Source organism: Barbus barbus (assembly GCF_936440315.1).
Source record: "Barbus barbus genome assembly, chromosome: 1".
Taxonomy (NCBI): Eukaryota; Metazoa; Chordata; class Actinopteri; order Cypriniformes; family Cyprinidae; genus Barbus; species Barbus barbus.
Window position 1 is genome coordinate 14,667,330 of NC_136729.1, and position 134,498 is coordinate 14,801,827.

Genomic DNA, 134,498 nt, shown 5'->3' on the forward strand with positions numbered 1-134,498 from the left:
GGGAACGAGATACCAACGCCGCCAGACTGACAAGTCCCTGCCTGGTGTCAGGACGAAAGGTCAGAGGAGCCGGGAGTGGCTCGGATGTCGAGGTCATAGAACCTAACGAAAGTCAGGGGCGTGGACCACCCAGCTGCGTTGCAGATGTCCTGCATGGAACACCTGCCCAGAAGGCCTTGGAGGCCGCCACACCTCGGGTTGAGTGCGCTCTGACTACCACCGGCAGGGGGAGCTCAGAGGCCTCGTATGCCAAAGCCATGGCACCCACAATCCCCCTACTAAGAGAGGGCTTCGTAGCAGGAAGACCCCTCCAAGGCGGACCATAGCACACGGGCAGTTGGTCCAACTTTCTCCACAGGGAGGACCTGTGGATGTATGCGTCTAGTGCTCGCACTGGACACATACGGTTGTGCTTCTCCTGGTCTGGCTCCCCGAAGGAAGGAGGACAGAAGGCCTGCAGTACGACCGGCTGTGGAACGACCGATGGGACCTTCGGAAAATACCCCACGCGGGGGTAGAGGAATACTTTCACCGAACCGGGCGCAAAGTGAATAGAGGCCGTAGTCAGGGCCTGAAGGTCACCCACCCTCCTCAGAGAGGTGATAGCCAATAAGAAAATGGTCTTGATAGTGAGGAGTCTCTCAGTTATCTCCTGAATGGGCTCGAAAGGTGCAATGCCCAGAGCCTTCAGAACCACAGCCAGGTCCCACGTAGGGACTCGAGATCGTACCGGAGGCCTCAGCCTCAGCGCACCGCAGAGGAAACGTGTAACTAGGGGGTGTCTACCCACTGACTGGCCACCAATAAGGGCGTGGTATGACGAAATAGCTGCCACGTAGACCTTAACAGTGGAACGGGTTACCCCTGCGGAGAAACGGGCCTGCAGGAACTCCAGTACTGCACCAACGGGGCAGTTGACTGGGTCGAGCATGGCGGTCCCCGCACCAAGAAGTGAAGAGCCTCCACTTCAAGGCGTACAGTTTCCTCGTTGAGGGAGCTCTGGATTGGAGGATGGTCTCGACAACCTCGGTTGACAGACTGGAAGCTGAGTTGTGCCCCCTCAGGGGCCACACCCACAGCTTTCATAACTCCGGGCGAGGGTGCACGATAGTGAGAGGAGATCCCTCCTGATGGGTGGCCTGTGAGAGGAGATCCCTCCTGACGGGCACTTCCCACGGAGTGCTGTCGAGGAGAGAAATCAGGTCCGAGAACTATACTCGGCCCGGCCAGAACGGTGCTACTAACGGTAGACTGACCTCGTCCCAGCGCACTCTCGCCAGAACTAAGCCTCGGCCAAGTCTGTACCATAGCGTCCAGTCCCAGAGGAGCTGGAAGAGCTAGAGAGAACCAGAGGGGACACTGTGCTGACTCTCGAGTCGCAAAGAGGTCCACCTGTGCCTGGCCAAAAACTCTCCAAATCTGCTTCACCACCTCGGGGTGAAGCATCCATTCCCCGGGCGTCGGCCCCTGTCTCGACAGGACGTCTGCTCCCACATTGAGATGCCCAGGAATGTGCATAGCTCTCAGTGATAGGAGCTTGTCCTGGGACCAAACAAGGATCTGGTGTGCCAGCTTGTACAAGGGGCGCGACCGCAGACCTCCTTGATGGTTGATGTAAGAGACCACTGCCGTGCTGTCGGTGCGGACAGCACGTGGTGATCTCTCAGGTCCGGGAGAAAGTGCTTGAGCGCATGGAACACAGCTAGGATCTCTAGCTGGTTGATATGCCACGTCAGGTGGCGACCACTCCACAGACCGCGGGCAGGGTGGCCACTCATGACCGCACCCCAACCGGTGAGGGAGGCGTCCGTCGCAAGCGAGACGCAGCGACAAGGAGCTCCCAGCACTGGGCCCTGGGACAAGAACCAAGGATCCCTCCACATGTCTAAGGCACGGACAGCGGCGTGACACTTTGACAGCGCGGAGCGAGTCTCTCCTCAGGGAGACCCCCTTGGTCTTGAGCCACCACTGTAGGGGCCTCATGTACAGCGGGCGAACGGATCACGTTGGACGCAGCTGCCATGAGCCCAAGCAGCCTCTGAAACTGCTTGACAGTGAATGGCTGGCCTTCTCGCACTCTCTTGACTGCCGTGAGGATCAACTCGATCCAAGCAGGGGATAACCGCGCCTGCATCGTGGTCGAATCCCACACCACGCTTAGATAAGTGGTTCTCTGAGCTGGAGAAAGCACACTTTCCCTAGCGTTTAGTCTTAACCCCAAGTCTTTCACGTGGGCGAGAACGACGTCTCGATGCCGAATCGCCAACCGCTCTGATTGAGCGAGGATCAACCAATCGTCGATATAATTGAGTATGCGGATGCCCTGCAGTCGCAACGGGACCAGTGGTGACCATCCACACACTTGGTGAAAGTGCGGGGTGAGAGTGCTAGGCCGAAGGGAAGAACCCGATACTGGTACGCTTTGCCCCCGAAAGCGAACCTCAGGAACTTCCTGTGAGAGGGAAGGATGGGTACATGGAAATAGACATCTTTGAGGTCTGTCGTGACAAATCAGTCCTCGGACCTGATTTGAGACACGATCTGCCTGACAGTGAGCATCTTCAACTTCAGCTTTCTGGCTGAGCGGTTCAGAAGACTCAAATCCAGTATGGGCCTCAGCCCCCCATCCTTCTTTGGAACAATGAAGTACAGACTGTAGCAGCCGGCGTGGACTTCGTGAGGAGGAACCAACTCGATGGCTTCCTTCCTCAGCAAAGTATCGACTTCCTGTTCCAAGACCAGAGCCTGTTCGGGGCGGACCGTAGTCACACAGACCCCGTTGAACAGCGGAGGTGGCCCATCGAACTGGATGGAATAGCCAGCCTCTACCGTCTGCAGGACCCAAAGAGACACATGCGGCAGTCGCTGCCAGGCTGCCAAACGATCTACTAAGGAAATCAGTCTCTCGAGACTGACCTCTGGTGTTAAAGAAGCGGCCAGACCGCTGCCTCGCTGCGGCGCACCGGCAGGAGACGCGTAATCACAGGCGGAAGAACCTGAGAGTAATACTCGCTGGGACCTGCTGTGCCCTGGAACTGCAGGGTTGACAGACAAATCCCCGGAGGGCACCGAGGGGAGACGGTCACCGTGTGCCGCGGTGTAAGCCGCTCCACCCCAGTAGGGGACGTCCTCCGTAGTCCTGGGGCTCACCCGTCAGGACCTCTGAACGAACCAGACCCTGCAAGGCAGGACCCAAAGAGACACATTCGGCAGCTCGCTGCCCAATGATCTTTTAAGGGAATCAGTCTCTCGAGACTGACCTCTTGGTTCAGAGAAGTGGCCAGACCGCTGTCTCGATGCGGCGCACCGGAATGAGACGCGTAATCTGGCGGCTGAGGCGAGTTTCTCAGGCCCGCTGAAATCACAGGCGGAGGAACCTGAGAGTAACACTCGCTGGGACCTGCTGTGCCCTGGAACTGCAGGGTTGACAGACAAATCCCCGGAGGGCACCGAGGGGAGACGGTCACCGTGTGCCGCGGTGCAAGCCGCTCCAGCCCAGTAGGGGTCGCCCTCCGCAGTCCTGGGGCTCGCCCGTCAGGACCTTTTGCGCGAGGAGCTGGTATGCGGAGGAGGCTGCGCCCGCCCAGCAGCCACCTGAGTTTAGAGAGTGCGCATACCCTCTGCCCACCAAAGATGTTCTAAGCAGAGCAGGAGCCTTCAAAGGCATTGCCGTAGAGGGAGACAGATAGCTCGCAAGCGTCTGTTCAACCCGCGGCATCGCCGCATACCCGCGCTCATTCAGTTCCCGCGGGAACGAATGGCCGGGACGAAAAGATTTCACCCGCAATCTCGACACCTCGGTGAGGAGATCGGGGAAAACGGAAGGCTCCTGTGTAGAAGTAACTCCTCACACTGGGGCGAGAGAGGCGGCGAAACCTCGTCAACGCTCGTCACATCAACCTCCTCGGAGGAAGAGAGACGAAGCGTTGAGCTCTCGTCTCGGGGGGAAGAGACCGCTTCCGAACCGAGAGACGGGGCGCCAGATCAGGCGCGGGAGGAGATAGGGACATGCCCGTCTGACTCTCGCCAGCCAGATCAGCCTTTTTCTTTTTCCTTTTTTTCTCTGCAAGCCCCGCGAGCGCAGCCGCCGCGCTGCCTTTTTTCTCTCTTTTTTACGGCAGAAGCGGGACCGGCTTATTTTTCTCTTTGTGCTTGTGCAAACACTGCAGCTTACAAAGCTCATAGTTATATCATATTGGGGCGACAGAGGCGGCGAAACCTCGTGAACGACGAAGCATTGAGCCCTCGTCTCGGGGGAAGAGACCGCTTCTACACCGAGAGACGGGGCACCAGATCTGGCGGATATGGGAGGATCAGTCTGCGAGCCCCACGAGTGCAGCCGCCGCTCTGCCTCGGCAGCAGCGGGACCGGCACCGCGTGGGGAGCTCGCGAAGGCTCCCTTCTCGAAGAGAGCCCTCCAGGTGCGGAGACCGATTCTGCGTGCTCCGCACCCAGGCAGACCACACACAAATCGTGTGTGTCCTCGCTCGTGATATAGCGAGGGCAAGGATGCACACACGACTTAAAACGTGGTCTGAAAGCTTCACCCCTGAGCTTGTCCTTGGCTTTGGCATGATACTGAATGCTTTCCACTTAAAACTAGGACAAACAACAGTAAATAAGACTGACACACACAGAGTGCTTCGCTGAATGACAAAAAGCTGAAGCCGGCTCCGCCGCACGTGCTTATATGCTTCCTGGTCGTGACGTCACCCCGCCCGTGACACCTCGCCCTTGTTTGACTGATTACACATACACATCATATTCAGAGCCTGGTCACGCTGAAGGCGTTCCCATATGTGTTTCGACGCAGCTCGAAGTTCCTGGAAGGGAACCATGGTTACATACCTAACCTTAGACGTTTCCTTAAAACACAACCCAATGCAACGATTAATTGAAAATATGGGTAAAACACTGGTTAAAAAAATAAATAAATAAATATTAGCATGGTATATTGGCCCTTGTTATATTATTACAGAAATTTCTATGAAATTGTTTAAAATATTTACTGTATACAGTGCTGCTTGAAAGTTTGTGAACCGTTTAGAATTTTCTATATTTCTGCATAAATATGACCCAAAACATCATCAGATTTTCATACAAGTCCTGAAAGTAGACAAAGACAACCGAATCAAACAAGTGAGAGAAAAATGTTTTCTTTGTCATTTATTTATTGAGAAAAATGATCCAGTGTTACATATCTGTGCGTTGCAAAAGTATGTGAATCTTAGCTTTCAGTATCTGGTGTGTATGGCGTTATTTTACTGCCAAATGTTGAGAGAACGTTTTTGTAGCGCGAAAGTAGATTAATATAATGCGCGAGCGTGAATCTGCCCGCTCGCACGCGGATTTCCTTTGCTCTCGCATAAAACCGGACTAAAACGTGTCTCTCCTCTCGCTCAAGTGTGCGTGTGCGCGCTCAAACACACTGGTTATTGTAGGCTACTTTGTTTTACTTTTTATCTCTTAGGTTTGTATTTTGTTCTTTTCTGTGAAATATTTTGACAATCTACTTTCGCGCTACAAAAATGCGCTCTCGACATTTGGCAGTAAAATAACGCCATTCGTGTGACCCCTTTTGCTGCAGTAACTGAAGGTAAAGTATCTTGTAAATGCTGATCAGTCCTGTACAATAACATTCAAGAGTTTTAGCCCATTCCTTAGTGCAGAACCACTTAAACTCTGTGATGTTGGTGGGTTTCCTCCTATAAACGGCTTGCTTTGTTCTTCCCACAATATTTTAATTGGATAAAGGTCTGGACTTTGACTCAGCCATTCCAAAACATTAACTTTGTTCTTCTTTAACCATTCTTTGGTAGAATTACTTGTGTGCTTGGGGTTGTTGTCTTGCTGCATGACCCACGTTCTCTTGAGACTCTGTTCTTAAACAGATGTCCTGGTGTTTTCCTTTAGAATTTGCTGGTATAATTCAGAATTCATTGTTCCATCAATGATGGCAGGCTGTCTTGGCCAAGATGCAACGAAACTAGGCCCAAGCCATGATACTACCACCAACATGTTTCACAGATGGGATAAGATTATTAAGCCGGAATGCAGTGTGTTCTTTTCTCCGAACGTAATATCTTCTAATTTAAACCAATAAGTTCTATTTTGGTTTCATCCACCCATTAAACCTTTCTCCAATAGTCCTCTGGCTTGTCCACATAATCTTTAGCAAGCAATTTTCTTTTTCAAAAACAGTGGCTTTCTTCTTGCAACTCTGCCATATACACCATGGTTGCTCAGTGTTCTCCTGATGGTGGGCTCATGAACATTAACATTAGCCAATGTGAAAAAGGCCTTTAGTTGCTTAGAAGTTACCCTGGGAACTTTTGCAACCTCGCAGACTATTACACCTTCTGCTTTGGAATGATCTTTGTTGGTCGATCACTTCTCAGGAAGGTAACAGTGGTCTTGAATTTCCTCAATTTGTACACAGTCTGTCTGACTGTGGATTTGTGGATCCCAAACTCTTTAGAGATGGTTTTGTAACCTTTTCTAGCCTGATGAGCAACATCAACTCTTTTTCCGAGGTCCTCTGTAATCTCCTTTTTTCGTGACATGATTCACTTCAACAAACATGATCACACTCACATACTTTTGCCACTCACAGATATGCAATATTGGGTCATTTTCCTGAAGAAATAAATGACAAAGAAAATATTTTTGTCTCATTTGTTTGATTGGGTTCTCTTTGTCTACTTTCAGGACTTGTGCGAAAATCTGATTATGTTTTGAATCAAATTTATGCAGAAATATAGAAAATTCTAAAGGGTTCACAAACATTCCAGCAGCACTGTATATATGTATTTCTATATGCCCCTGCCCCCTTTAACACCCAAAACAGAGTGGTGAGTGACAGCCTACTGCTGTCAAATGTTACACTGTAAAAAAAAAGTTTATTTTTTATTTTTTTGTTTGTAGACTAGAAGAGTTTATTTTGTGTGTACTGAACAAGTATACTCTAAAAATGTTGCTAACAAAAGTTGTTGGATTTCTTCAAAACCTGTCCAAATTTTGTCCTGACTTTCTAAGTTGAGTCATCTGAACAAACAATTTTATATTGAACAGTCTTTTGCAAGTTTTCAGCATGTAATGCAGCTTGAAATAATTATGTGGTAATATTTTACTGTTTTACATTTTACTGGCTTAATTTATGCTTCTGTTGTTGTCATTGTTAATTAGCTATCACATCATTCAGAGTTAATATTTTTACTGAATTAAAATTAGTAGACACCGAGGTTTCGAGACCGTGGGCAAGCCCATTCTCGGCCCGCCTCTTCGTCCCGTCCTCTGATTACTACGATAATGTGGGGGATTGAAGCAGCGCGGTTACAGAGTGATGCGTCGGGTAGAACAGACGCTCGCGAGCTATCTGTCCCCCATTGCGGCATCGTTTCTGAAGGCTCCGTCCTTGCCCTCCAAGCCGCTACAAACAACTTCAGTGCTTGTGGGCAAGGGGTACGCGGTAGCGGGTCAGGCTGGTGTATGTTTGCACACCATGTCGGTGTTGCGGGCATACCAGGCTGACCTGCTGAAAGAGATGGATGAGCGCGAGGCCATGAGCTCCGGTGACATCTCTGAGCTCAGGAGAACCGCTGATTTGGCTCTCCACACCACCAAGGAGACCGCCCGTGCTATTGGGCGGTCTATGGCAGCCATGGTGGCAGTGGAGAGGCATCTCTGGTTGACCCTGTCTGGCATTAAAGATAAAGACAGGGTCTTCCTATTGGATGACCCGTTTGCGCCTATGGGTCGGTTCAGCGACGCCGTCGAGTCTGTCGTCGACAGACACCGGGAGGCTTGTAGACAAGCGGGGGCATTTCAGCGGTTCTTGTCTCGGGACCCAGGACCATCTAAGCCGAAGACAGACCTGCGGGTCGTGCTTCAGGCCAAGAAGGCTTTGAAGAAGCCCTGATGCCTATGGCCCAGGGCTTATAAAGGGTAGCCCCCGCTGGAGGGGAAAGGTTTTCACTGCGGCTCCCGTTCCTCGCCAGTGCCCTCAGGAGGTCGGTCTACCAACCCTGGTGCTACGGGGCACAGTGATCTCCAGCGAGCATACATGGATGGATTGTGGATGCCATTAACATTTCTTTTGAGTCCTCTCAGCTCCCCTCGCCGATGGGAGTCAGAGCTCATTCAACTCGGAGTGTGGCGGCCTCCAAGGCCTTTCTCGCAGGTGTCCCAATTCAGGACATCTGCAACACTGCGGGTTGGTCCACGCCCCTGACCTTCATCAGGTTTTATGGCCTCAATATGCGGGCCACTCCAGGCTCTTCCGTTCTCTCGCCCTCGTCGTGCTCCTGAGGGAGACACACAGGGCAGGGACTTGTAAGTCTGGCAGCGTGGGCATCTCGTTCCCCAAAGCGCCTTACCGGACGCAGCTCGAGTTCCTGAAGAGGAACGCCTCAGGTTACATATGTAACCCTGGTTCCTCAAAGGAACGAGACGCTGTGTCTCGGTGCCACACCTCCTGCATCCCTGCCAGCGTTTTGCTTCATTCCTTGAAGCTGATGCCGGCTGCATCGCACATGCTTTTATACCAGCTGATCATTACGTTGCCCCGCCCGTGACGTCTCGCCCATCATTTGGACTGATTACACACGATATTCAGAGTCGCTCACACTGGAGACGTTCCCCAAAGCGTCTTACCGGATGCAGCGTCTCGTTCCTTCAAGGAACCAGGGTTACATACGTTACCTGAGGCATTTTCAGTTGTTAACTTTACGAACTGACTGCAAAAAGTTGCCTTATTTTTTAAGCTATAGGTCAACTTTTTGTACAGTGCATCTGCTCGTCATGATTACTGAAGATGACAAGTGAAAAATATAAAGAAAGAAACACTGAAAGAATGAAATACAAAAAGGTTAAAAAAGAGAGAGAGAGAGAGAGAGAGAGAGAGAGAAAGGATTAAGGGGGAAAAAATAGAAGAAAAAAAGTCTTGCACAGACAGAGGCGGTCAACCACTTGCTGTTACAGACATGCCAGGCTCTGCCACCTCCCAATCACAGCGATCCCTATCACCTGAATTCTAATCACGCTCACCTGTCCCGTATCACGTCCCTCATCACCAGTCAGCAATAAAACCACACACCACCCAGCACTTGATGTCCGGTCTCGTTTTTGCGAAGAGGACTTCCTACGATAGCACTAAGCCTATTGCTAATCTACTAACCTGTCTCTGTATATACTTACCTGTTCCAGGATCCTGCTCCAAGTCTGTTCCACGATCTCCGGTACGAAGCTCCCAAGTCTGCGGTGTGTGTGTGTGTGGTTGCCGATCGTCCTTGGTTCCTCCAGCTATTCCTGCAAGTAGAGAATCACATCATCACTATCCAATTCAAGATCACCCACTCCGGGTTCAAGAAAGCCGCGCCCTCTGTTTACCTCTCTATTGCTTACCTGCCAATAAACATTCCATTACCTGCTAACCTTGTGTCCTCCGATCTGTAACACTTGCAGAGATGGTAGATTTTTCCATTCTAATTTGTCTGTGAGAATGACAGCTAATAACTTTTGAACTGAAGCTGTGTGCATTCACTTACACACACTTACACACACACACAGGGCTAGTTTGTTAAAAGGCTCGTCTCTAATGGAACTGGCTGATGCGTGGTCATAACCTGCTCCAGCTCTTGTGTTTTTCCTCTCTGCAATTATCATCCTCAATTCAAATCCACTCTCCCTCTTCCCTGCTTCTTTGTAGGCCAGTGCCACAGCAGCCGCAACAGTCCATGTCTGGTTACCATATGGAACAGTGGCCTGGGGTAATATTATAGTTCAGCCAAATACAGATCGCTTCTCAAACAGTGTGTTAAATATCCCCTCGTATTCTTTTAGCCAAGCGCTGTGGCTAATTTAGCTGTAAATCTTGCTAAATGACAGATATTGTTCCTGAATATCCATGCTGGAACATCGTTTTATTTTATCTGTGAATCATAAGTATGATGAGAAGGTACTCGGGACAGAGGCATTTTGAGCTTCTGTGCAGACATGACCTTTCGTTACTCGCACTAAATATGGCATGTGATCATAGTGGTTTAAAAGTCCTCAGTCTGCTAAACAGATGCCTAATTACCTTGCCCCTAAAAAGATTCTGTGTCACACAAAGGTACAAGTTTTTATTCAGGCATAGAGCTTTGTCATAACAAGCCACTGCTAATTACCTAAAATCAGGGTAAAAATGGTCATTGATGTCTTTCAAAATCTATCTTTTGGTATTTAATTGAATCAAAAATGTAAATAAAAATCAAATGCTCAGATGGCAAAATTTCCAAGGGGGTTACAGGCCCTGTATGTAACCTCCTGTAATGGTTAGGTAGTGGTAATAGCAGTAACACTGTTACAGACATCTTGTTACCACAATATAAATTTTGCAACGTATAAAGTATAATATGAACAACATGCATTTATGTACTGTATCTGAATGCATTTATTTCATAGGCTGAGGTAAGTACTTTTCCTAATAGTATAGCTGCCTTCATTGTGGTGAAAATCAAGCTTTTGACATTGAGCTTATGTCTATCTTGTGTATTTATGCTTAAAGGACCATGTGAACATGGTTTGGAACATTAGCAACACATTTTTAGTTGATAACATATTAGTTTGATAACATAGTCAAGCCAAAGGCATGATATCAATTATGTCCGATACTGTAGAGAAAGTCATAATTCCTTGTGGAATTATCCGAGTGAAAGTGGAGTACAATTCAGAGCTGGTGTGATTGAGTCAAGGTGGGGCGTCACATCCAAGACATTTCATTTAAGGCATGAAAAAAGTATTTTTACAGGGGAAAGAGATGAGTTTTAAGACAATTAGTGACTCCAGGAGGACTAAAAACTATATAATTGAGCCTACTTGGAATTTATCTATTTATAGGCATTAATTATATACCACTAATTTTTGGGTCTTGTCATGTTTCAAATGTAAGGCATAAATATATTTTCTTTTCTTTTTTTATTTACTGCTGTTTCAGATGTTTATTATTTAGCTATTTTCCTTTCAAGGAAGGCATTGATTGAGGACTTTTCAAAGTCCCCATTATGTTTTTATGGTGATGAAGGCATGGCTTCTATAGGAACAGAATTCATTAATTATTTTCTAGTTTCCTAAATGGAAAGATCGACTTTTCCTCTTCTGTGAATGAAAAGAATTACTGACCTGTTTTACAAATGATGTGGAAATAAAACATCAAGTAAGAGGTAGTTTGGAAACACCATGACTTCATGGGTGTGTAGGTACTGTCCTGGGCCTACTAACTTCACCAAGAATGGCATGGCTTATAGAGAAAGACATAAAGAAGGAACGGAATGTAATGCAGACCTAGTCTAGGGAGGGATGAATTTGCACACAACTGTTTGGAGCACTGTGAATGGCTTTTATATGAATACACTGAAATCTGGAATACACTGGAGTTGAATAAAGACACTATTGCTTTTATAGAGCTTCTTTACATCAGAATTTAGATTTTTCATATATTTGATGAAGTTTGCATCACTGATTCTGTTACATGTTTAATACCGTGAAGCTACTTTAAAAACCATCTCTATTGCATAAAGTACTTGACTCTTAGTTTAAAGGAAGACATTAACTGGTGCTTACACAGATGAAAAATGTGTGATAACCTTTAACTTTGAGGTCCAAAGTAACACTTCCTTCTGTGTTGCTCTCTAGTATAGAAAAAGCATCGCTTTGCTAATGTATCACTTGAAAGATTTGTACAATGTAGGGGGAAAAAATGGACAGTGGAGCCGAAGAGGAAATACACTGGGCATATTTGTGGAAAAATGTCTGTTGATTAGAACCAGTTCTGAACATGCTTCTGCAAACCACCTTACAAGAACAACATGAGTTCAAAAAAGACTGGAATACCAAGTGAAATGTCTACAGGGAAAAATCATTAGCGTAATGGTGCAGCTTTAGCTGGAGGAGGCTACACCCGGGTCAATATGTGGGCGAGGAGTGTACTCATTAATTGAAAGGGACAAGTGGAAAATAGAGTGACTGTTATTAGCAATTATATTATTTATTGTACATAATGATTCTAAGGCTTTGTTTGTACTGCCGGGAAAATATTTTTTCTTGAACCTGTTTTTTTATTTCATTTTTACGTATGTGGTCTGATCTGCTGTTTTTCCTGTTATTTTAGCATAATTGAGATTTAAAAAAATAATTTTAAAAAAGCAAGAGAAGGGTCGCTTTGGGCATTTAGTAATAAAAGTCATTAAATGAACAAAAGTCCAAAGTCCTGCTCTGACTACAAAACACATTGATTTTTCCATGCCTTTTCTGAAATTTCTGAATTAAATCTACACAAATAATATTTACCTGCTTTGAGATGATCCATTAGTACAAAAAAAAACATTGGGGAAAAAAACATTAAATGAACAGCACATTATGGATGCACAAGAAAAAAAGATGACGTGTGTCAATAATTATGAGAGCTATATGTTGGCAATGCATTTTATTAGTCTTGCCTTAATCTTTTTCCCAATTGTTCTTCAGTACAGGCATACAGTCTGCTGCCTGAATAAAGAAAGTCTTGTTCTGCAGAATGTGGGTGGCTAACAGGCACTTCTACACCCTCATTGCCTTCACTTCCCCACAAAAAACAATATTGGAGACTTGGAGCAAAATGTGAAAAAAAGAGAAAATGAGGGAGAAGAATGAAAACAGACACCCAGTCATATTTTGAGTTTTGAGCTCCATACTGAAGCAAAGTAGCCTGTAAAAATGTCAGGTCAGGTTTTCTTCACCTTTTAGTTTTATTTCTGTAGAAAATGGGAGTGTATAGTGATGAATGAAGGAGAATTTAGCAAGATTTAACATCACATATAAAGCTGGCTATACACTCGCAAATTTTCCACAAATTTTATACCTTCAATTCATGCAAGATAATTTTTGTTTATTTGGGGGAAAATAAATATTTAGTATAGCAATAAGGCCCAAGAAATCATGGTTTACAGTGAATTTAGAACAGCTAAAGGGCGTTCACCTGACTTATTGCTTTTATAAAACCATTAGCAAACACAAAATTCACAAAAAAAAAAGTCAAAATTCACAACAAAATCTGTTATTTTGAAACTATTTCTTTGGCGCAGTAATACTGATGCAATCCCTTACGAAAATGAACCATAGTTTTGCTGAAAAAACAAAAACACATCACTATTGTTAAACCATGCACAAATTAACTATGGTTTGTTTTTATTGAAAATACAGTTTATTGACACATTGCTTATATATTTAAAACTATAATGCATATATATTTTTGGCCTATATGCAGTATTTTCATTTTTGTTTCTGTTGTAAAAAATCCCTTTTCTTCACAAGTTATCTATTCATAGCTTCTTCATATATTGTGTGGGAGTTGAAGGGTTGTGTACTCTATTGCAGTGCTGTTGTTTCTTTGATTTATCTTGGTCTTGCGTCAGCACAGCTTTCTTGAAATACCATATCGCAATCGATCATATAATCTCAGACACTGTGTTAAAACAAAATAAGGCTCCCTATTGGTTCTTGTAAAGTTATAAATACAAAGTTTGACTTGATGGCTTGCCATATTAAAATTAAAAACGGCGAATATAATGAATGTACTGCACTTGTTTTGACCTTGAAAATACATGCAATCGGAGGCCCAGGACACAGTTAGGAAAACAACACTTCATTACCCAGACATCTTCAGGGTATCATCAGTCACTGTACGACCAATTGATCACCTGCTTTTGGCCCGAGTGCCTTCCCCTCTCCACATACACATATGTACACCTGTGTACTCTATGCATGTAAATGTGCAGTATTCATAAGCACATACACACACTGGCAGCAGAGGACTAATCAATTTTTGGGATTTAGCACATAAACTCGTTTTCCTCATTTATACGCACACTACTAACACACACTCACACACACACCCTGAGTAATATCTCAGCATTAATTTACCTCCTGAGACTCGACCTTTCTAAGTGGAATAGAAAACAAAGGCAGCGCTTATGTGCGCTCTCTTTTCCAAGTTTCACATGTGATTTATTGTGATAACAGCAAAAACATTCGACTTGGCAGTCTTCGTTTGACATTTTTTACAAAGGTGATTTTTTTTCCCTCCGCTGTTTGTTTTGGTCGTAAGCTAATAGCAGGGCCTCCGACCAGGGTGCTTTGAATTTCCAGCTACTGAGAACATGAATTCAAGTATTTTTCTAGCTACACAGGTTTCTATCAAATAAATGATTATTTTTAATGGCCATTGTATAAATTTAATCATGCATTTCAACTTTTTGGGGCAAATTTTCCCAATATTTAACATTTTGTTTTTTACTTACTATGTGAAAGCAGATACTCTGCATCTCAAAGATCAAACATGGAGATGTTTTCTACTGCCACACATATTTGAGTTGAGGTTAGAACAGAAATAGTTCTATGACGCTGAAGATATTTATGTGAAAACCTCTCAATGGCCTGAAATATGAATACTTTATTTTATTATAAACTTGGTGTTCAGACAAGCTTGCGGTTTATTCCTACAAATTTGCAGCCATGCTAATATTTCTAAGGAGCTAAAGCACTAAGAGAAAGACTGGGAGGTCCTGCAAATATAACTATTCTTAAACAGGAAGAGAATGACAGGAGGGATGAAATTAAGGTTAGGTCTCTAGACTGAAGAGTTGGTTTGATTTAATGCACACAGGCATAAAAACCATGCCATTTTTCACACCTTACTTGGTTTTCTCTTTCTAATTTGTGCACATCGTAAGAAACAATTACTGCATATCTTCTAAAGCCTCAAAAATGAGTTATTATTCATTCAGAATTGATTCAACTAGCATAAACAGCTACTGCGAAGTCCCTGGAGCTCTGCTTCTTCCACTCAGTGTGTCCTGGCCAAACATGAGAGCATTTCAACAGGCCTGATTGAATGAGGATTGGTTTTGAAGACTGGTTTTGTTTATGTTGGCTTTCCATTCATCGTGCTAATGGTCCATAGTGAAATAGCTGAAGAGACGAAGGCATGTTCCAGACATACTGTAAGACTAAAGGGAAGAGAAATATAGTCTGAAATAATGATTTTCTTAGCTAAATGCTCTGTTGCCCTGAACTGTGACATTTCCAAAGATGAACAGTGATGTCTGTCATGTCACTCACTTTTTGTGGCGGTACATTTGGTGGTATATTCTTATATATTCTAGATTTCTCTGCAAAAATTGGATACTTTTTCATGGCATGATCGTTGATGATCATTGTGATCATGTACATGGAAAACAATTCACCCGGACATAAAAAGCCATCTTGTTCCAAACCTGTGTGACTTTCCTTTTTTCTGTGGCTCTGTGGTAAAGAAAAAAAAAATTTAAATGATGTACTGATAGCTCATTTCCGTGAAATTATACAAATGGAGCCCAGAGCTTTCAAGTTTCAAGAAAAGACTCAAATACACAATAAACCTATTATTAAAGTGGTTCACGTGATTCATGCACTATATTTCTATTCCTAGATATACATAAAAGATACTTTCCGTCATTTGATAGTTTTGTATGATGAACAGACTAGAAGTCATTATTCACTGATAATCAGCCCTTTCCAGCATGCTGTTAACTACTGCGAATGTGTCAGCAGGTCAAAACATTGAGATTAACTCAAGAACCGAATCACTCTGATTCGTGAACCATTCATTTGTACAATTTCTGTGAACAAATGACTCACTGAAAAGATCTGCTATAGAACAGGAAAAGAACAGTTTGTATACACATGGCATGAATACTACTTTTATGATACTTTTTTATGGTACTTTTTTGTTTAGTTGACAGCTCCAGTTCTCATTCACTTCCATTATATTGAAAAGAGGGATCATGATATTCTTTAAAAAAACACCTTTGGGATTTACAGAAGAATGAAAGTCATACATGTTTGGAACGGCATGAAGGTAAGACTATTGACAAAAATACTGACAGAATTTTCCCTTTGGTCAACTATAAATATTAATGTCAAACAGACCTCTCATTATTTGTATAATTTATAGCCTAAACCACAAAACAACTGAAAATGTGAGCATGCTGCATTTTTTTTTTTTTTTAAGCCATGGTCCAAATCAAACATACAGTAAAAACAAAAAATATTTCCTTTTTCATTCTTTGTAATGACTGTGCTAATCTTTATATGTCTAGCATAAATGTGAATATTATGACTCGACTGTAAAAAGTACACACCCAAATCCAAACTATAGCATTTACAGAGCTGTAACAGATTAACTAAGATTTGGCTTAGCACTGAACTCTAATAAATGCCTGCCTTATTAAGAAATTGCTATTTGTGAATGGTTCCAGAAATCCAGGAGTACCACCCTGTGAGAGGGCAGTTGCTGGGACTATGAACACAACTGTGAACCTTGACCCTGGCATCCATGTTGATTGGTTCTCCGGGTTGATTATTGGGTCTCTGCCAGACTGTAAAGGACCATATTCTGCACATTGCCTCGACTTCTAACGTCTTAACCCAGCATGCAATGAAATGTTTTGTGGCCTTTTGGGAACGACTTACGGAAAATCAGAGGCGGCGAGTGGCCATTAGGCCCGCTTTGCAACCAACTGGTGCCAGAATCGCAGCTTTAGAAAGGCCGACTCAAATGAGAAAAAAGGAGCGTGACAGCAAAGATATTTTGCTGTTTTCTAACCCTACCGGGACCAGGACTGGGAGCTGATTCTCTCCCTTTCTGGATCCATTTCTTGGTAAAAAAATGTCTGTCATGTCACGCTTGGCATTAAAGGTTCATCTCACCCTGTTTTCTCCATCCCTCATGTTTTAACATGCGGTAAAAGAGATGCTGTTGTCATGAAGGATTCTTGCAGATTTTTCCATTTCAAAAGTCCATGGCGTCATCGTAACCACACAGATTCCTGAAAACAGAATGTGAACGCTAGCACACTGTTCAAATTGGTGGGGTCAGCGTTGTTGGGGGATGATAGGCTTTGCTTTAGATTGAGGGGGACAAGACAGTGTTGAACAGTGGTTTGAGTGCATAATATCAGCCCTGGGAGAGTTGGGAGTAGGATTGGAAACCGAGAACCCGTTCTTATTTAAAACCACGGTTCCACTTTTAAAAGAAAAAAAAAATCCCCAGAACAGAATGATTTTCATGACATTCAGGTCCAGTAACAATTTTCGAGCTTGCATTATTTTGCCAATGCGGATGAAGCACCATACCAAAAAACTCTGAATGTGTTCTTGGCATTAATACTCTGCGTGAAACATACAGTGCAACCAGAGAAGTCTGATTCAAGAGCAAATGTGTCTGCCCTTTCTTTTAGTGAAGGAAAGCATATAGCGTAATCAGTGAAGTCCGATTCCTGAGCAAATGACTTAAGTGACCAGTGAAGCCAGTGCTGACAGTGTTTGGAAGTAACTAGTTACATGTAACTAAATTATGTAATTTAATTACAAAATAAATGTAATTGTAATCAGTTACAGTTACCGAGGAAAAAATGTGTAATTCAATTACAGTTAGGCCTTCTTAAGAAAATGTTAATGACTACAAAGGGAGTTACATCAGATTTTTTTTTCAAACACACCTACATACAGATTTAATTGATTTCTTTCAGAAATTGCAGAGACTGCTCTAAAATATGACACACCAATGTTTCAGGAGTTTAGTGCACAGAACAGGACACATGCTTATACAATAACGGTTTTATTTCCTATTTAGGTTTATGTATATGCTTTATTTTAAGATTAGCTGTTTTTCCAAGCCATTGCTAGATGCCAGTATTTCCTGTAATAACTATGCAAAGATCTGATTTCAAAAACAGTATCATAGCTACGAAACTATCTCTTGTTATGGTTTTAAATCTGTATTTAACCTAAGAATAATCTCAAAGTAAGTGTGATTTTGTGGTGGCTGTGCTTTAAAATGAAATTATTATTAACTTAATTCAAGTGATGAAGTGATAGTAATAAGTGTAAGTAGAATGCTACTGTAAGGGTAAAACTGCCTGGTTTAAATATTTCAAAATGTTGAAAACATTAGAAATTTAGAAAAGTGATCAAAAAGTAATCAAATGTAATCAGTTACATTAATAATATTAAATTAGAATAGTTAATATTAATTTAATATTTAATACATTTTTATACTACTTATTACTTTTTAGATAGGGTAACTTATAATGTGTAACCCATTACATTTCCAGAGTAACCTTGCTGGGTGCTTATGAATCAGTTTGAGCTGTTTTTCAGTTAATCCGACTGAATTACTGAACTGTCATGTATTGTATATATATATATATATATATATATATATATATATATATATACTTTTTTATGCTTAACACTATGAACCAAATATTAAAATGATTTGGTAAGTAAATTGCATTACTTTTCTTTTTTCCAAAATTTCTTCCCTTAAGGTTCACAATGTATAACCGGATTTCTGATTCCTCGTTCTTTTATTGAACAAGTAGATTTCGATAATGATGGCACAATTGCCAGTCTTTACTTGCTTTGACGGACAACAAAAAACCATTGACTTTTTGGTTTTAGATGTGGGATTTTATTTTGATTATGTGCTCAAATGGCTAGCATTAAAGAAATAGCTTCTTCTACAAAATACTTTCATGTCTGTAAGGTACAGTTGGCACATAGAATATTGTTACTTAGCTTTTTTTATGAGTGTAAATGACAAGAGCAATTACACAGTGCTTTATAAGGCTTAAGTCTGCAGGGAACAGCTCACACATATAAAAATGACTTTCATTCAATAATAATAATTTGGAAATACTTGCTGTAAAACCATATTAGTGAATGATGGTTTTGCAATAAAAACACACAGAAGCACAATGGAGCTATGGTGCTGTTTTGGAGCAGCAGCAGCACTGTATGTGCATATTTCTTCTGGTTTAGCTTTTTATACAGGGGTATTCAACAAAGAGACAACTCAAATTCAATCTAAAGTGCTTGGCTGATAAACTGCAATGTGAATTATTGTTAGCAGGATGCTGAAAAGGTTGCGCAATAAATAAATAGATATAAAGATCTGGTGCAACATGGAGCAAGAAATACAGTATTGTGCAAGTACATACTTGATAATGACGGTGTGTTGGGGACTAAATTGCAAGAGGGTGGTGCTGTTTTTCACTTCTAAACAAGACTGCAAACAAGTGTAATCCCATTATGGTTTTAATGGAATTTAATTTGATTCTAAAGACGTTGTTTGATTGTTTGGTAGAATGGAGGAAAGGGTGATTGTGCGGGCAGCAGAGGTCATTATGATTTTATAGTTGTGCGTAGACACTCTCTTTTTGAGCTCAACACTCATACAGCTCATGCTTTTGATGTTTGAAGCCTGGTAGAAAAAAAGCACTCCTGGTTATGATTTAATAACCTCTGACACAGAAGGTGTTAGTCTTTTTCATTATGGAAGCACTGGCTCAAGGCGAATTCCTTTGCTTTGGATTCAAAGGCATTCTTTACAGGTCAAACACTAACTGTTGTGGAGGAGTGACAGAATTTGCTGCCATTATGGAATCAATACCTTGTTTTTGATCATTTTCAGCCTGAACACCATGCCTTGAAAGTCTTCTTTGAAAGTCAGAAAATTGTAACTTTACAAGCTCCACATACCAGGCCCTAATGATTCCGAACAGGGAATAATGCCGAAAGATTTCCCCCCTCTAAAATGAGGGGAAATGAAGTAGTGGGCTCACTGGTTGGCAGATGTAACATGCAAATCCTAAATTAATTTATTTTATGAAACATAATAATCACCACTATAAAATCCAGAAATATTGTTTTTGACACTTTTTTCACTGATACCATTCCCCTTGGTTTTATAGAGGTGAATGAAAGGTTAAGGAAATTAGTAGGGAACTGCATTTTTGCAGAACTGGAAACAAATGTGAAACAAAAAAGAACATAAAACAGCAACAGGATATTATATCACAAAGTAATGCGAGTTGCCAGTCATTTGATCTATTAAAGTGTTTTGCGATGCTGTGATTCATAAAGTTCACAGGTCATCTCTTTTTGGAGGCAGCATACAAGAAGAAAGAGTCACAGAAACTGTAATAAATTGATTAGAAAAATAAAAAGTGAAATTAACATGGCTCACAAATTTTTCCAAGCCATATTTTCAGACTAGACAGCGTTCCAGATTCCAGTATTTCTCTGAATGGTAATAAAGATGTTAACCACTTTATTACTTGAAAAAAAAAACAGTTCCTTTGCCACACTGTATCATTTTCGTTGTTTTGCATCAGTAAAATGGAATGATTAAAATGTCCTGTCCAGAAATGATTGCAAAAATTGCTAGTAAAACACCACTGATGCCATAGTCTTTTGTCTTTGGTTTAGGAAAGCTTCTGAGAAAATTGTGTGGTGGATTTGGAAGTGTAATGCTGACCAAACTTTAGGTCACGCAGAAAGCCAATGGTACATTAGGCTTTCTACAGGTATCAGTATGTAGACACATGTTCAGCTTATCATTAGGAATAGGAATAGTCAAGATTTCTGGTTCTGGTTTTTAGTAATCAATAATTTTGGTTCCTCAGTGGTTCTCTTCTAGGAAAAAAATATTTGACAAATGTTTGAAATTTATGAAAAAAAAGCCAAATGATTATATAATTTTAACAGTAAATCCATGTAAAACATTTTTTTCTGAAAGGACTTTTCAATAATTGTCCTTTACGTAGAAAACTCAAAGCGGCTGTGGAAGATTTTATTAATCAAAATATGAATTAAGAATATATAGCCATATAGGTGGTAGAAGTGACGATGCTGCATGTGTTTCATTTATTAGCAAGAACATCTTAGTCATTCATTTAACAACTAGTTTTTGATTAACTTTGATTAAAGATGTGGCTAGTAACAGTCTTTTGTTTGTGAATTGAGTTACACTGGTCGCGCTGTCTGTTTCATGTTATAGATTCAATAGCTACAGTATATCAAAATATTTCAGTAAGGCATTCTGTCAATATCGGCGGAAGAACTGTTAACAGAACTGAACATCATTCATAATGAGATTTGCATGGAGAGGGTAAGTAGTAGATTAAAAGTAGATGCTGGAGGTCTTTTTTATGATCTGTCTGTAGAAATACAACATGTAAACGACATACTTGAATGGCACGTTCTCCCTCCTAGCTGATCGGAAACCACCAGAATGTGATGTTTATGAAGGTTTGGTCAGCTGCTCAAATGTTTCCCTAATTAAAATGAAAATCTCTGTAAATTTAATAGAGGGCTTTGAGCTGTAATTGTAAATGAGAACATTGTACACTACTGATGCTAACTGTTATTTAGAGCACTGTTTTTCTGGAAACAAAAGAATTGTGGGCACATTTGAAGCTTGGGTAAAAAAAAGTGGTAAAATCAAATACCACTGGGGACTACAATGCAATTTCCCACAACAAAGAAACACATTGTTCTGCCTGAACAAGACGACGCAAATGGCTAGATGCTTGAAGCTAGAGTTAACTCTCCCGCATTATAACTTCAAAGAAACGGGCATTTTTCACTTCCTGTTAGCTGACCTTTAATGCTTCCTCCTGCTGCAATGAGAGGAAAGAGCCCGTCTGTGTGGAGTTTGGTTCCCAGACTTCATAATGTAAGACTGATGCCTTCTCATCTGAAATACAGCCAGTAACAACTGAGTGGCCACAAGCCACACACTTGTCTTCCATCACTAAAGGTCCTGTAAGGACTCATCTTTCCTGTTGTCATTTAACACCCTCGGACCCTTCCGCCTTCATTTACTTGGAACCACAAAAGTTTTAATTCAATGTCTTAATAATCAGCCTCCTTTGCGTTCCTCAGATTGCTTTTCGGTGACATCATTTCCCAGCATTTTTCTCCTCCCTTCCTTTTTTTCTCTTCATGTTCTCTGCCGCTTACTGTCAGGCACTGTGGTAGGTCCAGCTAATAGCCGGTTTTGTGGATGAAATCTAAGCAGACCTGAAGCAGGAGCTTTTATTGTCATGGTCCAAACTCGATAGGCTGTGAGCCAGACGTGTCTGTAAGAAATACTCAGTAGGGCATCATGTGTGTACCACCCTGCTGCTCACAGAATACATGAAGCAGGCAAACAATTATGCACACATCTCCATAAAACCCACCTCCATTGTGGTTCCCATGTGTGGACGAAGGTGAGAGGGCACTGCAAGGCCACCCGGCCTGTTGTAACGGGAATAACTTAGAATACAGAATCAAACGGCTGCTCCCAATATTAACAGACATGTGAAGCAGTCCAGTAAGTCAAAAAATATGAAAAGAATTCTGCCAAGATCCAGTCTAGTCTCATTAGTATTTGTAGGTATTTATATTTTTAAAGCACATTTTGTATGTTTGGATATGATGAAATGTACAAAATGGATGTACTGACAGCATTTAAAATATATTTACAAAGTAAATATACGTGTATATGCACAGAAACATAAAATAGATCTGTGCATTAAAATATTATACAAATATTATATAGATACAATTCAAGTTACAGTATATTATATAGATATTTGTAAGCAAGTATTTTGTGAATGAAATAATGAACATAATTAATCTAATTGAGCAAATAATGACATTATGTTCGATGATCATGTGATAATGTCCAGAACTTTATTTTTTTTGTAATTTGTTTTTGCAACTTTTATTAGTTTTTAAATATAGTTTTAGTCTATTTCAATTAATGAAAAATGAAAAAAAAAAAGTTATGGTTTAGCTGCAATTAACCCTGCCTATTAATTTCATAATTTCGTACTATATAACTTTTTTACGTCAAGCTTATGTTTTAAAGGTGCTGTCTGTGTGTTTCAGTGTATTTGCACACACAGTGTATGTACCTATGATAACTCATTTGATTATGTTGGATGATCAATTCAAGTCCAGAAAAAAAATTCAGATTAAAAAAAACTACTCATTAAAATGAAATGACTTGAATGTTTTGAAAGTGCATCATTTCACTATTCATAGAGAGCAAACAAGCTAAACTTCAGGCATTGCCAAAACAAAGGCAAGAGAAACAAAGGTGACTCAACACATCAAAAATCTAATGATTGCTCAGCTTGTAAAATTATATAGCTTTTTCCATTTCACAGTTCAAAATTCCACCTTGTTTATTCAGTTGATAATTAAGTGTAAAATGAGAATGCATATGTATATGCTTGCAAAATGCAATTTAAGAGGCCACTTAGCGAGACTATTATGCAGTTAGCTGCCATAAAGGCAGAGAATAAACATGCAACAAATGCAAATCCAAAGATGGCTAATTATCAAGAAATCACGTCCAAAATCTTCTATTTCTTAAAGCACCCATGATGTTCCCATAATCCATTAATGCTGTCTACATGGATTTGGTGAGATAGCGGCTGGGGGCAATCTTGGCAAGGTCAGAGCAGTCAATGCAGATGTGGTTTTATAGGAAAGGCTTTTTGATGTTGACTGTCTGGATTTTTCCATGTTCTCACTCAAGAAACATTAAAAATAAGTTCTGTTAAGCCCATTGATCCTTTTCCATGTGGAGAACAAGTCACGCCTTTGCCTCAAACATAGTAAAACCCATTAAAACGCAAAAACAAAGGCCTTGACTTTCACTCAAAGGCCTATTTTAAACCATGCTAAGATGTATTTAGTATCGATATCACTGTCAATTTAAGCAATATTGCCACATTTTTCCTTGTGTGCATCAGGGGCCTAATTTGTAGAAACCCCTCAGCTGATGACATCTGATATTTCCCCAAAACAAAGGAGAGACCAAAAGTGGTGACAAGGGTCTGGCTCCTGCCTTACACCCATGCAGAATGTGGACAGCGGTCAGGGAGCACAGGAAGTTCACCAAGGCTGAAATAACACACCCAAACCAAGCCTGACATTCACGTGCCTGTTATCGACACACGGCGAAGTGAAGAAATGGAGAAAGTGGGAGAAAGGCAGCAGCAATTAAGGAAAACTAGAAGACTGTTGAAACAAAGTTACAGTCGACGTTTTGCAGACTTCACAAGTTCACGCACAGGTTAGTGAACAGTGCGGATTTCACCTCTTTTGCTGTTCAATCATTACTTGTCTTATATGTTTGACATGACTATGATGTCACTTCCTTTACAGAAAGCTAGGACACGAATCAATACCAGAGCAAGACTGAGCTGATTTTGTACGTTAGGAAATTGCTGTACAAGATTTTTTCCCCTCCTATAAACAAAATCGTTTGTTCGCCTGTTTGTATTTTTCAAGTGTCAATGAGCCTGAATTTGGGTCAACTCTTGCCTTGATAAAGTAGCTGTTGGGCCGAATTATATCCTAAATTCCACAGATTTGATTCTACATTAAATGTGTATAAAAGACACAAAATATATTCTTTATAGACTTTCTGAATGAATACATTTTGTGCTCATGCAGTAGTACACCAAAAATGTGCACTGACCTGGTTTTCTGATTACTTTTAACAATACAAAAGGAACACTGAAAAAGTGATTAAGTTTATATCCACAAGATTATTTTAATTGTCTTTTTAAAATTATATATGCATGTTTACTGAAGCTGCATTTATTTGATCAAATATGCAGAAAAATATTTAAAATATATATTTTTAAAACATTGCAAAATATTATTACAATTTATAATGTCTGTTTCAAAATATTTTATTTTATTACTGTGATGGCAAAGGTTAATATTTTTTCTTATTTTTGTGGAAAGAGTGAGATTTTTTATTTATTTTTTTCAAGCAGAAAGTTCAAAAGATTTTAAAATAGAAATGCAAATGTTCAAATAAATTTAATCAATTTGATGTGCCCTTGTTACATAAAAGTATTCATTTTATATATAAAAAAGTGTCAGTGTAATTATACATTTAAGTACTGAGTAATATTAATTAACTACATGTACATACTATAGGGTTAGGATTAGGTTTTGTCTTAGGGTTACTTGCATGTAATTATGCATAATTAATTTGTTACTATAATAGTAACATGTGTAACAAGGACAACTTAAAATAAACAAAAAAATGTTAACAAAAAAATCTTACTGACTTCCAAACTTCAAGTCACTCCTTTCATATACACACACATGAACTGGTGTCCATGGTCCCATTCAGGTTGGGCTGGAGCAATACACAGAGGTACAGTGAGGATGTGGTTTCACTGGGTGCCAAATCTATCACTCTGTTATAACTTTCACTGGATACTATGATATGGCCATTTCTATATTTTGAAACCTTGTTACAATGAATGAGAGTGTGTGAGACTTCAAAAAGGTGTCATACTCACCAGATTTACAACGTTATAACATTTAACATTTCCTCCTTACATTGTTAAGAGTTAACAAGACCCATGTACTGCAAGAGTACCCTACACCAAACGAAAAGTGAGCTCAGAAGAACATTGTATCAGAAATATACTGTATCATATTTAAATCACTCACTTTACAGAACAGCTGGTAGAAAAGCAAGAGTAAGTTGCCCTTGGCTCCTCGAAACCATGGCTGGGTGCTGGAGTGTTTCTAATTTGCTCTAAAGTCAAACACCCTGACCAGTCTGTTGTGATTTGGCTTTAAAGGTTAAATCTGCACATAAGGTGGTCTGCAGATCTGGTGAAAAAAAATTCAAATAAAAGCAACAATTCTGTAGAAGAGACTTCAAATTACATCTGACTCAAAATGAACAGATAAAAATATACAAAATGGTATATATATATATATATAGGTATATATTTGACCACGGCATATTACACAGTGAGATACAAATACAGTCGATTTAACACAATTAAACATCAGAGATGACAGCAGGAGCTTTAAGGCAATTAGACAACGTGCATCATTAAATCATTCAAAAGTTCAATAACAGAAATATCCATTTTGATTGTCAAATTAAGAGACCTACTGCAAAAATTCATAGATGCTCAGCATAGGGATTTGTGTTTTGCATAAATCAGTTATTCAGCTATATACAGTACAATATTTGTCAAGAGATCGCTTAGGCAAGGCTTTTTGGTTTATGTTTTATCTTATTCACTTTCCTTTCATAAATCAGGGATATTGTAGAACCATGCACAGATGTTCAGAAAATAGCTACAATGAAAAAAAAAAATGTAATCGCTCATTTTTCTTTCTGTAATAGAGATAGGAATGCATCCTTTTTACTGTCAAATCAGTGACTTTATGGAAACATCTAATCCCTTCACTACTTTTGCCCTCATTTTTTAACATAAAATGTAAACACTTCCGGAAATCCAGCAGGTTAGGTCGGATTAACCCAGATTTCTTGACGTTTCCTGTTCGTAGAGAAGCTCCATCAGATAAATGTAATGTGTAATGCAAAGAGTTGAAGTTTTGAGATTCCAGTTTCACTAAATGTGATTCCACAATAGTTTCTTCTCACTGAACTAGGTAGAAGAGGAGCTCATGACCTGGTCATGGAGAGAAAACAAGTAATTTGTGTATTTTATCATGTAACAGCTCCTTCACAGGCATGTTTAGAAGTCTGGCAACTTCTTCCAGATGCGCCTGTTCATTTTCATACTTTACAGAGTCAAATGCAAAAAGGCACAAAGGCACCGGGGTGTGAGTGTAACATTTGCACAAATAAACAAGTCTTTTATCTCTCGTTCTCGTTCGTAGACCACATTCCACACACACATATAGACATTCACACACGTTGCCAGCCCACAGTTGACCCCGAGTCTATTTAGTGGGGATTTTGCTAAAGCAAAATAACAGAGTGTGATAGTAATCAGAGAGGTGAGCTTGCTGACAGCGGGGGCTCAGCTAATAACCGGCCTGTCTTGGATCTTACAGCCTAACGGTACAAATCAGGGTTTAACCTAAAGAGCCAGCACTGTTGAAAGGAGAGGAACGAATGGATGGGAGGTGGTGCGACGCGGCTCGGTCTCCCTCTCTCTGCATGAAGGAAGAAGCCATTTTTACAGGAGACATGAAAAAGGATTAAACCGTCAGAGAGATGAAAGTGTAAGTGGGAGTTAAAGAGAATACTGAGAGAGTTCAGGACCGGGTCAGATACGGGGCAGCGAGTGAGGGGTGTAATACATGTACAAACACACACAGACATTATGCAATTTTCATGCATATAGGACTAGAACAGGCTAACGCACATATAAAGACTTCAAATACTCTCAGCCTGCCTTCAGTTTGCTCTTGGCTCGTGAGACACGAGGACACGTGCACAAGCAACACAGATGTCTCCAGTGGGATGGACGGAGATGTGTGGATGGGGTTTTGGTGTGGTTGGTAATTGATGTGAAGGTTTATGTCCTTTTTCTCATCGCAGTCTCACTGCGTTCCCTTTCCCACTCCACTGAAGGGTCCAACCATCTTCATAGCAGCATAGTTCTGTAAAAATGATCATAATAATGCTAAATTCTAACATGTTTTATAATATATTAATATTTTTAAGTGGATATATTTGTTTAATAAATAGATTTCTTTATGCTTCACTTATATTATAAAGAATTAATAAAAGAAAGTTTGGGGTCAGTAAGTTTTTTAATGTTTTGAAGGACGTCTGTTATGCTCACCAAGGCTGCATTTGATCAAAAACACAATAATACAGTATTTAGTGTGAAATACTACAATTTAAAACAACTGTTTATTATTTTAATATATCCTAATATGTTTTTTTCCAGTGATGGTAAAGCTGAATTTTCAGCAAACATTACTCCAGTATTTAGTGTCACGTGACCTTTCAGAAATTATTTTAATATGCCGATTTGCTGCTCAAGAAACTTTTTTTTTTTTAAATTTGGAAGCTGTGTACATTTTTTCAGGATTATTTTTATAAATAGAAAGCTCAAATGAATAGCGCTTGCTTTAAATATAAATCTTTTGTAACATTATAAATATATTTACTGTCACTTTTGATCAATTTAATGCATCCTTGCTGAATAATTATAATTTTTTAAAATTAAAAATAAATAAATAAAATCCCAAAGTCTTTCCAAACTTTTGATTAATATAATATAATATAATGTACACATACGGTTGGATTTTTTTGAACATTGTATATATGGCTAATAGTTAAAAATATGTAATTTCAACAAATGTATGTTACACAGAACAGTGTGAAATGATTGTATATTATATGAGTGTGTCTGCAGTTCTGAATAACACATGCTGCATTCCTGAACTACGACCAGAGACACGCATCTCTGATCAAACACTTCATGATCACAGAAACCCCTGTTTAAATTTTAATCCTCTTCTTTTATCGACACAATTACTACCATCACACACATCCTCACAGATACTTACAGGGAAGGCGTAGAGAAAGACTCCAAGGAAGAGAATAATGAAAAACAGTACAAAGAAGCCCAGAATAAGCCACTTAAACCTCCTCCACATAATGAACTTAAACGTCTTATATGGGGATGAGAACCAAAAGAATGAGGTCTCAGGACGCCTGGAGAGACAGAAAGAATATTAGCAACCTTATATTAAATTCTGTAATTCTCACCTTGAGCTAAGGGCCAGAAAAAGGATAATACTACTAAATACTTTTTGTTATTTGGTGAGGGCAATGATTGTGATGGGTGCGCTTGACTTACTGCGGCTCATCTAGATGAGGATTCATGTTGGGCTCATCTCTGCCGAGTCCTGCAGGCCTCTCATCCTGCTCCTGCTCAGAGGTGATTTCCAGTGACATTTCCACTTTTCCCTGAGTGACGAAGAGCAGCTCAGTTACCAGTAGCTCAAAAAGTAAAGCACGGCACTAGCAACACTAAGGTCATGGGTTCGATTCCCAAGGAATGCATGTCATGAAACAGTCAATTGTAAACCGGCAATGCCATGTAAGTCACTTTGAATAAATGCATCTGCCAAATGCATAAATTTAATTGTAATGTAAAAGAGACATACAGGCTGGTGATTGGAAAGTGCATAATGTAATAAATATTAATTTAATATTTTGTTTTAATTGTTAGTTAATGTTAGTTAATTCATTAATTAACATTACCTAATGGATCTTATTGTAAAGTGGTACCATTCTGATAAATTTATCCTCCCAAACATAGCGTATGTTGTACTGTATCATAAATATCTAACTAAATAGATAGGAGAGGGTGTAATCAAAATTACACCATCCATTTGATTTTAGTTATGAAACATAAAAGGCATAGTACGGAAGAGAAAGGAGAAAAGTAAAAAGAAAGAAAGAAAGAAAGAACTGAATTTCTCAACACAGTAATAACCCTTTGTGTAACACTTACTGCAAGTATCTTTTCATTTTCTCTGTCACACACGCAAGGCCACCAGCCTTTTACTGTCTTCTGCTCAAACAAAGACACCAGTTTGTCCTGGGACTGAGAGAACATCTCAAGACCACACTTCTCTGGAGACTTTGCTGGACTCAGCATATGGTTCAGATCCATTTCCAAAGAGCCTTAGAAAGAGATTGAGAAGATATTGAGCAAATATTTCAACATTTTATTTGTCACACACAATGCACTACAGCAGAGAAACAAGACTGCACATTAAATATAAGAGAATATCTAGAAATTTAGCAGAGAAAAATATACAGTGGTGTGAAAAAGTGTTGGCCCCCTTCCATGTTTGTCACACTTTAATGTTTCAGATCATCAAACAAATCTAAATATTAATCAAAGATAACTTTTCCAGACTGATAGATCTCAATTACTTTCTTTCTCATTCGTTCCTGAATTTCTTTGGATCTCAACATGCTGTGTAGCTTTTGAGGAAGGTTTTTTGGTCTACTTCACTTTGTCAGGCAGGTCCTATTTAAGTGATTTCTTGATTGCGAACAGGTGTGGCAGTAATCAGGCCTGGGTGTGGCTAGAGAAACTGAACTCAGGTGTGATAAACCACAGTTATGTTTTAACAGGGGGGCAAACACTTTTTCACACAGGGCCATGTGGGTTTGGATTTTTTTTTTACATTCATAAAAAAAAAACTTCATTTATAAACTGCATGTTGTGTTTACTTGTGTTATCTTTGATTAATATTGAAATTTGTTTGATGATCTGAAACATGAAAGTGTGACAAACATGCAAAAAAATAAAAAATCAGGAAGGGGGCAAACACTTTTTCACACCACTGTATGTAAATGTAGATTATGTATGCAAAAGAAATACAAATATAAGAAGCAACAGTAAGCAATTGTCCTAATCTTGTTTTTCCTCAGTCATTTCCCATAATATCAGTCAAAAAAGTCTGTGACCTTCAGGCTTTGTAGCTGGCAGTCAGTCGTTTTCTTTGAGGTTTTCCCATTGTGGTCTGATGCTAATTATTTTACAAATGTACATAGATCAGTGTATTTCATAGAGGTCTTTAAGGAGTCGGATCATAACTTATTTCTCTTCCAGTTGTGCTGACATGTTGGAAATTAGGTTCATCTGATAATAATAACATTAGCAATAAAGATTTTATAGAGCGCTCATGTGGTCTGAATGATGTATTTGCGTTAAGATTGTTAAGTGCATTTATGCTGACGGTCACGCTACACAACAGTGCGGTGGGTAACCTCACACAACGTTAAGGAGGTTTTGGTAACCATCTCCCTGTACGCACATATCCATATAGACAGAGGTATAAGTTAAGGACAATAAACCACACATATCAGCGGTCCTATCAGCGTGGTCCAGTTCCACAGAACATTTTTCTTCTGTCATGTCAAGGCTGAGAAATATCATTGAAAAACAGCTTTGTGGTGCTTTGCAAGGTTAACACGACTGAATTTGCTGAGGGTGGCAAAGCTGTGGAAGAGAGCTGAGGAGTGAACGTGCAAGAGGGACGACTATAGGGTTTTGGTCTTACCAAGGAAATCATCAAAAGAGAACTTGTCATTGTCCCAGATCTGGATAGTGAGTTTAGGAGGAAGTTTTGTTTCAACTTTATCCAGACTCCAAAAATTTTCCTGTAGCGAAAAAAACAAAAACATGGTGAGATTGAGAGAGGTACTAACACAAGAACTACTTACTGATTTGTAATTTCACTTTTGTACGTTGAACTGTTTATTTCATTGTAACTGTAAACATGAAAAGTGCATTTTCTGCTGCAAACAACATTATGCAGCAAATGTTGTTGAGTGAGCCTAACTTGTACTGAACCCGAAATATTATTTTAAGTGGTAGAGACTTAAGTGATTAAGTGGTAGAGATGTGCAATATTTCCATTCTGGCTGATAGTGACAAGCCAATAATTATTTTCATGTTAGAGTTGATAATATATATATACATACATACATACATACATACGGTAGGTAAGAAAGCATATTTTCAAAATATCTTTATTTATATTTTTAGAATAGTACGTCTAAATAAATGTACAAAACGCTATCATGCACATTATGAAAAAATTATATTATATTCATTTTGAGATTTGCTGAAGGTAACATGTAACAGTGTTTAATTATTAGAGCGTAAAATCTTGAGCTTGTACAAATAAATATCCAATATTGAGCGATTCCAGATTTAAAAAACAAAATTAATACTGACAGGTAACCTGATAAACAACTGGCATTAAAATTCTACACGATTTTGTCTAAACAAAATTAAATATAAAACAAATATTAAAATTAACTATTTTAAATGCTACAAGTGAACTTAGGTAATATAACTTATACAGTATGAAAAATGGATATTCCTTTTTGATATTTGCTAAATCTTACATTTAACACTTTTTTTATAATTATTAATGTATTAAGGATTAAGTGAGCTTAAGGTCATCTAAACGTAAGAGGAAATGAGCATTAACAATTAAATGTTCAATATCAACATATAAATAAATTAAATGATCTCAAATATCATCCAATAATCAATGTATCGTGCATCACTACTAAGTGCCTTGCTTGTGAAATCTGACCCAATAACCTATTAGTACCCAGCACCACAAATGAGCTACACCACCTCGGAAATAAACCGACAGACCAAGACAGTGACTGAGAAAGACAGTGAGGAAATGATAGCGTGAATGTGCGAAGCAGAATTAGAAAGAGGGCGAGAGACAGAGAGTGAGAGAGAGCCACCAAGAGCTACAGAAACGTCCCAGTCAGAAAACAGTGTTAGCGACTCCCACTACAGACCTGAATCTGCACCCCACCGCCAGACAGAATTCCATCTGCGTGACAGCATTGCCACCATACTGTACCCGTGATGGATGTGCGGACAAACACAACGAGGATAATGGACTCACGCTTCACATAGCTGCACTGCTGCCGTTCACTGGTAAACAGGCCGCGTCGGTCTGCACATCCTGCCTGACAACCGCATACAGCTCCATCAAAACAAACACTGCAAACAAGAACTCACTTCTAATTTATCACCGAGGGCCACGTTTCATGCAAGAGAATCCGTTTCGCTATGTATCGGTTCTATTGTGTGTTGCGTCCAACGAACTTTAGCCAAAGTGGATCTATCTTTTGACAGCCGTTGCGGGGCCGCTCTCAGTTTAATGGGTGGAACCACTATCTTCAATCTTACCATAACTGATCTCTTGCCTGCCAAAACCTCACTTTAAGTGCCTTAAAGTTGTGTCCATCACAACTGTTTTTCCTGAGATTGCTTGGCTTGAAGTCTGGACTGTCTCGCAGTTACAAGATGTTCATGTACCATGTTCGGTAAGTGGAAGCGTTCCAGATGCAGCCTGCAACATATCTGGCTTTGTAACATTGCATTAAACACCTGCCAACTGCAGTGATATCCTTCAAAATGTGGGCGTTAGACTAAACCTCTGCAAATCACGCAGGATGACCTGCGGATCACCTATTCAGATTCAATCAAGGCCAGAGATTTTCGTTTCATCAACATAGCTTAAGCACAGAGTGCGGATATAAATGCCGACAGGCCTAGCGTCACTAGCTAACCACTAAACAAATCTGGTTTGAGTTTTCTTTTAACGTCTTTTTCAATTGACAATTGACATATTTCCACTAAACTCACAAATACAGATTATGTCCTGCTTTCTTATCAACAGCTCAGAGTTTATTAATTTTGAGTTTTCCTTCATGTCTTTCTCAATTGGCATGCAGTTTGTTTCCACTTAATTTACAAGCGCAGATTACTTCTCACCTTCTTATCAATGGTGCAGAGCTGTTCTGCAGGTAAATAGTGGAAGGGGAAGAGGAAGCGCCAATTAAAGTTGCCTTCGCCGCCCAGTGATCGATAGTGCACGTCTGTTTTCTGCTTGTTCTCTTCATGGCCATGCATCCAGCTAGGATTGAAAAAATAACATTCACAATTACCCGGCACATCATTTCCAACGCATTAGAAGACCATGCTGCTAAGCTGTAATTGGCCTACTGCTTGGGTCTATGGTTGCCTTGCAACTGTGTGTTTGTTTCTACTGATCGATAATTTTTGCAAGCCGTTGTTACTATTGGTCACAGTGGCAACAGACAAGCAACAGGCCCGTGACATAGGAAACAAGAACAACTTCATTTAACCAGAGCTCATACACACAAACCCAACAACCCATTTATGACACCCAGATGTACCCTTTCACATAAATGTCACTCATCTTCTCCCCAGTAACACTGACATCATCCAAGATAACATCTCTTGTGTTCCATATAATACAGCGCAGGAAGAACCTATGGGAGAAGAAAACATGGACATGGTATGCTTCTAGATGTGTTTTGAGAACAAAATTGATAGATACTAAACCAAAGAAATGCTCGTACTTTTTAGCTTTGCGTGGCGTGATGTTGAATGGAGGTCCAAGTGGGCCTAAAGATTTTGGGAAAATGTCCACCCACATCTGCAACCGCCCCTGGGTTTTGATAAATGAAATTACTCAGTAAAGAATGAGAGAGCATATCAAGTAAAACATTAGACCAGCATAGAGAAAGCTATATGATATAACGTGGCTCTGCTAAAAAATTTTTTTTTTAAATTATTAAATTGTATACATTTTTTTAAATATTAAAGGATTTAAACCAATACATTGCATATTTACTATAAGATAAAATAACCTATTACATTTTAAATTAATATAGAATAAAATATGCAATTCTGCATAAAATCTACAAAAATAAAATACATGTAAATGATAAATATAAAATATTATAAAAAAAAAATATTTTGGGAATAGGAATATGAGACTTTGTAACCTGTTCTATATCTGGCTGTAGGGGACTGTAGAGGGGTCGCGTCTCTACATGTTCAGGCACCAGACCCTGTCTCCTCAACACCAACAGAGCTAGACGCTCCATCACTGGTCCCAGGTGAGGGTTAAGATGTTTCCCTTCATCTGAGGGCCAAATGTAGTCAACAATAACTTCACTGTAGTTTAAATTCATATTGACACAAAATGTTGAGGCACTTCAAACTTTTGTGTTTTTTCAGCTTAAAATCATTTAACAGTTATAAGGAAGATTCCTCACAATGTTATTTTCCGTTCAAACAAAAAAAAAATGGAAGCACTATGTAACCTCTGATTTGATATGAAGAACATTTGGGAAACAAGTTTTATTAAGTCATAACCGAGAGCAGAAAAAAGCCAACATTCATGAAGCATTCCACTTAAATAGTCGGAAATGTTTATCTTTCCCCGTTCTTCAGATGATGCGTTGATTTCACTGCTGTTGCTCTAAGAAGAGAGTTTCCCCTTGTCAAAAAGCAAAAAGAAAGAACGAGGGAAGAAAAAAATAAATAAACGCCCACTGTTGAGTTTATGGTTTGAAACCCTGTGTCACGTCCCTGAGGGAAACATGGTTGGAGTGTGGAGAAAAGAGGAAAAAGACTGAAGTGGAGGAAGACAATTTCTGCAATGAAGTTGGATGCCTGAAAAGGCCACCTGATAACTGCTTTGACGCGCGGGTTGCGCGGTTACGAGGGCTAAACAAAGAGATGTAGTATTCCTCCGCGGTAAGACACAGAAGCAGGAGGCTGAGGAGCTCGCCGCACTGTTGACCTTGGCTGAACACGCTTGTATGCTAGTTCGCCATAAATCTGAAGCTGACCTCGTCCCAAAGCATCATGGAAGGGAAAATGGCTGGAGAGCTTGGCTTTCTGCAGGCCTTGCGTGACATCTGACTGCTTGAAAGGCGGCCGTGGGACTTGAAGGGCTTAGAGGTCAAACCAGAAGTGCTGGGAGGATCTGATGGAGGTTACGCACGAGTAAGATCAACATAATACACACCTAACGTGAACTAGCATTAGTTAGCGTTATCTTCCCCAGGGCACACTTTAAAACAGGAGGGAACGTCAGGTAGTTGTGGCAAGGAGTGATAAATTTCCTGTGAATGAACGACTATGTCAGAGGTGCTGTATGTTTACACAAGTCCTTCGTCTTTACAATATCGCACTTGTTTTTCTTCGCACAGAGGAACAACTCATTCTTTCCGCTCATAGCACCGAGCAAGAACAGCCAAGCGGCCTCCCCGACAGCTCTGTGATCCCACACACACAGATATGATGTATGGCACAAGCCGAGACATATATCATTATTCTTTTTCTGTCAGTGTTTTCACAGAACCGCAGCCGATCTTGTGCACAACTCGCTTTTTTTAATGACGGAAGATGTGATGGAGTCAGGCTGCTGCTTTGATTAGCTCTTACTCGTGACTAATGCTTTCAGCAGCTCCAAAGAAAAGACTTCCACTTTCTTTTTCCGCCATCCAGCCCGTGGGTTTGATGGGTCGCGATGCCTCTGTTTATTCGTACGTACACATCGACGTAAGAAGCCGCTCTCGGTAACGACAATCGCAGAATTAATGATCAAATATCATGAACATTAAATTCAGTGGTAGGAAACTAGGTCTAGTTGGAGTGTGTGTTTAGGACACTGACCAAGGTCTGCAACGGTGTACTCCTGTCCTCTGAAGTAGATTCTATCCTGCTTGTAGACGGGCAGTTTGTAGTTTTGCCTCTCGCACAGACAATGAAGTATCTGGGATGGTTTTAGCTGATCTCGCCACTGGTTAACTCCAGACCTAGAGCCGGCACACAGACAAAAATGTTCATGTATAATGCAAAACTAAGCAGAATGTGTTATCACAGTTATCAAACTGTCAACAGTTAATCAAAACTTAGGGACCAGCGAAACCATCTTAAACCAGCTAAGACCAGCACTCGACCACAGGTTGTTTGAAGTTGTTGGTTTTTTTTGAAGCAGGGATGTGTTTCAGAAATATATGACACTGGAGTTTTAAAAAAAATGCTGGTCTGCTGGTCTTTAGAAGATCTTGAGGATAACAATATGACATTGGATCAAGTTATGTTTTAGAACATTAATTTCCTGTGTTTTACAGTTTTCATAATGACTCCTAATAATACCTTACAATCAGAAACAGAGGCATTTCTTACAAACAGTAGGACTGTGGCAGACCGCAGCGAGCACCATGACGTGACAAGAAGCGATTCTCCAAATCAATAATGGTCTCTCCGATTTTCTCATCCTTAGTGACCATGTCATAATCATACAGCATGATCTTAAGGTCTTTCTCAATGGGAAGAGAGCATGTCAGCTCAAACATCCTAAATGAGAAGCAAAAGACACAGTTTAATCTCTGAATACTTCCTTTGGTCAGAAGTGATTTGGCTTAAATGTTTTCAAAAGCAGTAATTCACACGCTTGCTATTCAGTCATCATTTAGTCACCAGATCAAAACTTCCTTCTTGCACATATTCAACATCAAGACTCCGGGGCGTCATCATTATTATGAGTGTGGTGACCCCTGCTGGTATAATTGATCCTTGCAATGACGTGTTTCTATATCTGTGTGTGTGTGTGTGTGTGTGTGTGTGTGTGTGTGTGTGTGCGTGTGCGTGTGCGTGTGCGTGTGCGTGTGCGTGTGTGTGCATGTTTATGTGGTTTATGAGGACACAAATTTGTATAATGACATGGGTATGACAGAGGTATTACAATATGAAGGTGGTTTATGAGGACACTGCCTATGTCCCCGTAATTCAAAAGGCTTAAAAAAACATACTAAATGGTGTTTTTTTGAAAATCTAAAAATACACAAAGTCTCCTGTGAGGGCTAAGTTTAGGTGTAGGGTTGGTGTAGGGCAATAGCACACACAGTTTGTTCAGTATAAAAACCATTACGCCTATGGAGAGTCCCCATAAACCACAAAAACCAACATGTGTGTGTGTGTGTGTGTGTGTGTGAATCTGTTCAGGGACAGAAAGAAAGAGAAACAACTTACTTTCCAAAGACAGGGTCCAAAGTACAGGGTATGTAATTGTCGTGGTCATCGACTGATTTCTTGCCAAGTGTGATCTTAACATAGGGGTCACACTACGAAAGAAAAAGCAGTGCTTGTTAGTATGTGTTAACATAGCCACACACTCGCACATATATGCTATAAGCGACAATATCCAAAACAGCACACCCTCTTTTTGTACTTAAAACAACCGCTCTTTGCTCTTTCGGTGGAAAAAAGCATCAAATCTCTGTGATCAGTGTGTGTTTCATAGGCAGCGAGTACATGTGTGAAATGTTCCATATCATAACTCCTGGCCTGAGTAGGTGATGAAAGGACGTCATCTTAGCATATTCGCAACTAATGAAGGGAAAGCCCATCTGACGCAGGGCCAGCGGTGGTGGCGTGTTGGCCGGGTCTCGGACAGCGATTGCGAGTTTATGGTTGTGGGTAAAAGGGTGGCTCCATGTTTTCATAAAGCAATTTCTCAGCTCTCTTATGACTCTGGCACTTTGCAAAGGACTCGTCTGGCTGATGAAAAAAACTAGAGATTTGTGAATGCGTCTCGTGAAAATACAAGGGCTGTTGTAATAACCTCTTTCAACCCTGAGCCATGTACAAGATCACTGAAAAGCGTGTTCCTTTCCTTTTGTGCCTTGTTTTGGTTGTGTCGTACCTACCTTGCCATTGGCATCTTTGGGCTGTAAGCCATAGGCCTGGATGATGTAGACGCGTACCAGGCACTCCTCTAAACCGTTCGGGGGGAGTTTGCGGAACTGGTGTGGGGGTACGGGCATCGAGGGATCGTCAGGCAATGGATAGATCTTAAATGAGCCCTGAAGGAGGACAGGAGTCAGTGTAACTCATGGTGCAATTTAGCTTTACTTTTTTCTGGAGACCTGCTGTCTGGGGCCTCCAGACAAACCTCAAATTACATTTAAATCCCTCAAATGTATTTCCCTCAAATCCTACTAGAACTAAACCAGTTGTAATCCAAATAAGCCAGGAAAAAGCATCTAGACTCTTTAAATTAAAAGGTTCCAATTAGAACCGAAATGGGTTTTACAGCCATATGCCAGATGCCACAGGAGGGTATTTTTAAATTATATTACTGTCATACTTTCATTATCTAAACACCGAATGACATAAATTTACTAAAACTTAAAATAAATCAATCAATATCAAGTAAATTAAAAAATACATACATAAAAACTATTCAAAATATCCCTAAATACTACAATAGCATATAACCAATACTAAAACAACATTGCTCTGAAATACTGCAAAACATCATATGTGTTCCACAGAAGATAATAATGGTAAAATGTTGACAAAATGATGACAGTTTTCATTTTTGTGTGAATTTTCTTTCTTCTTTTTTTTTAAATGATACTTTTAAAAACTTTAAGTTCCATAAAAACCTTTTATTCCTTAATTCTTTCAAAACCATCAATGTACTGGTGTTTTAAAGGTGCGCTAAGAATTTTTTTTTTAACTTTTAAAAGATCTTGACCGCAGTGTTGGACCATGTCCCAAAACACACTTGCAGCCAGTCAGCAGTAAGGGGGCGTGTCTTGTAATGATAGCGAGGAGAGAGCGCTCAATTTGACTGTACAGGACGGATATTAGCAGATCGACTATAGATAGAGAAAACTGGAAAATAAAAAAAAGACTTTAATAAGAAGGGTTACGATCAGGCAAGAGGTAGGACCCGCGTAAATATCAATGCAGCTTTCCAGCAGTGGAGAGAACTCAAGGAGCGGAAAGAGCTCGAATCGTATGCCGAGGTTGCGGTTTGTTTGTCTTTTTTGATAGGTGAGTAACGTTGATTTTGTATTGTTTCACACAACTTATCTGTGTTAGCTTTTGTTTGAATATGCTTGTGTGTCATCTTCGCTTGTTTCCGCGATCGTCGTTATGCCAGGGGTGTGTACGTATATGTGGGGGGCGGAGATATCAAAATAGGGGCGAGGTCCTGTTGGGGTATGGGCGTGTTTGTTTTGGTGCTTTCAAATATCAATATTGTTTGGCAAAGAACGCCTAGTGCACCTTTAAGGAACATAGATATATGGTTGCAAAGGGGTGGACATTTTCTTGTAAATTTTCAGAAACTTTCCAAACATTTCTGGAAAGTTTCCTAAAATTTACCAGAAATATTCAGCTTCATTGCTAACCTACCCAGGAACTCATACAAAGATTTAAAAGGAACCACAATGTATCTTCAAGAACTTTTTAATCTCCAATATTACCGTATTAGCAACCTCAACAACCCTATAACATGGTTCTTGGTAAGAGGCTTAGAGTAACATTAAAGAAACTCTATTTTTAAGAGACAGTGTCTGTAAAGGAAGCAAGGGGGCACATTTTTAAAGTTCTAGACAGTTCACAAAAGAATGGCATAAGACTCTGGATCTGTTGCAGAGTGCTCTAAATTAACAAATTGTTGAATGGTAAATTTGACAAAGTACAGACTGAACCTGCCAGAGGCAAGCATGTGATCAGTTTAAATAGAAGGCGCAATTCAAATGACTTTTCATTAGCTTAGCTAATAAGCAACGACACCCATCCATTGCTTCATCTGGCACTACCTGAATGTTTTTCCTCTTGGAGACTGAATGAGAGCACATGTGATAGCAGTCGATAGTAGCTGAGAGGTTATGAGTGACCCTACCTTGAACTCTCCAACAACAGAAGGGTCTTCACTCTCGTTCTGGACTCTTCCACGGTGAAGTTTAAACGTTTGACAGAAATCAGCCAAATGCTCAAAGCCTTCAGCCTTCTCCAGTTCCCTGTCATACACCTGAGAAAGGAAGCACAAGAGTGTGTATTTCGTGATATATGATTTGCATGCAGATCTAGTTCTTTAAAAATGTGTCTTAATCAACAGAAAGGGCTGAGAGAACACATACTATGGACAAGACATCCATTGTTTGTCTTGCCAAAGCAGTTTTCTTTAAGAATCTTGGACTCTGAGATCTTTAATTGTGGGTTTAACATTTCAGGCGCAAGTTGAACAACCTCAAAAGCATCATTAATGCAAAAAGATTTGGAAATTCCTGATTATGAGAATGTTTAAAAACGGCAATAAAAATGTGCAAAAATGATGTGTGCCTGAGGAAAATATGCTTCGCTGTGACATTACACAACTTTTAACTAGCAGCGCACAACTCTCCAACCAAGTGGCCACCCAGGAGACAACTTAGTGACAAAAGTATGAAGGAATCCCCGTAAGCAAGTCGCTCTGTTTTTCTAGTTGACTCACTAAGGCCTGGTCCCTGAACGTGTGACACGGCACACATCACATGAAACCCTCTCCCAGTCTCTTTTGCTCTTTCCCTGCCTTCAATCTCTCCCTCAGGCACCATTAGCCCAAAATAACAGCTTATCTCAGCAGTTTTAGGGAAAGTGTTTCTGTCTGCTGCTCCTCCCGGTGCGTGGGACGCTCTCACACGGTGGCAGCCAACAATCGAACCCCGGGCATCGCAGGTAGCCCTGAGACACAAGCCCCTGCCAGATGACTAACGGACACGTTTAGATCGTAAAGGTTGGAAATAGTGGCTAAGGCAAGTAGAGAGAGAATGTGGTGACAGGGGAGATCGCCGACAAACCGGCCAGAGATCGAGGGATGATAGGGAGGTGTGGGCTGGGGGGGAAAGCGGGCCGATGACGTCAGTAACGGAGCCCTTGTCTGCACTTGGTTATTCCCCTGCGGCAACCCCGACATGAATTCATCGGAAAAGTTGGAAATCTGGCAGCCACGGGCTCTATTATAAATGGATAAGCTTGTGGGAAGTGGGCTGGAGTAGACTGGAGTCGGAGTGAGTGAGCATTTGAAAGTAGGCATGCGCACTCCCGAGAGAGACCACAGGACTTTGAAGTTCTGGCATCACTATGTTTGGTTTTCTTTGGGCACTGATAATGTCACTATAGTTACGATGAACTTTTGCTGTTAATCTCCATGTACAGATTTCATACCGCTGGGATTGAGGTAGATGTGCCTTTGGGGAGACATGAGGATGAATAAACAATGACAAAATGTTAATTTTTGGTTAATTATTCCTTCACATTTCACAGAGAACTTTTTATTCTCTAGTTCTGTAAGAAACCATGTACTGGGTTCTTCTCCCCAAAACGTCCTGTCCTCCCAAACCAGTATGAACACAAAATAAGAAAAATGTTTTGAAAAATGCCTGGTCAAATGGCTGTCAGTGTCATTGATTGGACGAATGCAACCCATTGCCACCACACATCCTTGCCCTGTACGATCAAATTTTTCACTAATGGAGCTTTCGGCCTATACAAGTAAGAATAAAACAGTTTCTTCTTCCAGTTCTCGTGTTTTCTGTCAAATGCTGATTTCAGTGACTGTCCAAAGAATGTAAATACTTGATTGGGTCTCTGTTAGTAAGCATCTAGCCATTACATCCTACCAACACATTGTTTCACACTGCACAAATTTGGCCCTGCTATGTGGGGTTAATACCACAAAAGCTAACCCTTCTCTGGGACAGTGTTTCATAACCTTGGGTAAAAAGCATTGTTAATGCTGTTTATTGGCTAAAAGAGTGAAAAATTCCTTAACCGGGGGGTTAAAAGTTAAAGGGATAGTTCACCAAAAAAAGAAAATTCTGTCATTAATTACTCACCCTCATGTCGTCCCAAACCTGTCAGATCTTTGTTTATCTTCAGAACACAAATTAAGATATTTTTGATGAAATCCGAGAGCTTTCTGACCCTACGTAGACAGCAATGTAACTTGACCTGTTCAAAATAACAACTTTATTCAACAATTTCTTCTCGTTCATGTCAGACTTCGACGCGCATTCACAACAGTACCACAACGCATGCATGTGCATTCCTTTGCTTTCTATGTCAGAACGCCGGCTCCTGCGTCAGCAGCATCACATGTATGCGTCGTGGTACTCTCATTAAAGCACGGTGAAGACTGACATGGAAGAGAAGAAATTGTGAAATAAAGTCGTTATTTTTATTTATTTTTTTGCACACAAAAAGTATTCTTGTAGCTTCATAACATGACGGTTGAACCACTGATGTCGCATAGACTATTTTATCGATGTCCTTACTATGTTTCTGGACCTTGAACGTGTTAATTGCGTTGCTGTCTATGGAGGGTCAGAGAGCTCTCGGATTTCATTAAAAATATCTGAATTTGCGTTCCGAAGATAAATGAAGGTCTTACGGGTTTAAAATGACATGAGGGTGCGTAATTAATGACAGAATTTTCATTTTTGTGAAAACTATCCCTTTAAGTGCCATGTGAAAAGCCCTTTACCCCACTGATTTTAATTGTATGGACAAAAACAGTTCCTCAAAATATATTTTGTGCTTATGTACAGTTTGTATGAAAGACAGTCAGTTATAAAAAATTTGGAACAACATGAGGGACAACATTAGTGCAATGCCTTACCTGCAGCGTATCGAAGCCCTTCTCCAGATAACTGCCACACTTGTTTCTCTCACCCGTGGAGGCATAAAACTTGCTCCACCAGTCCATAAATTCATCCTGCTGCAGACACAGAGCAAGAAAACGAGAGGACGGAAAGAAACATTAAAAGCAAGGAAGATCAGTACGCAACGTGTGTGTGTGACACCACATCCCTCATTCATTAGACTCTTTTATTGCTTAATTAAATAAATCATTTCATGAACAAGAACATCTAGTCTGAAAGCAATAAAAGCCTCCACTTACCCATCGCCCCAACTAAAGCATGTCCGACAAATTCAACATAAACAACAAGACAAGGTTAGGAAAAGCGAAGAAAGGAAAAAAGTCAAGAGAAAATACACTCAAGTGTCAAAACATTTTAAGCAGACTCATGCATGAGTGACAGTGACACCATCCAACGACCAAACAACCAGTGGAAACAACCCTTTCCATAACTTAATCTTTTCCATAAGTGACTGATAAATCATCCCTCTGCTGTAATGCCCGTAAGCGTAAGCATATCAACAGAAACTAGAAGGAACGCTTTCAAATTGTCATTTTCCTGGTACTTTCACGGGTATGATTCAGGAGAGCTGATGTTCTGCTGCAATTTGATGTGCTAATCGCTACTGATACAATAAACCTCGCCAACGCTCACTCACTCCATGTGGAAAGTGTGGGAATTTTTCGAAAAGGTACAAATCAGGCAGTTCCCTCCTCAGCCAGCACCACATTCCCATCCAACCGAAAGACAAAAGAGTGTTATTAATATAAATCCCCCTCTGCATGTGACACTGTTTCAAAACGAGAAACAAAAGCATAATCTGATTATGATGTGAGTATTGTGCAAATACATGCGTGTGTTTGACAGATGGATGAAAGACAGACTAAGCCACCATGGCATAAAACACAGTGTGTTTGAGAGAGCCGAGAACCCTCCGCTGGCTGGACCCACACACACTGCTCTCTCTCTTCCAGAAGGCCAGGTTCAAGTCACCCAGAGGAGAGACTTCAAGTTTTGCTTCCATCGTTCTTACAACTTTTACAATGTAGGAAAGTAGGAAAAACAGTAGTGATGGAGCAATGCCGGGCTCAGCTGGGGGTTTTTTCCCCATCTTAGTGGTTAGTGAGTGTGGTGGTGTCTCGTGCGTTTTGGTGGCCAGGCAGGGGGCCGACAGTGTTGTTTAAGTGGCCCACATGCCACTGTCATGCCAAGGAATGTGTGTGTGCTCGTGTCAGAGTGTGTCACACGACACTGCTCTACAAGACTGTGTGTTTTTATGTCTGTGAGTGCAATATCCTGTTTACGGTCACAGCCCAACAAACTATATACATGTGTGTGGCATAGTTAACTCCACATAGGAAAAAGACATGAACATACATGAAAATAAATTGTATCTAAAACTGATATTTGAGCTTATAGAACACATCTCTGACAGATTGAGTTACAGTGAGTTATTTGTGGATGACATGAGTCTGAATCTAGTTTGCTTTGAAAAGCCCCCCCCCCCCCGTTTTTTTTTTTTATCAAGACTAAATTTGAAGTCTTTCATAAGTTTTTCATAATTCAAAATAACAGGAATACATTAGAAAAAAAAGTTATACATATGAAAAAATAAAAGCAGACATTACAGTTGAAAAGTCTGGAGTCAGTAAGTTTTTTTCATGATTTTGAAAGTCTCTCATGCTCACCAAGGCTGCATTTATTTGATCAAAAATAGAGCAAAACTGTAATATTGTGAAATATTATTACAATTTCAAATAGCTTTTCTATTTAAACATATTTTAAAATGTATATCTCTGATAGCAAAGCTGAGTTTTCAGCAACCATTACTCCAATCTTCAGTGTCACATGAAATCAGAAATCATTCCAATATGTTGATTTGGTGTTCAAGCAATATTTCTTCTTATTATCAATGTTGAAAACAGCTGTGAGGTTTAATATTGTGGAAACAGTAATATATTTTTTTAAGGAATTTTTTCTTTATTTTTTTAGATGGACAGAAAGACAGCATTAATTTGAAATGGTAAGCTTTCAATTTGAAATACTATCACTTTTAATCAACTTTAAAGTTCTTGCTGAATAAAATTAATTTCTTTTTAAAAAATTGTACTGATCCCAAACTTTTAATTAGTAGTGTACTTTATATTTAATAACTCAAAAGATGGTATTATTCAAAGCTACAAATAAACAAACCTATTTAAAAAATGACTTCAAGTGAGATGAAGTGTCACAATACAAAGCTTCAGAATTACACAGAAATAAATGAAACTCTGTAAAACAATGTCACAACAGACAAAACGAGTAGCTTTTTTTTCCTGAAAAGTAATTGCTTTAAGAGTCAAGCACTTACAGGAGAGATGTGGCAGTACATGTGCGTGACCAGAAATCAGAACAGGTTATAGCACTGCCAAGTTTGGTGGACGCCAATCGAAAACTCACAACTGTTGGAGGAATTACAGTCATAAAGGTTTAAAAACAGTAAATCCAATCATTTATTAAAGACATAACACATTTAGACTACTGGCTGTAACTTGAAAGCTCTAGAGTCATTTTGGTATTCAGGTCAGAGATTTTGTAAACTCAGATTTACACAGGAACTTTCTCAAGCCAATAAAATAAAGGAGAGAAATGAATGACTCAACTCAGATGAGCAGAAGGTGAAGGTAACATGAAGTTACATGTTTTTAGGGGACAGTACCCTAGTCCAGCCTGTGGGTCTACCCAAATGCGGCACACGGGGTAAATGGGACTGGGTGTGCAGCACGGATTTGCAAAGTATTGTGAAGTTGCCTTCAGAATCACTTAAGCTGAGTTGGCCTGGCTGTGTGGCAGTCTAACTGGCCCTGAATGGTGCTTTTCATAGTACTGCCACATGTCTCCTCTCTTTGTCTGACAGAGCTATTAAAGCGGAGCCTAAGGACGCCGTGTACAGCCATGTTTCCATGTTAGCTACCATGTGTGTGCACCTTAGGTGTTTGTGTGCAAATTTGTGTTAATCTGAGTACTTGTGAGTAAATTTGTGTTAATCTGAGTGCTTGTAAGGAAATAATTTTCCATTTTGCCTCTGAAATGATGTGTAATGAGCGTGTGCATGTGCGTCTGGTCACCCAGACACTTTGAGTGCACCATATGTATGTGTTTAGTTATTCTATACTCTGCCCAAAGGTTTTAGGACTTCATTGCTCCTCCAAAAATTAATTCATGCAAAACCTGTAAAAATGGCTGCAAACATTCTCAATTCCTGAGGTAAAGGTTACTGTAGGGCACTAGTGGTGTTAACTTTGGGTCTGAAAGGGCTCATGTGCACTACTGGTGAAAAATAACCAGAGTTGGTAATAATTGAGCGCTGAATAGACTTTTAACATAAGCTTGGTTTAGAATATACCGACCAGACATTCCATGTGGTTTGACTGACAGTTCATTCAGAAATATAAACAATATCCAAAACAACCTCAGGAATTTGTAGGTTCTAGAAGTTTAAATTAGTCTCTAAAGCAGGTTAAATTTGATACATGACTTAACAATCCAGTACATATAACACATATACTGTACAGTATATATAGTACTTTTGAAATATGCTGGTTTGGTACTGTTCTACCCAGTCAAGCAGTATGTATATGCTTAAGTGACAGTCCCTGTGTCTGAACATGCCTACTTTCCTACTACACAGTAGGCAAAAAAACAGTATGTAAAAAGAGCAGTATGTCTCAATTCATAGCATTCATAAAATTGTAGGTATAGGATTCTTAATGAAGTTACCAATGACTTGTACACGTCAAAGATGGCAATGTACAGTAGTATATTATATTGTAAAGTCTCATCAAATGTTCATTTATCAAATCTTCAATTTACAGCACTGGTTCACAACCATTTTGACTCCAAGACCCCTCAGGGTCCACAACAATATCCAAAGACTTTAAGCATTAGAAATTTTTCTAACTATATATTAATCACAATTTCTACCTCAAAATACTTTAGAGACTACAGAAATGTAGATTCATTATAACTCCTATGGAATTTTAATATTTCATTCATTTCATTGACTTTTTCCAGGTCTAGAAATCACACATTTAAATGAAGTAACATTTTAAGTTTTAAACCATTTTAAGTAATCTTGAAGTTACTGGGCCCCTGGTTGAGAACCACTGGTGTATAGGACAGCTGTTGGGACAAACACTCCACAAAACTGGTGTGAGCAGCTTCAACAGAAAGACAGGAACTGGATCTAGCTTGTTCCTAGTCTAGCTTTCTAATAAAGCTTGCATTGTACATTATAAATATTGTTGGCACTGTAACGATTCCTCTGTTGTAAGTCACTTTGTATAAAAGCATCCATAATATTACAATATCATAAAGCCAATCCTAGCCTTCTCAACCAGGATTTTGGATAAATGCTAAAGGGACTTTTGAATGTACGTATACATTTATAACTGGATTTATTTTGGTTTAGGGCAGCCCTTGTTCAAGATGTGTGCTGTACTGCTTCACTGTCTGCACATTTCAGCAGAGTCAAGGCATTCTTTCAAATAACCTTCAGCATAGTTTCATGGTCTGAAGAAAATTAAGCCACCAACCAATATTCCATTTTATGAGCAACCACCGTTCTGCATGTTTCTTTTTTCTCCTCTCAAAACTACTGATGCGTTTTGGATGTCAAGTACTAAGACTGGCACAACTGTTGAAATACTATTTGTCCTCTGGAGTGTCTGAAGGCTTGGCAAAGGCTTCAGCAAATGCTGCATCGCCACGGTGCAGTCCTGTGTGTATGACAGTTCTCACAAAGAACAGAATAGAATAATTAGAAACAATTAAATAAAACAGGGTTATGAAAACTTTTTGATGACAAGGACTTCATAATATGATGACCCCCTGTGTGAGACCCATCTGAAAATATAAAGGTGATTATAAATTTCATGTAAAAAAAAATAAAAAAAATAACTAGTAATATTGTAGTATGCAATATGCAAAGAAAATAAAATTGTTTTCAAAATTAATTTTAAATTAAAATGGTTACTGAACTAAAGCAAATTATAAAAATATATACTTTGTTTTAAGCTAAAGGGTGTACCTTTTTTCTATGCACTATTAAATGTTAGATGTATAAACCTGTATATAGATGTATAAATGTTTATAGATGTATAAACATTTTCATTAAAAAGTTTCCCCAAAAAATGCCAGGCACTTTTCACAATAAATATTGCCCCAAAACAATTAAAAAAAAATGCATTAAACATATTTAATAAACAGATTTTATGTGAACTTTGACAGCCCCAAAACTCATTTTGTAAAATCTTTACCTTTCAATTTTTTTTACTGCCCTTCTAGTACCCTCTTGTGGATTCTAGACCCCAGTTTAAAAATCCCTGAATTAGAAGATCTCAGAATAATGAAGCACATCTCATTAAAATTACAATGAGAAAAAAATTTGATGAGCATCTCTCTCCTCTCCATCTTTTTTCTCCCTCCTGAAAGCAACAGGACAGGACCATGGCTCATAGAAAGTATCTATGAAATTTAATTAAAGGAAAACTGATTGAATACACATTTTCGTCTCTCTCTCTCTTTCACTCATTCTTTTTCGTTCTGTTCTTGACATTTGTCTATGAGGGAAAATGCACTAGGAATCTTTTAACAGCCCTGTTTACTTTGGCTCTAGTGAGAAAGAAAATTTGGGTTTTTGATCATCTGGTTTGAATGTTTTCTAATAAAATAAATATCTTTGTTTGCAAAAAGAAAAATAGGGAAAAAGAAGAAAAAAAAACTTTCTATGTTTTGGCAGGAGAAGGGAGAAAGTACTACATTTAGAGTGCTACATTCTGCTTAGTCCTAGCCTGGTCTAAGATCTAGAACCAAAGCCCTAAATCTGTGGAGATCATGTGACCAAGACCAAATCGGACCATGCTAAGACCTACGACCCTTCTATATGCTTGCTTGTTTTTTCATGGTCACTTATTCACGATCCTGACTTTTTCTCTTTTAGAAATGAAAATGCCTGTATCAAAAAAAAAAAAAAAAATAGTTGAAAGAAGGATAGTTTGAATCCATTAAGTCTCCTTGATCTTAACACAAAACAGGACTCATCTCCTGGAGGAAATGTGTTCTGCAACCAATCAGAAGCGTAACTAAGAGAACTTTACAGAGTCAAAGACAAATATGAGAGCAAATTAGCTTTGCCTCATAAATATTTTTTTTTATTAAAATACATAAAAACATATATATTTTTAAATGTCTCTCAGTCAGTCACATGCACAAATCATTCCTAGAGTTTGCGTAAGCACTCACAAAGCCAGCTAGGTCTGCTTCTGGCATATATCTGCCTGATTAGAGGCATCCGTTAACCTAATTAGACTGGTGTAAATATAATTTGGAAATACTCTTTATGGTCAGAAGTATGTGGATTCCCAAATACCACACCCATATGAGCTTATTTGAGCATTTAATTTCAAAACCACGGGTATTGACAGGGAGTTGGTCCCCCCATTGCAACTATAATAGTTTTCAATCTTCTGAAAAGGCCTGGAACAAGCTGTGGGCATGTTGTTTAATACGGAAGATGTCGTAACACGGCTGCAGGAATTTACTCTCATTCAGATACATCAGCATGAGGGAGGTCAAGCACTGATTTTGGGCAATAGGGAGTGGCTCAGTTGCTGTTCCAATTCATCTCAAAACAAGTTCAGGTCTGGACGTTGTGTAGGCCAGTCAGCTTTTCCCACAACAGACTATTTCTATATTGACTACATTGTGTTCACAAAAGCATTTTCATGCTATAAGACAAGGGTCTCACACAATTGAATGCTTGGTTTTATGCACATAATAGCCAAATCCATTCTTTAAAAAAGGATGTCCACTTTTTTCTCTTTTTTTTTTGTCTGTTTACTTTACATTGCAATGCCCGTATTTACAAATTAGAAGTTAATACAGTTACTTACAGTACAATTACACAGTATTGCCTACTGTAAGTGACTTTAATTGATGACAGAATTTTTGGGTGAACTGTCCCTATAGGAAATTTGTACTTTATTTTGTTAATCATCCTCCAGTCTAAACCTGTAAGACTTCCTTTTTTTTATTTGGAAATGGTGTTGTTGTTTACTAACCAACTTAAACTATTACAAATCAGGTAATTTTGTTAGTTGAAATAAATCTCAAATTAAATTAAATAAAATGGCTTAAATTACCAAAACTAAAACGGAAATAAAAATAAAGCTATATATAAATATAAAAAATTATAATAATAAATGACAAAAATACATCAGTATGACGTAAAAGTATGCTTAAAATGTATAAATCCTAAACCATATAAAAGTATACAGAATAGTATAAATAACACTAAAACAACACTGTGTGAAACACAAAAGATGATATTTTGAAGAAAATTCATGTCCATTCAGTGAAATTCAGCAGGGTCCAAAACAACATGGATTCCCTATTTGGACAAAAAACATTTTTTGTCTACAAAACATTTTTGTTTTCTACAAAATAATGTAAGGATTGCAGGACAGAAATTAGTGAAATACTGAAATATCATCTTGTTTCGAAGAAAAAAAATCTTTACATCCTTACAGTAAAGAGAAGGAAAATTGCTAAGCGATATTGAGACATGTTTTTAAAAAAATGCATCTTACATCTTTTTAATATTTGGTTTTTTTTTTTTTTTTCTTTCTTTAAATAAATCTTCATGTAAATGTCAGGCCTTGGTCTGGGTGATGTCACTTGTCCTTGCATCATTATACATCAAGAGCATGCAGCGCAAAACACAAGTGCATTTGTATGAATTTACCACAGCCATGCTGATTAGAGCCCTGCAAAAGCCTCAAATTCGGGCCCTAGCCTGGCCCTGGCCCGAGATACTCAGGCCCTAGCCCGGCCTGTGTCCGACAGCTTATCAGCATTACCGGCCCAAGTCCGACCCGAGTTGTCTTTTTTCCCCCTTCTCCCAAAACAGCTTATAGTCTACTAATGTTTCAGCTATTAAAATAGTTCAGGTTCGTATGTTATGGCAAAGTGATTATATTTTGTTTGTTAAGTTAATTTAGAAAAGCGTTTGGAGCATTTTTTATTAGTATTCGTTATAAGTTTGTTTTTTAAAGTAACGATCAAGCGGCCAGCGGCATACAGTAAACTGATCATAGTCTATGTTTCTATATAAAATCTTTCTATATAAAATCTATAGATATAAAACAGTTCAAGCATATAACAATGTTTTAATGTTAAACCTAGGTAAATGTGCGCTATATCCAATAGTTTGCGTGGAGAGTGGAAGCTAAAGGGCGCTTTGCAGGACATGGAGACGCCAGCGCAATCACTTGCATTTTCACAAAAATGAACCAAAACTCAATCACAGACATGATAAATATATCTATAGAAAGCTTTAAATTACTACTTAACGAAATAAAACAAATCGAAAATAAAAAGTCTTTCATTATAATCATAATCCATAAAGATGCATTTCTCTCTAAAGGCGCATCTAATGAGGAGATGGCGAGTCAGGATCAACAACTTCATACTTGCGAAACGGACTCGGAAAACACTAGTTTATTAGTAAATAATCCTAATTTCTCTTTACTATTTCCCCCGGACACATTCATGGTAATTACTTTTCCTGGGGCTTTGCGGCAAGCTTCAGCCAATTGCATGCATTTGAACGCAGAACTCTTCAGCTGCGCTGAGAGCATGCATGCTGCTGGACACTAAACACAGTCGAGCCGCTCATGACAGTCGCGGTAGCAGGGTCTCGTGTGGTCTCCACCAGTGTGCCAATTTTTTTTTCATCATTAATTGATGGACGTCTAAAATATAAAAATAAGGAGAAGCCTAAAACAGGCCCGAGGTCTGGTCCACGTCTGAACTATGACGTGAAAATTGGCCCAAAGCCCGGCCCTAGAGGCATAAAAAAGTAGGGGCCCGTCTGAAATGCAGGGCTCTAATGCTGATTGATTAAAGGTGACATTCCATAGGCCACAAAAACAAAGGGAGGCAATATATATACACACACACATACATATACACACACATACATACATATACACACACACACACACACACACATACACATAACATTCTTACTTATTAAGGGCACAAAACTTTGGACTCAACCCATAGCACTATGACTCAATGAGCTCTAGGGTTGGGCCGATAGACGATGCCATTGTCCATCGCCGATGGCTGACAGATATCACGATGTTGAGCCGACATCGTGATTCCTTTGCCCCCACCCCCTCTTCTGCAATCCGCCACATCCCAATACTACGGAGTGTACTACGGAACCCCTAAAGGGAATAAATAGCCTACGAAATGGGAGGATAAAAAATATATATATTTCAATACTTTCTCTAGCAATTAAATCGTTGTGTACTTATACTGTATATAAATTGCGGGCATCAGGAAGCCGCTACTAATATGCAGGGCACTGAAACCGCTTTCGAATGCGCGCTCTCACTTCACTTTCACTTTTGAGATTCGCAATCACACGGACTCTATACTACGGAGCGGCAGTACTTACCACACATTTTACAAGATTAGTTATTTGTCAGTGGTGCTCAGTATCTGCAAATCATTCGCCATTGTCCTATCAGTCATCTCTCCTTACTCTGTGTATGTGGTAAGTGTGGTAAGTAACTTTAATGTGCTGTAATGTAACAGGCAACCACTAGCTAGCGGCTAATGTCACTTTAGTGGCTCCATAGAACGCATTATTTGTTTTCCGTGCCTTTCTGCAAACAGATTCATGCTTCGGGCACACCCCTAACCCTGCCCCCCGATGTCATTGTCCATCACAATGTTTCACTGTAGACGTCGCCCAACCCTAATGAGCTCTTGTCAGGATGAAATGAAGGTTACAGAAAAATGGAAAGAGATGGTGAAAGGGGTAATGAAGATACATACGTACATGGAGGCTGGACTGAGAAGGCGAGATGTTAATAATGGCAGAGCTGGTTCCGTCTGCCTGTTATAAACCAGAAGCATTGGTTAGTTGGTTAACGTTAGTAAATATCTGTCATTCGCTAATCAACACACTTTCAAAGTAAGAGGAACAATTATAGACAAAAAAAGCCAAGTCTTTAAATTTCGCTATTCAAAGCCTAAAGCAAAACAGAGTTTTTATGGTTTATATAGTAAATGTTTGAGGTTGTATTTGGAATAATATTAAATATCCGTATCAAGAAAAATCTAACTGATGTACGCATTGTACAACACTCTACTAGTCAACAGTTCAATCCTGGCCCTATAATTTTTTTGTAGCATAATGAGGAATGATATGAAAACAGAGCAAGGGCACCTCAGTCGTGGTATTGAGGGTGGAGAGAGCGCTGGACACCTACAATCCCTGCCGGCCCGAGACTCGAACCCGCAACCTTTGGATTACGAGTCCGACTCTCTAACCATTAGACTCTCTAACCAACCCGATGCTAAATCAAACCATTGTTTTCTATGGGAACGTGTCGCAGAGAAAGTACCACACCAGCCATAAAACGTGAAAATGCATTGAACAATAGAATAAAATAATTTAATTCTGAGGAGAGCTCTCCAAGGAGTAAGAATAATTTAGCGTAACAGTATAGGTTTCATTTTAAAGACTTTTGTCGCTGTACGCATTATGAAAGCATTGTAAATCAATAACATGCTCAGGGCAAATATTTAATATAATTCAAGCACAAATCTTATTACATCTATGTCAACAAATGCTCCCCTCAAAAGGATAATAAATCATGCAAAACACAACAACAATTCTGCTGTTACATGGAAAATAAAATGTTTTTTGTAAAAGTCTGGTTAACTTATGTGTTTAAGCAAAGATATAAAAAAAAGTACCATTAATTTAAAATAATAATAATAATCTTTATAATTATTTTAGTTTAACATTAATGTATTAATTGATAATGTTAAAAAATATGAACCCATTCAAAGTATATACAGCAAGTCAAACAAAAAAACAAAAGATTAATGTATAAACTGTACTTTGTATATACATGTAATGTTATATCAATAATAACTGATTGATATGACATTAACTGTTTGTTTGTTTTTCTGGAACAACAAATGAAAAGCTGATTCTTAAGAAAATAATAATAATAATGTAAAATGTATTTTATCCAAAACCAATTCTCCTCATAATAGCACGTACTCGCCACATTTATTATTTTCTGCATAATCAATCAATTTAAATAAAGCTAAGAATAAAATAAAATATAAATATTAGAAAAACTCAAACTAAACAAGGAAATGTTGCACTGACAACTAACTGAAATGAGTTTAAAGTTGAAGCAGTAAAATTGCTAACTGGAAAGAAATAAAAACTAAAACTGAAATAACAATAAATTAAACCTGAAAAGCAATATTAAATAAAGTATACAAATGTGTAAAAAATATATATATATGTAAATAAGTAAATATTACTAAAATACCTTGTGTGAATTGGTGATAAGCACTGCATAACAAATACTTTTACAGACATATATGCTGAGAAGTAGCCTAATCTAATCCAAAAATGTCTTGCGATACAAGACCGATTTAGCCAAAAACACATTTTATGCAGAGCAGTTTTACACATCCCTCGCTGATGAGCCTTGGAGATTACATTCCCACACCGCATCTGTCACAAGCTAATCATGCCGAACCAGTCCTGATTCCTCCATATTATGATGCACATGGTGTGGCTGATTACAATGCTATGCTAGGCTGGTGTTACAAACAGCAGAGCCGTGCCAGAGCTGTGTCTTCCCATGCAGCAACCACATCCTGCTGAAATTATGTGAAATCAAGCTTGCTCTTTTACACCACAATGTAAATACAATCAAGAATGCTGGATTTAGCATTAAACATCAGGAAACAAACAGCCTAACTGTTCTAATAAGTGGAAGACGTGATCTTCTGCACCAAAACCATTCAAATAGACTCTCAGAGTCGTATAAGAAACTGGGTTAAACAAGCCATCAAACTGGGTGCTCATAAACAGGGACCTGGTCGCGAAGGCCTGTCATTGAGCGTTTTCATTCCCCCAGAGTCGACCCCTAGCAGGGGAGGTGTGGGGGTAGGGGGTGGCAGTTATTGTGGCGCCGGTGGTGAGCAGCCAGGAGCGGGGGGATGCAGTTGCCCAAGACGAGGACTTACCACATCAGAGGGAGGACTGAACCCTCACAGCGCCTTCTGCTCTGTAGTGCCAGGGCATAATAAATACAACAAGAGAGAGGACTCCACGCAGCCACTCGGTAGAACAGCTAATTAGGACCAGGCCACTTTGTTTGCTGTTGTCCTCCAACTAGAGGAGTTGCATTACAGAACATTTTAAAGTACACACATTAGAGGGACCGTTCGCCTTTCTCGCTGTCTAAAGGCCTTTGGGCGAAGCCACCAAGATGTAGGATCAAAATCAAAACTTTTCAGTAGTTCTCCCTCAAGTCTAACCTCAGAAACCCCTTCAAAGCTCCTCTACATGGGTACTTGCTTTTAGCGCCGTGTTTCAGAAGTATATAATTTAACCCGCTCAAAACCGTAGCAAATCCACAAAGCCACCGGATCGGTGTTACTTTCCCCTATGAGGTTGTGTTTGGCCTCATCAAAAACCTGCTTTAAGTGATGAACCTGATCCAGGGAGCATTTTTATGAGACCGCTAGGGAATAGTATTGGAGTCTGAGCCAAGCGAAGCAAAGGCTTTGGGGGGATGATAGGGATCAAGTTTCATTTAATGCACTGGGGAGTTCGGACCAGTACTGCTCTGACCACCACCGACACCAAACACAAGTCATTAGAAGTGAAAATATAACAAGTTATAGTGCTTACGAGGGAATACACAAAAAAAAATTGCACACACCGATACCGCAGTTCACCGGCACTCAAATTGCATGCCGCAATTCCCAAGTTGGTTGGAAGTCAGTTCTGAATGCTAACAGCTGTTGAGGATGCAACCGACTTTCGCAATCTAGCATTATTTACTGGAACTATACAGCATCACTTTACTGCTGCGAACCAGGCACCTGAATCAGCTCTGTACTAAATGTGTTTTCTTTTTTGAAGGAAAATTAGTTTATTGTCTACTCTTTCAAAGTAAACAGCACAACATTAACTGTGCAAGGTCAAGAGTGCTACGTTTGTGAGTAAGGCATCTATTATGAGCCTAATTTACATAGAAAGTGTTCATGCTGAAAGGAAGTGTCTACTTTTAAATGCAGCAGCACTATTTCAGTATAATTAGCAACTAGTTAAGTCAACTGGGATGTTTTTTAATAAAATGTACACCACCATTCAAAAGTTTGGGGTCAGTTTGTCTAGCACTTTTATTCAGAAAGAATAGCATTTTTGTAGCTCAAATAGTAGAGTATGGCACTAGCAACGCCAAGGTCATGGGTTCGATTCCCAGGGAAAGCAAGAGCTGATAAAATGTAAAAACTGTAACTTGAACGCAATGTAAGTCTGCTAAATGCATAAATGTAAATTGATCAAAAGTCAAGAGTTAAGACATTTATAATTTTATAAAAAAAATAAAAAATCTATTTCAAATAAATGCAGTTTACTTTCTATTTATCAAATTTTCATTGGAACTTTCTATTTATCAGAGACTCCTGAAAAAAAATGTGTCAACGTTTTCACAAAAACAATCGGCACAACTGTTTTCAGAATCGATAATAAATAAATAAATAATAAAGTTTCTTGAGCACAGATTATTAGAGTGATTTCTGAAGCATCATGTAAGACTTTAGTAATGGCTGCTGAAAATTCAGCTTTGCCATAGCAGGAATAAATTACATTTTAAAATATATTCCAATAGAAAAAGGATATTTTAATTTGTAATAACATTTCACAATATTTCACAAAAGTAAAGCAAAAGTTGCCTTTAGCTGAAGTGTTTTGTGCCTTCTGCACTCTTGCAAACTGTCTGAGTTTGATTTGTTTGGCCGATTGTGTAAAAACATGGTTACTGTAATCATTCTCTGATTATAGTCTCAAGACAAGAGAGAAGATGTGGTCTTTTCAGTAGAGCTTGGACATGCAGGTTTGCCATTTTCTGCTGTGTATTTGTGTTCTGATTTAAATATTCAGACACTACTGTGCACATTGTTAAATAGGGAATTTGATTGGAGATATTGCTCTTACAGAGCAAGAACTGGACCTTTTACTGTCATCAGGATCCAAGCAGTAGCCACAGGAAGATGAACAAATTTTCTTCTTTAGCTTTCCCTGCTTTTCTTGGTTTCCTCAGTGGATCACAGCAGCCTCAGGCTCCCACTGGAATGTTAGAAGCCACGTGGGATTGTGGGCCGGGGATCAAACTCCTGTTGTTTCTTGTGTGATAGACCCAATAAACTTTATTCTGATCCATTGCAGCTGACCAGTACGAATGACCTTGCTACTGCACATCAAAACTACCTGAGATGTTGTCAATAAATGCTACAATGCTATAAAACAGAAAATGTCAAGGGGAATGTAGATGAGCTGCCAAAACTGCAAATCAAGTGCATGTTCTGCATGTGCAAAAGAAAAGCAACTACACCCTAAAGCAAAAACAAAATGTGATGAGCGTGCAAACCGTGCAACAAAAACCCTTCTTCACAAAAAAAACGAACAACTGACATACCCTTTTCCCACAGTTCCTTCACTTCCTATATTCCATCAAACATTTCTGATAGACAAAAATGAGGGCCACTGGGGATTCTTCCACAGATGACTGTGGTTGTGGTCCCTCTTATTTATGTTAGCCAGAACGAGCCATTTGACGGCAGTCCTCATACAAATGCACATTTATAAATAAAGCCCATAGTGCCATGGTCACCAGACATCTGAAATCAGGAGCAGAACTGGAGTGGATGTTTACTGTGTATTTAGCAATACATTTTCAGAGTCAAACATGCGGTTACATTCAACTGATTTCAGTCAAACCGCAAATGGTGTGCCAATTGATGCCGTCTAAATGGCCTTGAGCGTTTGGACTGACGTCCAGGCCAGTGGGCACTGTGTTACGTGACATTTCAGGATCATCGTTGGGTTACTAATAGATGAATGTAAGTTGACCGTGTCACACACTGTGGAATACAACAACAACCGATTCTTGCTCCCGGATTAGATCAATGGAAAAGGTGGCAAGTGCAGAAGAAAAGAGCCCCATTAATGGCCCTTAACTAGAGCTGGGCGTGGGCTTATAAAACCGAGCTCAAAAGGACAAGCGTGAAGTATTCCTCTTTCCACTCTGCAAACGACAGAACACCTCACATCCACAGGGAAGCACTGCCAGCCGGGCTGAAAGGTCGAAAACCTAAATAAACTGGCTTTTGTGAGTCTGATCAATTTCCAAGGAAACCAAGTGGGCCATGCGGTCCCGAATCTGATATTCTAGTCTCGTTTTCTTCCAGTGACTGAACAAATAAAGGCTGAGAGTTTAAAGCGGAGACATGGAAACAATTTTTCAATTTTCCTAATCCCCCTTGATAATTGTTTTATGTTGTTTTTATTTATTTTTTGGGAGTATTTTTAGGTCGTAGTTATGAGAGGGAATTGATGACAGCTCGAGGAGGCGTCATTAAAGCTGGCCTCTCTTTTCTCAGAAAGCGAAGCGTGTCATTGTCTCAAGATGGTGTGAGCCTTCATCATACATGCAAGTGCCAAACAGTATTCCATCATGTTACTGAATTCATGATTTCATCAGACACCCACCCCCAATTATGCCATAAGTTGACTAACATGGCACCATAGCAACATCACAAGACTAGTTTGGCCAAAATCTTACATCTCATCTTGAAATCACAGCCTAAATTTAAGTAATAGATCATTTTTTTCAGCATTTCTGCTAATACCCAATTGAACTCAAGTCGATACTATAATACCCATTGTCTCTCAATCCTTCAATAAGCAGCCTTCCTCTAGTCACGATCTACAAAGCAATGCTTTCTTAGTGTCACAGACACTGTGTCCCTCTGGGGCAATGCTATAACCCAGACATTAGAATGGACAGGATGTGATTGCCATGTTTCACAACTAGAATCACACTTAAATTCCACCAATAAATGCATGGAGAAAACTACCCCTAGAAGACCTTATAAAGTGGTGTGTATGCTCAGAAGTGCTTAACCTTGCCATGACAGCATACCTCATTCTCTAACAAGGCTCTAAAGAAACCTGGAGAAACCCAAGCTATGTGACCAACAACCTACTGAATAGCAGCCGAGAGAACTAACATCATCACAGACAACAAAAAAAAAAATAGTGTGTAATCATCGCTATAAAAGCAGCAGTTCTCAGCTTTTTGACTCCATTGTCCACAACAATATGCCCCATGACTTTTACAGTTGTTTGCGTTTTACTGGATTTTGTAGATAAATATTTTTTTTTACATTCACATTTTGTTAATATTTAAATTTTTTACATTTCATTTTTTAGTTAAATATTTAAAAAATGTATATATATATATTATTGTTTTATTAATTTAAATGATTTCTCCAGGGCTAGAAATTACACTTTAATAATTTTTCAAATGGGATTTTTCAAAAAAATTTGAGGACCCCTCATTTTGAGAATGACTGCTATAAAGCAGGTTTTCCAAAGAGCGTTTCTGATTAAGTTTCAGAAGAGATCTGGAAACAGCACTACATGTTACCTTGTCAATCAGTTAAGAAAAAGAGATAAAAAGACTAATCATACCTGTCCAGGAATGAGAGGCTCCTTATCATCAATATCAACCAGAACGTCATCTCTAGGGGTTTGAGCAATTGCCTCTGTTGATGGAAATATACCATAAATAAATGTAAGCATAAAGTGTAATGTTCATCCACATTGTCAAAAGAATGCACTTTTAATAGAACTGAACTATTAATAGAACTGAACACCAAGAAAATAATTAGATTCTTGCCATTTCTTATTGAATAACGGAATTGTTCTAAATTAGAGCAGGTTACTATACTTTGGGTGTACTTTATATACCCTAAAAAAGCTTTAAATAAATTTACTTTTCTCCAATATTCTTTTTTCTTTCTGTCTTTCCTTCATTCCCTAGGCAGAACACACACATTTTCAAACAAAAATTGAATGAAAAAAAAAATATTTTGTAAATAAAAGATTAGTATTTTACTAAGATTAACCATAGTAAAAAAGAAATACATTTAAGATACAATTATTTCATACTAAGCATTGTTCAAATCAATAATAATTTTATTTATATAGAGCCTTCAAAAACCCAAGGATGCTTTACATAAAGTTGATAGATAACATGAACATTTACTGATATATTGCTCAAGACTTTAATATTAGATTATAAAAATTCTAAGTCAACTTTATTTGGAGTACTACACAATGCACATTTCTTAATATTTAGCCTAAAATGTGTTTAATGTCATTATTGATGATGACTATGATCTTTGAATACTATCAGTCTTTAAATGCAAGACATTTAAAGTATACCTGAAGCATACTTGCAATAATTACACTTTAGCACAATCAAATATACTTCAGGATACCTTTAGTTGGACTTCAGCACAGGGCCTACTTCCTCACAATTAAAGTGCATTATGTACTAAATTAATTGTTCCAATTCAGCAGGTTTTAAGTATACCAGTTTAGTAAACTAAAAGTACAGTTGCAGGGTATTTTTATTAAGTGCATAAATAAGTGTATTTTTAGTATACTTAGCATAAAATAAATGTATTTCAAAAACATTTTAGTACATACTTGAGAAGATTCACACTTTACTAGTATTTGACTATTTTAGTCTTTCAATTTCATAATTACTTCATCGTTACTTGCTGTTCTTTTGTAACTATTTATGAAATTTACTAGTAATTGCTAAGAGAAAACAGTTTCAAAGCCCATTCTTGTCAGTGTATCTGTTGTGCTTACAATATCTCAAATATACTTTGATGCAGTTTAAAAAGGTATTTAGTCATTCCCTTATTTCCTCACCAAATTCTTCTTCTGTAGGGTCTCTGTCCAGGCTCTCTGGCTGGCAGAAGAACTCATTCAGCGAGGGGACTGTGCACTGGCCCACTACAGGCTTCCTGCCAAACTGACGGTTGTCTATAACCTTGATCACCAATGGAGGCATGTAGAGCTCTTCCTTGGGCAGTTGCTACAGTGGAGAAGAGATTACGAATAACAAAGATATGAACAAAGAGATGCAAGGCTTCCAACCTTTAACTTATAATGTCTTGATTATTTCTCCATTTCAGATGTTATTCCTCTCTCTCCTCTCATACTTGGTGAAAGTATTTCACACCCTAAACTGAGGCAAACATGACATAGGGCTGACCACGACTGACAGTGCAAATAACTGTGCAAGTCATTCAGCATTCTTTCCATGCGATGCCTTCCAGCCTTAGAGGAGTATTGGAACGGAATCCAGACTATCTTACGTTTTAGAATTAAGAACTGACGCTCATTTCTGGGGAACATTGTTACTGTGCCAATCATCACTCATGAAACATCCACCATGTGAAGGACACCATGACAATATTGTATATAAGTCAACTGGTTAGCAGCATGCTGTAACACAAAATGTGATATCTTAACTGGATTTCTACATAAAGAAATCTGAAGAGGGCTCTGATCATTACAATAGATGCGTTATTTTTGCCTTGATGAATGCCCATAAAAGTTCAATGAAAAATTTACCCAAAAACGAGAATTTGCTAACAATTTTATTCATCATCAGGTCATCCAGGATGTATAGGAATTTGTTTCTTCATCAGAACAGATTTGGATAAATCTGGTATTGCATCACTTTCTCACCAATGGATCCTCTACAGTGAATGGGTCGTCAGAATGAGAGTCCAAACAGCTGATAAAAACATCACAATAACCTTCAAGTAATGCAAGTAATCCACAGGCTGCATGTTTGTAATAAAACAAACCCATCATTAAGATGTTTTTAACTCACATCTTAAACATCTTTTAAGATGTTTCAAACATTGTTGCCAGCAAAAAGTCATCTAACCGTCCTCTGATCAGAGTATTGTTTTCTACAATGAAAAAGTCATCTCTTCTGAATCAGGAGAGCAATATGAACCAAGCACTCTTTACAAACAAAAACAGTCCAAAACAGTTTTAGACAAATATGTCGGTGGATATTGATATGACGGGACAGCGGCATTCATTTTTTTCACTAAAGAAAGCATTAATATGAATTTAATTAACTGACATTTTGTCCAGAAATGATGGTTTAAAGTTAAAACTCCTTAATTATGAAGTTGTTTTTCACAAGCATGCAGCTTTTCACTTCACAAGACATTAATTGCCAGACTGGAGTCTTGTGCATTACTTGTGGATTATTGTGATGCTTTTATCAGCTGGTTGGACTCTCATTCTGATGGCACCCATTCACTGCAGAGGATCCACTGATGAGCAAGTGATGTAATGCTAAATTAAAACTAAAAAACTCATCTACATTCTTGGATGGTCTGAGGGTGAGTAAATGTTCATCAAATTTTAATTTTTGGGTGAACTATATACTTACATAATTTTAACTAATCTTACCCTACTTGACCTAATGTTGAACAAAATGATGTACATAAAAACAAACAAATCAAGATCCAGAGCTTACGACATCAATGAACAAAGTGTTGACTTCAAAGTTGGAGTTCTTCTTAGCATTTCGAATGACGCACGACTGAACCACACTTCCTCCACATTCCACCCGAAGACTGGGAGATGTCACACCGGCCAGCTGAAAACTCTTCAGGTTACGCAAACCCCACGCCAGTATCTAAGAGTTAAAAGGTTAAAATGTTAAAGTCACATGTCCTAAAGTAATCATGAATAGTCAAACAGCCATGTAAAATGAATGGTAAAAAAGCGATGTCAGTGCTTTTCATAATATTTGAATAGTCTATATTGCACTAGAAGCTTTAAACTATAAATGGACAACCCGAGGAAAGGTTTTGGGCCCACCTCAATAGCTGTGCGTTGTAGGACAGGTTTTATCCCCTGCGGCACCATGTAGACATTAGGTTCCCTTTGTGGAGGTGGATATGGCAAATCAGAGTCCTCTGGCTAAGAATGAAGAGCAAAGCATAATATGAGTAAATATAAGTTAATAAGGATAAGGGTTATTATTGTTAAATACAACTAAAGCTATAAAAAATTATTTTGTTAATTAAAAATAAAAATGAAAGAAAAAAAACTTTGAAATGTTGCCTTAACAAGTGAAATAGGTTAACTGAAATAAGTGCAAGTTAAAGCACTAAAATTGCTGGAAATAAACAAAAATGTATTCAACTGGAAGCAAATAAAAACTAAAAATGAAGTAAAAATAAATTAAACAGTAATATTCATAACAACAACAACAAAAGCAAATAAAATTATTTAAAAAAAAAAAACTAAAATGAAAACTGAAAATACAAAAATAAAAGCGAATTCAAACGTTATTATTAAAAAGTATAAAAGTACGTAAAATAACATTGATATGAATATTCCCCATGTCACTATATATAATAAGAAAGCAAAGATGACAAAACTGAAGGAGACATAGAGTACATTTAGAGGACTCAGCTTCACAAGCACGATGTTTCCATTCTTCTCTATAAGTACATTTGCATGACGCACCCAAATTCGAAAATGGGTGTGAAAACAAACAAGGAATTGGTTACTAATAGCAGCTACAAAAAGTCAAACATCATGACTTCACATGCCAATCAAAGTTAGCAATCAAGCCGCAACACACACACACACACACACACAAGGATTAGCCAGGACTGTGTTGTGCCAGTGCAATTGTTTGATGAATGGTACTACTGTTGAATACAATGGTGCTCTGTGCAAAGGGACCTTCGGAGATACGCTTCAGTCATGGAGAATTAGACTATGTAATGTCTAACTTCATTAAGTTAAGGCAAGGATTTGAAAGAACGTCATTAAAACAGACACACCTTCAAGGAAGCATGGTTAATCTATTTGATAAATGAGAACATTTCCCGACAATTATACAAACTCAGTACTCAACATACTCAAGTCTTCAGATACAAACAAATCATTTTAGAAAGGCCACTGTTTTCAAAGGTCAAACTGAATTAATCAGATCGTATAGATATAAATTACGTTTACATTTATGCAAATGCTTTTATCCAAAGCTACTTACTGTATATTGCTTTCACGTTATAAAATTAATCAGTTTATGCATTCCCTAGGAATCAAACCTTTGACCCTGGTGCTGCTAGCACTATTCTCTTCTGTTTGGGGGAAGTAAAATAATAATAATAATAATAATAATAATATTGGCAAATTAGTACCACATTTCTCCTATTTTCACACGGTCACAATTATATGATCAGTAAGTAATGGGAACAGTATGTTTTTCCAATAGTTTAACTCAAATCAAATCAAATTCATTCTACCAATTTTCACTTAGTTTTTTTAAGTTATTCATTATTCAACTTGATTTTTTGAGTTGGTTTAATGTAATTTCAATTGAACTTATTTGTACAGTGTATATTTTAGATTACATGTGCTGTCATCTAACACTCACTTAAGGTTAATTTCTAATATTTTAATAGCTTAGAACAATTAAAAAGTGTATATTTACAGTGAATATTCTTTTTTCATAATGTACATTATAATGCTTTGATGCCTAAATTCACTTGTAGCATTTCAAATGATTTTAGTTTTTAGAGTCTGATTTTTAATTGTAGACAAAATAGTATTGAATTTTATTAAAGTCGAGACAAGTCACCTTTATTTATATAACACTTCATACAATATAGATGGTGTCAAGCTTTACAGTATTAAACAGAAAAATAATGTTTTAATGATGCAAATAAAATTCAATTCTGCTGTAAAACAGCTTTAAAAAGAAGACCATTTTTCAGTTAATGCCAGTTTATCGTTGATTCAGTTGAGTTTAATAACGGTGTTAAATTTGTCAATTAAGGAATAAGTTCAAATGATATATAAAGGAACTCTAGAGAAAAAAAGTGATGTCATCATCCAGCTCACTGCATTTAAGTCCATAACGTTGCCAAATATTCCGTTTTATTATTTTATAATACTATATATTATTATTGTATTATTGGTCATTTAATATCAGTGCATCCCTAGATCTTAATGATATCATGCTGTTATTTCCAGCAAAACAAAGAGTAATGTGTGGAGTACAGAGGAAAAGGGAAAGTGCAAGACCGTGAACCCTGTATTGCCAATGTTTTCCTTTACTACTGGCGACTTGCAAATGTTTACGTCCCTAGTGTGTTTGTATCTAATGAAGAGCAGCTATTATGCAGTCTAATAGCAGCATGTTAGTTCCACCATTAGTCTATCACTGAGTCTTTTTGAAATGCCACTGCAGAACAATACAAATCTTTGTGCAGATGAAGCGGAATCCAGTAGATAGGAGAGCTGGGAATACAGCCGGATCAGAAAGGCCTCTTAATTTCCAAGCCATTTCCCACAAGATCTTGTCTTTGGCAGGCCTCATAAAAATCAAGGAGGTGCGTAGAAGTACACAGAGTTCTGGAGGAATCTACCCACTAGCGATAAAACTAAAATCTAGATCTCAACACTCCATATCCACAGCCTAATGAAAACCAGTGGGAATGACATGTTGGAGCTTTAACTATACTGGTTCCGGCTCAGTATCTTCCACATTATAGGCAGCTATAAATGTCTGAATGATTAATCATTAGCTCTGGTTTAACATGGTGGAACCACATGTCCTGTGTTTTTTTCATTGTGTTTTGTCAACTAAATACAGTGAAATGTTTTAGTGTATGTGCATGCATGCTGAATTGTACCCATTGCTGTTGACTGTCAGAGAGGAACCCCGGAAGCACAAGCTTGAAGATGCCCAAAATAGACAGAGAGGGAAAAAATTAACGAGAGAACAGGAAAGAGATGCTCTGGAACAATTGCAAATAAGATTCATTGTCTATTCACAGAATCCTCCACCAACACTTACCTCATCCATGATATGTGAGGGTGGTATAATATCCCCCTGCAGAAAAAAAATAAAAAAAAATAAAAGACTTTTAAAATCAAATAAATAAAGTGTTACAGTGTGGGCATTCGTTTGTGTGTGTGCGTGGGTGGGTGGTTTGCTGTTCTCTAAGGGTTCACTTTAATTCAATTTCCCGGTGATTATCCCACTCTAACTGATGCCAGCTGGACAGGTCTGGACTGGGTGGGGCCTCTGGCACTTTTAAACTCCACTGGCATGTCCAATCAGTCTCCTGGCTATCTGTATAGCCCAGACAGAGCCACTTTCCTGAACTGAGAGCTGCTGAGCGGTGCCAGTCTCCAAACAGACAGGGCTAGTGAAACCGGTTCAGATACAGTGATGTTTATGTCATTTACAGCAGCTCTATCCAATTACTCCGTTGTGCTTGACTGAGAGAATAGGGAGTGACTATGACTTGGAGGACAGGCAGTGTGTGTCTGTGCATTTTTTAAAAGAAAACAAAAGGAAAAAAAGATGGGCAACTTAAAGACATTTGACTAACCTCTTGACCGGGGATGTGATGAACTGCAGGCTGTGAAGAAATAATGAAGAGCAACGACTAAATTATTTCGTACTATAAAAACTGAAAGCGTTATGCATACAAATACAACTGCGTGGGTGAAAGAGCCACTAAACTTCCTCTGCGGTGCTGGAGAAGTTGTGATATGTGCCATGTAAACACCTGTGGGTTAAACTCATAACAAAAGCATTTTTTTCAACAGAGATGCTTCAGACAACAGCTGTGTCGAGAAGACACAAATAATCCCACAAAATCATCACTGAGGTGATCTTAATTCTGACCTTTATAGCCTTATGTCATGTGTCATTCACAAGGAGACTGAAAATGGGAAAATTAAGGCCACAGATGCCAGTTACAATATCAAAAGTGATAAAATGTCTATGAGGATGATAATTCATATAACTCTTACTTTATCTCTGCGGATCAGTTCGAAAGCAGCAAGCAGTTGTCCAGCAGGCTTCCCAGCATTCTGGATGGGATACCAGGCGAGGCGAGGGGTAGACACCATTGATGGTTGGCAAACACAACGGCCCATAAACTCATCAGCACCCTGCAGGGGTCAAATAACTTATCAGGCATTTTCTGTTTCACAGACATGAAACTAAACATATCTGACATCAGCCCAAGCTTCAGACAGCATGTCATTCAGAGTTTTGCTTGAGACACTTAGTAGCATGCAAACTTGATATTTATAATTGTCTTAGCTCTCTGTCTAAATAATCATTTATCACTGTCACTACTACTTTACTTGACTTTATTTCACTTCTTTTTTTGAATTAAAAAAATTCAAAAAATATTCCAATATTAGTCTACTACTGTGGCGTATAATTAACCTATACTTAAATGGCACATACAAACAAAATTAAATAGTCATAATGCCTAATAAATTGTCTGTAGCCTCGCCTATACATAAAACCTGTTTAATTCACGCAAAAAGCAACATAGCTGGACCAGCCTCTTTTTTTGTTTTGTTTTTTTTGTTTTTCGGTGATCTTATTTTAAAGACAGGGTTATTTTAGTATTATTTAATATTTTATTTATTTATTGGTAATAAGTTTTCAGTTTTCATATACATTTTAGTTTATGTTTTAGTAATTTGTTTTATGGTTTTGTTTTTAATATTAATATTTTGCATTATTTTTTAAATCAGTTCTAGTTTCAGTAATGTTAGTACTTAATGTTAGTAGTAGTTTAAACATTTTATTTCAGTTTGTTGCCAAGGCAACATTTCTAATTTCAGTTTCTAAGTTTTCTATGTTTTTCAAGTTTTCTATATTTCATTTTATTTTTGCCTTATTTCAATTAATGAAAACTAATAACTAATCATTTTAGTTAACAATAACAACACTGGTTTAAGAAGTGCATTATATAATACCACCATTGTCAGACTTTAATCATTTAATTTTAAATACGTGTCTTAAACATAATTTTGTCGAATAATTACACTTCAGTCTTTCCTCATTCAAACAGATATGAACTGTACTCGCATGGTGTTATGAATAAGACTGAGCGAACTGACTTTGATATTGGTAAGATAATTCTGCCTGACAAAATTAGTGGTTCTTGACCTGAACAAACTGTAAATTGGACTAGACTTAATTTCACTGGTCAAAAGTCTAATTAATTTGACAATAAACACACCCATTTATAAAATAACATACCAACACAATGAAAACTCACATAGGTGTCCTGATCGTATAGTTCCACCACAATGTTTGGAGGGTTCCTCTCAGTCACAAGATGGTCTCCAAATATTTCCACTTCATAAAAGATGAGGGTCTGGTCCCAGGTGGGATTGAGCGTGTTCCGAACAGTCACTGTCTTCTGGCTCTGATGCAGGAAGGACACGATAGCATAGGAATCTAATCAAAGAGTCAAAGATTCAAAGATTAATGAATTGCATCACATTTTCATGTCAGAATAAGTGATGAAGTATGGCAAGAGTTGCAAGCACACATCAAGGGGAATAGCATGGGTAATGTGCATTTGTATACTGTCAAAAACTAGATCTAAACTGTCAACTGAAACGAGAAAGGCTTTGTCAGGTCAAATAGAGGTTATTGCCACATAGATGGATAAATGAAATGGAAAGAACGGCATCAAGAGTTAGGAAAGATATGCAGCCATCAACTCATTGAAGTCTGTTTGCCATCAAGACTGAGGCAGTGATTTGGCACATTCTCCTCGGAACAAGACTTTCAATGAATCAGTAAACATAATAAAAACACAAGCATTTCTGTTTTTATTTGGTTCTGTAATGAGGGTGACTTTGCCAAGAATATAACATCAATTATAGAAGTGAAAAGAACCAGAGATACCCTGAGTTATGGTGTAGGGAGGGTGAGAGCATTTTTGAACTTTAGTAGGTCTATGTAATGTCTGAAAGATGATGTGTGGTTGTGAGACAGAGAGGGGGGGGGGGGGGGAATGAGTGAGTTAGCCAATGCATGTGCATGTGTGAGTGTTTGTATTTAAGTGATGGTTTTAAAGAGATAGTTCACCCAAAAATGAAAAATCTGTCATTGCCATTCCAAATCTGTACGTAATTAAATAGAGACAAATTGAATTAAATCGAAACGATAAAGAATGTGTGCTTCTCTTCTATAAAATGATAAAAGTTGATATAAGCTGATAGTGCCATTTAACACCATTTAACCATCCTAAATGTTGTCCATATGACTCAGGTGCTGCATTCCAAGTCATACACCATAATTGTGTGAGGTGTAGACTGAAATTTAAGATGTTATTGTACCACTTAAATTAAACTTTTTCTACAAATAGGCATATGTGAATCTAAAGAAGCCCAATTTGAATGCTAGCACAAATTCACATTCAAAACGTGAAATTGAACAAAAGCTTCAATATGACTTCAGAACACTAGGAACAAGTAATTCGGATTATGTTTTTGTCTAGAACTAACCGTCACTGAAAATTGGAATGTGTACATTCTTCCAAATGTCTCTGCAAATAATAACAGCTTTAAGAGTAAATAATGGCAGACTTTTTATTTTTGGTAAACTATTCCTTTAAATGACAACATCCAAACATTTAAATACACATATACGCACTTAAGGTGCTGAAAATAAGAGAGTGACATCAACTACTTAGGAATGACAGAAATTGGAGCAACAGTCAAAGTTTATAATTTCAGTCGACGTAATCCAGCCTCAGTAGGATAGTTTCACTTGGGAGGGAGAAACAGACACTTTTCCCAGATCGTATTAAACTAGCTCACTTACACACACACACACACAAAACTTCCCACAAACACAGTGGCTCAAATAAACAAAGGGATAAATAAGCTATGGGGAGCGTGCACTGTTACCCAGGAGCCAATGGGAAATAAACACAGGCAGTGTCTAATCTGGCTGCTTACAGTGAACAGTAAATAAACTGGACTTCCCCAAGGGCATTGTGGGACTGGACATATCGACGGCTGCCCACGTGTACAACTCAAACATGATGCATGACCCTTGGGAACAATGACAAGCTCAAAGAAAACAGGGAAAGGCAACCAAGAAATTTGGCTATGGATCATTTCCCATATATCAATACTATGCAGGGTATAACTGTTCAAAAATCATATTTGAAATGTCCAGCGAATGACAGAAAGACAGAGAGACAGAGACAGATATTAGACGTTAGCACAGAGGGGCCTACAGCCATGTAGCATCTGGACCAAACCTCTGACTTCCTCTAATCCCCCTCCAGTAGCCAAAGCACTGATGCAGCGCTACATTTTTCCCTCCTTTATAAATATTGCGGTGCATCGATCATTTCCCTTTACCAAACTCCGTCTCAAGCGCACCAAGGACAAGTGATTTCTGCCTCCAGCTTGATTTATTCATTTTCCTCGGAGCTCAGAACCCTGTAAAAGATCTAGGCTGGGTTTTGTGCATCAGGAGACCGACCCAAAACTATTTGTAGATTTGTAATCAGAGTGCCAGACTGGCCTGATTTATACCAGGCCTGTATTTTTAAAAGGATCCTCAATGTTTTTTCATCTGTGCTTGCGGGTTCAGAATGAACCTTAAACGCATAGCCCGGGTAGCTACACTTCCAAGATTCTGCAAAAAACAAAAAACAATATACTTCAGATCTTTCTCCACCTTAATGTCATTTTTCTTTTTTTTTCTTTTCATCCTCGTCCACTTTGTTCCCATTTTTAGACTATGGTTTTTCCATGCTTAGGAGATTTATACCAGACATTTCTAATGGGTGATAACCAGCGGGCGTATTTTGCCTGTATTTTAATGATGTGGAGCACTCTGGGTTAAAAATTTCACTACCACAACTTAGAGCTTTAGACCATGGCAACAGACTCGCTATGGTTTAAAGGGAGTGAAATACTGCTCCGGCGTTGCCAAGAAAGCTCTTTTATATTTGACTTTTTAAGTGACTGTTTTTTTTGCCAACATCAATAATCAGTGTCATATTTTGAATGAAAACTCAAATTCATGTTTATTAATAGGTAATATTAATATAAGGTAAAAACAAGGCCCACACGGAATCTGCACATTTATGAGGGGAATTCTGTGGAATGGATTTAAATATGGTAAAATGGCTTAAACAGAGCTGAGAGCACTGAAATCCATTTATGAATAACTCTTTCAAATTATAATTCTAAAAAGAAAAAAACAATAAACACACAAATGGCAAGGTGGTGTAAAACTTTGGAAATTACAAATTTTGTGGATCTGCAAAGCTTTCTGTAGAATTCTGTGGGCCCAGATTCCATATGGGGCAACAATTCCACAATATTCATTACACAACTATACAATAAACTTTCTTTCTTTCTTTCTCTCTCTCTTTCTTTCTTTTCCTTTTTCCATATATCATTACTATGTTAAAATTCATTGTTAAAATATAATTTGCATTCATATGTAAAAATTTGTATTGGAAATTGAGTCAATGTAGAAAACCTAATAAAGAGAATGCTTAAAAAAAACATCTGGACATGGTGGGTGGGATGTTATAAAATATTTTTTATGTAATAAAATATATTTTATAATTCTTTATATAATTATTTTATAAAGCATTTTAAAAAATGCTATAGCCAATGAACAGCAAAAACATAATTATGATGAATACAGAATAACTTTTGCTACAAGCAACAACTGAAAAAGCGGTTTCACCTGATGTGTGCTTAGACGGTTTACATCAGCATCTTCTGCTCTACCATCAATCCCACAGTTAAATCCCTTCCTTTTACCCAATAAAACGTCACAAGTGCATCTTGTTTTGATACTTTCCAAGGACCCAAGTCATGGAAGACTATTTCTTATGAAAAATTAGCTTGGCAAAAAAGGAACTAGTGCCAGTAAATCAAAAAGAAATCAGCATAATGTCTCATTTTGATTAGCCTTTTAGGGCTTTTCACTTTTTAAAGTTCAGAAAGTCATAGGGAGAGAGAGAGAGAGAGAGAGAGCAGGGTAATGGTATACGTTGCAAGTTAGATTCAAACCTACCTCGCCCATAAGCGCACCGGCATCAGAGCTCATGAATTAACCGCTAGACTATGGCTCCGACTTGATTTGTCTTACTCTATGCATCTTCTCTTCTCTATACAAATGACATTTTTTACATCTCTGTTGCCAACGTCTTCTCTCATGGACACCATTGTAAATCTACTTCATTTTGTTTCTTTCTGGGCTACACTTGACCCGAACTGCCTCGGGCTGGTCTGTGCCAGGCACAATATTTCACCCCCTCTGACGTAAGCTCAGTTACGGTTCCTCTACCATTACATCTCAAAAGACCTCACTTTTATGATTTTGTCATTTATAAAATGCTCCTATTATTCTAGGCAAGCCTTTTTCTTAGAGATAAATTCATAAAATCGTAATTATGTCATGTACGCTATCGCTCTCAATATGCTTCACATTAAGACTATCCGTTGACCTCAATTTGTGTCACCACATGACCTGGAAATATGTAACTTTGTATGGCAAAATATCATTGAAGCTGGCAGAGCGCATTTCATGCCATGTGGTATTGTAGTAAATGTCTTAAAAAGCAGATTTTGCAGATGCCTGCTGTGTGTCTGAATGTCACGCTAGTACTGCGTTCAAAAGGGTATGTCACTCAGAACCCATGCAAATAACCACAAGTTCAAGATCTAGGAGGTCACAAGGCAAGACATGTTGATTCTGCCAAAATAAATGCAGCTGCTTCACAAAATGAACGACTTGTGCATTTCTTGATACTATGCATAGCTTTGATCAGATTTTAAGCAACAAAATTAGCCTACACTGCTTCTTTTTTTTTTTTTTAGGATGTAAACCTGATTTACATCTGGGTTGGTCAAAATTCAGAATTGAAAAAATGGCTTCAGTTTAATTTCTTAATATGTCCTTTTGTATTTTATTTCTAAGCAAAAAGCTCAAATATACACGAACCTTTAACAGTTTGAGGTTGTTATAATTACATTTAAAATACAAAACAGTTATATTAAAAGTTAATAACATTACACAATATTACTAGTTTTTTTTAATGTATTTCTAATACAAATAAATGCAGCTTTGGTGAGCATTTAAAAAAAATTGAACAGATCCCTAACTAATAAATATTAACATAATAATAGTAATAATAATAATAATGTCAAATAACATTTAAAAATGTAAAATATATTGCAATGGAATTTAAAAATAATTCTTCGTTAAATTTTGAACTATACGCAACCCTTCATATGTCTGTAATAATTAAGTTTGGGTAATGCATCTACCTTTTCTGCTGGCTCACAGTGAAGGTGGTATATGCTCACCTGAAAAACTGTCCTTATCCATTGCTAGCAGGTCTCTGGCCTGATACAAATAACATCGCAAATGATACAGGGTCCCATCTAAAGAATTAAGAGGAAGAACATCAGTGTAGTTTCACCTATCATTTAAATCTGTCATTACTTTAAAATGAAGTGAGAAAACTGGCATGTTTGACTCACTATCAAAGAAGCAGGAGATGGTCGGGCGGTTGACACCAAAGGTTGTTGTAACTGACTTATCGTCATTCTTTTCATCAGTAACACTGCTCTGTTGACAAAAAAGGAAAAACACTGAGACACATTATGCTCCTTTAACCTAAACAGTATACTCACACATTTGGAGATGGGAAAAGATGGTCCATTCGTGTTGGATCAGATATCACAATATTCCGACCAAAAGGATAAACAGAGTATGTGTTAATGATGACTATGCTGTCAGTTGTGGAAAGGGCAGCTGTATATGCACCACAAACCACTGGCATGAAGTGATTACATGTCACGCCCCAAGACACTCGAATATCATTTTGACACATACAAAATTCTGACCTTCTCTGAATAAAATGTCTGACTATGTCTCTTAACCAGAGTGAAACTGCTATGTCATTTGTGGCTCACTATATTTACATAACCCAATACCCTTGTACTGTATGGTTTTGAAGAAAAAAAAAAAACATCCTTCAAAGTGCCCTCAGAAACAAGTACAGAATTTGGAATTTAATTCCAGCGAGTAGCTGTGTAGTGCTACCAAACCCTGAATCGCTATTTTAAATGTCACATTATTTGCAAACGCAGCTTTTAGCACCAAGCAAGCTGAGGCATAATAAAATCTGTTTTTCAATAGCAGTGAAAAGTCTGACTTATTTTGGTGAATTGGTTTATTGTAGCAGTGGAAAGTCTGATTCATTCTGAATCAATTTGTCTTAACTCTCTCTCATATATAGCAGTGAAAAGTCTAATTCATTCTAGTGAATCGACTAATCCTAAATGCTCTTTCTCATAGGAAGAGGGGGAAAGTCAGAGTTTTCTATTGAATGTGTTCGTCTTAAACTGCTCTCTAGCTCACATGTAGCAGTGAAAAATCTGATTCATTTTAGTGAATCATTTGTCTTAAAGGGGACCTATTATGTAAAAATCAATTTTATAAGGTGTTTGAAAACAGTTGTGTGGCCGCAGTGTGTGAAAACAACCAGCCTATAATGTTAAAAATCCACCAACTGATCTTTTTATAAAACCAATAAATCATAAACAGTCTCTCCAGATGAGCGGTTTTGGATTCTCCCTCTGTTCACGTCACCGAGGGGAAAAGTCCCGCCCATTTGTGACACTCTCAGCCCTATTAGCATAAACACAGCTGAGTGAGAAGCTGCGGTCCGCCATTACTCAAATTATATACAATGTCAGCACCAAAGAGGCTTTACAAGTGTTGTGTTTTGGGATGAACATAGGAGTCGCCATAATCTCCCCTCATCTGAGCCGAGGACACTGTGGTTAAATTTAATTTTCGAAGGAAATATCCCGGAAAAAATCAGTAACGTCCCTTACATGTTTAGGAATTAATACCAACAGCTCCAGACAAAGTAAGTATCATACGTTTGTTTTCCAAATTGCCTTTCTGAAAGAGCTTCTTGGCACTCTGAAAGGCTAATTGCTAAAGCTATCATTGTCTCTGTGTGTTTTCACTGATGTGAAAGTACTGTCAGAATCATTGTGAATAGGAATGTGGTAGTTAAAAGTTGCATATGAAAGCAATGTGAGTCGATCGCTTGAAGTTGTCGAGCTCATAATCAGAAGTGGGACTTATAAAGTTTGTGATAGCATGAGACCAGCCAAGTTGTTATTTTTATCCCGCAGTGCTCCCCGTCTCTATAATTCATAAACGCAAATTTATTATGCACAGTATAATCAGATGACTGACTTTGAAACAGAGTAGTTTTCTGTAAAGATAACAGGCTTGTTTTGAGTGGAATGTTTATTTGTAAAGGCTAGCACTGCTAATGCAGAGCTGGAGCTCTTGAAGCTCCGCCCTCTTCTCCGGGAGCAACAGCTCACTCGCATTTAAAGCAACACACTCAAAACAGAGCATTTTGGCTCACACCCTAAAAGTGGCAATTTTAACAAGCTGTAAAATGTTATCTGTGGGGTATATTGAGCTAAAACTTCACATATAGGCTCTGGGGACATCAGAGACTCATTTTACATCTTGTAAAAAGGGGCATAATAGGTCCCCTTTAAACTGCACTTTATCTCTCGTATGTAGCATTGGAAAGTCTGATTCATTTTAGTGAAACAATACATGCTAAACAGCCCTCTCTTATATTAAGCAGTGTAAAGTCTGAAAAGTCTTTCTATTGAATAGGTTCATCTTAAACTGCTCATATCTAGCAGTGAAAAGTCTGATTCATTCAACTGAATCAATTCATTATAAATGGCCCTCCTTCATATGTAGATTTGCTGATCTCTCATGTGTAGCTTTGGAAATTCTGATTTATTTTAGCTAAACAATTCAAGCTAAACAACTCTCTCTTATATTAAGCAGTGAAAAGTCTGATTAATTCAAGTGAATTGGTTGGTCCTAAACAACTCTCTCATATGCAGCATTGAAAAGGTCTGATTCATCCTAGTCTGATTCTGATTCAATCAGTTTGTCCCAAACTACTCTCTCTCTCTCTCATACAGCTTTGGAAAGTTATTCCAATGAATCGGTTCACTCGGTTATAATTTAGCAGGGGAGCTACAGGAAGCATGATTTAAAAAAAAAAAAAAATAGGTTAAAACACTCAACTTCATATGGGAATAACTGAAAATTAGTAAATTATCTATTTGAATCTTATAATTGATGTCTCTGGTTAACCTTTGCAAGGCACTGGGACCTTTCACTTGCACCATGGATTCATACCAGACCCTCGTCAACTCTGAGTTCTCAAGCCGGCCAAGCCTACACGACATCTCATGCCAAACTGCCTGGAATAGATCCATAACAATGAACCCAGCGGACCAGACTATGAGTAAAAGAATAAGCATACTAACTAGGCTTTATGCATACACCTTCTTTCACACTCACTGTTCCATCTCTGTCTCCCTGTAAATGATATCCCATGATGCCCTTATTTTACCAGGCTGATTCCACTTTGCTTGCCCAGTCTCTCTCAGCACCTCCAATTCGTCCAAGCTCAAAGCCCTCCACACCCATTCTCGCCTTTGCCTTGTCTAAATTGCATCTCACCCTCGTTTGATTCTCTCCGACCGCTTTCCTTTTCTTCCATTACGGTCTCTCTTTCTAAATCTCAACCCAATTCCAGCTCCACATCACTCAAATAATCAACCCTCATTACCAGCGAACACTCCAAGGAAAAGATGGCCGCCGGCCCCGTCTTTTCTAACGGCTCCATACGGTATCTCCACCGCCGGCGACGGAAGGAGTCAGTCTTCCTCTGCTTAAGGTGAAACTTCCAGCCAAATAAAGAGGCATATTCCCAGCCCTCACGCTCTGACTCGTCTGGACGCTGCTGGAGCACACACAGAAAAAGACAAATGTATATAATTGAACTGGATTATATTACAGTATTATTTTCATTATGCATGTTCTGTATGATCCTAACCAGCAGTGCACAGTGCAATACAAATAAAAAAAGACAAATAGCAGACACCAGGATCTTTTGGGTAGTGAGGAAAGGATTAGTGAGGAATTAGAGTTATCTAATAGAGCAGAAAGATGGGAGGTACGACTAGACAAATGTTTTTAAATCTGTGCTTGAAGAGTGCCACCATGAGGACAACTGATTTATCTCACAGTGACCCTAAAAATGATATGGACACTTAAAAATATACTATATGATGCTGCATTTAATCAAATATCTAAGTGGTCTAATTATTGCTATTATTTATTTATTTTAATTACTCTTTTCAAGCAAAACATTTTACAAAAAAAGTTATTAAATTATAAAATGATAGATGCTTGAAATTAGGACAAAACTGCCTAAAATTAGGATAAAGACCCAATGTTAATGTGAACACGATTTTTTTCAAAATTGTAGCGTTCTGGGAAAATGTCTAACATCATTTGTGTGCAGATTTGATTTGGTTTCATAATGATTTCACTGCATAAATAATGTTTAAAAAATTTAGAGTCAGCACTTTTTTCTGTTAAGTAGGGGTACATTACATAGATTAAAAGTGATAGTAAAGATATTTACAATCTCAACAGGAAATGTTTCTTGAGAAACAGATATTGGAATGATTTCTGAAGGATCATGTGACATTTGCCATCACAGGAATACATTTTAAAATATGTTAAAAATAATATAATAATAATTTATATTACAAAAAAGAATAGTTATTTTAAATTGTAATAATATTTCACAACATTACTGTTTTATTAAAAAATATAAAAAAAATTTACTGACCCCACACTTTGAATAGCAGTGTATTAATATATTTTTATCCGTTATTTGATTGTCCAAATACTTAATTTTTTAAGTAAATAATATAACCTAAACCACCTTTTGTACCCAAACCACTCTCTCACACACTTTTTCCTTTTTACTCACTTTTAGTAGTCCTACTTGTTGCTTGCACACAACCAAATATAAACATACTGAGCCTCATTCGTGCAACAAATTTGTGTGTAAATCATTCGTAAATCCATTCTAATGTAAACTTTCATTGAATTGAATGTGACATTTTATGTAAGAGTGGATTTACGAATGGTTTAACAAAAATTTCTTCCGCCCATGTTTCATGAATGAGGCCCAGAGCCATTCTCTCTGACTTCAGAAAGGAAATATGTTAATGTTCTTCAGTCTAACATTATTGTTATTATCTGAAACAGTGATCTCAAAAATGTATTTTTAGATGTTCATTAACAAAGTGTGTTTTTTTGCTTATTGGATAAAGACTTTCACAGAATGAAACAAAAACTCTTTCTCTCTCTCTCTCTGTTACACACCCTCACACAGATGATGAACATTAGGCATATTTGCGGCAGGACTTTATAGTCGGACCCAGGTTTTCCTGCCAAGTGGATTAGAGGTGTGGGATTGATTTCAGATTATTCTCAGATGGCATGATTAATTAGGTGTCCTCTCAAGCTCCATCTGCCTCTCACCAGATGCATTCAGGGACAGGGAAGACCTCCTGAGACTACACAGAGCTCTTTATGTCACGCCACCCTGAGCTTTACCAGAATCCCCCACAATTCAAAGAGAAAATGAAGCCAAGATTCTTCGTTTGTTTATCGCTCTCAATATGAAACGTTGTTATTTCTCTGACTGAAAACAAACACTTGTCTAATGACTGATGATTTACTTTTCTGAGCAACTCCATTTTCTGCATATCTCTGCGGCGGAGTCGGAGCCAACGTCTCCGTCGGTTGGTGTGGTACATCTTCTCGGATGGAACCCAGGACTTTGGTCGACGGTCTGGGGGGAGGGTTATTCCATATTCCCACCCTACAGGTAGAAGATGATTTATTGTAAAAGCACAATATATTCAAAATAACAAAGCACATAGCACATAAGTCAGTGGCATGTGTGTGTGCAGGAAAGACTTCTCAAAGTTTCCATACCTTGATCATCCACTGCACGCTTCAGGTCCTCGCTCCACTCAATATCCTCCCACACCCAGCCTGGGGGACACTCGATCTCATCTTTAGGCACGGCTTTTTCTCCATTCTGCCCCCCAGTGGGCACAAAGAACAAAAAGTTTAGTTCCTGCCAGCTGATTTTAATGTAGAATATAGTTCACTTATATTATTTTTTAAATACCCTTTGACTAACTACTCCTCTGCGGCTCATGAATAACACTATGAACTAAAGGTACAGTTTTGTTATGATACAACCACACACTGACCACATCTGTGTACCCCTCCGGCATGCCAATCCACTGTCCTCCTGGCAAACGCATCTGATTTTCAAACACCTCTTCCAAAAATCTTACATGACCCGCATCAGTGTCATACAGCAATCTGGCCATCATGGGCAAAAATACAAATCCATGTTATGCAGTTTCAAAGGGTGATGTTGATATCACAGATAATGATAAGATGGTACTCACGTTTTCTCTGGGCTGATGTACCAGTCTCCTGCCCAGCTCCATCCTGGAGTGGGTTTGAAGCTCTCCTTTGGGAGTTTGATTCTGCCAGTCACGTCACTGAACTTGGGGTATGTCAAACCCGTCGTACCCCAGTTCCCAACCAGAGCCAATTTAGTCTGATTTTCATACTGTAGATAAATATAAATCCCAGTAGGATTTTGAAAAAAGGTATATTAGGCTCACCAAGGCTGCATTTATTTAAAAACACAGTAAAATAGTAATATTACTACAATTTAAAATATCTGTTTTTATGTTTTAAAATGTAACTTAGAAGGCATCAATGTCACATGACCCATCGGAAATTATTCTAATATGCTAATTTGTTGCTTAAGAAACATTTCATACTATTATCAATGTTGTAAATAGTTGTGCTGCTTAATATTTTTGAGGAAACTGTGATATCATGATTGTGTGAAATGTATTTTTAAGAGATGTTATTTAGCAAAGGTCCACAGGGCAAAAGTGCCAATAGGTGAAGAAACTAACAAATTAGTTAAATATTATAATTTGTTTGTGTAAGTTGCATGTGGGTAGCTGCCCACTCACCGTTTCTGCAAACACAGAGAGTTTGCCCTCGGCAAACTGGTTAAAGGATTTGACATCAGCAGTCAGTCCGAACCACACCTTGACCCTGAGCTGAGCTGGGATCTTACTGTATCCCCCGTCTTCCTGTGGATACTGAGCACAAATTACATGCAGAGATAGAAAGATTTATCAGGGCCCCTATGGTTCCATTCATCATTTATACTGTAGCTTTAGTATGTGCTTTGCCTGTGTTTACCTTCATGAAAACCGTCTGAAGTTGACCACAATGCTTTCCACAGTAACCGTGGGAAAAGAGAACTTGATGGGCAGGGATTCTGTGGTAGGCCACTCGTCTGTCTCCCTGAAGCATCCAGATTATTATATCTGGCAGACTGTTCTGGGGCTGAAAGAAACAAAAATAATAATTTTTGAGTTACTATTTGAACCAGGAGTAAGTAGCACAGAATTACCAAAAATTATTTATAGGCCCTGTTTACACCTGGTATAAAAATACTGTTTTGCCGATCCAATCACAAGTGAACAACACTAAATACAACTGTAAATGGGATCTAAAATGTTTTGATCATTATTGAAGCAGTCAAAAAATGCTCATAGATGCTCATTAGATGCTCTTGTGGTCGAATGTGTTCAACAGCCACAAAAGACTGCTGCCTACTGACCTAACAGTAACTAAACAGTTCATGGTAGCCATTGACTTCCATAGTATGAAAAAAAAAAAAATATGTAGGTCAAAGGTTACTGTAAACTGTTTGTTTACATTCTTCAAAATATCTTGTTCTGTGTTCAACAGAAGCAATTCATAGAGGTTTGGAAAAACTTGAAAGTGAGCAATGAAAATTTTTCTTTTTTAGTGAACTATCCCTTTAAACACCAAGTGTAAATTCATCTTGGCTGACCACTTGTGATTGGATCAATGAAAACGCATCTTTATACCAGGTGGAAACAGCACTTCAGTCATTAAGCTTTCACCTCCTCAGATAGGTGGTATAGTCTCTGGGTCCAGTCCTCCGCCTGCTCCAGCACTGCACTCAGCTCGGTCTCTGGTCCATGTTTGAGCGCCAGTGCCGCCTGCACTATCTGCTGCATGTTCATCTTGCGCAGATTCCTCAGTGCTTTATCCAGCGCAGTCACACATGACCATTTATTCAACTCCGGGAGCTCCTCACTACAGCACAAACACACAAGGGTGCTTTAGTTTGTTATGGTGAATGCAAGGGCGCTTTGGTTTTGGTTTGAGGGCATTTTAGTTTTGTTTTTTTAACATTGGGGGGGTTGAAGTGTGAACTGTTTTAGAGTCCCAGGTCATGCTCACTCAAAAGGTTTATTTTGTTTCTTTGCTTATATTTATTTTAGTGAAATGGCCTTTTGTGCTATCGTCTATGAAAAGTTGGTGCAATAAAGTAACATCATAGTTAACAATTACTTGTTTACATAGGATATGTAATATATTATTATAATTATAATTATTTAGTCATTTAGCAGACGCTTTTATCCAAAGCGACTTACAAATGAGGACAACAGAAGCAATCAATTGTAGTATTAAAATCAACTAAAAACAGATTCAAAACTAAAAGCTAAAACTTTATAAATACTACCTATACACATTTTAAAAAATAAAAAAGTTAAATAAAAATGACAAATGCATACAACAAAATTTCAAAACTCAACATTTAAATGAAACACAAAAAATAAAGCTAAAAACAATTCAAAATATTAAAGAACAAAAGGTATGAGTATAATAATGATTCTAACATAACACTAAGCCTAACAACAAAAAAAAAAAAAAAACTATATGTACAACCACACACACATACATACATACATACTGTACATACATATATTTACAGTGGTGTGAAAAAGTGTTGCCCCCCTTCCTGATTTTTTATTTTATTGCATGTTTGTCACACTTTATTGTTTCAGATTATCAAACAAATTTAATTTGATACTTATATCCTTTGCTGGTGTCCCAGCCCGGTGGAGTCGCACGGTAGAGTTGATGGTCTTTACACTCTTCGGTCATCACACGAGGAGGACTTCACACGACAACTGCCACGGTAAACTAAGCTTTTTTTTATACCCATCTAACAAAATACTAATTGAACTTAGCTTGACACACTTTCCTTATTTTTTCACAACAAACGGCCAAGCAAGTGCAGACACTGACAAGATACGCGAGACAGAATGAGACCAAATGCGATATCAGCACGTCTACACACAGTAAACGTAAAAGTATATATATACACAATCACCGGCCACTTTATTAGGTACACCTGTTCAATTGCTTGGTAACACAAATTGCTAAGCAGCCAATCACATGGCAGCAACTCAATGCATTTAGGCATCTAGATGTGGTGAAGACGACTTGCTGAAGTTCAAACCGAGCATCAGAATGGGGAAGAAAGGGGATTTAAGTGACTTTGAACGTGGAATGGTTGTTGGTGCCAGACGGGCTGGTCTGAGTATTTCACACCGGGTGCCGCTCCTGTCAGCAAAGAACAGGAAACGGAGGCTACAATTCGCATAGGCTCACCAAAATTGGACAATAGAAGACTGAAAAAACGTTGCCTGGTCTGATGAGTCTCGATTTCTGCTGCGACATTCAGATGGTAGGGTCAGAATTTGGCGTAAAGAACATGAAAGCATGGATCCATCCTGCCTTGGTTCAGGCAGGTGGTGGTGGTGTAATGGTGTGGGGGATATTTTCTTGGCACACTTTGGGCCCCTTAGTACCAATTGAGCATTGATTAAACGCCACAGCCTACCTGAGTATTGTTGCTGACCATGTCCATTCCTTTATGACTACAGTGTACCCATCTTCTGATGGCTACTTTCAGCAGGATAATGCACCATGTCACAAAGCTCAAATCATCTCAGACTGGCTTCTTGAACATGACAATGAGTTCACTTTACTCAAATGGCCTCCACAGTCACCAGATCTCAATCCAATAGAGCACCTTTGGGATGTGGTGGAACGGGAGATTCACATCATGGATGTGCAGCCGACAAATCTGCAGCAACTGCATGATGCTAAATAATTGAAATAGATCACATATTTAACCAATTTCGCGATAGGAATGCCTCGCACAAATCTCTGCACACTTCGAGCATGCTGCTGAACGCGTGCAGAGTATACAGTGATTTGCGCCCCGCCTGTGAACTGCGCTTCAGTGATATTGTGCTGATAACTGCTCCGTTCGGTTCGTAAGTAAAGTTAGCGCTTACAAAAGTAATTCTAATAATTAATTAATAGCCTGATTCGATGTTTCCATTAAATATTGGGGGGTGGGGGTTGTACTAACTAGTTTTGTTTATTGGGGCGGGGGGGGGGGGGGGGGGGGGTATATCCCCCACACACACACAAACTACGCCCCTGGGTGAATGCTAAACCAAGACACTAGAGCACATCTGCACCTGCAGTCGGCAATGACATCATCAAGCAGCTGGATAACCTTCTGCTCCACTTCCTGTTCGTCACTGCTTGCTTGGAGCGTCATCTGTACCTGCTCCAGGTTTGATTCCTATTATGAACAGTGAAAACCAATATTAGGTTACAGTTATAACTGATTGTGCTTTGATATATTTTGATGTGTTGATTGGAGCCGTATCTTAGATGTTTCTGTTTCTCACCAATCGGTCGACTATGCTGAGCAGCATGTTTAGGGCCTCTATGCGAGGACCGACATCCTCCCACTCTGAAGACAAGACCACCACAGGTTTCACATTTCCCCATGGCAGGTAGTAGTAATGGCAGCCTAAAAACAATGAATGATGTAAAATAATGAATGATGAAATGTCATGTTAGATGAGTGAATGTGACTCATTGGCTTACAGGTGTAGAGATCTAAATAATCTGAAATTAAAAAATTATTGGGCATTTTGTGTAATATAAACCTTCAATCCTACAATTGTTTTTATATATATATATATATATATATATATATATATATATATATATATATATATATATATATATATATATATATATATATATATATATATATATATATATAATTTTTATTTTTTTTTATTTTTTTTATATATATATATACTTTTTTTCACATAATCACATAGGGCTCTGCATTTTTCCATGTACTTGTATAGATATTCACTACCGTTCAAAGGTTCTCTTTGATATTTTATTAAATATAATAAAAACAGTAAAAATATAACTATTATATAGCATTTACATTTATATAAATTATTATATATTATATAAATTTATTCCTATGATTGTAAGGCTGTGTTACTCCAGACTTCAGTGTCACATGATCCTTCAGAAAGCATTCTAATATATTGATTTGGTGCTCAAAAACATTATTATCAATGTTGAAAACAGTTTTGCTGCTTAATTTTTTTGTGGTAACAGTGATACATTTTTCATAATTCATGATACTTTAATGAATAGAAGGCTCTAAAGAACAGCATTTATTTGAAATACAAATCCTGTGTAACATTATACCAGTTTTGCACATTTAAAATTTAATGCATTTTTGGTGAATAAGCTGTTTCTTAATTTCTATTAAAAAAAATCTGACTCTAAACCTTTGAAAAGTAATATATACAGTATCTCACAGAAGTGAGTACACCCCTCACATTTTTGTAAATATTTTATTATATCTTTTCATGTGACAACACTGAAAAAATGACACTTAGCTACAATGTAAAGTAGTGAGTGTACAGCTTGTATAACAGTGTAAATTTGCTGTCCCCTCAAAATAACTCAACACACACAGCCATTAATGTCTAAACCGCTGGCCACAAAAGTGAGTACACCCCTAAGTGAAAATGTCCAAATTGGGCCCAAATAGCCATTTTCTCTCCCTGGTGTCATGTGACTCGTTAGTGTTACAAGGTCTCAGGTGTGAATGGGGAGCAGGTGTGTTAAATTTGGTGTTATGGCTCTCACTCTCTCATACTGGTCACTGGAAGTTCAACATGGCACCTCATAGCAAAGAACTCTCTGAGGATCTGAAGAAAAGAATTGTTGCTCTACATAAAGATGGCGTAGGCTATAAGAAGTTTGCCAAGACCCTGAAACTGAGCTGCAGCACGGTGGCCAAGACCATACAGCGGTTTAACAGGACAGGTTCCACTCAGAACAGGCCTCGCCATGGTCGACCAAAGAAGTTGAGTGCACGTGCTCAGCGTCATATCCAGAGGTTGTTTCTGGGAAATAGACGTATGAGTGCTGCCAGCATTGCTGCAGAGGTTGAAGGGGTGGGGGGTCAGCTTGTCAGTGCTCAGACCATACGCCGCACACTGCATCAAATTGGTCTGCATGGCTGTCGTCCCAGAAGGAAGCCTCTTCTAAAGATGATGCACAAGTAAGCCCGCAAACAGTTTGCTGAAGACAAGCAGACTAAGGACATGGATTACTGGAACCATCTCCTGTGGTCTGATGAGACCAAGATAAACTTATTTGGTTCAGATGGTGTCAAGCATTTGTGGCGGCAACCAGGTGAGGAGTACAAAGACAAGTGTGTCTTGCCTATAGTCAAGCATGGTGGTGGGAGTGTCATGGTCTGGGGCTGCATGAGTGCTGCCGGCACTGGGGAGCTACAGTTCATTGAGGGAACCATAAATGCCAACATGTACTGTGACGTGCTGAAGCAGAGACTGGGCCACAAGGCAGTATTCCAACATAACGACCCCAAACACACCTCCAAGACGATGACTGCCTTGCTAAAGAAGCTGAGGGTAAAGGTGATGGACTGGCCAAGCATGTCTCCAGACCTAACCCCATTGAGCATCTGTGGGGCATCCTCAAATGGAATGTGGAGGAGCGCAAGGTCTCTAACATCCACCAGCTCCGTGATGTCGTCATGGAGGAGTGGAAGAGGACTCCAGTGGCAACCTGTGAAGCTCTGGTGAACTCCATGCCCAAGAGGGTTAAGGCAGTGCTGGAAAATAATGGTGGCCACACAAAATATTGACACTTTGGGCCCAATTTGGACATTTTCACTCAGGGGTGTACTCACTTTTGTGGCCAGCGGTTTAGGCATTAATGGCTGTGTGTTGAGTTATTTTGAGGGGACAGCAAATTTACACTGTTATACAAGCTGTACACTCACAACTTTACATTGTAGCTAAGTGTCATTTTTTCAGTGTTGTCACATGAAACGATATAATAAAATGTAAGGGGTGTACTCACTTCTGTGACATACTGTATTTAGTTCTAGATTAATAAGATTAAGATTAAAAAGTAATATTTAAATGTATCTTAAAGGATATTAAGTAAAACAATATTATACATTTTTACTGACAACCATTGTTTCTGAAGAAACCACTTCAAAGTGAAATCGCAATATAGAGATTTCATGTGAGGCATTACAAAATGCAAGTAAAATGTAAAAATCTAAATCTGAAATTTTTCAGATATAAATCATTATGTGGTTTCTCACCATCAAACACGGCCCTGCTGAACTGAGTGGTGGAGGCCAAAGGCAAACAGGTGTTGTCAAACTTGTTGCCGTAGTTTCCAATACTGACTTCAAACTGAACTGCATTATCCACATCCTGAAGAAGAGTGGCTGAGTAGAATGCAGCAAACAGGGAGAACTTCCTCTTCCGCATAAATTTCTGTATGACACAATAAAACAGAGGTCCTTCACTTCTATTGAACGATACATCCTGCGTCATATAATCGCATGTCAGGTGCCAAACCCAGCCAGAGTAACTGTGATCTCACCTCTACCACCAGCAGGTCATCAGGGTGTATGTCGTCAGTCTTTTGCTCCACCTGATCAGACAGCTTTGTAATGACCTCCAAGAGCAAACGTCCACGATAGGCCACACCCTCTCCCTACATCAAAAAAAAAATCAAACACATAGCAACTTCATTTCTAAAATTGTTAAAAAAAAATATTAAGCATTAAAAGTAATTAACTATAATTTGTAGTCAGTCATCATATGAAGGAGCATAGGGTATGCTATGCCACTTTCCAAGTTATTCCAAGTTAGATTATTCCAGACAAAATTTCTAATTAATATGAATATAAATTATATATAAATAAAGATACATAATACAAAGGTTTAATATAAAAAAGTAATTTAACTAAACATTTTGATGTTTATAATCATAAAAATATAAATAAAAAGGATTTGATTATGCAAGAACATTTAAACACACATACATACATGTGCATATATAGAGAGATTAAATCTCACCTTTCCAAAGTTTAGTGCCTCATGTGGGTCTGAGAAGGCCGTGAATTCTCGGGGGCTCCCATACATGTTGATGTAGCAGGGGCCAAATGTTGGAAGAAAGCCTATATTGTCATCCACTAATTGACATAAAATGGAGAACAGCAAGAATTATACACACAGTGGTCACCTCCACCTTTAGGAGCAGTAAAATGTATGTACATTTAAATGTATGACCATATTCCCATCTTGAGATAAATTCAGTGGCAAATTTATTTCCATTTAGTCATAGAAGAGAACTTCTCTAATGGCCAGCCGAATACAACTATAGACAGCAAGTTCTACAGCCCAACATAAGGCTAAACCTGACATAGGTGTGATCTACAGGAAGGATAACACACAGATTTGAGATCAGAGAGACACACATACTGGTGCCGTGGAAGGTCCTGGGAGGAAACTCATCTGAGTGCATAGAGAAATAAAAATATAGAGACACAATAAGGATAGGAGAAGTGAAAAATAGCTGATGCTATACAACCTGACTCATGCATTAATCACGTCTGCACCAGGCATAGAGTTAGATTTTCACACCAAACTCAAACTCCCTCACAAAAGATGGTGAAACTAACAACCAACTGCTAACATACTGAAACCAATGCAACACAACAATTCTGTCAACCAAGCCACATAATAAACCCGAACTGTCATGAATGCTAAAGAGAAAAAAAAAAAAAAGTACTTTGTCTGAATCCTTGCCTCTAATTCAGATTAGGACACACAAGCCAATTTTACACGGCATTCCCCAAAAAGCAGTGTTAATTTAATTCTCTAGTTTTAATTCACAGCCAGTTATTACTCAATTACTAATATGCAAAATCAAGACACCAAATCAGCAAGCGAACAAGGATGTGTCACACTGGAACCAGCACATTATTGAACTAATGCAACATCTTTCAACATTACTGATACTGAGAAAAACTTTTAACCTATACTAACTAAATAGGCAGAGACTACAAATTAATTACTTAAAGTTGTTCAATTTCCCAAGGAGTATAGCAATCATTGTGGCACAAACATGGCTGTTTGCTTGAGTGAATCGAGGTGTCAAGTTATGGCTTAGCTAATGATATGAATTTTGGGAAGGGCTGATTGTAATATAAGCTTTTGCTCTGGAAATCGATAATATCTGCCATTTTTCAGCAGTTATGTTTAAAGTTTTTAGTTGTGCAGAAATAATGAACTTCATCATATATTCTTTAAATGACAGAGCAGTGGTTCTCAACCAGGAGGCCGGGGTCCATTAGAGGGCCTCAACAAACTTCCAAAGGGATGTCAAGATTTAAAATAAGCATAAAAATAAAACCACTAAAATGTACCCCCTCAACAAGTTTTTTCTTTCCTCTTTCAAGAATCAGAGTTTACACTGCCTTAAAAAAAACAGGATGAAGTAGACTAACGTTAAAAGTGTGATTTCAAAAATTCATGAAAATCAATTAATTAAATCTTAAAACTCTATGGACATTTTTATCATGAATATACATTTTTCTAGTTATGCCATGCTCTAAAATATTTTATCAGGTAGAAACTGTTAGTAAAAAATCTGTATTTAAAAAAATATGTATCTTTAATCCTTATCCAGTAAATTGACTGGAAAAGTCTTTAAAAAAATCATTGGTTAAAAAAGTGGGAACCCCAAAGAACATTTGGATCTTAAAACTTCTGGAATCCTGAAATTTATTGTTGTGAACAGTGGGTGGACTTGGAGTCAAAAAGGTTGAGAACCACTGGTACAGAGAGTAAAAAAGCTGTAAAGCAGGACAATTACCCCTTTTCCACCAAAGCAGTTCCAGTGCTGGTTCGGAGCCAGAGCCTATTTTCAACCCGGTTCTTTGCCTTTCGACACCCAAAGCACCAGCTCCGAACCAGGAAAAGCGGTTCGTAAGTAGCAACAAAATTACCTAAGGAGCCCTTTATATTTGATACTACCATGTAACAACAAAATTAAACCAACAATTTGCATGCCACAAAGCACAGCCTACCTTCAATTTCTCCTCCTGGGGCTGAGATTTTGGAAATACACAAGTGTGTAGTGCCAATGACATCATTGTGGCTGGCTCGATCCCTGAGAGAATCAAAAAAGGAAGGCATATAAAATAACATATTTTTGTCAGAAATGAAGCAATCCATATTAACATATGGTGGCTAGTTTAGATTCTTAACTGACCAATCTAAAATGCGTATCCTCATCTTTTCACACATGGATGGGAACTAGAGTGAAAAACAGACTGTTAATAGACCTAATGAAGGACTTGTTATGCAGCTTTGTGAGGTGAGTGCACGTCCTTTACCCTGATAGGCAGAGTGAGGCTCTGGTTCCACTGAGGGTTGGCGTTTTTCTCTAGAATCTTACTACTGATCTAGGGATATAAAAATATTATATCAGTACCTTTACAGCTACTTATGAATACCTCATGATTAAACTAATTATGAAATCAGAAGTACCGTTTTTCCTGCAAAGTTGACCTCCACGAACGGATCCACCAGGTTCTTTCGATTAGTTTCAAAACCAAGGAACTGTTTGACACCATCCATAAGAGCATCATCCACTATCCGAGGAGAAGATCAGATTAACAGAGGAAACAGAAATACACAGATCTACACACAGACATGTTTGATACTCACTCTGAGGCAGGTCTTCTGCCCTGTACACTTTGAGAGTAAACGTGGCTCCTGTCAAGGTGAGACCAGCTGGTCTCAACAGGTTCCCCTCTATATCCTCCTTTTCTTCCAGACCCTCTTTCTTATCCATCTGACACACAGCATTGGTGTTTTCAAAAGAATGAGAGCAAATCTATACAATAAGTTTCGATTCGGTAACATGCTGAATCACTCTATCTATCTCTCACTTACCGGAGGTTCATCACCTGCAGCCAGCACAATCATGCTGACCTTTAAATAACCTCTGGCCCCTGCAGAAAGATCATCAGGGTCTGCCAGCAACAACCATTTCCTGAGAATAGCATGTCCTGTTCAGTGGAATAGAAAAAAAAAAGAATGTTAAACATAAATATAGCTTCAATTTTAAAGGAAACAAGCTTAATTGAATTTCAGTCAGACTCAAGATTCATTAACAGTGTCCAGGTCCAGAGGTTTGTTTGCTCTGAGACACAATCAAATGAGCAATTAATATCACATTATGACTATGTGGTACTTACGGTGTTCATTATACACCATGCCAACATCCAGCTGAAAGACAAAACAATGAAACTAAATTAGCACTATTATTAGCAAAGTCTGAAATAACAGACACATGTGCCTTGAAAATAAGAGATCAGAGGGGAAAAATATGCCTGTAACTAGGGTGACCACCCGTCCCGCGTAGCGCGTGCGCGCACAGCGTTTGAAGCCCAATTCATGCGTCCCGCAAATTGAGACCGTGTCACGCATAATCAATGCTTGCCCAAAAAAAAAAGTTGATCGCTCTGTATCCTCGAACCCCAGGCAGCCAAACGAACATTACTTGATAGTTCAGCACGCTACTGTTGCCACACCCACCCCTCAGTTGAACTGCTGACTAGGTTGTTGTCATGACGGCGCACGCACGTGCATACCAGACACGCTGGGAAGGAACTTAGTTTAGATGCGCGCTTTCCAATTCAAAAAATGGAGAAAGAGACTGAGTCTGAGGCACCGCCATCATCAATTAAAAAGAGAAGGTGTGGGTACAAGAGAGACTGGGAAAATGAATATTTGTGGCTGAAAGGTGTTGAGGGGGATACCGAGAGGGCTTTTTGTGACCTTTGTAAAACAAACAGATGTTCGGTAAATCTCTTTAAGTCAGAAATCCAGGTGAAGAGCAACTTCACATTCAGTTGCAAGGACTTCTACGCTTATGTAGTGAAAGAGAAGGTTCTCCTCAATGCTGTACGATCCAACAAGAAATACAAGTTCAAGAAGAAACCTGAAGGTAAGAAACCTAGTTATGTAAGACCCCATTTGTCTAAGATGAAGTTTGATTGATTTTGAACATTGGTGGACTGTCTACAGGGGTGCAAATGTGTCACTTTTAGGAAACAGTAGCCTTTTAGGTCAAAATATGTCATTGTTTTGCATAGGATTGTATCTTGGCACCTTTTTGTATTGTTGTCAGCTTGTGATGGTGATGGGTTTGCACTCCTCTGTCTATACTCGAAAACCATTTGGAAGCTTATCATAAAAATGAATGTTGCTTTAATTCTGTCTCTTATCTTTCTTCCTTATTTGATTCAGATGCTGGTGAAAAGGTTTGAGTCCTAAAGGTGTCCCCAGAACACTGAACAGTTTTTTTGTTTTTTTTGTTTTTTGTTTTTACTGTTCCTGTGGTGTTGAGCAACTACAATTCCTGTTAATCCTATAATTTTATATTATAATTTATTTAAAGTGAATAAATTGTAATGAAAAATAAATAAAATTAAATAGCTAAAGTAAATCGTAAGTGGAAGTGCATCTGTCAATTCATTGAATGTTCAAAATATTATGAATCTTTATTTAGAAATAAATACACATTGGTTGGCCTATTCATGAGCATACATCAGCAATTACACATGTTTAGGGGAATAGGGCATTATTAATATACCATGTAGTGCTAGAAATGGGTAAACCACTATCAGTGAGTCTGCCCGTGGGGTGGGGGCACCGCCGCGCCAGGCAGTGTCCCACATTGTCCCTCTGAAACATACCCCTTGTCCCCCCTTGGGCTTATTAGCAGGTGGTCACCCTACCTGTAACCAGTAGGCAAGGCAAGGCAAGGCAAGTTTATTTATATAGCACATTTCATACACAGTGGTAATTCAAAGTGCTTTACATAAAAGAAAGTGAAATAGACATTTAAAATCAATAAAAACATGGAAATAAAAATAATAAAAACAAAGAATTTTAAAATGATATAGAAAATGATTTAAAATAAATTTAAAGAAAATGATTATACATAAAATGTATTGCAGTCAGTTCGGACATATAGCACAGTGCTCATTCAACAAATGCACAGTTAAACAGATGAGTTTTGAGTCTTGATTTAAATGTGGCTAATGTTTTAGCACATCTGATCTCTTCTGGAAGCTGGTTCCAACTGCGGGCCGCATAATAGCTAAAAGCAGACTCCCCTTGTTTTGTGTGAACCCTTGGTATTTCTAACTGACTCGATCCTAATGATCTGAGTGGTCTGTTTGGTTTATATTCAGTGAGCATATCAGCAATATATTTAGGTCCTAGGCCATTGAGTGACTTATAAACGAGTAAAAGTACTTTAAAATCAATCCTAAATGTAACTGGAAGCCAGTGTAAGGACCTGAGGACTGGTGTGATATGCTCAGTAAAGAAATTAAAAATCAAAGAAATCCTGGAACTCGTTGGATATGAGAAGAAACCACCAAAAAAGGACAATGATTAAGAGGGGGGGGGGGGGGGATAATAAATAAGAGCAAATCTACCTTGAATTCACCAATGACAGAGTCTTTCCGTAGTGACTTGGAGTCAAATACCTTGGAATGGAAATAGAGAAGAAAACCGAAGGTTTGTGTTAAATGAAAACAATGGCATCAACTACATTAATTAGGATAGTAACATAACTTACGGTTATAAATATAGGCTCATCAAAAAGATCTGAAGGTTTCTCATAGAAGTTTAGAAAGAAAGTCTGAAAGTAAAGAATTACATTTACTGAGCATTATCTGAATTAGTTTACATAATTTTTATTCCCCCAGTAACAAAACAGTGAAAAAAAAAAAACGTTACCTCATCAAAAAATGGATTATTGCCCTTCTTGATGCGGGTTCTCTTTGTCTGTCCTCCAACTGTGACCTTGACAACTGGTTTAATGTTGACACCAGGGAGCTGCCTTCCTTCAATGATGCGCAGCCGTACCTAATATTAACATACTCTGAATTAATGCTTTAATATTAATATACTCTGAATTAATGTTTTAAAAAATGCAGTCGCTGACAATGACATGAACAGGAAATTAAAGCACTTTTTAAACTTTTCTTTGGATATAATATCTATTGTCCATCTATATAAACATTACTATTATTGTTCTTATTATTATCATACTTAATATAAATTATTAAGGTCATGTCATCTGCATGTTGGAATCTGCCTAATTCAGCAAGCTTCTGTCAAATGACAAATTAATTTATACCATAGAGTCTGAATAGATGCACAGCCTTTAACATCAATACTAAAAGATTAAGGAAGCAATTTCTCCTTCCTTCTAAATGTATTTATTTTTTCCATTTTACTATAGATTGTTTTGTTAGTTGGATTTTATTATTTATTTATAATTTAGTATTTTTCTATGCTTTTTGCTAATCTTGGATCTATTCTAGAAAACAATGCTCAGATGTTTGTTTTATTAACACATAGAGCACATTGTCTTGCCTAGAGCAAATAAACGAGTTTAAAGCCCAAATACATTTTTGACCTACTGCACCTACTTTGTATTACCACAAGGTGGCACTATTTTTAAAGCAGAAGCATACAATGAAAATGATAATACACTTAAACTGAGTGGACAGGGTTTGATATTTAATACAGATAAATATAATTAGGGAGTCCATTCTGTACAGATCAATAAGAAACCACTATTAATCTGCTTATTACAATTTTCAAGCCATTTTTGTTGTAGTATAATCACAGAAATATACACATACATATACATACCTGGAGGTCCTGGGGTTTGTCAGACAGGGGATTTTTGTTGCTGTGGTGTTTCTTTTTCTTAAGGCCATGGTTAAAGTTCGGTGGGGCCTTTTTGGGTGGTGCTGTAGGGGCCCCGGTGTCCTGACCCTGGGGCCCTGGCACAGGTTCAGGCTCCTCCACCACCTCCATCATAAGCATGCTCTCAGTGTCCTCCTCGCCCATAGTGTCCAATGAGAAAACTACAAACAAATGTGATGTCACACTGATGCAGCCCTCATTTGACAAATATTAGTCCAATCAAATTTAGGCATCCTTTAACAAAGAACTTACAGTACATGTGTGTATGAAGGGAAGCTATATTCTATGTTATCAGACTTACCTGTAACTGTGTCCAGCTCCACTGGCGTGTGCTGGGCTTCTGGCTGTGGATGAGGCTGGAAGATGGGAACCATGCCTGGAGGAGGGATGTAGAAAACCTGCAGGGTTACTGTGGCCTGAAAGAGAGAACACCGATTGAAGATCTGAAATCATGCAACAACAGTGTAAAAATATGCAACAAAAATCTATTTCCAGAAAAAAAAAAACAGTTGCAAAGTTGATTTCAAACTTAATAATAAGAAATGTTTCTTGAGCGGCAAATCAGCATTGTAGAATGATTTCTGAAGGATCATGTAACACTGAAGACTGATGGCTGCTGAAAATTCAACTTTGCCATTCCAGTAATAAATTATATTTTACAATATAATATGAATATATTATATATATAATTATATTTCAAAATAATACTGTTTACTCTATTTACTGTCTGAAAATGTTAAGCGCCTAATCATGCTTTTTCTTTCTGTTGCAATCTATCTGTTTTTTCCCCCCATTTTCCTTCTTTGTTCATAATTTTGAGAGTTTTGCATTATTTGAGAGTTTTGCATTTGTGTAACATTGCTAAATGTCAAATTACTTTGATAGTAATTTCAAAATAAATCAAGTATTTTTTAAAGTTCAGAGTGAAGAGCTTTTTTGGGAAGGGTGGGAAAGAAAAGTTGCATGCTGGAGTTGTTTTTGAGATTAGACCGGCGTCAGGGTGATACCTTATAATGTACTTTCCTGAAATTATTTCCGGTATCAGCTATTTCAAGAGGACGCGGATGCAAAGGAGCTAAGAAAACCAACTCCACCTTTCCCTCTCCATCACCCAACGTCAACCTACACGCATACATACCCACACACAATGCCAGGAAGTGGCACTCTGTTGTGTAAGACATAGCCTGGCAGTATTTCTTCAAAATGTCTTTCTTAAATTTCATGTGGGACAAGGATGACGTGAATTTATGATGGAAAATATTCTTTTCATTACGGATAGGGGAAGTACAGACTGTAGTAGACATGAAGGTGGGATGTTGCCAGCAACAGTAAAGGTCCAGGCTGTATGTTGTTCAAACACTGAGTGTGAAAGTAAATTTGATAGATGTTTAAGTCAGTGAAAACAGTGAAAAACAGATAAAACGCACCCCTGTGCTGTTCCTTTTGGTGTCTACTAGGGACACAGTGAAAGTAGCAGCTAGGTTGGGAGAGTTGAGCACATCTCGAAGAGCGAGCCGACACTCCCCCAGAAACCTGTAAAGATGCACAAAGGGCTATTTAACAACTGTCATGCTATTTAAAGATGAGGATTAATGCCAAGAAATAAAAATACACACAGACATACCATTATAAGCTAAACAGTTGTGACACATGACTATGCATCTGACCCTGAATGACAGATTTTTCACTGTCTGGCCAGCTTTTCTAAAAATTCTGTTTCATTCTTAGGCTCAGATAAGGTTTGAAAGGAAAGAGGAGACATGGCAAACCACCCTTGCTCACTTCCTGTGGGCATTCCCCTCTTCCTTCCTTTTCTTTCCCTCCTCTCCTATTACAGTGCTTTATTTCTTTATTTTACTGATAATGTTTCACCCAATATTCAAGTGTGTTCTTATGCTAATATAGCATTCATTGACTATGGAAGTCGTGGCCTAATGGTTAGAGAGTCGGACTCGTAATCCAAAAGGTTGCGGGTTCGAGTCTCGGGCCGGCAGGAATTGTAGGTGGGGGGAGTGAATGTACAGCGCTCTCTCCACCCTCAATACCACGACTGAGGTGCCCTTGAGCAAGGCACCGAACCCCCAATTCCCCCCCGGGCGCCGCAGTATAAATGGCTGCCCACTGCTCTGGGTGTGTGTTCACGGTGTGTGTTCACTGCTGTGTGTGTGCACGTTGGATGGGTTAAATGCAGAGCACGAATTCTGAGTATGGGTCACCATACTTGGCAGTATGTCACTTCACTTCATGTTCATCTCTTATTTGTCAACAGACAAAACGCAAATAGTAAGACAACGCAATGTTTTGGCATGAAGATTATTGGTACTGATGTAAATGTTTTGATTCAGTCCATTAAAACATATAGGTTTTTGTAAAATAAATTGTTCACTACAGAAATTCAGACTTAAATGTGACAACATTTATTTTGAAACACAATGAGAACTAGACATTTTAACACTTTTCTTTTGGTTTCCAGGTTTTAAAGTCAACAATAGCTTGGAAAACGTAACAAAAGCAGTGCATGCTTGGACATAACTGTTCAAAAGTTTGGCGTCAGTAAGATTTTTTTCAAAGAAATCAATACTTTGAGATGCTTGTATGGATCAAAAGTGATAGTTAACACATTTATAATGTGACAAAGAATTTCTATTTTAAATAAATGCCGTTCTACAGAATGTTCTTTTAATCAAGGAAACCTGAAAAAATAAATGTATCACGGTTTCCACCAACATATTAAGCGGCAAAACTGTTTTCAACATTGATAATAATAAGAAAAAATTATTGAGGACCAAATTAGCATATTATAATGATTTCTGAACGATCATGTGACACTGAAGACTGTAACGGCTGCTTAAAATTCAGCTTTGCCAAGATAGGAATAAATTACATTTCAAAAGAATTAATAGAATTAATTTATTTTAAATAAGTCAATGTATCAATTAAATGCAGCCTTGATGAGCATAAGAACATTTTAAAAAATAGTATCAATTCCAAACTTGTAGGTAGACGGTTATTATACAAGCATGTATGACTTTCTATTGCTTAGAAACAAAAAAAGTAAATGTGTCAGAGTGGGATGCAGCAATTTAATATAAATACTAACATGATAAAAATATTAATGTGATAATGGATTTTTAAAAACTATTTTAATTTAAAAACCTAATTTAAATGAAGTTGACATTCACTACTGTTATAGGCGAACAAAATTACCTAAAAGCACATTTAGTATGTTCTATATATGGTCTATAATTTCATGGAGATAAAGCGAAAGACCAATAAGGAACCACTATTGATCATAATAAGAATATGGGAACGCACAGCAAATTAAGTGGATGTTTACCACGTTCCACACTAATGCCCCAAGTCATTTAAACAATGGTGCATTCCATAAATTCTACAGCTCTCCCAACTGAATTGTTGAGCAATTGTTTCATGTCGGCAGAGGAGTTGCTTTTGCATAATATTCTGAGGGGCACATACTTGTCTGTTTATCTTTCTGTTCATAAGAGTGTGAGTAGTGAGAAATGAAAAAGAGAGAAAAAGGCTTTACCTATTTCTGCCCATTTTTTCATGGTCCTTGACTACAACATGAAGCTCTGCTCCAGAATCTAAAGGAACACCCTTCAAGTCCCACTCAAACCCCTTGGAGAAAGAAAAGAATGGTGAAAAAGGAACAGAATTATGAATTGGCAAAACATTTATAAATTTCATTTTGGTAACAGTTGTGTTTAATTAATAGTTGTGGGTTAGATGTAATTAACCAACCTCATTCCAGACAGGATTGACATTATTTTTGATGACTTTGGTTTTCTTTTTTGACCCTACAAGAAAACAAAGAATATAGTTAGTGTGTTTGTCATTGAGTTATTCATGAGATATACATTAATGTTTAAAAGTTTGAGATCAGTAAGATTTTTTGTAACCAAATTAACACGTTTATTCAGCAAGAATTTATTAAATTGTTCAATGGTGTTAGGCCTAGTAGTAGCAGCGTACTGTTTGTTACAAAAATATTATTTACTTTATTACTTTATTTACATAAAGTAACATTTAAATGCATTCCTGACATGCTCAAAAGTAGATTTGGTGCAAGGTTGTAGGCAATGAAAATTTATATTTATTTAAAGAAAAGCCTCATTGTTCAAATTTGGAAAAATGGAAACATTATCAGAACAGGGCATACGAGGACAGTGTTTCTGACGTAATATTCTGTAGTGGCTGGCCTCCAGTAAATCCATGATGAAAATGTTTTCAGTGAGAGGAAGATGGACAATGGGTACTAACTTCCACCAGACAAATACAGATGAAAGATTTCCATAGGGACACAAATTAGGCTTGACATTGAGCCTGTACTGGTGAAGGACAATTTACAGCTGATCTAATGAGCAGATACACATTTTTCAAGGTGTTTTAAGACCTTGCGCTACAAACAGTAGTTGCATGCACAAACAAGTAAGCTACCAATAGCATGGTGTATCCATTCATATCACCACTGGTCTGTCACGCTATAGAGTGTTTCAGGAAAGAGCTCTGTTTATCTTCCTGTTTTGGTTGTAGATGTCAAGAAGCGTGAATAAAGCAAAAACAAGCTCCATTGGCACGTATACACTCAGCGGCATTGTGGGAAAACCCTCTTTGCCTGCCTGAAATAGTCCTGGAGCCTGAAAACCTTTGCACAAGCCACAAGAGAACAACAAAAGATGGAGGATAAAGACAAGCACTGGCATAGCATGACATCCTCCACCAGAATGTGACGGAAACAGGCTGGAATGTTCTTAACCGTGACCCTCAAAGTCCTGGGCTTTATTTAGGGTGCATGTCAAAACACATCAGATTGTAGTCGATGGGTGGATACAACTTGAGAAATAGCCAGGAAACGGTAGCTTTGATAAGTACGAGTTAAAAATAACAAGACAGATCCTGGAGTTTCAGGCCCAGTCCAAATGCAAGCATTCAGTTTGTATTAAACAAACTGGATCCGTGTCTCATCTCCAGATACTGATACAGTTTCGGTTTTGCAAAAACAGACTGAACAGAATTGTTAGTTGTCAGCAATGCTAACACCTTTATCGGTCAATACCTTTCATTTTAAAAACACTTGCCTTCTGCAAAAAGTCAGGCAAATTCTCATGCTGTATCTCTCTCTCTTGCAGAGTCTGCATTTATTATTGCTTACTCAGAGCTCAAACTAAGGACTCTGGCAGTTGGACTGGGAGGATAATTTGCATCCGTGATGTCTATAAATGGAGATGGAATTTGATACCGTGCCTGAGGAAAAAAACACTTACTGCAGCTAATTTTATGTCTTCAAGTCTCATCCCCTCTCCTTAACATTCACATACAAAGGAAGACACATATATAAACACAAGGAAACACAAGATCTCTCTGATTAGAATGGAATCAGATTAATTATGATTAAAATGGAAGCTGTCTGAAACTAAAACCCAAAATGCATATCTAACTAAATGGAAAAACAAATAAGAAAAATAGGTGACCTACAGACGTGTCACAATCACAAGATATAATGCAGTGATCTACTCTTTGTTCAACCTAGAATAAAGGCCAGAACACCTGATTTTCCTTCAATTGTTTGGTGTAATTGTTTATAGAGTGGATAGAGTGACTCAGTATCTGTTTCTGTCAGAATGAGGGGAAGCCTTTTCTTCACATGACAAAGAGATGGAAAAAGAGATGACCCTCTGTAATGATACACTACATAGAGGAAATTCACAACAGTTTTATGTCAAGATATGACATAACATGCACAGATAAGGGGGTTTAAGGAATCTTGCCAACAAAATGTAAATAAATGTAATGAAGAAAACTGAATAAAAGTACAAGAGAAAGAATGAATGGATGAACAAACAAATGAACAAGTCAATGTTGTTGTTAACTAACATGATTGTTAATTGTAATAAAACTGAAATAAAATAAAGTAAAATAAAATATTAGATGAGAAAAATCAACAGAAATTAGAAAGGTTGCCTTGCCTTTACTAACTGAAATACTAAATAGAATTATTTATAAAAATTACAAACATAAAATTACTAAAACTGAGTACAAATGAAAACTAAAATATTGAAAAAAAACTAATTCAAAATATTAATAAGTGCTATGATAATATTTAAATAATACTCAAATAACAAATGAATGAATGAAACAGGTAACTCAACACTGCAAACAATACTCTCTTTGAGGGGAAAATGATACATCGCAAAAAGCATCCAACTGAAATTTAAAAATATCTGTTCTCTTCGATATTTTCCAAAGCGGTTTGCCAGGATAATGATCACTTGTGATCTGCTAAATTACACAAAGCAGGAACTGCATTGTTTCTCTGAGCATCCTGCAAAATGAAGTCATACTCAAAACAAACTACATCCTTATTAACTTAATATTTAATAACTTAAATATAATTACATCTTAATAATATGTGTTCTTGTTTTGTGATAACTTGGACAATCAAATAGGATGATTAAAGGAAGAAAAGGATTTTGTTGCCATGGAAACTCAGCATACAAAAACACATCAAGCTCATCAATCCCACATGCTCACAAACGCATGTTCCTGTACATCCCTGCGCTGGAACAGGAAACATGGAACAATGAGAGGAACTGACACGCAGTTTGCGAGTTAGTCTAAAACTAGTGTCTGTCACATTCATTCATTCAATGCAAGAACTAATAAAAATAATTAATCAAGCTCAAATCTATCCAAAAATATAGATTATGTAGCATCTTGCAGTGATATGATCACTCTGCTATTAGCTGTAATGATCTACCGTCCTAGAGTAAAGTTATCAAAACATTTATCACTTGGCAGTAATCTGCTATTTCGACCTATCGAAACATCCCTCTAACTCGAAAGTGAAATTACTTTACATAAAATATTAATATTGTTAGTAAACAAATGCAATTTAACTATAATAGTTTTTAAAAATTTAGCACTCATCTACCAAACTGTCTCAATGACTGAAGTCTGCATCTGATTCTACTTTTTCATGCCCTCAGCTGGATAGACAATCACGTTTTCGATGTCATCTCTTACCTCTGAAAGTGATGCTAGCAAGCGGGTCACTATGCTTTTCCCCTTTTTCTACATTTCTCAGATTAGTCGCCCTCTGTAGCAAACACCTCAACATGCTGCCTTGATGCCCAAACTCTCCAACAAGAAGCAGACCAAACTACCATCAGACCACAAAAGAGAGACAGATCCTGACAGGATCTTCACAAAGGTTGCTCTGAAGATGAACGCGTCTTGTGATCTTTGGTCCAAAGCTGAAGATGAGTGTGACATCCAGAATGGAATATATCGGGGGGGGGGGGTTGTATAAACCAACCACAATCTTGAAAATCAATTTCTGTTTGCGTCCTTGATAAGGTGTCCGGATTGATAAATGGGTTTCACAATATTCCCTTACATGCGTACACAGAGACTGTCATATAGGAACTTACAGAGCCAAACTTAGTGTGGACCACACTTTCCTCTCCAGTGACCCAACCCATAACTCCAGAGGAAATTTAAACATTTCCTGCAGCTTGTTCTTCTCGCTCCTCATCCATCATTTCTAAACAGTCTTTTTATTAGAATATAAAACAATAATGAATGTAAAATAACTTTATGCTTTATAAAAAACTTGTATAATGCAGTGGACTTTGTGAGAACAACATCTTGTAACAATTAGTGTAAGCAAAATATATTTTGGAATTTAATGACACCTAATTGCCTGCATCAAAATCCACTCATTTACGAACTTACAAAATGTATTATTTTATTATGTTAGTATACTACACTACAAGAGTCTCTGTGGTCTCTCTGTAGGCTTATTACTTGTTAGCTGACATTTCCAGGCGTGGAGCACCACCTACTGCCATGACTTGGTCAGATTTCTGAAGCCTGAATGCACATATCCCTGATAAAGTTAGTTTTGATTTTATGTTTTAAGAGCCTCCTAACCAACCTGACACAGCAACTGTGGCTCAACCAATGGTATGAGTTTGGGGCGAGACTCTTCAGTTTGTCCACCAATGGCAGATGGAGGGAATGTTCACATAAGTGAGGCCTTATATTTGCAATACAGTTTGCTGATGCTAGCCTGCACACTTCACTTTTGAGCATGCATCATCTTTTTGTTAAAAAAAATAAAAAATAAAAATCCTGATGTGGATTGAAATGAGATTATGCCAAATTTACTCTGTAAAGGGGCACAGAAGTGCTTTGTAAGAGGCATTTAGGTGTCTCTCCACCAACTGTTTAATTCTGTTCAGAGCTGGTATGAATCCATTTACACAGCAAATACAACTGGATACTTTGATACTATAGAGACTTAGGTGCATTAGAGCATGCAAAATTTAGTCAGGCTATTATCCAGCATTGTGACTTAACTATGAATTTTGAGCACTTGGCTATATAAGATGCCTATTCGAATGATTTACAAAAAATCTTGGGTCATTAATATCTGAATTACTGCATTTAAATAAAGTATTTTTATGTAAAGAAATGTCAGTATATTGTGATTTGCAGTGTCCTTCTTTGTTAGATCTTCCAAAGCCTCAGCAATAAAAGACACAGCACAAAACAGTAAAAAGCAACACAGTAAAACGTAGAACACAAGACTATGCTCTCATAATAGGTTAAGTTACTCTAAAATGCATCACTGTATGAATCTAATAGAAGGTAATGCTGTATTGTATTGATCTCATATCATGATTTACTGAAGCACTTTCACATAGCCATTTCTGTTTGCTGGTATATGATTGCCTCATGACTACAGCAACGACAAGCCCTCTATTGAGCAAACAAACTGCAAACTACACAGAGGGTTTCAACCCTGAGGGTGACCGAACTCCTACGCATATCTGTGTGTGGGGAGGGTTAACACTGAGCAAAATTCAGGTCAATGTACTCAAGTGCTTCAATACAAGAAAATATTAAAACAGCCAGCTGTTTGAGCAATTGGGATCAGACATACTACCATTCAAAAGTTTGGGGTTGGTGAGATTTTTTAAATATTTTTGAAAGAAGTCTCATGCTCATCAAGGCTGCATTTATTTGCAGTCTTATATTTTTATAAATTCTATTTAATAATTATTATACATGGTTAGGCTATATTTACATGGTTATTATACAGAATGCCTAGTTGACACAGAGGAGCCCTTCTTATGCATCTCACATGAATTATGGGCCCCTAAAAGCAAACAGAAGCCCCACATTGAACCAAACTGTGATGACATAGCATCTCTTAGAAACACAGAGCAGACCTGCAGCACTCTTTCACACACACACATATTTCAAGTGCAACAGGACACCCATAAATATTCACAAGAGAGAGAGAGACTGCAACTGCTTTTCCAATAATAGCCCGCTTGATGGAATGTGGAAAGTAGGAAGACTGACAACAAGACAGTGAGAGAAGAGAATGAATGCGACTGTGCAGAAAAGAAAATGGCATTCTAGCAAACTCCCTACAACATATAAAAAAACTCCTTACTCATTCACCCTGGTCTGGCCCCTACCTTCATAAGTGACGGTGCAGTAGGCATCGCTAATGTCCTCATCATGCGTCAGCACATTCTGGGCGCACAGAATAAACACACGCAGCATGGGTGGGCAGTGGTTACGGCAGGATCCGCAGCTAGTAACACTTGTAAGTCACAGTACAGCGCACTGTGGTCCCAGACAGAGATGGACCACTGGGGGTGTGTCCGTATCCCAAATAAGTCCCAAAGAATCAGTCTGGTTTTCACTCCAAGAATAGAAAATGAAAAGAGATGACAGGAAGAAGAGAGGTAGGAAGAAAGAGAGAAAAGCTCTGCCACAGACTGCGCATAGGACAGCAGTCTGATGGGACTGTAGCTGGTGTGGTTGCTGCCCCACTTCCTGGCATCCTGCACACACTCACACACAGCTGGCTCTAAAGTCCCTGACTCATATACATGCTGCCCTTTCAATCACAGACTGCAGATCCTCTTAAAGGGACAGGAGACTTTTGGTCAGCACCTGTTAAAGCAACCGTGACTCACAAGTTTTGGGAAGTTCACTCCTGCTGCTCTCTATGTCTCTGGCAAAACAGTAAAGAAGATTTAAATACAACTGGCATTGTACAACACTGCACAGATGTATGCAAATTGGAAAAGGTATAGACAAGAGACTGGGATGAGAGACCTTTTGCCTTGATACTTCTAAGAATAAGATTCAACCCTAAAATAAAATAAATTGAACAAACTCAAAACCCATCCTCATAATTTACATAGTCTACTTTATGACTTTATTAAGAATGTGTGGCTCCAATTTAAACAATTGAATTTGAGTATATTAACATTCCTCATAGTGAATCCATTATTTCTAAAACAATGAAACATTGATTGAGCATTCATTTTTTCAGGTTTTACTGATAGTAAACTAGTAACTGATGATTCTGCCATGATTATCATCCTCCAATTCTGGAACATGAGGACACCTCAAAATGCATAGCACTGCTGGGTATTTAATTTAATAATTTCTTTCCTGTCTTGTTTTGTCATGATCTCATTATATCTGCTAATTTTGTTTCTAGATTAACATTGATTCCACATTAGAGTGTGGACAAAGATGACAATTTCAGTAAATGGAAATTTGCACACACCTTTACAGAAACGAAACTTAACTGGGGTGGGGCAATTTAAGCTAAATAGTCAAGAGTTACCGCTGAACAGTAACTCCTCCTACATCCTGCATCTGTCATAAATGCCAACAAAGTTTAAAAGTCTTTTTATTTAAGCTTCACATTTTTTTAAATTTCCTTTAAGGAGTCCTTTTGTTTGAATGCGCTTAGAATGAAACATAATTTAACACATAACATAACAGACTACATAATCAGTCACACATGGTTATCCTGTTGTCTAATGATAACTATAACAATAAAAGAAAAAAAAACATTAGTCCAGTCTCAAACCATTCTAAAAGAGCGACAACTTAGCCTTATTATTATAATAACAAAACTTGCCAAAAGAAAAAGGTGTGCTATCAGTATTACGCAATATTTTACAGTGAAGTGAAACTGAAACGTATTTTACCTCACAATAAAACCTGGTCTGATCTTCTTTGTACTGTATTTTTCTCCTGAGCCAGAGACTACACTAACAGACAGGTGAGATTTCATAGACTAAAAATGTAAAGCAATGTATTGTAAAGTAATTAACTTAAGAACAATACTTAGATATAAGTCTAGACTATATAAATCTTGAACAGAACAGCCACAGCACCACTCTATAGAATATAGACTAATGTTTGAACAATTTTTGATGAAATAATACTCATCATGTGAAATTTCACATTTACATTTACATTTATGCATTTAGCAGACGCTTTTATCCAAAGCGACTTACATTGCATTGTTACAGTTTTAAAAATTTTATCAGCTCTTGATTTCAATCATTGATTTCATGATTTCAATCATGTAAATCAATCATGTACAGTAAATTCATTATTTTCATATATTTTACAGAGTGAGTACTACTGGCAATTCAAAAAGCTTTTTATGTTTTTCAGCGACATTTCCCATTTAAGTCAAATTAGACTGACAGTGAAGATTTGCAAAATCATACTGTATATAGTTTAACATAAGCACTGTGTGCATGAAGATTTGTTAGCTATGCTGCCTGTTAGTGCTCACTGCCTGAAAATAAAGTTTTAGATCACAACGCAATGATCATTTTGCTTTTCTTCTTTGTTTTATAATATAATTTCAACCTTTGATCACTTCTACGCAGAGCCTCATGGTGTTCCTGTTTCTCCACTTACAGTCATGACTTCACTCTCTGGTGAGCTGCTCCAGTGCCACATATGTCTGGAGGTGCTTAATGACCCAGTCACCACTTCATGTGGACACAACTTCTGTAATGTTTGCATTGAGGGATGCTGGGAGAGTGGACAGCTCTATCTATGCCCTCTCTGTAAGAAAGGATTTGAAAGTAAGCCAGAATTGAAACTAAATGTAGCACTTAAAAAGATTGTTGACCGTTACAATGTGCATCAACAGCCAAAGAAACTTCAACACCAAACAAAAACTTTATCACATTTTATGTGATGTCTGCTCTGAAAACAAGCTAAGGGCAGTAAAGTCTTGTTTGCAGTGTGTAACATCTTTCTGTGAGACTCACCTTAACAATCACAAAACTGCACCAAGGCTCGTAAAGCACAAACTGATCGACCCTGTGGATAACCTGGAAGATTATATCTGCGAGAAACATGATAAACCACTGGAGATGTTCTGCAGAGATGATCAGACCTGTCTGTGTCTGTTTTGCACAGAAACAGAACATAAGACTCATAACGCTGTCCCTATTGAAGAAGAAAGTGGACACAAGAGGGTAAGACAAGAGATAAGAAGATATTTTAGTATGTTTATTCAGTTCTACTTAACAGAACTGTTCACACAAAATGAATTTACTTATCGCCATGTCATTCTAACAGCTTCTTTGAAACAAAGAGCAGCTAATTTTCATTCCACAAAAGTCAATATGTCCATATGACTCACATTTTAGAATTATTTCTAAAGCAATTCAATAGCCTGTGAGACAAACAGATCACAATTTAAGATACTGGCCAATAATTTTTAGACACAAAGCACTAAAATAAACTAGAAAAACATCAGTTAATAAATTACATTCTGGCTTTTTCTTTACAAAATGATACACACACAGTTTGAGTGTAGGGGTCAATTATGGCACATTTTTTCAAGGTTGAGGTGATCTATTCCCTTAAAACTGTCATTTTACTGTCATTTTGAATTTTGTAATTAAAAATAAACTGAATAAAGTATTGTAAAGTAAATTGGTGAAATCCAACAAGCTCACTGCAAACACTATTTTTAATATTGTAAGTGAACAGTTCTATACATGTATGTATTTGCTTTAATAAAATGTTGTTTTCTGTCCTCAGATTCAACTGGAAAAAACTCGGGCAGAAATAAAGGTTATGATCCAGGACAGAAGTAATAAGATCACAGAGATAAAAAACTTAGCAACGTCCAACAAGGTATGTTGTTAGTGAAAAATCAACAGATTTTTTAACACAACTATCTACTGTATAGATGTGGGGGAAAAAAATGAATTCAGTGTCTATTATAATTCTTCTCAATATAACTAGAGCACCAATGAGAGAAATAAAGCAAATAAAGTTGAGATGTTCACTGATCTGATCCGCTCCATTGAGAGATGTCAGTCTGAGCTGCTGGAGGTGATGGAGCAGAAGCAGAAAGCAGCAGAAACACAGGCTGAAGAGCTGGTTAAAGAGCTGGAGCAGGAAATCACTACGCTCAAGAGGAGAGACAGTGAGCTGGAGCAGCTGGAGCACACTGAGGATCACCTGCACCTCCTACGGGTCAGTGTTTCTCTTACTGCGCACATCAAGTGTTTCTCTTACTGCTCACATCACAGGACAACACTCCTCATTCTGAAGCATTTCTCTGCTCTTCTGCATTGCACCAGGTCTTCTCATCTGTATGCAGCCCCCCAGAAGACAAGAGCTGGACGAACATCAACTTTAACACTGATCTCAACACAGTCATTCTGGATAAAGCTCTTACTTGCCTCAAGGAAAAAGTCAACAAGCAACTAAAAAAAATCCATGATATCAGTAAGCAGTATAGATGAGAATTTATATATGAAGCATACATTTCTAGGCAAAAAGGGGCAAGTTTATTTAGAACATTGTATCCACAACAGTAATTTAAAGGGACAGTTCACTAAAACAAAAATTCTGGCATCATATACTCACACTCACATTGCTCCAAACATGTACTTCCTTCCATTAAACACAAATGAAGATATTTTAAAGAAAATAACAGTTGTTGGTAACCATTGATATTTATAGTAGGCTACAATTTTTTTTCCAAACTATGTAAGTCAATAGCTACCAGCAACTCAATGCTTTATTTACCTGAGAACTGAGGTTATATGCAGTAGGGGTGTGTATGGTTAGAGAGTCAGACTCGTAACCCAAAGGTTGCGAGTTTGAGTCTCAGGCCGACAGGAATTGTAGGTGGGGGAGTGAATGTCCAGTGCTCTCTCCACCCTCAATACCATGACTGTGGTGCCCTTGAGCAAGGCACCGAACTCCCATCTGCTCCCCGGGCGCCGCAGCATAAATGGCTGCCCACTGCTCCGGGTGTGTGTTCACGGTGTGTGTGTGTGTGTGTTCACTGCTGTGTGTGTGCATTTTGGATGGGTTAAATGCAGAGCACAAATTCCTAGTGTATGTCACTTCACTTTCATTTTCATATTGGACCCACCCACTTTTACCTAAGTCTCTAATTCAGCCAATATGTCTGAGCACTTTTCAAAGCGCCGTCAGTCAAATCCATTCCACATGACAAGACAAAAGCCCTAATAAATTCCACACTGCTGCTTCCTCAACTCTATTTCACTTAGCTCATTCAGAGTCCATATAAATGAAACTCCGTTCTGTGTTTTCACTAGTTACTCGCGCCTGCTGCACTCCTGCGACACAGCAAAGTAAAGCATCTGAGCGTACCTGCTGCTCAGATACACCTAATCCTACCCGATACTTTATTTAGACTTTTCAATTATTTCCTTCATTTTTATTTTTATTGAAAACAAATGCCTTTCCGATGTAATAAGAGATGTGAAAAGGGAGAAGAACGATTTCAGCCCAAGGCGGACGCAAACTCGGGTCTCTCGCGTCAAAAACACTGTGGTACACGCTTTACCTCTTACACCACTGGAAATGCGTAGACATAGCCGTCTTCTGTGATGTTGTGACGTTTGTGGGCAGAAGTAAATAACCCGTGCCAACAAGCCGGCCTATTTGCACTTTGTGTAAATAGACACTGCTTTAATTAAAAGGCACCAGACTACAGAAAATATACTCCAGTACCCACATTTATTTTGCTTCCGACGCATAAACTGACGCATTAAGCCAGGTTAATGGGTGGAAAACGCTTTACGTGTAATTAAACGCGTTATGTTCTTATTCTGGACTCATCTGCTCGTCTATAGGCCTACATCGTATGCTTTATTAATAATGTGTTTGAGTTTGGTCTGTTAAAAAACACTATGACTGGGATTATCATATACATAACATTATAATGAGAACACTATTATAATAAAACGCTGTGAATTATAATAGTTATTATAATAGCGTTCTCATTATAATGTTATGTATATGACAATCCCAGTCATAGTCATTATAAATATTGTTGTTTGTCCTGCTCGCGCTGCGCACTGAAGAGATAATCACCGTAGTACACAATGAAGCGCTTTACTGCAGCGCAACTCAACCAAATTCATCTTATACGAGATAAAGAATATATACACGATATATGTAAACCGGCCAAAATGTTTTGAAAATCACTTGTACCCTACCTGGTGAAAAAATCCCGTATTTCACTCTGCCTGTGTCAATTTGAGTCTTGTTAAAGATTTAAATCCCTGTTGCCAAGATGCTCCTCTGTCGGTCACGGATTATGGAAAGTGAAATTTCTAGGGGTGGTTGGATTTATTCACGCATGTTAAAATATTTATTTAAAGCTGCTTTCTTTTCAGATTCTTATTTACAGCATTATCATAGGCTTTATATTAACTTATTGGGAGAAAACCGGTAGTTCTATGTGAAATCAGACATTTGAGCACCCCCATATAGCCAAAATGGCATGATCATAACACCCAGCGAATATTCGACTGTGAGATTGGGAGTCGAATCAGGCTCCTCCTATCGAAGCATCGAATCGTCGACTATTCGGGGTCACCCCTAAGCACATTTTTTTTGTTTTTTGTTGTAAACGGTCTAATAATATTTTCTCCTCAATTACTGATCTAGGGATTAAATAAGGCTTGCATCAGTCTTGTTTTTTTACTGTATATTTAAATATTTTCTTTCACAGCTCAACCTTCTGTTGTTCACGGAATCAACTTCAGTCCCCCAACATCACAACCTTCAGCCAATAGGACATTTGAATTTGGCAGCACTAACACAGATTTTGCTCCCTCCCATCATTCACTGGTACCTAAAAAATATTCAGCTGTGGAGAAAATACATGCTTTGAGAACACAGCAGGGCATCCTGACAGAGATTTCAAATATTAAAACAAGCAATGTTCAGACAGAGGGCAAAATCTACTTTACTCTGGGTAAAACAGACTGCGGTACTCGCTCAACGAAGAAAGCAGAAACGATTAAAAAGCAAGTGAAGGTCTCATGGTTCGGTCTGGGTCTGAGTACAATACAGCAACTTTACGCAGGTAAGATAAATAGGACTAATATTAACATAAGCTTAAGGGCTGCTTCTAATGCATTCATCACTTTAACTGTGTTTTTCTTGTAGTGGATGTGATTTTGGATCCTAACACAGCTCATCCTAAACTCATCCTGTCTAAAGATGGGAAACAAGTGAGTCATGGTGGATCATGGAGCGATGTCCCCAATAACCCTGAGAGATTTGACTCGTCTGCTTGTGTCCTGGGAAAGGATGGATTTTCCTGTGGGAGGTTTTACTTTGTGGTCCAAGTCGGTGATAAGACTGAATGGGATTTAGGTATGGCTCGAGAGTCCATTAAGAGAAAGGGGAAAGTAACAGTGTGCCCAGAGAAAGGATTTTGGTGTATTTGGCTAAGAAATGGAGGCGAATATGTGGCCAATGAATCTCATCCTGTTCCTCTTTCCCTAAAAGACAAGCCCCAGAAGGTGGGGGTGTTTGTAGATTATGAGGAGGGTCTGGTCTCCTTCTACAATATAGAGACCAAGGCCCTTATCCACTCCTTCACTGGTCAGTCTTTCACTGAGAAAATCTATCCATTTTTCAGCCCTTGCAGCAAACGAGGAGATATTAACTCAAAGCCTCTGATTATCCATACTTCCTAATTACAATGCAGTCTATCGTCCTTTAAAGAAACACATATGTTGTTTTTGTTGTCATGTGTTTGTGTATTACCAACAACCATGCAGGCCTGGTTATGTAAATGTGAAGTTTAGTGAAGTACTTTTTCAGTCTTGTTTCTTGCTTCAACTTTTCCATAATCTGTAGTTTCAGAGAATACAAAGAATGAGTCACTGCATTTTGGAGTAAATGGACGCTTGTGATTGCATAGGCATAAAATATTAATAATTGTCTTGCTGGTTGTACATTAAATTAATTCATGATTTTTTTGTTTTCTTTCATTTTTCTTATTTATTTATTTATTTATTGGGAACGTGAATAAAATGTTTTATTGAACAAATTTGTGTGTTTGCTAGATTACTTAACGTCAATTAACAGAACTTTACTAAACAGTTCTAACTCATTTAGAAGCATCAATCTACTTTTAAATAATTTTGTTCATTTATCATAAGTGCCTGAAGAATTTTTCCATCTTTTTCTCCTTTTCAGACAAAATATTGAAGTTTTTAGTTTATATGCACTTGCAATGAAATTACAGAAAAACATTCAATTCTAAATCATAGAAGTGATAGTAGTAGTAGTAGTAGGTTGTAAGGCTATAGAGTCTTACAGACATAAGGATACTGCATCACGTGTCAGAAAAGTCTGACGGTCTAACCCAAATTTGGTGGTTGTAGCTTGAAAGCTGTAGGATAAGTAAAAGTCAGAAATTGTAGACTCAGAATAATAATAAGTAGAAGAAGTAGTAATTTAAATAGCAGGGATAAAATTAGGGGTGGTGACAACAAGATACACATTATTTATTTTGGATTTAGGACTTCCTGTTAATCTGTAAGCCATGCTTTTACATGGAACAGGCAGCTTTCACAACCAGTTGTAAAGACCTTTCAACATGCCCATTTCTCTGACCTGCAGCTATTCCTGAACAAAAAGTACCGTATATACAATGATCTCAGAATCATTTTCCACTGACAATATGTCAGCAATCTATCGCGTCATTTATGATTAGCCTACCTCTAAAGTAAAAATATGGGCAATTTTATCCCCAATATTCTGTGACAGTTTGTGGCAGTGATTTATAATAGCCCAGCAAACATTTCCAATTGTAGATCAAGAGTTTACATGACTAATGCCACCAGCACATTCAGCGTGTTTAAGAAGACACCACAAAAAAGTAGTTAAAGGTATATTGTCATTTGGGTTAGTAGCCTATGGAGTAATGTTTACAGAGAATTTAGCCCACACCCTTTCAATGAAGTGAAACTGAAACTACATCACCTTACATTCTTACCTTTACTGAACAGGTTCTTCGGTCTTTGGTTTTGAAAGACAATGACAATCAGTTCTGCTGTGTATTTTCTCCTGAAAGTCTAAGGCAACACTATAGCTTTTTCATTTGAGAAAGTGAGCACTACTGCAGTGTTTATAATTACGTTTTTGTTATGTGTTGGTAGATACACAAATTTTACTGAAATTCATTTAAAAATCATTCTGGATAGTATGGTGTAATTCAGTATGTTGTATTATTAAATTAGGATCAATGAAATGCATATCCTACGAAAACAAGACAAGTATTCAAAGGCATGATAAAACGTGATAAAAGTGAAACTGAAAAGAATTGCTTTGTCTGGGAAAAAACGTCTTTACAATAGAATCTTTAATAAAACCGATGGGAGAAAGTATTTTAAAAGAAAAGGATACACTTTTAAAAGCAACATAGATCATTTGACTTGCAAATCAAATTACCTTGACTTCCTTCATATGTTGACAAGCCACTTCAGTGTGTTCTGAATCATCACTTCATGTAAACACATCTTCTGTAGTGGCTGTACTGAAATGTTCTCTTTTTTAAGGACAAATTTATATCCACAGCTGAAAATAAACACAGCTTCATTAGAGGTGGTTGATCACAAGAAGATGCAAGAAAACCAAAACAAATCTAAAGTTCTGTGTGAAGCCTGCCATGAAAAATCAAAAAATGTGTAACATCTTTCTGTGAGACTCACTTGGAAAATCACAAAACAGCAGCAAGGCTCATAAAGCACAAACTGATCGACCCTGTGGACAACCTGGAAGATTATATCTGCGTAAAACATGAAAAACCGCTGGAGCTATTCTGCCGAGATGACCGGACATTTCTCTGACCCATCTGCTATCTGTCAAGTTGCTATCGCTTGGTGAGTGATAAATGCTAACAATACTCGGCCTCGATGCTGAGGAAGTCAATGGCTTATTTAGTGTGTGTTTGGGTGATGGTGATTGCGAGATGGTTCTCAGGTGTGGGCGTGATCATTGTGAACAGCTGTGTATGAGTCCGTGTGGTGAACGAGTGACCTCTGGTGGCTAGTGAACGGAAGTGCATGGTCAGGATTCGTGACACTATGACTGAAGCCCGATTCGGACGGTATTTGTTTCTCTTATGGACGTCTGTAAAAATACATTTACATATCACCTCAGTGATAAAACTCATGGATTTAGATGGGCGATTTATTCACAGTGGAGGAGTGAGTTCTGTGATCCTGCGCACCTGGGAACCCGCTGCTCACGTGGCCAGTCGCACGTGATGAATGAATTTTATTTGCAAATGTATTCTTATTATTGTGTAAAATGTATTTTAAAATACTTATTATATAAAATGTATTCTTATTATTCCAAGCATATTTTATCATATATAATCCTATTTATTATTTGATTATTTAAATCTCCTGTTTAAAAATAGGAAAATAGATGGGCTATAGTTGTATATAATTATACGCGATATATATCCGTTTATAATACACATTTTAAAATTGTATTGCATACCTGCTGCTGCCATAATAAAGACCCATTTTGAATTTGTACGAGCTTTTCTTCTCTTTCTGCTCCCAGCCGCTGTGGTGGAGCAGTTATGAAGTATTGTTCTTTTAAATACTTTCCAGCATTTCAGAAATAAATATGTATGCAAATTACACCGACGTGCAACAGTTACCTTACGGTGTTCAGGAGTGCTCAAAAAGGGTTTATACACTGATTTTTTAATCGATTTCTTCTCGTAAACTCAGAGATGTGGATTCGGACGGCAATTAAATTTCCACACGAACTTGGTGTTTGTCAAAAAACAGCCAGGGAGTTTTACGGGGGTAGTGAGAGAAAAACACAGACATCCTGGATTCAGATGTAATTAAAATCACCAACTACCCCCTGTAAATGGTGAAAATCACTTACGTACCCCTGTGAAACAATTACCATCCGAATAGGGCTTAAGACTAGACCAGGGATCCTCAAATCTGGCCCACAAAATCCACTTTCCTGCAGAGTTTAGCTCTAACCCTAATCAAACACACCTGAGCACACTAATCAGTGTCTTCAAGATCATTAGAAAATCACAGGTAGGTGAGTTTGATCAAGGTTGGAGCTAAACTATGCAGCAAATTGGCCCTCCAAGGAAAGATTTGAGGAACCCTGGACTAGACTATTAAACTAAAACACACACCGTAAAGTAATCAGCTATCACAGTGATAAAAGCTAAACAATACTCAGCTATTTGAGAAGGATCTGAGTGGGTGTTATGTAGTGTGTGTGTGTGATTGGTTACAGCTGTGTGTAATCAGTGCAATGGATGATGGGAAATGCAGTCTAGGGTGACGTGTAACAGTCTGTGGTGTGAGAGTCAATATGATGGAAGGGTGACCTCTGGTGGTAATTGGACGGAAGTCCATGAACCAGATTCGGGACATATACTGTGATGTTGAATGGTTATAATGAATGGCTAAACTGAGGGGGAAAACTATTTAATAGAGACGTCAGTAGCAGTATTGGTATCAATGATACTGGTCTTCATTACTCACCTCGTGGAGCTGGTGGAGATGCTAAATAGAATACTTCATATAAATCTTAAATCTAATGCTTTTCCTAACCTACCCAGAACAACAGCATCAAAATTCTCACTTCTTTGATCCAATGCATTGAGAGATGTCAGTCTGAGCTGCTGGTGGAGATGGAGCAAAAGCAGAAAACAGAAGAGAAGCAGGCTGAAAAGCTCATTAAAGAGCTGCAACAGGAAATCACTGAACTAAAGAGGAGAGACACTGAGCTGGAGCAGCTCTCACACACCGAAGATCACCTGCACTTCCTACAGGTCAGTGTACCTTGCTCAGCAATATCTTTAGAATTCTATACCAAACTGCATGTTAAGGGTTCTCCTCTCTCTTGCAATACTGCAGACGTGCTCATCTGTCATGAGCCTTCCACAAGTCAAGTCCTGGGCCAGCAACATTACTAATATGAACATAGATCTGAACAAAGAAACCTTGGACAAAGCTCTTCAGAGCCTTCAGGAAAACATAAAAATGGAACTGAAGAAATTCTTTGAAATTAGTAAGTAGTAAGAAATTATTAATGAATGAAGGAATATTTATTATGAATTCCTTTATAATGAAAAGTTGATTTGACTGTCTGCTGAGGAATGCTGAGAAATATCTTTGTCGTAGTATCTTCTCAACGGTTATAGGGAATTCCCATGATAACGCTGGTCAGTGCATTTGTTGGTTGTGTCTTACAAGGTGTTGTTAAAAGTAAAAATAATGTCCTCTTTTAGAACATTCTTTCTCTTTCAGTCTAAAAAGTATTTGTTACTGACTCACTCAAAAAGACTCTTGTCAATGTAATCAAAATCATCATCACTAATACCAATATCAAATACTATTATTAAATTCTACTATTATTAATATAAAAATATTATTTATCAAACAATAATATGTAATAACAAAATCCATTATAAAAGCTGCTAAGCAATTCTGTCAAAATTTCAAAGGCAGTGCTCTGATACAGCATTTAACTTACATCAAAATATTATGAAACTTTGCCCTCAGCCAAAACTATTCACTCTGGAACAAAAAATAGATTAATGAGAGCTAAAATTGCTCGTTAGATATGCCCAAGATGAATTACATATCATGTTTAACCACTATAGACACAGCGCAGCACCAGCAGCAAATTCTGAGCTAGCCGAGGTAAGGCTGCTCTTGGTGGTTTCATGAGCATATTAGCCGCTGACGCCCTGGAGCTCACATCTCCAAAAACATCAAAGCAAATTTTCAAATAGGCACTATATTTAAATGTTACGTCACCTTGATTTTAGGTCTAGGTTTAGAAGGGGTAATATTTATACCTGTGATGGTTGTGATAATGGTGGTGTCAAAAAGACGAGCGCAATACGAAAACTGCCAGAAAAGTTTGTTTACAATTTAAAGGAGGAAATGGAAAAACATGAAGTAACAATAATAATAACAATAAACAAATATCAAAATAACAATAAAGGGAAAACTATATTTTCACAATATTTACTAATGAAACCAAAACAAAAATATAGCTGCATTTTGGTGTGTTCTGTGTGAGGTGACAATGGCACACACAAACTTTGTTGTCATTATGTCAAAGCTTTGCAGAGACAAGTTGACCACACCCAAAGTTATAAGCATGTGAACATTTGATTTTACCACTCGGTGGTGCTGACTCGTGTTCGAAAAATAGGTTATACAAACAATTGAAAATAGCGAAAAAAATAAACCTTATGATATTTGAATTTTGGAGTTCACCCGACTTGGCATGAGCCAAGGAATCAGAGGAAAAACAAATTTTCCTTCTGTGGCTTACGGTTCAAAAGTTATTAGCATAAACATAAGTGAAAATTTGGACAAGTGGTGGCGCTAGACTTCAAATTTGCTGTGGTTAATGTTGAGACTGTCCTCTATCAGTGTGCCAAATTTTACAACTTTCCCGCAAGCGGTTCTATGGGCTGCCATAGACACAATGGCGGAAGAAGAAGAATAATAACGCCAACAAAAACAATAGGTGCCTAAGCACCTTCGGTGCTTGGCCCCGAATAATAAACCCGCAAGGGGAAAACGGACGCAAGCAGCACCAAAGAAAAGGAAAGAATACAATAAAACCAATCGAACTTCATTTCAAAAATCTGACCCAACTATTAAAGGAAAAATAAGGAAACAAAGTGATCGGCACTTTCACACCCTAACTTACCCAGTGGTGTAGTCTACGTGATACGCAGGTATCATGAGGATACATAACTACATCTTTGTGACAGAACTTTCACACATTCATTCATAAATTCACCCCGTCTGTGTTGCGATCGAAGCACTGACATTTTGAAAATCACGCTGTGTTTCTGTTAAAGACCAGTGCTATTGCGCATCTTTCATTTCAACTGACTAGCTGAGGCCATCCTAAAAATGCAAAACTACTGCGTGTAGCACTGAAAGCTTATCATTTGCACACGTTTTATGCCTTACCCACTTAAATATTCAAAAGAGTTTATAAGCATTCAAACACAGAACGCGGGAAAACTCAAATGAGTACTGTGTCAAATGAGTGTTCGGTGCGCACATAGAGAGCAAACGTGCACATAGAGAGCAAACGTAAACTTAAGTGAAAGTAAACAATTGAGAAAAAAATCAGATGTGTATCATATTGGATGCGTTATCTCTTTAAAGTGATCGCGCCTAATTTACTAGCTGCTGTCAGTATCCTTAATGTTAATCCAAGAAATTTAATCAGAGAAAATCACTCATAGCTCGTTACTGAACTACTTTGTAGTTTAACAAGTATTAATCTATATTTATTTTGTACAGCGAAGACTATGCAATGCTATTTTATGTTTGAATAGTTGGTTTCTGTACCTGTACAAAAAATAAGCTAATAAACTAGTAAAACTACACATTCTGAACATTTATAGTTTTAAATAGTATATTTGTAATTAGTGTGCTACACTCTAAGAAAAGTCTGTAAAAATAGGGCACAACCTACTATGTTAATATTAAGGAATCTTCCGTATTGATTTTTCAAATTTTTTTTACCTGCATTTTAAATTACGCATTGTATTTTGTGTTTTCAGGTTACAGGGTTACAACGGATAATAGATAATACATAATGTCCTAAAAAATTACTAGAACCTTTTCCATTTTTCTAGATATTTTTCTTACAGTGTACCAATTGATCAACAATCACAGATACAAGATAAGGTGTATCATAAATAAACAATTATTCAATTATTATTATCAAATTAAACAATTGGAAATAGCAGCTAACTTATTTCACGTGATGTGTTTAGGCTACTGCTAGGCATCTTTGGTTTTCTCATTTTGTGCAATTTAGATGGAAATTGTGTGCCTTTTTATCATTTGAGTCACACAAATTTTATCAAAAATTGCCATTACTTGTCACAAATTTGCCAAATTAATTTTAAAAATAGCTCAATTTGTTGCTAGTTACTTTTGGAACAAAAGTAGGTGAAAAGTTGCTAAATTTAGCAACAAATTTGTTAAGCTGGCAACACTGCGCGTTCGTTCAGTCATCCTTTTAAACACCCGCGGAAAACAGGATTGGCAGCGGAAGTAATGACGTCCTCCACGTTAACGATGACCGACTGCTTCTAGAACCAATAGCAGTCCCGGGAGGATTGAAGCTAAGAAAATGACAGAGCTGAGAGAGAGAGTAAACAACTAGTGGGACCTAACATTAACAATAAACGGCATATTTGAAGTCTAAAATGTCAACTACATTCTTGCCTAAAAAAATTCCATTCATGACACAACAAAAGTATTTGTAAAAGTATAGCCAGGGTATGCAGTATACTTCCACTAGTGCATGTTTTTGAATAACTTTTTCTTTCATAGCCCATTATCCACACAAATCTCCAGTTGTTCAAGAGTCTTTTGCATCTGATTCTGGGAGTACAGATTCCGTTCCCTCTCATCCTTTACTGGTGTCTGAAAGTTCCTCAGTAGTGGAGAAAAATAGATGATTCTGCTACACCGAGCACACAGCAGGGGACTTTGACGGAAGTATCAAATACTACAACAAACAATGTTCAGGCAGAAGACAAAATCTACTTCAACAAGAACAGCACCCCATCACCAAAAAGAGTGGAAAAGATAAATAAAAAACGTTTTGGCACAGGTAACACTTTTAACACTTTTTTGTGCTATTTACTGTATCCATACCTTTGACATGAATTCTCCTTCAAATTAAAGTAACAGAATTTTTTAGATGTAGGGTACAATGAGGCTAAGGCCAACTAAACCACTAGATGGCACAAAAACAAAAACGTGGTGTAGCACTTTCCAAAACATTCGCTTTTCAAGATGCACGTGTATATTTGTCTGATCCTTGACGTGATCGCGTGCAGCAGGGCAAAGTTGATTCTGTGCTTACTTGATCTAATATATATTGTTAAATGTTGTAGATTTAAGTAGCAAATTAGACAAAAAATGTATGCATATATTTTGAGACAAATGTCCTCTCAACCATTTTCAGTTTTAAGTTAATAATAACATGATAATAATTAATAGATGGCTGACTTTTCCATTTGTTGAAATGACATGGTTAGATTCAGATCGTAAATATATGCTGGCTGTCCATATTAGAGATAATCACCATGTTTAGAATGAAACCATCATATTTAAAACATGATATTAATCATATCATATAATAAAATATAATTTGTTGTTACTACTCCAAATATATATTCAATTATTATTGGACCTCCTTCAATGCTTTCAGAATCTTTACTTATTAAAATGATTTTGTTTCTGTATTTTAAAATATATTTTTTTTATGCTAACATATTTTAATGACAGTATATTTATTGAACAAAAAATTATTATTTTATTTTTCAAAATGAGCAGAAAATAGTACAAACTTTGCTAAAGTGATTGTTTTTAACAAGTATTAACTTAGACATTATTTAAAAACAAAACAAAACATTATTTTAGTTTAATTATTTGTATCAATACCATGTGCCTTTTACCCCATGCTGGTGAGCCTTTTACCCCGTGTGTGGGGTAACGGGCCCTATCACGAATCCGGTCTATGAACTTCCGTTCACTCACCACCAGAGGTCACCCGCTCACCACAAGGACTCTCACACTATACAGACTGTCACACTATACCCTGGACTACATTTCCCATCATCCATTGCACTGATTGCATACACACCTGAATGCACTGATTACACAGACACACAGCTGAATCCCATCAGACACATTTTATAAGCCTTGGACTTCCTCTTCCAGATCGCTGAGGATTGTTTAGCATCTGTTACTGTGATAGCTACTTTACGGAACCTGTGTTTTTTTTACTCTTGCCTGTGTATCTTAGATTTACCCATTGCCTTGCCATTTGGATACTGTTTGCCCCAGCCCGGACTATTGCTCATGTTTACGGATTACCTCTTTTGTCAAAGCCCTCTGGATATTGTTGGCCATCGATCGACCATGCCTGTTTAGGATACTTCTCTTGCCTTGCCCTCAATATACCTGTTTGCCATTGTCAGAAACTTGCCTGTTTAACGACCACGTCTCTGAATAAAGCTTTGCAGATGGATCCGAATGCTTCCTCTGTTCTTTCTGTAACAGCCCCCCTTGCCACCTCATACATTTATAAGATTTTTAAACAAAATAAAGAACTTGAATGATTTATTTTGACATAAAATCTGGTGCTCCATTAATGTTCAATACAAACATATATATATTTTCTCTGCAATTATACATTTTAGGTGCAGTGAATAGTACATTTCTTCTTAAGGTGTGCCTTTAGCCCCGTTGTACCCTATGTATACTTCTCTAAATATATAACTTCTCTAAATTGGTTAAAGTTAAAAAAGTTAATGTCAGTTGGCTAAAGTTAATGTCAGTCACAAAGAGAGCTATTGTTAAATTAAAAATTATTTTAAAAAGAAACATTTTGTTTTAAAACAACAAACAAGTTTGAAAAAATATTGAACAAACCGCATGTTACAGCATCTCTCCTATTCTATGTGCATGTGTCTTTTGCTAGGAAGCAGCTAAGTTATTAAGGTTACTAGCAGTGTATACTAACATTAAATATTTCTCCATCAGCAGATCTGAGTACAATACAGAAACTGTGTGCAGGTAATCTTCACATTATTATGATTCTTCTCAGAAGGAGCCTTCAAATTGGCTGCTTGTATTGTGTTTGTCACTTTACATGTGTTTATTTTGCAGTGGATGTGATTTTGGATCCTAACACAGCTTACCCTAAACTCATCCTGTCTAAGGACGGAAAACAAGTGAAGCATAGTGGATCCTGGAGAGATGTTCCCAATAACCCTGAGAGATTTGACTCCTCTGCCTGTGTCCTAGGAAAGGATGGGTTTTCCTGCGGGAAATTTTATTATGAGGTTGAAGTCGGTGATAAGACTGAATGGGATTTAGGTATGGCTCGAGAGTCCATTAAGAGAAAGGGGAAAGTAACAGTGTGCCCAGAGAATGGGTTTTGGTGTGTTTGGCTAAGAAAAGGGAGTGAATACGTGGCCAATGAATCTCATCCTGTTCCTCTTTCTCTGAAAGACAAGCCCCAGAAGGAGGGGGTGTTTGTAGATTATGAGGAGGGTCTGGTCAACTTCTACAATGTGGGGACCAAGACTTTTATCTACTCCTTCACTGGTCAGTCTTTCACCGAGAAAATCTATCCCTTTTTCAGCCCTTGCAACAAAAGAAGGGATGAGAACACAAAGCCTCTGATCATATCTACTACTACACTGTAATTATTAAACAATCAATATTCCTTTAAAAAAAGTTAATGTGACAAATAAATGCCAGAGCTTACACATCGCCCAATATTGAACATCTAACCTTTCTCAGAGGTTTGATTGCTTAGGAAGATTTGCATATTTGAATGTTTGATGAATTAGGCTTTCTGGGTACTTGTTGTGGTGGATATATGATAGTAAAACTATTCATAAACTATTAGCTACTATTTATAAACTATTATTGCACTTTTACCGCACAGAATATTTAATGAAATAGCACTATTCTAATAAGGGAATTGGTGTGGTACTGTGTTGGTGTTGTGTTACTTCCACTTAAATTATTTTTATCTTTGGAAAAATGCATCTGCTAAATGAATAAATATAAAGGGTAGATGCTTTGGTTCTATCGCTTACAGCAGGGCTTCCCAAATGGGGATTCATGAGGGAATTTCAGGGGCATTGTGAACTGATGACAAGTTAATAATTCATTAAATTATAATTAAATCATATCATTAAAAATAATACATGTAATACATGTTAGTTGATACCATGTTAGTTTGTATCCTAAAACAAGTATTTTTTATTAGTTTAAAATATATTTAGTTTTGACATAAAACTTGGTTAAATTATTTCAGTGTGTGTTTGAGTACTTTTTGGACATTTCCAGGATATTTTATAGGTAGGCTACCATGAGAATATTGATAACTGTGATCATTTTGATCGCTAATCATGATTTGAAATTTTAAATGATGTTTTATCTCTAATAACAATACCTATGTAACATAATTCTCATGACAACTTGAGAGTTTTTAAAACATAAATGTTTTAGAAGTAAACGTGCGATCTTTACTTAAAATCTCAGGGGTTATCTACTTTGAGTAAATTATTTAGGCCGAAGGGGTTCGGCTGACAAAAACGTTTCAAAACCCCTAGTTAACAGAATGCAAACTATTACAATCATTTGGCACACAAAAAGCTAAATACAAAATAAAATCATTTCTTGTCTTTAAATAGAGTGAAACACACAGTAGGCGTATTTGCTTAAATAACAGTATCAAACAAATAAGGTTTTTAAACACCCTTCGTACAATCTTTAGAAATCATTGCACTCATGAGTTTTCTCAAGTTTCATGGTAACATTCAAAAAAGAAAAAATCTGAGTGTCACGAAACCTCATTTATGTGAGGAGGGGGCCTATAAAGAAATGAAATCTCAAACTGCAGAATATTTTTAAGTCAGTGGGTGAGTAGTTGATTCCATCAATTTGTGCTGCTTAAAAGCCTGCAAATGGTCATGTTGATGGATACGTATAAAGGGCAGTTATCTATTTGTGCGAAGTAACTACAACCTTACCTTGGCCTTGGCTAGGTAGTCTTCATTGCTTGATTTTCTGTTCATTCACCATCTGTCGTTTCAGAGAATAGTGCAATGGATTAGTAAATACTAAACACCTCTTGATCTCAGGGTGTCTCGCACATGACATGTGGAAGAAAAGTAGATATCCAAGACTTATTCATTTATTCTCTTAATTTGTTTTATGTGAACATAGCTACTGGTTGACATGGAGAAAGTCCCTGAAAAGTATCCTAATCCTGAGGCAAAGTTTTAGACCAGTGGTTTTCAATCCTGGTCCTGGGGACCCTCAGTAGCAACTAGGGACGCCGTAATGGGGGGGAAAGTTAGGACGATTCTAAGGGCCCGACGAGGGAGAGGGGTCCTGAAATGCGATTTTTAGATTTTACCAAGGGGTACTATCCCCCTAACCCCCCACCCCCCCTCCAATCCAGTTCAGTTCAGTTCAGTTCAAGGAGGGCTCTTATACAGTATATATAGGCCTATACAATATAAATCGTGTGTTAATAAAAAAGACATATAGAACATGTAATTATTAAAAAATAACTACGATTTTAAAAATACTTTATTGAAAGGTTCACGCAAGCGGTTTAATGAAAATTACAAGCTTTACCATATAATTTCTTTTAAAAAACAGTTGTATTTATTTCTGAATATTTACCTTGCATTCATTTCCATTAAAATTGTATTTCACAAACAGGCCACTAGATGGTGAACTATTACTGTGTAAACTCTGGTCATCGCAATTGTAAAAAAAAACAAAAAAACTGTGCCTTGATTAAATAAATAAATAAATAAATTAGTTACAATAAAATAAAACGTACACAGGACCTTTCTTACAATTCTGAGAACGTCAGAACAACCACTTTGACTCATTAATGAAATATTCTTTGTAGATTAATCTTTATATGATTGTGTATCTTTTATATTGCTATAAAACAGTAGTCATGAAAACGTGCAAGAAATAACATGATATTTCTATATCTCCATGGAGTTGTTTCTAGTTGACTCAAACAGTTTATGTCATTATTTGAGCATATAAAATGTAATTAATTGTAGATAACAACAGTTCTTGAATTCCACAAATACAAATAACATTCTTAATTCCTCAGAAACAGCCCTATTTCATTCCTCTCAACACCTTGTACGACTAAAGAATGTTAGAACACCCCATCACACCCCACCCTTTTCTTTTTCTGCTCTCCCCTCCCTCCCTCCCTCCCTCCCTGTTCCCAGTTTTTTCCTTCCCTTTTCCTGAGCTGAATGAATGGAAGGTCCCCCGCAGCACAATGGAAGCTGGTCTCGTAGGAATGCCAGAAATGTCTGGAGTCAGCAGGAGACTGGTGGCCATGGGCAACACGCCCCCCATGACATCACAGACGGTTCATTCCACCCACCTCCTGACTCCACTCCACTTCTCTCCCCCATCCTTCCGTTTTTCCAAAGCGGGACATTTGAGGACTGAAACAAAGGTGTTTCGTTACAATTGTTTGTAATAGATTTTTTTCTTGGGGCAGAGCATGTGTTTAGGAAGGAAGAGTGCATGTGTGTAATGTTCACATAATGTATACTTTACTCTGTTTTGTTTAACATACAGCTCAATAAATTCAACAGTCTCCACTCTATACTGAATATGGTTCTAGGTCAAACAAAACACTGACCGTGTTTCCACACACGTGTTTCTATGAGACACTAACCCGGAGCTGGGGTTCAATTCTATTCTCTTGACAGATCAGCATGCATCAATGAAAAGTTATCTGGTGTGGTCATCATATGGAGGACTCTCCATAAATGGAAAACCACGGCAAAGATCTACACTATTTGATTCATGTGATATTGGATTTCTCTCTTAGCTTTGTGCGGATCCTTCTTTCCCATTCTTTTTCTCTGTTTCTCTCTCTCTCACTCTCTCTATTCCTTCTTCCTTCATTCTTTCTGGCAGGCATTCAATTTCACACTTGGGGGAGCAGAATGAGGGGAAGGTCAGGGCTGCGTCAACAGAGGCCAGCATTTTTTTTTTTAATTTTCCCTTTTTTTTTCTGCTGATACAGGGAAAATGAAGGGAGAAAGAGAGACCTAAGTGTCCCTTTTCTTCTCTCATTCGCACATGCACCTACTTCTCGCTGCTCTCTCACACACTAGCAGACACTGATTCCTTCCCTCGGGTTTTCTCACTGCAGTTGTCTTGTCTAGCCGAGCAACAAGAGTTACTAGTGAAAATGACCTTTCATTTATAACACTTCAACCTCTCAAGGATGAATACTGTGGAAAAATTGGCTTGCAGGTTAACAGTTTTTCCATTTATTGGCTTTTACACAAGACTTAGTACTATTAAAACCAAAATGAAATTGGCACTACTTGCTTGTGTTTCAATGGATCCCCTAAGGGGACATGGTGATGAAAAAAATATGAGACCCCAAAAAAATTCACTCACAAAACTTCGCATTCTCTCGCAAAAGTATTGAGAAATATATATTTCTGTATGTTTAATTTATATTTCTATCACTTTTTTTTTTTTTTTGGAGCAAATTCAAACTTTTTTCAGGGGAACACAATTTTTTTGTGAAAGAATGCAAAAGCTTTGTGAACAAAATAAAAAGTTTCTTTGGAGAAGATTTTGTGAGAGAATGCAAAAGCATTGATATATATGTTTTATCCCGATCTTATTTTTTGGCTATGTCCCATTTCCTGTAACTAATGATTTATTATTATTCTGAATTTAAAAAAAAAAAAGAAAAAAAAAGTATATATCATATAACATCATTTATATAAGCAACATTTGATTGCATTAACAGTTTTGCGCATTCATACTTTTGCAGTTTCCCGCGCTACTTAAGGGCCATTCCAATGCACTGCTTTTCCATTGTTTTTCTATGCAAACATACACTACATAGATGCATTTTACCGATTTGTTCTCGTCTCAAATATTTTGCCGTGTCTTATGCATAACATTTTCCTCACGCAGTGCAACACATCTCCTTCGCATAGAGTTTATCAGGTTGTCCACTCTTCTTCAATGGCTGTGCAAAGTTGCTGGATATTGGCAGGAACTGGAACACGCTGTCGTATACGCTGATCCAGAGCATCCCAAACATGCTCAATGGGTGACATGTCCGGTGAGTATGCTGGCCATGCAAGAACTGGGATGTTTTCAGCTTCCAGGAATTGTGTACAGATTCTTGCATCATGGGGCCGTGCATTATCATGCTGCAACATGAGGTGATGGTCGTGGATTAATGGCACAACAATGGGCCTCAGGATCTCGTCACAGTATCTCTGTGCATTCACAATGCCATCAATAAAATGCACCTGTGTTCGTTGTCCATAACATACGCCTGCCCATACCATAACCCCACCGCCACCATAGGCATTTGCCCACTCAAGTCCGTTACAACGACGAACTGCAGTCAGGTCGAGACCCCGATGAGGACAACGAGCATGCAGATGAGCTTCCCTGAGACGGTTTCTGACAGTTTGTGCAGAAAGTCTTTGGTTATGCAAACCGATTGTTGCAGCAGCTGTCCGGGTGGCTGGTCTCAGACGATTTGGAGGTGAAGATGCTGGATGTGGAGGTCCTGGGCTGGCGTGGTTACACGTGGTCTGCGGTTGTGAGGCCGGTTGGATGTACTGCCAAATTCTCTGAAATGCCTTTGGAGACGGCTTATGGTAGAGAAATGGACTTTAAATTCATGGGCAACAGCTCTGGTGGACATTCCTGCAGTCAGCATGCCACTTGCACGGTCCCTCAAAACTTGCGACATTTGTGGCATTGTGCTGTGTGATAAAACTGCACATCTTAGAGTGGCCTTTTATTGTGGCCAGCCTAAAGCAACCCTTTGCAATAATCATGCTGTCTAATCAGCATCTTGATATGCCACACCTGTGAGGTGGATGAATTATCTCAGCAAAGGAGAAGTGCTCACTAACACAGATTTAGACAGATTTGTGAACAACATTTGAGAGAAATAGGCCTTTTGTGTACACAGAAAAAGTCTTTGATCTTTGAGTTCAGCTCATAAAAAATGGGGGCAAAAAAAAAGTTTTTGTTCAGTGTAATATATGTGTTTGTACTGTGTATGTTATGTATATAGAAATACATACATGTATATATTTCAGAAAAAAAAAACATTTTATATATTAAATATATTTATTTATAATATAATGTATATGAATATAAATATAGACATGTAAATACATGTAAATATTTTCAAAATATATACTGTATATATGTGTATTTATGTATACATAATAAAAATACATAGAACACACACATATATTATGCGAACAAAAACTTTTATTTTGGATGTGATTAATCACCATTAATCGTTTAACAGCACTATTTTTATTGTGTTATGTTATGTTTAGTATACCATTACATTCTGGTATCCTTGATTCAATCAATTCCCAATAATATATTTTTCCTTGTTAAATAGCAGAAAGAAAGAAATTTGTCACGTTACAGAATTGCAATGGATTGCGTAACCCCACACGTTGACTTAAAATAAGTTAATGCACAATTCAGACGTATTAACTGATATATGTACGTGTTTGCGTGCACTAGTGCAGTGCATGTACATGAGCAAAGTTCATGCTGTGATTTCTGACACACCCTACTGACTGACTCACATTGGCTAATGAGTGCAAAAGTAAACAAGGTGAGGCAGTTCAACAGATTTAGTTACATGTCTCATTATACCATACAGTGTCTTTCCTCTCTTTCTCACTCTCCCTTTCTCTCTAATTACTCAGTTGTTGGCAGTGAGTTTTGTAGTGTGGCAGTTTCAGCTTTGCCAGCAAGGCACAAAGGATTTACTGACCTATTGCTAACACTGGGAGCTTCCTCTAGTAAGCTCATAAAACACTGCACACACTTACACTTCAAAATCACACCATGCGAAACAGTCCCAGCATATGCTGCTTAACGCAGATGAAACTTTGTACATAGAAACATTATTTATATGCAATATAGAACAATATATAAGTCTAGGGCTCAATTAAATTAGATATTGCAGCACTACATGTTCTTCTAGTGTATTGCTGACTGTGCTTGCTTTGTTCATATTGTTCTCTTTTGTAAGTGATTTTTGGATAAAAGCATCTGCTAAACAAATGTAAAAGTATATTTTCACCAATATAGCTCCAATTAAAATCATAGTCAATGAGTTATCTGAACCCTAACAATTAAAATATAAACTATAAACTAAGTTAAACTAAGCATATTTTCTCTGCATGAGCTATTATTGCTGAAGTGTGTGTGTTAAATTTCCCTTAAATATCCTGTCAGCGATTTTAGCTCTTTTGACAATTACAAATCCCTCTCTCCAAAAACAACAAAAACATCTTCCAACGATATCACAGTAAACTTTAATGCACAAATTAATTTACATGCAAACAGTGTTTCTGATTATCTTTTTGCTGTTACAGAAGCAGGTGTTATCATTTTCTTATCCATAATGCTTTGTTGAATTTGACTCTTAAATGTTATAGGAAAAGAATGCTTAGAAAGCCTTTAAAGCACTTCGAATCGCCACGTTAAACAATAGAGAAGCCAGATAAAGAGTTGAAAATCCATGTGTAGTTGCAAGTTAACAGTCGTCTGTACCTCAGGAAAAGTCATTAGTCATTAAGTCTGTAAAAAAAACTCCTAGGCTATATTACAGGTGACTTGTCAAATAGAACAAAGAACAGGTGCAAACAAAGAAAAGACACCATGACAACACAAATAACATTATGCAGACAAGGACCTCTGGTGGTGAACCTGGAAGGTGTGCTAATGGATTTGATACAATGATCTCCCTGTCCAAAAGATTGGGGTCAGTAGGATTGTTTTAAAGAAACAAATACTTTTATTCAGAAATGATGCATTAAACTGATCAAAAGTGAAAGCAAATACTTTTACATTATTTCATATAAATTATGGGTAACACTTTAAAATAAGGTGTCATTTGTTAACATTGGTTAATGTATTAACTAACATGAACAAACAATGATCAACACATTTATTACAGTATTTATTCATCTTTGTTAATGTTAGTTTATAAAAATACAGTCGTTCATTGTTAGTTCATGTTCATTCACAGTGCATTAACTAATGTTAACAAGCACAACTTGTGATTTTAATAATGCATTAGTAAATGATGAAATTAACTAATGAACCTTATTGTAAAGTGTTACCAAATTATGTTCTGTTGAAATTCCTATTCAACAAAGAATCCTGGAGAAAAAAATCCTGGTTTCACAAAAAAAGATTAAGTAGCAGTGTTTTCAACAATAATAATAAGAAATGTTTCCTGAGCACCAAATCCAAACCAGTCTCACTCCCAACTCATCACATATTGAAGCTTGGACAGGACCATTTTGGCATCGCTTTTTGACTCTCAATGTACCCCTTTAGTGTCACTTTTCGACTTGAAGGGTCCTCCATTGTTTTTAGTTGTTTGTTTTAATTTAATGGTTTGCATGCATTTTAAAACATAGAAATACTTTTATATAAATTTTTACTTTCATTGGAGCACCTAACCCCACCCCTGCCCCTAAACCTACCCACCTCTGAACAATATAAAACACACACAGGCAAATATAAGTGCAGTCACAGGTATTTATTGCAAAAACTGACCATAAACAAGCAGTATAAAAACATTACAAACAAGTCGTGTTGCATTCTAAGTCTTCTGAAGCCATACAAAGTCTTTATGGGAAGAAGAGAGTAAAACACAAGGTTTTGATCGCTGAAAATGACCCCGCTCCATTAACGCGCTCAGAAGAGCCAATAATAGCCTTTCACAACCAAAGCTGACTTAAGGCTTCTTCTGGCGGCATTTTTATAATTCGCGCACAGACTGCAGCAGCACACAGGAAGTCTTTACGCTGTCTGTTCCTCTCACAAATCAATCGTTTTGCCTCGGAAGATTTGGAATATTAATACTTTTTAAATAAATTATGACGGTAGTTGTATCTGCCTGCTATATCTTGTGTTTTATTGACAGATGGTAGGTTTAGGGGCAGGGGTTGGGTTATGTTATTATAAATGTGTAAATAATGTAATATAATTAAAACTGTTTTGACTGTTTACATTGAAGAATCACACCCCTACATATATGCAATAATGGCAATGTTATTACCCAATATATCATTTAATTATGACGATAAAATTCCCATTATCGCGTCGGCATATTGACGCTAAGGGTTTCCTATTTAAAACAAAGGAGGACCCTTCACGAAGAAAAGTGACGCTAAAGGGGTACCTTGAGCGTCAAGAAGCGACACCAAAAAGGTCCTGACCAAGCTTCAATACAGGTACATCTAAAAAATATTGAATATCATGAAAAAGGTCAATATTTTTTGTCACTCATTTCAGAAAGTGAAACCCATATATTATATAGATTCATTACACAAAGAATGAAATATTTCAAGAAATTTTGATGATTATGGCCTACAGATAATGAAAACCCAAAATCAATTAAAAAAGGATATTTTAAACAGAAATGTCAGGCTTCTGAAAAGTATGTTCCTTTCTATGCACTCAATACTTGGTTGGGCCTCCTTTTGCATGAATTATTGCATCAATGCGGCGTGGCATGTAGTTGATCAGTTTGTGGCACTGCTCAGGTGTAATGGAAGCCCAGGTTGCTTTGATAGCGGCCTTCAGGTCATCTGCATTGTTGGGTCTGGTGTCTCTCATCTTCCTCTTGACAATACCCCATAGATTCTCTATGGGGTTCAGGTCAGGCGAGCTTTTGGTACCTTTGGCAGTGTGGGCAGGTGCCAAGTCCTGCTGGAAAATGAAATCAGCATCTCCATAAAGCTTGTCAGCAGAAGGAAGCATGAAGTGCTCTAAAATTTCCTGGTAGATGGTTGCGTTGACTGTGGACTTCAGAAAACACAGTGGACCAACACCAGCAGATGACATGGCAGCCCAAATCCTCACTGACTGTGGAAACTTCACACTGGACTTCAAGCAACATGGATTCTGTGCCTGTCCACTCTTCCTCCAGACTCTGGGACCTTGATTTCCAAATGAAATGAAAAATTTACTTTCATCTGAAAAGAAGACTTTGGACCGCTGAACAACAGTCCAGTTCTTTTTCTCCACAGCCCAGGTAAGATGCTTCTGACGTTGTCTCAGGTTCAGAAGTGGCTTAGCAGTCCTTTTCCTGAAGAGGTCTGAGCGTGGTGACTCTTGATCCACTGACTCCAGCTTCAGTCCACTCCTTGTGAAACTCTCCCAAGTGTTTGAATCGGTTTTGCTTGACAGTATTCTTAAGCTTGCGGTCATCCCTGTTGCTTGTACACCTTTTCCTACCCAACTTCTTCCCTCCAGTTAACTTTGCATTTATTATGCTTTGATACAGCACTCTGTGAACAGCCACACCTTTCAGTAATGACCCTCTGTGACTTACCCTCTTTGTGGAGGGCATCAATGTTAGTCTTCTGGATCATTGCCAAGTCAGCAGTCTTCCCCATTATTGTGGTTTCAAAGAACAAGAGATACCCAGAATTTATACTGTAGAGATGGTCATTAATTGAAACTCAAATGTAAATATTCTAATATTTTGAGATACTGATTTTTGACTTTCATGAGCTATAAGCTCTAATCATCAAAATTAAAACAAAAAAAACTTTTGAAAGGTTTTACTTTACATGCAATGAATCTAAAATATATGAAAGTTTCACTTTTTGAAATAAGTTACAAGAAAAAATGAACTTTTTCACGATATTCTAATTTTTTTTAGATGTACCTGTATATGACGAGTTGGGATGAGACTGTGTAGCCAAATCAGTATAGCACCAGATCATGTGACACTGAAGACTGGAGTAATTGCTGTTTTGCCATTACAGGAATAAATTACATTTTAAAATGGAAAAGTAATTTTAAATAGTAATAATATTTCACAATATAACTGTTTTTGCACTATATTTTGATTAAATAAATGTAGCATTTGTGAACATAAGGGACTTCTTTCAAAAACAAAAAAAATCTTATACCAACCCAGTTTTTTTGAACAGCAGTGTAGCTCCTGCTGAGGATTTCTTCTCATATCCCTAGGAAGCACCAGCGACAAAACACATTGTAGCAACACATTTAGAGTTTTATGAATTATTTTGTGACTGACATATTTGGCTCAACTGTGATGAGATCAGAGAACATGAAACTACTATCAAACCAAAAAAAACGTGTACTCCAGAAGGGTATTGCTATCATAAACTGGAATTTATACATTTGGTTTGGTCAGTGTGGGACAGCTGTCTTTGTAGTCTTTTACATTTAGAGCTCTTGTGTTTTTGGTACTGTTTAATGTTTAAGCAGATAGGGAAATGGTGTATTGTTCAATATGGTGGAAAACATACTGAAATACTAGGTGTGCTTTAGTGGATTTGTAGCATAAAGCGTGCATGCATTTATATGTATATTGCAATAAAGTTGAACAAGAAAAAGAGAGACTAAAGAAAGAAAAGATCTAAGGTGTACTTCTGCATACCATGGTACATTTATTTTAGTTCAAGAGCTGCCTCATAGCAGGGGGTCTTTATAATTGCTAATCTCTCTTTGGTTTAAGAGAAAGGTTCTACGTTGTGTGTGTCTGAGTGTGTGTTTGGGGAAGATGGAAATTACAATTCAATAATGGGAGGCCTAAGAGCAGAGATGAATGCAGTGGCAGACTGGTGGCTTGGAAAGTTCAGTTCTTGTTCTTTTGTCAGTTCTGGTTTTGTGCTAATGATGGTTTTAGGGGGTGTTCTACCCTGCTGTTCAAAGAACAAAACCGAGAGAGGAGGAGAGAGAGAAAGAGAGAGAGAGAGAGCTGACCTTGGCGAGTGAGAGGAGAGGTGGGTAAATAGATTGTATTGAGGTTACCTTGACAACTGGCTATGCTGATTTTGGCCATCTCTGGGACTATGGGAAAAGGAAAGAGGGGGAAGTAGAGAGAGAGAGAGAGATGGTGAGGAGTCAGTTATTGTATGTGCAAGTGTGTTTGTATGAGGGAGAGAGAGAGAGACAGAGAGAGCGAGAGAGAGAGAGGCTGCCAGGCATGGACTTCATATTAATCATTAACACAATGTTCCCGAAAGTTCCTGCCTAACTAATACGGAAGATATCCATGATGCACTTTTTTTCTAAAAATTCTCTCTTTCTCTTACATGCTCTCTGACTCTCTTCCTCATTTCTTTTTCTTGTTGCTAGACTATGATAATTCTAGTGGAATTTACTTGTTATTCTTTTCCTGATATTACAAGGGAAAATGGAAGGACTGACTTTGGCCAAGCAATAATGATTTATCCATGGCACATTGTAAAGGTAGACACTAATGATATTTTATAGCACCTAACCCTTAACTTTACCCAACCTCACACACAACTTTCTGCATTTAAACAGTTTTTATTATGGCTTTTAAGACTTTTTGAAATTTAGTATGTTTATTAAGCTATTTTTGGCTGGTCCCCATAATGTAGATGATTTCAGTTTAAACATCTATTGGCAGTACGATTTTTTAACAAAATTAATACTTTTATTCAGCAAGGTGTAAGGTAATATGTAATTTAAATGGAAACTTGATTTAATTTAGTTCAAAAGGAATCATTTATGATTTTATAGGGAATTTGAAGACTCACTGTTTAGCGATTTCACTGAACAAGCCGTATAACATCAACTTTGCACTGGATATTAAAATCCAAAATATAGTGAAAACGCTATTAAATAGCACAGTAACAAGATCAGCAGTTTAAGACATTAACTCGTAAGCACAAAACACAAAATACTTCTCTTTTCAATATAAATAAGACTTTATTTATATAAACCAGTGGGGATTTCTTTAAGACTGCAAGGGAAGCTCGGCTTGCCCTATAATGTCTAAAAATTAATGGTCAAATATGTACTATTGTGTTAACATTTTATTGATTAAAAATGCGTTAGACCAGTTCGTTCAGAATCAGCTACATATAGCAGGTGACTTGATTTGCTTCTCATATATTCCCGTAGCGTCACAGTGTATTTCCCTGTTGAAGCCTAGCGTCAATGGACTTCAATGGGGCTGCTTTGAATAGTTTTTTTCAGTGCTTCGAAACTAGACGGTCATTGGATAAATGCTGCAATTATGTCCCGCCCCCGGACACTCAGCGAAAGCACTGGACATTCACTCCCCCACCTACAATTCCTGCTAGCCTGAGACTCAAACTTGCAACCTTTGGATTAGGAGTCCAACTTTCTAACCATTAGGTCACAACTTTTTTGTTTGTTTTTTTTTTGCCGCTTCGGAGCACATAAACAATATACACTATGAAAATGACACGTTCAAAAGCTTGGAGACAGTATATATAGAAATTAAAACGTTTATTTAGCACACAAGTGATGATAAAGACATGTGTAATGTTACAAACGATGCTGTTCTTCTGAACTTTCTATTCATCAAAAAAATTCTTCTTAGCTCTTTTCAACAATAATTTTGAATTATTGTTGAATTACAAACATAAATAAAAAACAATGATTTTTTTTTTGTTGCAGCAAATCTGAATATTAGAATGATTTCTGAAGGATCATGTGACTGGAGTAATGATGCTAAAAAGACAGCTTTGATCGATCCTAATAAACTGTTTAACTGCACTCACAAGTGAATCTCAAGTTATTTTGTGTGGTAGCTAAATATATACTAAAAAAAAAAAAAAAAATTTGTCCTCATATTCTTTCTTGTAACTCTTCCCTCTCAGTCACATACTTGACTAAATGGCTCATTATGAAGATCATTATGCAAGCCTTTGTCTTCTCAGGTGTGAATGTGAAGGTTGACGCCTTCTCGCATAGACACTTTTTACTCAAAAAGTGACTTAGAAAATTTAAATCAATATATTGTTTTCTGTGATCAAATAAACAAGATGATTTTCACATTATTTTGAAGCAAAAATTCTAGGCTACAAGATCCAGTTCTCAGAAATCTTGTGAACAAATGTTCTGTATGTGTTTTATGGCCTTATTTCAGTGACTTCAAAATGTTAGTTTTTCACTAACCACACATAAACATTGCTTTCTCAAAAATAAAATCAAGTATATAAATGCTGTATGTTATAACATATTATTGTAGCCCAGTTTGTGCTGTTTACAGTGTTATTAGACTTTAGCCATTTATATATTTCTAAGCAACTGAAAAAAGCACAAATGTCAGGGCATGTCAAAACTTCTCCAGGCCCCCAAAACACCCTCAGACCCCAGGGGGTTAAAGACGTGGAGTTGGACAGTGCAATGCCTCAGCTTTACAAACTGTTCTCATTAGTGGCAACAATTGGAGCTACATCTGCAGGTGTGGAAAGGAGCTTCTCTTGTTTAAAGCGGCTCAAGTCCTACACCCGTAACACAATGGGCCAAGGCCATTTAAGCAGCCTAGCTCTGCTGGCCATTGAAAGGACACTGGTCAAGTCACTGGAAAAGACGCCTAGTTGGTACGACAGGGTCACAGAGCATTTTCTTGAAAAGGAACGTAGGGCAGAATTAACATATAAATAAA

At 37.9% G+C, this 134,498-nt stretch overlaps 1 protein-coding gene and 1 pseudogene across 12 annotated transcripts; one reads left to right on the forward strand and one right to left on the reverse strand.

Annotated features, from left to right (window-relative positions):
* Nucleotides 1-25,583: 25,583 nt before the first annotated feature.
* Nucleotides 25,584-103,148, reverse strand: LOC306872776 (dysferlin-like). Of its 11 annotated transcripts, none has more exons than XM_079421566.1 (56): nucleotides 100,281-100,726; nucleotides 96,999-97,054; nucleotides 96,784-96,875; nucleotides 94,664-94,769; nucleotides 93,538-93,652; nucleotides 93,180-93,397; nucleotides 92,256-92,384; nucleotides 92,095-92,157; nucleotides 91,952-92,002; nucleotides 89,699-89,729; nucleotides 89,394-89,509; nucleotides 89,166-89,292; nucleotides 88,986-89,089; nucleotides 88,832-88,900; nucleotides 88,708-88,751; nucleotides 88,523-88,605; nucleotides 86,508-86,623; nucleotides 86,029-86,142; nucleotides 85,742-85,919; nucleotides 82,968-83,092; nucleotides 82,752-82,858; nucleotides 80,310-80,505; nucleotides 79,576-79,722; nucleotides 79,341-79,472; nucleotides 78,756-78,922; nucleotides 78,552-78,666; nucleotides 78,268-78,373; nucleotides 78,009-78,151; nucleotides 76,037-76,207; nucleotides 72,885-72,972; nucleotides 72,708-72,785; nucleotides 67,625-67,806; nucleotides 66,354-66,494; nucleotides 65,927-65,956; nucleotides 65,386-65,421; nucleotides 65,222-65,263; nucleotides 62,388-62,489; nucleotides 62,041-62,202; nucleotides 60,405-60,570; nucleotides 59,151-59,224; nucleotides 52,410-52,466; nucleotides 42,496-42,594; nucleotides 39,739-39,867; nucleotides 37,748-37,903; nucleotides 37,071-37,162; nucleotides 36,225-36,395; nucleotides 35,709-35,851; nucleotides 34,028-34,167; nucleotides 33,599-33,687; nucleotides 33,413-33,508; nucleotides 32,988-33,129; nucleotides 30,736-30,835; nucleotides 29,172-29,344; nucleotides 28,512-28,621; nucleotides 28,219-28,366; nucleotides 25,584-27,300 (listed from the first exon to the last, which is right to left on the reverse strand). In XM_079421566.1, exons 1-56 carry the CDS (start codon nucleotides 100,372-100,374, stop codon nucleotides 27,241-27,243), a joined length of 6,321 nt encoding a protein of 2,106 aa, XP_079277692.1. In that variant the 5' UTR covers nucleotides 100,375-100,726; the 3' UTR covers nucleotides 25,584-27,240. The 11 variants fall into 11 exon arrangements, with proteins under 11 accessions (XP_079277692.1, XP_079277688.1, XP_079277687.1 ...); XM_079421562.1 differs by having other exon boundaries at nucleotides 76,037-76,210; XM_079421557.1 differs by lacking the exon at nucleotides 100,281-100,726 and adding an exon at nucleotides 102,749-103,148 and having other exon boundaries at nucleotides 25,645-27,300.
* Nucleotides 103,149-105,018: 1,870 nt separating this feature from the next.
* LOC306869920 (E3 ubiquitin-protein ligase TRIM39-like) lies at nucleotides 105,019-120,669 on the forward strand (annotated as a pseudogene). The gene is made up of 10 exons: nucleotides 105,019-105,583; nucleotides 106,155-106,250; nucleotides 106,362-106,595; nucleotides 106,703-106,850; nucleotides 109,117-109,473; nucleotides 109,557-109,997; nucleotides 111,024-111,040; nucleotides 114,013-114,225; nucleotides 119,940-119,959; nucleotides 120,066-120,669. The product of its transcript is annotated as an E3 ubiquitin-protein ligase TRIM39-like (transcript).
* The last annotated feature ends 13,829 nt before the right edge of the window (nucleotides 120,670-134,498 follow it).

What these genes read in the sequence shown, in the direction of transcription:
- LOC306872776 (XM_079421556.1), bottom strand. Translation starts at nt 100,374, where the DNA reads ATGTTGAGGTGTTTGCTACAGAGGGCGACTAATCTGAGAAATGTAGAA. An exon ending in TGCTAGCATCACTTTCAGAG is followed by an intron (nt 97,055 to 100,280) that starts GTAAGAGATGAC and finishes GTTTTCTTGTAG; the next exon opens with GGTCAAAAAAGAAAACCAAA. An exon ending in AGGATACGCATTTTAGATTG is followed by an intron (nt 88,606 to 88,707) that starts GTCAGTTAAGAA and finishes TGATTCTCTCAG; the next exon opens with GGATCGAGCCAGCCACAATG.